Source organism: Callithrix jacchus, chromosome 7 (assembly GCF_049354715.1).
Source record: "Callithrix jacchus isolate 240 chromosome 7, calJac240_pri, whole genome shotgun sequence".
Classification (NCBI taxonomy): Eukaryota; Metazoa; Chordata; class Mammalia; order Primates; family Cebidae; genus Callithrix; species Callithrix jacchus.
Genome location: NC_133508.1, coordinates 69,658,290 through 69,802,468, shown reverse-complemented (window position 1 = coordinate 69,802,468; position 144,179 = coordinate 69,658,290). Strand labels below are relative to the sequence as shown.

The following is a 144,179-nucleotide window of genomic DNA, read 5'->3' as shown; positions in this document are numbered from 1 at the left end:
ACCTGTAATCCCAGCGCCTTGGGAGGCCAAGGAAGGCAGATCACAAGATCAGGAGTTGGAGACAAGCCTGGCCAACATAGTGAAACCCTGTCTCTACTAAAAATACAAAAAAAAAAGTCTGGCATGGTGGCACGCACCTGTAATCCTGGCTACTTGGGAGGCTGAGGCAGGAGAATCACTTGAACCCAGGAGGCAGAGGTTGCAGTGAGCCAAGCCCATCCCACCATACTCCAGCCTAGGCAACAGAGCAAGACTCCATCTCAAAAAAAAAAAAAAAGAAGGCAGAATAGAAATGACTTTATGACTGACTGGACATAAGTGAAGGAGCTGCCTGGGATCCATCCATTCATTCATTCCGCAGATGGCTAATAAAGTCTTTCTAGTGTTCTAGGTACTATTCTAGGAGCCAGGGTTGCATGAGACAGATAAATCCCAGAGCTCATGGAGCTTCCATTTAAAACTGTAAAAGATGTCACTGCATGTTTTGTTAGATGTTAAGGGTTGTGGGGAAAATGAAAGAGAGAGGCTAGAGAGTCCCAGGTAGGGTGGAGAGCAGTCAGGGAACCCCCACCCCCACCCTCAGCCTTCCCAACCCCTACATTGCCCTTAGAAACATTTGAACAGAGGCAGAAGGAAACGTGAGAACAAGCCCTGCAGATATCTTGAGGAAAACCATCCCTTGCAGAGGAAATGGCAACCGCAAAGCCTTTGCAGCAAGAGCATCTTCAGGGAAGAGAAAGGAAGGCTGGGGTGGCTGCAGAGAGGGAGGGAGTAAACAAGAAGTACGAGATAGAGTTAGCTGGCCATTGCCAGGACTCAGACTCTTATTCTGAGGGATGTGGGAAGTGGCAGAGGTTTCCAGTAGAGGAATGACAGGCTCGACCTTCATTTTAAAAGGATCACTGAGGCTGCTGTGTGGGAAACAGACAAGGCAAAGTTGGAAGCAGGGAGGTCTGTTAGGAGGCCTTTGCAATAATCTTGGAGAGAGATGCTGATGGCTTCCAGAGTGTTAGAGTCCCACTGAGCAGTGATTGGATTCTGAATCTTTGAACAGAGCTGACAGCATTTCCTGACTTCTTGGATTGTGGTGCAGAAGAGGAGTCAAGGTTGAGTCCCAGATTTGTGGCCCATGCAACTGGGAAAATGCAGTACACATTTCCTAAGAAGGGAAAGACTGCCTGAGAACCAGATTTGTGGAAGGCAAACAGAGGCTGGCGTTGGATATGTTGAGTTGGAGATAGCTTTTAGATGTCTGTGTGGAGAGGTCAGCTAGACAAGTGGATGGACTGGGAAGAAGCTCAGAGAAAAAGTCAGGACTGGGGACAAAAATTTAGGAGTATAGATGATATTTAAAGCCTGAGTACCAGACGGGAAGGTCTAGGAGTGAGTGCAGCAAGGAAAGGATGACTCCTGGGTTTCAGGCTTGGGCAACTGGAGGGATAATTTTCCTTCTTCAGAGATGGAGGGCATAGGAGCAGGAGCAGGTGTGGAGGGAAAAATGATGTGCCTACTTGTGCACACACTGAGTTGGGGTCTGGAGGACATCACAGAGGGTCAGAGAATAGCCTGACTTTAGTCAGATGTAGAAGTCATGAGCTCAGAGGAGAGGGCTGGGAGAGAACTAGAGCCAGGGGGCAACTAAGGTCCCAACACATTTATGTAAAAGAAATGCAAATTTCCACACACCTGATCCATTTTCACAATTCCCTGAGTCAGGGCAAACGGGTGTCAATGCAGGTGTTCTGGGGATTAATAGGAATTTGAACTCACAAGTGAATTTCAACCTTTTTTGAGGAAACACTCTCAGAAAAGAACTGGGTGGGGAAAACTACCCTTCACTCTCCAGTTCTGAGCACCAACTGACCTCTCCAGGGCACCTGAATGAGGAACTCCTGAGAGACCTGGGACAGAGATAGGAATTGTAGAGCCAGGAGTAGGACTGGTGGCCTCTATAATCTGTTGCTTCATAGCAAACCCCCAGCTTGGCAGTACAAAGCGACATTTTTCTTAGGCTCATGGATTTGACAGTAAGGAATTTAGACAGCACAGTACGAATGGTTTATCTCTGCCTCTTAATGTCGAAGGCGTTAACTGAAAAGGCTCCAATGGCTGGGGACTGGGGTCATCTGGGGGTTCCTTCACTCACATGTCTGGCTCCTGGCCTTGGATGGCTGAAGGCTGGGCTTAGCTGGGAATGTCTCCTTCATATCCTTTATGTGGCTTGGGCTTCTCATAGCATATGAGTTGGGTTCTGAGTGTGAAGTCTCAAGAGTTAGTGTCTGGAGAGAGCCAGGTAGAAGATGCTCAAAGGCTTAGCCTCAGAAGTCACATAGTGTCGCTTTCACCGTATTCTACTGGTCAATGTTGGCACAAGCCCACTCAATTCAAGGGGATGGGGCATTGACCCCACTTCTTCATAGGAGGAGTTTCAAAGGATTTGTAGCCAATTTTCTTAGTTTTACTGAGCTATAATTCACATCATACAATTCACTCATTTAAAGTATAGAGTTCAATGGTTTTTAGTATATTTACAGAATTGTGCAATCCATCACTACAACCAATTTTAGAACATTTTTTATCAAAAAGAAGCTTTGTACCCTATAGTTATCACTGCCCCCAATATTCTCACCCCTTCTCCTAGCCCCTGGTAACCAGTAATCTACTTTCTGTCTTCAGGGATTTGCCTTGTCTGGACATTTCACGTAAATGAAACCGTATAGTATGTGGTTTTTTTGTGACTGGCTTATTTCACTTAGCATAATGGGTTTTTTGTTTCATTTTGTTTTCTGTTTTTGAAACGGAATCTCAGTCTATGGCCCAGACTGGAATGCAGCGGCACAATCCAGGCTCCTTGCAACCTCTGCCTCCCAGGCTGAAGCAATTCTTGTGCCACAGTCTCCCAAGTAGCTGGGATTACAGGCATGCACCACCACAGCCAGCTAATTTTTGTATTTTTAGTAGAGATGGGGTTTCACCATGTTGGCCAGGCTGGTCTCAAACTGCTGACCTCTGGTGATTCATCCACCTCAACCTCCCAAAATGCTGGGATTACAGGCGTGAGCCACTGCAGCCAGCCTCACTTCAAGGTCCATCCACGTTGTAGCAGGTATCGGCACTCTGTTACTTTTTATGTCCAAATGATATTTCATTGTATGAATATACCACTTTGTTTATCCATTCATCCGCTGATGGAGATTTGAATTTTAGACTATTATGAATAATGCTTCCATGAATATTCATATGAAAGCTTTGTGGCCATTTTTTTAAAAAATCACTGACTCACAGGCAGGAGCTCCAGGGCTGGTGGACCCCAGACAAGATTTTGACATGTCTTAGCTCTGTGCCCTTCAGAAAATCATTCAACATCTCTGAGCTCATCTGCAAAATGGGACAACAAAATATTCGTAGACAGGTAAGGATTAATGAGCTCAAGGCCATGAAGTGATTTTTAAAATCATAAACTGAAAAGCTCTTTAAGAGATCCACATATGGCCCACCCAACAGCAATCCCTTTCTTGGTAAAAGAACCCTGATTTTGGTAAAAGGCTTGAGACCCACCCTTACACCACAGTAGACAAATTATGATCAGTCTAAATCAATCACAATAATCCATTGCCTTTGCCTATTTATGGTTTTGGAATGACCTAATGATGCATTACTGGTCAATGAGACAAAGTGGGTCTGCTCAGCATTGAGCTAACCCTGCAGAAAGTCATGCCTCGGGATGACTTCTTATGTGAGATAATAAATGTCTTTATCCTTCAGGTCACTTGTAGTTGGGTTTCCTATAACTTGCAACTGAAAACATCCATACTTAAACACATCTCAGTATCTGTCTATTTGTCTATCTACCCCATCTACTTCCAGAGAAGATTCATCTTACCTTACAATAAAAGACACAGGGAGAAATCAATACAAGGTGCTTCTGGCATCATGGCATACAAAATACCCTGAATGACCCTCCTGATAAAAAGGGCTGTAGTTATTTTAAATATATACATATATATATATATATATATATATATATATATTTTTTTTTTTTTTTTTTTTTTTTTTGAGACGGAGTTTTGCTCTTGTTACCCAGGCTGGAACGCAATGGCGCAATCTCGGCTCACCGCAACCTCTGCCTCCTGGGTTCAGGCAATTCTCCTGCCTCAGCCTCCCGAGTAGCTGGGATTACAGGCATGCGCCACCATGCCCAGTTAATTTTTTGTATTTTAGTAGAGACGGGGTTTCACCATGTTGACCAGGATGGTCTCGATCTCTTGACCTCGTGATCCACCCGCCTCAGCCTCCCAAAGTGCTGGGATTACAGGCGTGAGCCACCGCGCCCGGCCCTTAAATATATATTTTTAAAATAAATCAGTTACATGAATCAGCTTACACTTAAGTAAAAGGAGACCAACAACACAAAAAGTATAAATAAGTAGAATATATAATATGTCAGAAGGTAATAATGCATAAAGAAAAGTAATTCCAGGAAGAAGGATGAGGAGTGCCAGGTGGAATAAGTGTGTTATCATTTTAAAGGGGTAGTCAAAATAGGCCTCATTGGAATGGTGACATTTGAGAAAAGACTTAAAGATGATGAGGGCAATAATTATATAAATGTCTGAAAGAAGAATAACCAGGTAGAGGAAACAGCCTGTGGGAAGAGTCTATAGTGTGAATGTGTCTGGAATATACAAGGAATAACAAAGCCAGTATGATTAGAATAAAATGAGTGAAGAGAAGAGTAGAAGATCAGTTTATAGTTGTAATGGATATGGAAATCTAGATGGGCAGTATCTGTTGTCTTCTGGCTCTTATGGTTTCTGTGGAGAAGTCCACTGTCATCCAATTGTAGATTTTTGGAATATCTATCTTTCACTCTCTGGCCTCTGTTAAGATATTTCTCTTTGTCTTTGGTTTTTAGAAGTTTGACTATTGCATGTGCCTGAATATGGTTTTTTTTTTTTGTATTCATTCTGTCTAGAGTTCATAATTCTTAATGCATCTTATGATTTGATATCTTTCCTCAGTTTTGGAAATTCTCAACCATCGTCTCTTCAAATGTTGCATCTGCCCTATTTTCTCTTTTATTTTACTTTGAGATTCCAATTATACATAATTTACATAGTTTAGATATGTCCACTGTGTTTCATGTGTCTCTTATCTCTTATAGATCTCTTGCAATTATAGATCTCTTCCAATTATGTAAGAGACACATGAAACATAGTGGATACATCTAAATTATGTATCTCTTATAGATAACAATGTAAGAGACACAGTGTTATCTCATTGTTATCTCTTATAGATAACAATGTAAGTGACACAATGTTACTTGTATTTTTGCATTCTACATACTCTCCTTACTTAGGTCTGGACATTTTCTCTTCATCTATTTCCAGTTCACTAATTCTCTCTTCAGTTGTGACTGATCTGTTGCCAAACCATCTATTGAGATTTTTATTTCAATTGCTATTTTTTTTAGTTCTATAATTCATTTTGATAATTTTTATAGTTTCCAGCTCTCTGCTGAAATTTCCCATCTTTTAATTTGTTTATCACTGTTACTTTAAAGTCTGATAATGCCAATATCTGGACTCCTGTGGGTCTCTTTCTATAATTTTTCTATTGATATTTTGGTCAATTTATGTCTTTTTGCATGTTCAGTAACTTTTGATTAAGGTTTAACATTGTGTGAAAATTGTAGAAATAATTTGGAAACTCTGAATCATGTTCTCATCCTCAAGAGAGAATATACTTTTACTTTTAACAGGTAGTAGAGACAGATCACTTTAATGCAGTCAGGGACTAAGCTGATTCAAAGCTGGTCTTTAGCATTTTTTCTTATTTTTGAGACACAGTTTCACTCTTGTTGCCCAGGCTGGAGTGCAGTGGCACAATCTTGGCTCACTGCAACCTCTGCCTCCCAGATTCAACTGACTCTCCCACCTCAGCCTCCCAAATAGCTGGGACTACAGACGCACACCACCACATCCAGCTAATTTTTGCATTTTTAGTAGAAACAGGGTTTCACCATATTGGCCAGGCTGATCTTGAACTCTTGACCACAGATGATTTACCCACCTTGGCCTCTCAAAGTGCTGGGATTATAGGTGTGAGCCACCACACCCAGCCTGGTCTTCAGTCTTTATGACAGCTAATCTACTTCTGATTCACCCAAAAATTACAAACTGCAAAAAGTGTTATGAAGAAAGTAAATGGTAACAGAGAGAGAGTAATTTGGGATGAGAGAGAAGTATATGCAGCATTAGCTAAGTGTGATAGTCCATTTTCTTGCTGCTGATTGCAATTTACAAAAGAAAGAGGTTTATTGGACTTACAGTTCCACATGGGTGGGGAGGCCTCACAGTCATGGCAGAAGGTAGAAGGCACATCTCAGTGCAGCAGACAAGAGAAGAGAGCTTGTGCTGGGAAACTCCTGTTTTTAAAACCATCAGATCTCGTGAGACTTATTTGCTAACAGGAGAACAGCACAGGAAACACCCGCCCCCATGATTCAATTACCTCCCACCAGGTCCCTCCCACAACACGCGGGAATTCAAGATGAGATTTGGGTGGGGACAAAGCCAAAACACATCACTAGGGTACTCAAAGAAGGCCCCTACGAGAGGTAACACTTGAGGCCCAAACTGAATGATGAGAAGGAAACAGCCATGTGAAAATGTGGGTTCTTCCAGTTAGAGTAAGCAGCACATGCAAGTGCCCTGAGGCAGAAATGAGCTTGGCAGCTTTGTGCAATAGAAAGAAGGCAGGATGACACTACTAGCTATTAGAAACCCTGGCAAAGGGTGTGGATTTCAGGTACAGTAAGAAATTACTGGAAAACTTTACTGAAGGCAGTGCCATGATGCGCTTCATGTTTTTAAAAGATTACTCTGGCTGTGAACGTGGAGAAATATTCATGGGGGAACAAAACTTGAAGCAAGGAGACCAGCGATGTGACTATTTGCAGTAATGTAGATGAGAGATGGCAGCAGCCTGGACTAGAGTGCCCTGCAAATGCAGAGAAATAGATGGATTCAAGATGTATTTTGGAGGTAGGACTGATAGGGCTTGTTTCTAGGTTAGATATGGGGTTGGTGGGGGGACAAAAGGACTTGAGCAACTGGATGGATGGAGGTGGGGAAGTATGGGGAAGGTATAGGTTTTGGAGATAAAAATCAAGCATTCCAATCTGATGCCATTTCCATGCTATACATACGGCATTAATTTCGGGTCTTTTGGTTGCAAGTGTCAAACTGGCTTAAGCAAACATGAGAAATTGTTGGCTAGTACTCAGGAAATACAGGCTCACGGACAGCTTAGGAGCCTACACCGGGCACTATAACTGTCCTCAGAACACACACACTACTTCAGTCATTCTTTCTGTCTCTTTCTTCCCCTCTTCCTCCTCCACCTGCTTCTCTTTTTTCTCTCTACCTTTTTTGCTGGGATGATTTAATCCTGGAGTGGCTGCAGCCACACCCCACCCATGGAAGAAACTGTCTACAGTAGGAAAAAAGGCAGCCTTCCCACAGCCTATCCACTGCATCCTATCACCCCATCGTTCATGCTGGGGAAGATTATCTGTTTAACCCTCTAGGAACAGACCGGACACACCTTAAAGTTAAGGACCAGTTCTTACTCACTCTGAAACGCCAGCTTAGTGAAATGCAAAACGAGTCATCTTTGGAGTGAGCCAGTACATGGCTCTGACATTTAGTAGCTGCTTTGCCTTGGACAACTCACTTAACCTCACTGAAACCTATTTTCCTCATGTATAAACTAATGATTACAAATATATAATTGGGAAAGCTGTGAGGATTAAATGAGATCTTGATGAGAAATGCCTGGTAGTTGGGGCACTCTATTCTTAGGTAGCTGTGGTTATACAAAGACTGCAGCAACCTTGTGGGTATACTCCTGGAGACGTGGTGTGGAGGAGTGAGGCTGGACTGGGGCCTGGCAGCAGGGAGGAGAGGCCAGTTTGGGACAGGGAAGCCTGAAACTTACTGTGCAGTCTCCTTGGGCAGGCCCACCCCAAACCTGGACTCAGCCCAAGCTTGCCTGGTGGGGGACCTTCCCAGGATCCCCACCTACAATCAGGACTGGTCCTGTCCTGTACCTCACTCCTCTGCCTGCCTCTGGGGTTTGCTAAAGCCTCTTACATTCCGGAGGGATTGATAAGATTCCGGAAGCCACACCCACCACCCACTGCCAACCTCAGGGTTAGGAGAGAAATGCTGGGTCTTCCCCTACATGCTTCGGGCTGACAGCCAGCACCCCACCCCCAGCACTACCCTTCACATACACGCATGGCCCTGTCTCTTCTTCACAGAGCAGCACAGCCTTAAGGAACCCCAAGGAGCCCTGCCACCCTCCTTCTGCTGACCCTTGCCCTGTCAATCTGATAGGCCACACCCTTCCACATTCCCCACAGAGCACCAACCTGTTTCATTCCTTTCCTCCCCACGAAGCTCACAAATTAAAAGAACTTGCCCAGAATTTGTGGCATTAGGAGAACCATGGCTAGTGTGACCTAATGGTGGGTGAATGTACCCATACCCGCTGGGTTGCTTCACCTAGATTATAGCTCCAAGGACTCTGGGTTCCTGGGACCCCATGTTGGAAACCACTGTTGGGCAGATGGGGAAACTGGGGACCAGAGAGCAAAAGGAACTCACCCAAGTCATAGTCAGCTGTGGCTGGGGAGTGGTAGAATCCAGGCCTGCGATACTGCAAGCCAGACTCCTGAGGCCTGGCCACAGGACAAATCAGCACCAGATGGTGTCTCCACATGCACACAGGCACCTGGTGGGTATATGTCATAGTCCAACCATGACTGTGGGGGATGGGCATGAAGGAACTGGGGGCAAACAGAGGGCTCTGCCCTGACTCCCTTGTGGCCTGGGACAAATGGCTTAACCTCTCTGAGCTTCTGTGTCCGCATCTTAAAGTGGAGATCAATCACAAGGTAAGTGGGGGTTAGAGGAAGTAATACTTGTAAAGCGTTTTGCAGGAGGTCTAGCATATGGTAAGCAGCTACAAACAGCTGTTATTGCTATCATTATTAATATAGACAATGGAATAAAAGTCTATAATCCTGCCTTAGCCATGGCACCAGGTTGGAGATTGAGGGAAACTCAGAACAGGCCCCCCAAACCTGCCCCCTGCAAAGTCCTATGACCTCACAACCTCTTCCCTGACCACCTTTCCTTCTCCACAAAGCCCACAGCCTCCAGGGCCCGGGCCCAGCCCTCATCTCCTGCTCCACTGCCCTCTCCCTCTGCTGGCTGATGATTCATCCACCCCCAGGCCATAATCATGCCCATCAGAAACCCATTTTTCCAGTTTCCCCTCCTGAGCCAGGGGCCTCCTGGGCCATGACTTGTTCCCAGTATAAGGGAGGAGTATGGGACCCTGAGCTAGAAAAAGGGTATCTAGGGGGAGTTGCGGGAGCAAGGAGGAAGACGGGAAAGGAAGAAAGGACAGAAACAATCTCCTCCCTTGGCTTGAATTAGTCTAGAGCAGGGATAAACCCAGGTTTTTCGGGTGTGAAGGGTGGGGAGAGGTCAGGCTAGAGCCGTGATTTCCCACTGCTGGGAGGACTGTGGAAGTCCCTCCAGCACCTCAAACTCAGCAGACTGCAAGCAGAACTTTTCTCCCTGACAAAACTGCCCCCACTCCCTGGCTGTCCACACAGTCCCTCAGGTGTGGACTGTGTGGGAAAACCTGGGCATGCCCCACCTCACCCCTCTTCTGGCCAGCGCATCTCACCCATGGCCATATGCTGGCCTTTTCTGCCTGGGAACAGCATCTCTTCCTACTGGACCCCGCTGCCCATGCTGCCTGGTTAGGTCTTCACTAGTTCTCCCCTTCCTCACTGGGTTCCTCCCCTGCAATCTCCCTCCATACTGCCCAGTGACTCTTGCTTAGACACAGAACTAATCAAACATATGGGCAGGCTTGAGACAGCAGGAGCCAACTTCTCTCTGTCCACCAATGAATAAATGGCGGGCAGAGGTTGGGGAATGGGCTGGGCAGGCCCACTGTGGGCTGACACTCACTGAGCACCAACCGTATTTCTCAGTGTACTTTACCTTCATCGTACCCAGTGAAGCTGGGTACCACTGGACCCATTTTACAGATGGGAAAATTGAAGGTAGGGAGGTCATGAATGTCACGCCCAACCCTCAGGCAGGAGGTGACAGAGTTGGATTTTGAACTCCAGTCTGACTTCAGAGCCTGATTCTCTTCAATGTTTAGAGGTATCTCAAGAGACTAAGGGGAAATAATTTGTATTTGGAGCCCTTAAGGGTCAGTGAATCAAGTGGCTTCCTGAGGAAGGAAAGAAGGCTCTTGCAGGGGTGTGTGTTTGTGTGTGTGTGTGTGTGTGTGTGTGTGTGCGCGCGTGTCCAGCTCCTGGGCAGACCTGTGCATCCAGCCTGAAAGTGAATGTTGCTGCCACTGCTGCCCTCCGCTGATCAGAGGTAGAACTGTTCAGTCTCTTGGGAATCTGACTTCACAGGGGACTACATTGCCCAACTCCAGGGACCCTGAGAAACCAGATGGTTTAAAGTTAAATCCCTAATATACAAAGAGTTCTTAAAAAGCAATAAGAAACAAACAAATGTAATCCCACAGAAGAAATAGACAAAGGACATGAACAGGTAATTTCACAAAATAAAACATCATAATAGGCAATAAGCAGATGATCAATTTCACTGATAACCACATAAATAAATGATCATAAAAGCCAATGACACATCCCGTTAGATTACAAATTGGCAATGCCTTCTTTTAGAAAGAGTGCTGAGAAACAGGCATCCATGTGTTGCTGGTAGAAGTGAGATTGGTACTAGCTTTTTGGAAGGCTGTATCAAAAATTTTAATATTCACATTTTTTTTAGACAGGGTCCAGGCTGGAGCACAGTGCTGTGTGTAATCACAGCTCCCTGCAGCCTTGACCTTCAGGGCTCAAGTCATCCTCCTGCCTTAGCTTCCTTCACAGTGTGGACCACACGCATACACCACCATGCCCATCTAATTTTTAATTTTTTTGTAGAGGCAGTGTCTCCCTATGTTGCCCAGGCTGACCTTGAACTCCTGAACTCAGATGATCCTCCCGCTTTGGCCTTTCAAAGTGCTGGATTACAGGCATCAGCCACAATGCCTAGCCCCCACATTTTTTACCTAACCATTCTGCATCTAGAAATTTATCCTAAAAATGCAAAAGAATATATGTTTAAAGGTGTTCGCTGCTACAGTGTTTATGGTCCATCTATAGACTCTAGAGAAAAATAGGGAACACTAAAAATAAAGAAGCAACTGGATTCAACTCATGTTCATGCTGATCACATTTATACATTTATGTAAATTGTATATTTGTATGTATGTAATCAAAGTAAAATTTTGACAGTAATAAGATAAATATATTTTTTACATAGATACCCACAATATATTATGGAGTGAAAAACTGAGATTGCACCATAGCTAAAATACTATGATCTAGTTTACATAAAGTTGTGTGTGTGTGTGTGTGTGTGTGTGTGTGTACATAAGAATTTATCTTGGAAGACTGTTACCAAAATCTTAATAGGGGTTACCTTTGTATAGTAAGATTTCACTTGAATTTTACTTTCTCCTGTATACTTCTCTTATGGTTTAAATTTCTTTTTAAAGAGCCCATATTATTTTAATAATGAAAACAATAAAGCTGTTTTCATTTTGAAGAAAAAAAACAGTCGGAGGATCTTGCTTCCCCAGGCGGTGGAGCCCAGCGGCAGGACGGGGGTGGCCCTGCTAGGAGGGCAAGCTGGTGGTTGGGACATTAAGGTGGGGCAGAGATCTGGAGCTGCATCCAACCCGGTATAAAGTTGCCTGGAATGAGTCCTAGGTGGTCAGAGAGGAAAAGGCCTGCTGGTCTAACACTCTCTGTTTGAGGCAGGAGTGACAGATTACATGGCTCAGACTGGGCAAGGGACTTGCCCAAGTTACACAGTGAGCTAGTTCTGAATTGGGCACAAAAACCCAGGCCTTCAGACCCCAGGCCAGGGCTCCTTCCTCACTTTGTAGGGTGGATCTGAAGGTCAGAAGTTCGATCAGGTTAGACAATAGGTTTCCACTAAGATGGTGCTATCGCGGATTTGCAAGAACAATTCTCTCCAACTCAGTCTCCTTATCACTGAGCCAGGAAGTCATTGGTCCCTGAGAACATCTTTGTGCCCCGGGCCTTTTCCTGATGCTGAGCTGGAGGCTGTGTTTAAGGGATGGATGGTGGCCTCTCTCCAACCCCAGTCTTCCTGCCTCCCCGACCCCCTAAGCAGTTCATTCTCCACACCACCCTAGGGGGATTTCTTGAAAACTCTGCTCCCACGCATCACCTATGCTTAGAAAAGCTCCCTGTGGCTCCCCACTGCCCTCATTTAAGACCTTCAGTGATGCCCTCATTTGCAGCCCTTGCCCACTGGCCCCAGCCACCCACACGGGGGTCTCATCCTATATGCTGACTCTACTGTGTCGTTTTACCTTCCTCTACCTTGGCTCGTGCAACCCCTTCTATTTATTATTATATTCCTGACTTCTGTGAGCATGAAGCTTTTGCTGCTTCTTTAAAATCATCCTAAATAAATGATCTCTCCTCCAGGAAGCCTTCTTTGACTTCCAAAGGAATTTTTTTTCTGTTTCCTAAGAGCATGCTTTATTCATCTTGGTACCATCTGTGGCTACCCCTGTGCTTGGCATACTGAGAGCAGACAAGAGATGTGGGTCAAATGAAGAGTCAACTGCATCTGATTAAACTGTCTCATTTTCCCCTCCTCTCCCACTCCTTTTACTTTAGAAGGCAAGGGATGGAGAAACTCTACACTTTTTCAAAGGAGAAGAAAATAGGAGGTATTGTATTTTACTCTCTGTAAGTGCAGCACTGGTCTTAAAGTATTGTGGAAACATTTTTATAGATATATCACAGGTTGGAGATACTGATATATAAGGTAAAATTATTAGTCCAAGGTTTAGTTGGCAACATCTTGACTGTATTTACTTTTATAATCATGAGAAACATTGCTGCAAACCATGTTTGTTGTACATAATAAGCATATATTAGGCACCTGGTTTATGGCAGAAAGCCTTTTTTGGCCAGGCACAGTGGCTCATGCCTGTAATCCCAGCACTTTGGGAGGCCCAGGTGGGAGGATCACGAGGTCAGGAGATGGAGACCATCCTGGCTAACACGGTGAAACCCTGTCTCCATTAAAAATACAAAAAAAAAAAAAAATAGCCTGGCATGGTGGCGCACTCCTATAGTCCTAGCTACTGAGGAAGCTGAGGCCGGAGAATCCCTTGAATGCGCAGGCAGAGGTTGCAGTGAGCTGAGATCAGGTCACTGCACTCCAGCCTGGGAGACAGAGTGAGATTCTGTCTCAAAAAAGGAAAAAAAAAAAAAAGAAAGACTTTTTCAAATAATTTGTGACATTAAGAAAACATTACAAGCTTCAGCATATTCCTATGCATGTGCACTCAATTTCAAAACTTATTTGAGGATTTATTAGAAAATATCACTCTGGATGTGATGATGGACTTCATTTTTGCAATAGTACCAGGGTACGGAATTTTTATATTGATTTTTAAATTTTTAAAAAATTTAAATGACTATGGGTACTCCATATTCATGGAGTACATGCAATGTACTGATCCAGGCACTCTATGTATAACAACCACATCAGGGTAATCGGGGTATCTATTGCTTCAAACATTTATCATTTCTTTGTGTTAGGAACATTCCAATGTCACTCTTCTAGTTATTTTTAAATATACAATTGACTGTAGTCACTGTTGTGCTGTCAAATACTAGGATGCTATTCTTTCATGTAAGTATATTTTTTTGCTCATTAACCGTTCTCCCTACCCCAGCCCCAGCTTCCTTCTCAGCCTCTGGTAACCATCATTCTACTCTCCATCTTCATGAGTCCAGTTGTTTTAATTTTTAGCTCCCATATATAAGTGAGGACATGAGAAATTTGTCTTTCTGTGCCTGGCTTATTTCACTTACATAATGCCTTCCAGTTCCACCCATGTTGTTGCAAATGACAGAATTTAATTATTTTTAGGGCTGAATAATATTCCATTGCGTACATGTACCACATTTTCTTTATCTAGTCATCCATTTGGGGACACTTGGATTGATTCTAAATCTTGGCTACTGTGCACAGTGCTACAATAAACATGGGAGTGCAGATATCCAATCAATATGCTGATTTCCTTTATTTAGATGTATACCTACTAGTGGAATTGCTGGATCAATATGAAGGTTCTATCTTTAGTTGTTTGAGGAACCTCCAAACTGCTCTTCACAGTGACTATACTAATTTACACCCCCAACAGCGTACGAAGGTTCCCCTTTCACCACTGACTCTCATTTGCTATTACCTGTCTTTTGGATACAAGCCATTTTAACTGGGGTGAGATGGTGTCTCATTGTACTTTTGATTTGCGTTTCTCTGATGAATTAATGTTTAGCATTTTTTCAAACACCTGTCAGTCATTTGTATGTCTTCTTTTAAGAAATGTCTATTCAGATCTTTTGCCCACTTTTTAATCCAACTATTTCATTTTTCCAATCAAGTTGTCTGAGCTTCTTATATATTCTAATTATTAATCCCTTTCAGATGGGTGGTTTGCAAATATTGTCTTTCATTGTGTGGGTTGTCTCCTTACTTTGCTGATTGTTTCCTTTGCTGTGCAGAAGATTTTAGCTGGATGTGATCTCATTTGTCCATTTTTGCTTTGGTTGCCCGTGCCTTTCAGGTTTTACTTGAGAAATCTTTGTCCAGACCAATGACCTAGAGAGTTTCCCCAATGTTTCCTTTTAGTAGTTTCATAGTTTTGGGTCTTAGATTTGAGTCTTTAATCTATTCTTACTTGATTATTGTATATGGCAAGAGATAGGGGTCTACTTTCATTCTTCTGCATATGGAGATCTTGTTTTCCTAGCACCATTTATTGAAGAGACTTTCCTTTTCCCAATGAATGTTCTTGGCACCTTTGTCAAAAATGAGTTCACTGTAGATGTCCTGTAGGAAGTTTTAAGGGTGTGCATTCAGCTATTCCTGCATGCCTTCCCATGGTTTCAATTACTATATTACTTTGTGTCTTTCAATTTACATGCTTTTTATTTGCTTCTCTTTTCTTATTTTACATTTTTTATTGGATTGATTTTTTTTAATTCTATTCTTTTGTTCCCTCAACTAACATGAAAGTTGAGTATACATCATGCGCTCTTAAAATCTAGAGTTCAGTAAAATCCCTAGACTTTTCCCAACCAATTCAAAATCAGGTGTTTTCATTCAATCTTGTTTTAAAGCCCCCCAAATAGTAATTATTATTATTACCATAGAAATCAATACTTACTCAAATTCGACAACACATTTACCAGCTTCTTTGTTCACTTGATTGCTTCCCACCCTTCCTTCTGGGATTTTGTCTAACAGATTTATTGAAATACAATTGACAAACAATAAACTGCCTATGCTTAAACAGTTTCGAGAGGTTTTTATATATGTGTGCATCTGTGAAATCATCACCGTGATTAAGAAAATAAACTTCAGGCTGGGCATAGTGGCTCATGCCTGTAATCTCAGCACTGTAGGAGGCTGAGGTGGGCGGATCACCTGAGGTCAGGAGCCGAAATGGCGCCACTGCATTCCAGCCTGGATAACAGAGTGAGACTCCATCTAAAAACAAAACAAAACAAAATTCTAAAAATGTATATGAATAGAATAATGCCTATATACTCTTTTTTGTCCATCTTCTTTCACTCAGCACAATTATTTTGAGATTCAGCCATGCTATTGCAAGTATAAAGTTTATCCTTTTTATGGCCAAGGAATATTTCCATTGTATGGAAGTGCCGCATTTAGTGTACTCATTCATCCATGGATTTGAGACATTGAGGTTATTTCTAAATAAATTGTGGCATTATAAATAAAGCAGCAATAAACATTTGTGTACAAATCTTTGCATGCACATATGCTTTTATTTCTCTTGGGTACTGATATTGTTTGGCTGTCTTCTCCAAATCTCATGTTGAAATGTAATCCGCAGTGGCAGGGTACAGTTTCGAGAGGTTTTTATATATGTGTGCATCTGTGAAATCATCGCCGTGATTAAGAAAATAAACTTCAGGCTGGGCATAGTGGCTCATGCCTGTAATCTCAGCACTGTAATCCCAACACTTTGGGAGGCCGAAGCAGGTGGATCTCCTGAGGTCAAGAGGTCGAGACCAGCCTGACCAACAGGGGGACACCCTTCTCTTCTAAAAATACAAAAAGTTAGCTGGGCGTGGTGGCAGGTACCTGTTGTCCAAGCTACTCAGGAGGCTGAGACAGGAGACTTGCTTGAACCCAAAAGGCAGAGGTTGCAGTGAGCCAAGATCGTACCACTGCACTCCAGCCTGGGTGACGGAGTGAGACTCTATCTCAAAAAAAAGTAATCTCCAGTGTTGGAGGTGAGGCCTGAAGGTGAGAGATGTTTGGATCATGGCGGGGGTATCCCTCATGAAAGGCTTACTGTCATTCCCTTAGCAATGAATGAGTTCACACAAGATCTGATTATTTAAAAGTGGTGACACCTCCCCACAGCACTCTGCCATCTCTCTGTCTTGCTCCTGCGCTTGCCATGTGATAAGCCAGCTTTCCTTTTGCCTTCTGCCATAATTATAGTTTCCTGAGGCCTCACCAGAAGCCAAGCAGATGCCCAGCACCGTGCTTCCTATACAACCTGCAATACTGTGAGCCAATTAAACCACTTTTCTTTATAAATTATTCAGTCTTGGGTATTTCTTTTTTTTTTTTTAGATGTGAAAGATTTTATTTAACTCATTAATTAATGAGAGGACCAGTAGGATGTTACAAATGATTCAAAGGAGAATTCAAAGAACACACATTCACATAGGCAAATGGAATACTAAAATGAATTTCCAAAAACAAGCACGATTGGTCAATGTCTGCATGTATTCCACTGGGCAAAGTTCATTAGCATTTCTGTGGCCAAAGATCCCTTGCAGTACTCTCAGATCAGAAAATGGAAAACTCACAGAACCTGGAAAGGTACCCGGGACAGGACACAGGACATCCAGAAATTTCTGCCCACGCCAAAGTCTTTCCCAATTTTTTCCAACACCTTCAATTGAAGACAGGCTAGAAAGCACATGGCCACAGGGATATTATCAAGCTCCTGCTATCCTCACAAGCTGGTCTCTGGTTCTTTTCCTCATGGTTTTCCATCCTCATGGGCTCTCCAACTGCCCTCTCCTTCTGTACTGTCCTCCCCAAATGATTAAGTCATTCTCTTCGGGGGTTCTATTGCTGGTCACCCTGGGCTGAGATATACACTAGAAATCTGTCTTCTGAGGTGCTGGGGAAGGCTGTTCACAGGGAAGTATCTCAGTGGAGACACTTTGTTTGTTGTTCTTGTTTTGTTTTCTTTTGTTTTGTTTTAGGCTTTTAGCAACCTGTAGCCATGGTTTTTAGTTTCTATCTCCAGTGAAAGCCGAAAAAAGGGATAAAGAAGGGGCTTTATTGGCCCAATCAGAAATAGAAACTAAGAACCCATGACTGTGTTCTCGCCGGGTATGTCTTTATAGCAAGGCACAAATAGCCTAATACAGGTACCTATAAGTGGAGTGGCTCAGTATATGTGAGAGATATCTAGGTAAATTATTAAGAAACTGCCAAAATGTTTTCCAAAATGGCTGTCGTATTAGTCCATTCTCACACTGCTATGAATAAATACCTGAGTCTGGATGATTTATAAAGGAAAGAGGCTTAAGTGGCTCACAGTACTGCAAGCTGTACAGGAAGTATAGCTGGATCTGCTTCTGGAGAGGCCTCAGGGAGTTTTGACTCATGGTGGAAGGGGAAGGGGAAGTAGGCCTGTCTTATAAGGCTGGAGCAGGAGGAACAGAGAGAAGTGGGTGGTGCTACACACTTTTTAACAACCAGATCTTATGAGAATTCACTATTGTAATGACAGCTTCAAGGGAGATGATGTTAAACATGAGAAACAGCCCCCGTGACACAATCACTTCCTGCCAGATCCCACCTCCAACACTGGGGATTACAACTGAATGTGAGATTTGGGTGGGGACACAGATCCAAACCATCTCAGATGTACATTTGACATTCCCACCAGCAATATTAGAATTGTCAAGTTGTGGCTGAGCACAGTGGCTCATGCCTGTAATCCCAGCATTTTGGGAGGCCCAGGCAGGTGGATCACCGGAGGTCGGGAGTTCAAGAGCAGTCTGACCAACATGATGAAACTCTATCTCTACTAAAAAATACAAAATTAGCCAGGCATGGTGGTTCATGCCTCTAATCCCAGCTACTCAGGAGGCTGAGGCAGGAGAATTGCTTGAACCCAAAAGGTGGAGGTTGCAGTGACTTGAGATCGTGCCATTGCCCTCCAGCCTGGGCAACAAGAATGAAACTCTGCCTCAAAAAAAGAAAGAAAGAGAAAGAGAGAGAGAGAGAGAAAGGAAAGAAGGAAAGAAAGAAAGAGAAAGAAAGAAGAAAGAAAGAAAGACTTAAAAAAAAAGAAAAGAATTGTCAAGTTGCTCTAAATCTTCCCCAACAAATGTTATAATCTTAGACATTGCAATAGGTACATAGTAGTATCTTACTATAGTTTTAATTTTCATCTCTTTAATAATTAATGATGTCATTATATTTTATATGCTAATTTTCCATCCACATATATTCTTTAGTTAAATGTCTGAAAGTTTTTTGCCCATTTTGAGAGAGTTTTATGTTTATTATTATTGAGTTTCCAGAGTTCTTTATACATTATAGTTACAAGTCCTTTGTCAGATATGTGATGTGAAAATATTTCCCCCCATCTGTGGACTGTCTTTTCATTTTTATAATAGTATTTTTTGTCATTTTTTAGAGATGGGGTCTCACTGTGTTGGCCAGGCTAGAGTACAGTGACTATTCACAGGTGCAATCATAGGACACTGTAGCCTCGAATTCCTGGGCTCAAGTGATTCTCCCATCTCAGCTTCATGAGTAACTGAGACTCCAGGCTCATATTACCATGCTTAGCTATAATAGATTCTTTTGAATAACACATTTTCTTAACTTTGATGGAATCCAGTTTATCAATTTTTTCTTGTTTCTTGCAGCCATTTTTTAAAATTTTGGTATTATGTCCAATAAATCTTTGCCTAACTCAAGGCCCATAAAAATTTTCTTCTGTGTTTTCTTCTAGAAGTTATATAGTTGAGACGGAGTCATTCAGACTGGAGAGTAGTGGCACAATCTTGGCTCACTGCAACTTCCACTCCTGGGTTCAAGAGATTCTCCTGCTTCGGCCTCCTGAGTAGCTGGGACTACAGGTGCCCACCACCATGCCAGGATAATTTTTGTATTTTTAGTAGATACGATGTTTCTCCATGTTGGCCAGGCTAGTCTTGAACTCCTGACCTTGTGATCCACCCAACTCAGCTTCCCAAAGTGCTGGGATTACAGGTGTGAGCCACCGCGCCCGGCCAGAAGTTTTATATTTTTATGTTGTGCACTTAAGTTTATGATACATTTCAAGTTACAGCTCAAGTTTTATTTTTGTTTTGTTTTTGCTTTTGCACATGGATACATAATTTTTCAGATGTTATTTGTTTAAAAAGCTTATCTTTTCTCAAATGAATGGCCTTCATATCTTTGTCAAAAACCAGTTAACTATAAAAACATGGGTCTATGTTTGGAATTTCTACCCTGTTCCACTGATCTATTTGTCTATCTTTTTTTTTTTTTTTTTTTTTGAGATGAAGTCTTGCTTTGTCACCCAGAATAGAGTACAATGGCACAATCTTGGCTCACTGCATCCTCCACCTCCCAGGTTCAAGCAATTCTCCTGCTTCAGCCTCCTGAGTAGCTGGGATTTCAATCACCTGCCACCATGTCTGGCTAGTTTTGTTTTTTGTTTTTGTTTTTTTGTATTTTTAATAGAGACAGGGTTTCATGATGTTGGCCAACCTGGTCTCAAACTCCTGACCTCAGGTAATCCACCCACCTCAGGTAATCCTCCCAAAGTGCTGGGATTACAGGCATGAGCCACTGTGCCTGGCCCTATTTGTCTATCTTGATATCAATACTAAAATACCATGATTACTCTAGCTTTATAATATCATAAAATCAAGTAAGTCCTTGAAACTTGTTCTTTTTTTGCAAAGTTATTTTTTGCTATTTTAGATCCTTTGCATTTTTTTCTTTTTTGAGACAGGATTTGGATCTGTTGCCCAGGCTGAAGTGCAGTGATGCAATCATAACTCACTTCATCCTCCATTCCTCCATCATCTGGGCTCAGATGATCCTCCCACCTCAGCCTCCCAAGTACCTGGGACTGCAGGTGTGCACCACCATGCCTGGCTAACTTTTTTTAAGTAGATGAGGTCTAGCTATGTTGCTCAAGCTGGTCTTGAACTCCTGAGCTCAAGTGATCCTCTTGCTTCAGCCTCCCAAAGTAACTAAATGGAAAGACATCCTATGTTCATGGATTAGAATTAGTATTGTTAAAATGTTCATACTACTCAATTTGATATATAGGTTCAATCCAATCCCTATAAAAATTAGTAGTTGTGAGCTACTGTGCCCAGCCATTTTCTGCATTTTTACAGAATTTTTAAATTAGCTCATCAATTTGTAAACACACACACACACACACACACACACAGCCTGCTAGGATTTGCATTAGGATTCTCTTCAATATATAGATGAATTTTGAGAGACTTGACATCTAAGCAGTATTGAGTCTTCTAATCTAAGAACATGGTATGTCTTCCCATTTATTTGAGTCTTTAATTTCTCTCAGCAATGTTTTGCAGTGTTCAATATATACGTCTTGCACATCTTTTTGTTAGATTCATCCATAAGTATTTCTTATATTTTAATGCTATTATAAATGATGTTTTTACATTTTAATTTCTGATTGTTTGTTGCTAATATATAGAAATAATAGATTCTGGCATATTAATTTTGTATCCTGAAGCCTTACCAAACACTTCTTATTCCAGTGGAACTGGCAACAACCCCCAGTACAGCAATGATGAATAAAACGGATGAGTGCAGACATCCTTCATTTAATTCTGATTTTAGAGGAAAGCATTCAGTCTTTCACCACAAAGTATGCTGCCAACTGTAGGTTTTTCATAAATGCCATTTGAAATTGAAGAAGACACAAGTAAATGGAAAGACATCCTATGTTCATGGATTAGAATTAATATTGTTAAAATGTTCATACTACTCAATTCAATATACAGGCTCAATCCAAGCCATATAAAAATTTCAATGGCATTCTTTACAAATATAGGAAAAACAATTCTAAAATGTCCATGAAACCACAAAAGACCACAAATAGCCAAAGCAATTTAGAGGAAAAAAACAAAGTTGAAGGCATCACACTTCCTGATTTTTAATTATATTATAAAGGTATAGTAAGCAAAACAGTATGGTACTGGCATAAAAACAGACACATAGACAAATGGAAAAAAATAGAGAGCCCAGAAATAAACTCAGTCATATATGGCCAACTAATTTTTGACAAGGAGACATACCAAGAAGACATAATGGTCTCTTCAATAGATGGTACTGAAAAAAATAGATTTCCACATGCCAAAAAATGTAGAAACTGGACTCTTAGCTTACATAATACAGAAAAAGAAATCAACTCAAAATGGACAAAGGGCCTAAGTATAAGAACTGAAACCATAAAACTTCTAAAAGTAAACACATAGGAAAAGCTCCCAAACATTGGGCTTGGTAATAACTTTTTGGATATTAAACAAAAAGTTTAGGCTATAAAAGCAAAAATAAACAAATGAGACTACATCAAACCAAAGAGCTTCTTCATAGCAAAGTAAACAATACAAGGAAAAGTCAGCATATAGAGTGGGAGAAAATATTTGCAAACCATACATCTGATGTCCAAAATATATAAAAAATTCAGACAATACAACAAGAAAACAAATAACCCAATTAAAAATGGGCAAAGAACTGAACAGACAATTCTTTATAGAAGACATCAAAATGGTCAACACATGTATGTAAAGGTGTTCAACATCACTAATCATCAGGGAAATACAAATCAAAACCACAATGAGATGTCACCTCACACCTGTTAAGATGGTTATTATCAAAAAGACAAGAGATAACACGTGTTGAGAGTGTGGAGAAAAGAGAATCGTTGTACACTGTTGGTGAGAATGTAGATCAGTACAGCCATTGCGGAAAACATCATGGAGCTTTCTAAAGAAATTAAAGATAGAAGTGCTATATGAGCCAGCAATCCTTCTTGTGGGTATATATCCAAATGAAATAAAATCATCATCTCATAGAAATGTTCATGGCAGCATTATTCACAATAGTCATGATATGAAAACAAACTAAAGTATCCATCGACGGATGAATGGGTAAAGAAACCATGGTTCATATATATAATTGAATATTATTCAGCCTTAAAAAAAGGAGATCCTGGCATTTACCACAACATGGATGAACTTGGAAGACATTATGCTAAGTGAAATAAACCAGACACTGAAAGAAAAATACTGCATGATCTCACTTATGTGTGGAATCATAATAAAAAAGAAAAGTCAGAAAGATGGAGAATAAAATGGTAGTTGGGAAGGAGCAAATAGGGAGACGTAGAGCAAAGGATACAGTATTGTAGCTATGTAGGATGAACAAATCTGGAAATCTAATGTAAAACATGAGAACTATCACTAATAATATTGTATTGTATTTGAGATTTTTGTTAAAAGAGTGGATTTTAGGGAGGAGTAGCTATTTGAGATGATGAATATATTAATTTGCTTGACTCCAGTAACAATTGAACCGAATGTATGTATGTATACCAAACATTATATTGTATACCTTAAATACATACAATAAAAAAATTTTAAATAAAAAAGCAACCTTCTTTGAGCTGAGGAGCTCCATTATTGTTCCTAGCACATTGAGTGTTTTAATCCAGATTGAGTGTTAGCTTTTATAAAACGTTTTTTTCTGCATCAATGAAGATGATTATTTAGTTCTCCTTTCTCAGCCTGTTAACATGATAAATTATAGTGATTGATTTGGGATGCTTAAACCAACCTTACATTCCTGAAGTATAGTATCCTTTTGACCATGATGTAGTGTCTTCTTTATATATTGTTAAATTCAATCTGCTGGTCTTATAGAATGAATTGGAAAATATTCCCTCCTCTTCAATTTTATGGAAGATTTTATTTAGAATTTGTATTATTTCCTTCTTATATGTTCAGAAGAATTCCTCAGTGAAGCTGTCTGGACCTGGAGTTTTATCTGTAGAAAGGCTTTTAAATACAAATTCAATGTATGTAATATTTGAAGGCTATTCAGGTTATTTATTTCTTCTTTGGTAGTTTGTATCTTTTGAGGAATTTGTTCATTACATCTGAGTTATCCAACTTATTGGCACAAAGTTGCTCATAGTACTCCCTTATTATCCTTTTAATATATTTAGAATCTGTAGTGACATCACTCTTTCATTCTTGATATTGAAATACTTTATATTTTTGTTCTCTTTTTTTCCCAAATCAGTCTGGATAGAGATTTGTCAACTTTATTGGTCTTCTCTATGAACCGCTGTTTGTTGTCATTGATTTTCTGTATTACTTTTGTTTTCTATTTCACTGAGTTTTGCTTTCATCTTTATTATTTATTTCTTCTGCTTACTTTACATTTAATTTTCTCTTTTGTTGTTTCTTAAGGTGAAAGCTAAGGCCCTTGACTAATATAGAGCATTTTATTTTCCTTCTATGTCTATGTAACAGCATCCTATGTATTTTAATATGTGTATTACCATTTCAACTCCATTCTAAGTATTTTGTCTTTTGATTTCTTCTTTAGCCCATGGATTGCTTAGAAGTATGTTATTTAGTTTCTAAATATTTGCAGATTTTTCAGAGATCTTTCCATTGTTAACTTTCAATTCCATTTCATTGTTGTCAGAAAATATACTTTATGTTCTTCAAGTTTACAAATCTGCTCCTCTGAAGTGTCAAAACTGCCATTAATCTCATTCAGTATATTTTTCACTTTTAATGTTTACTCTTTCTCCTGGCTTTGTGAGCATATGGAATTAAGTTACAATTGGCATTTTAAAGTCCTTGCCTCCTAATTCTATCATATATCATTTCTGGGTCAGTTTTGGCTTATTGATTGATTGAATTTTCTCTTTTTTAAGTTTTGAGGCAGGATCTCACTTCGTTGCCCAGGCTGGAGTGTAGTGGCATGATCATAACTCACTTCAGCCTCAACCTCTCAGGCTCAAGTGATCCTCCCATCTCAGCCTCCTGTGTAGCTGAGTCTATAGGCATCCACCACCATACCCAGATAATTTTTGTATTTTTGTAGAATGAGGTTTTATCATGTTATCCAGGCTGGTTTCAAACTCCTGGGCTCAAACAATCTGCCCACCTTGGCCTTGCAAACTGCCAGGATTATAGGCATGAGCCACCCTGACACTTCTTTTCTATTTTTATTTTTTAAATTGAATAGAGATAATGTCTTGCTATGTTGCCAGGCTGATCTTGAACTACTGGGCTCGAACACCTTGGTCTCCCAAAGTTCTAGGATTTTTTTTTTATTTTGTTTTCGGTTTTTTGTTGTTGCTGTTGAGACAGAGTTTCACTCTTATTGCCCAGGCTGGAGTGTAATAATGCTCTCTCGGCTTACTGCAACCTCTGCCTAGCAGGTTCAGGAGATTCTCCTGCCTCAGCCTCCCGAGTAGCTTGGATTACAGGCATGCACCACCACGCCTGGCAAATTTTGTAATTTTAGTAGAGACAGGGTTTCTCCATGTTGGTCAGGCTGGTCTCGAACTCCCAACCTCAGGTGATCCACCCGCCTTGGCCTCCCAAAGTGCTGGGCTTATAGGCGTGAGCCATCGCACCCAACCCCAAGTGCTAGGATTTAGAGGCATGAGCCACCATGCTTGGCCAACTTTTCTCTTCTTTATACATAGTATTTTTCTGCGCTTTTACTTGCATGGTAATTTTTTATTGGATGCTAGACATTGTAAATTTTACTTTTTGGGGGGACCCTGGATAATTTTTGTATTCCCATAAGTATTATTTAGCTTTGCTCTTAATGTGGTTAAGTTACTCTGACATAATTTGATCCTTTTGGGTCTTGTTTTTAGTATTTTTGGCAGAACCAGAGTGGCATTTAGTCGAGTTAAATTTCCTTATTACTGAGGCAAAACCCTTCTGAGTGCTCTACCCACTGCCACAAGAGTTATGGAATTTTTCTACTGTGGCTGGTGGGAAGTCACCATTCCTGACTACATGTGAATTCTGAGAATGTTTTTCTCTACTCCTTTTGTGAAGTTCTTTCCCCAGGCTTGGGTCATTTCCTCACATGCACACGATCAGTACTCAGTACTATGAAGCGCTCTCCTCTCTGGGACTCTGCCCTGCAAATGGGACTCTGCTTCCCTCTCTGGGACTCTACTTCCTTGGCTTCCTTGGCCTCTCAGCTCTGTCTCCTCCTCTCAGAAAGACCTCCAGGGTTAGCCTGGGTTCCCCCTCCCTGTGCTGTGGCCTGGAAACTCTTTCTAGGCAGTTAGCTGGGAAACTGTGTAAGTCACCTTGCTTGTTTCCCAGAGATTGCTCCCCTTTTTCCCTGATGTCCAGTGCCTTGAGAACCATTGTTTTGTATACAGTTATGTACTACATAATGACTTTTAGCCAATGATGGACTGCATAAGTGACAGTGGTCCCAAAAGATTACAATGGAGCTGAAAAATTCCTATCCCCTAGTGATGCCTTAGATATCTGTATTAGTCAGAGTTCTCCAGAGAGACAGAACTAATAGGGTATATGTATATAGCAAAGGGAGTTTACCAGGGAGGATTGGCTCACACAATTACAAGGCAAAGTCCCACAGTAGGCTGTCTGCAAGCTGGGGAAGAGCGAAGCCAGTAGTGGCTCAGTCCGGGTCTGACAGCCTCAAAACCAGGGAAGCCAGCAGTGCAGCCTTCACTCAATGGCTGAAGGCCCAAGATCCCCCAGCAAGCCATTGGTGCAAGACCCAGAGCCCAAAGGCTGAAGAACCTGTACTCTGATGTCCAAAGGCAGGAGGAGAGGAAGAAAGCATAAAGCACAGAAAAAAGAAGAAAGCCAGAAGATTCAGCAAGCAAGACAATCCCACCTTCTTTCACCAGCTTTGTTCTAGCCATGCTGGCAGCCCACTGGATGGTGCCCACCCACATTGAGGGTGGGTCTTCCTCTCCCAGTCCACTGATTCAAATGTCAGTCTCTTCCGGCAACACCCTCACAGGAACGCCCAGAAACAGTACTTTGCCAGCCATCTAGGCATCCTTCAATCCAATCAAGTTGACACCTAATATTAGCCATCAAAATGTCATAGTGTAATACATTACTCACGTGTTTGCAGTGATGCTGGCGTAAACAACCTGCTGCACTGCCCGTCATGTGAAAGTCTAACATGCAATATGAACAGGACATAATACTTAATAACTATAATTAACAGCTGCTACTGGTTTATGTGTACTATGCTATACTTTTTTATCATTATTTTTAAGTGTACTCCTTCTACTTATTTTAATTTTTAAAAAAGTTAACAACAGCTTCAGGCAGGTCCTTCAGGAGGTATTCCAGAAGAAGACATTGTTATCATAGGACATGACAGATCCATGCATATTATTGCCCCGATAACCTTCCAGTGGGGCGAGATGGGGAGGTGGAAAACAGTGATACCAACGATCTTGACCCTGTGTGGGTCTAGGCTAATGTATACATTTGTGCCTTTTTGTTTGTTTGTTTTTGAGACGGAGTCTCACTCTGTCACCCAGGCTGGAGTGCAATGGCGCAATCTTGGCTCACTGCAACCTCTGCCTCCCAGCTTCAAGCAATTCTCTTATCTCAGCCTCCCAAGTAGCTGGGATTACAGGCACCTGCTACCATGCCTGGCTCCAATTTTTGTATTTTTAGAAGAGACGGGGTTTCATTATGTTGGTCAGGCTGGTCTTGAACCCTTGACCTCAAGCAATCCACCCACCTGGGCCTCCCAAAGTGCTGGGATTACAGGCGTGAGCCACCACGCCCGGCCTCTTTGTTTCTGAGACAGAGTCTCACTCTGTTGCCCAGGCTGGAGTGCAGCAGCACAATCTCGGCTCACTGTAACCTCTGCCTACCCGGATTCAAGTGATTCTCCTGCCTCAGCCTCCTGAGTAGCTGGGACTACAGGCGCCTGCCACCACGCCTGGCTAATTTTTGTATTTTTAGTAGAGTCAGGGTTTCACCATATTGGCCAGGCTGGTCTTGAACTTCTGACCTTGTGATCCACCCGCCTCAGCCTCCCAAAGTGCTGGGATTATAGACGTGAGCTGCCGTGCCTGGCCGATATGTTTAAACACAAATACTTAACACAATTATGTTACAATTGCCAAGAGTATTCAATACAGTAACATGCTGTGTAGGTGTGTGGCCTAGGAGCAACAGGCTCTACCATGTAGCCCAGGTGTGTAGCAGGTCCTACCATCTAGGTTTGTGTAAGTATCCTCTTATGTTTGCATAAGGACAAAAAACACCTAAAGGTGCATTTCTCAGAGTACATCTTCATCATTAAATAATTATCAACACTAACTATTTCATCCAGTTGTATTTGTTATCCCAGGTAGAAGGGTACATCTGGTTCTTGTTCTTCCATTTTGATTGGAAGATTCTTTCCTTCTGAGCTTAAGATTTTTCTTGCTAAAGTCCATCCTTCATAAATTCTTTGAGCAGAAGTCTGAGATTAGTAAAACCCAGTCTGTATATATCTGAAAATGTCTTTATTTTACATTTACCCTTAAATGTTGGTTAATTTAATGTAGAATTTAATTGTTTTTCTGATCACTTTGAAGGTATTATTAGTCCACTGGCATCTCTTATTGCTGATGAGAAATTAGCTTCAGGCACAATATCATTCATTTGTAGATGTTTCATTTCTGATGGCTTTTCAGTTTTTCTATTTTTATTGTTTTTCAGTCCCTTCAATATGTCTAGAAATGGAATTTTTATTCTCCTCAGAACTCAGTGTGCCTTTTCATTCCAGAGGCTCATTTTTCTTCACTTGCAGAAAATTCTTTTTCATTATTTCTTCGAATGGTGCTGCTTCTCCCTGATTTTCTCCTTGCAGAACTACTAATCTAATATAAATTTTGGAATTCACATTTTCTCCTCTATGGTTTTTATCTTTCATATTTTCCATTACTCATAATACTGAGCACTCACTACATGCCAGGAGCTATAAACTCATTGAGTCCTCAGAGCAACACCATGAGGTAGGTACTGTAATATTATAGTATATCTCCATTTTATAGATGAGAAAATTGACACACGAGGTTTAAAAACGTACCTGACTCTTTGTTGCTATTAATAGGAGGTATCAGAGTTGAGATTTAATACCAGGTGTGTGGCTTCAGAGCCCACGTACTCCACTAATATTCTTTTTTTTTTCTCTCCTGAGACAGGGTCACACACTCGTCACCCATGCTGTAATGGAGTGGTGCAATCTCTTCTCACTGCAGCCTCAACTTCCCAAGCTCAGGTGATCCTCCCACCTCAGCCTCCCAAGTAGCTGGGACTACAGGTATGTGCCACCATGCTTGGCTAATTTTTTGTATTTTTAGTAGATATAGGGTTTTTGCCATTTTTCCCAGGCTGATCTCCAACTCCTGGGCTCAAGCAATCCACCTGCCTCAGCTTCCCAAAGTGCTGGAATTATAGGTGTGAGCCACCATGCCCACCTCACTCCACTAATATTCTACACTATCATTTCATCTCTTTGTGCTGCTTTCTGTGCTGCCTTCTGAGTAATTTCTTCAGATCAATTCGAGGGTACTAATTTTCTCTCTCTGTGTCTTACCTACTCTTCAAAACATCTATTGCATTTTTAATAGTTCATTTTTGCTATTTCTATTTGCTTCTTTTTTCAAAAGCTCTCCTTCTTGCCTTGTCTTTAATTCCTAATTTTATTTTTTTAATATACTGACATTAAAGTCTCTCAGATTGTTCTATAGTCCTAATTTTTGGCATATGCACCACTCAGATCTCCCTTCAAGAAAGAACTTGCTCTTCAGCCACAAGTGCAGGTGGCTGACTACCCTCAAGCTATTAGTACTATTAGTGCCTTCAAGATCTGCCTCCATTTTTTAGTTAAAGTGATGCTCTTCTTTGGCAGTCCCTGAGCGATAACTTTATGAACATGGCAGTGGTACTACAGTCTTGCTATTCCTGCCCAACCAAGGGACTTCCTCTAACAGGCAGTATTTGTTCTGTAGTCCCTTTTTGGGTTAGCCAAGACTTTATCACATCTGCGTCCCATCTAAGGCTCTCTCTGCCCAATCTTGATTCTCCCCATTTTGTCTTTTACAGGCATTACCCCTCAATAAGCCCTTTGCACTCCTAATTCCATGTATGCATTTACTTTCTGGATGACCCGAGTAAAACATCATGTGAATTATCCAAGTTGTTTCATCTTCTAGAAATCCTTTTCCTCTAGTACTTTGCAAAGGTTTTTACCATGAGATTATCTTCAGTGGGAGTTGTTTTCTGTAGCAGTCCTGTGTGCCCTGAATCGTGGAGGAGAACCACAGGTGGTTTCCCAAGACGCTCCATGAGTTTAGTTCCAAGACAAACTTTATGTCGATTTCTTGGTAGGGTTCCCCCAACCACCACTGCCACCATCACACAGTTAATGCAAACTTGTGAACTTAATCCTCACACCCACACTAATGCAGGTTGTCATTACAATTGCTTCCAGGTGATTCTTTCCTATCTCTTTTCTACATTTTCTTGCTCTACCTGAGCTTTTGGGCCCAGCTATATATTTTTTAATGTATTTGTTATATTTTCTCTAGTATTTATACTTATTTAGAGTAAGAGAGAAAAGAGACTTCTGTTCTTTCTACAGTACCCCATAGTCAATGAAAGTAAACCCTGGAACCTGCATTTATATATATATATATACTCCATATATATATGTATACTCCACATATATGCTGCATATATATGTACTCCATATATATGTATACTCCATATATATGCATGTATACACACATGTATATGTGTACGGACATATATATGCATATATTTACATATATATTTAACTGCATTTCTATATAATTTATATTCTTGGTCATGCTATCTATTTTTTGACTTTTTATTTTGAAATAATGACAGATTCAGAGGAAGTTGCAGAAGACTCCTGAGTATACTTCACTCCGTTCCCTGCATTCAGGAAATGCATTCAGGAAATGCACTCAGGAATCTGTGTTTTAGCAGGTCATCAGAGGACTCGGATACAGGTGCAGGTTGTTGCAGATGCTGTCAGTTCTCCATCCATATCCCTTGGATCTTTCCTACCAACTGTTAGCACCCACTCTTAACCAATGACTCTCAGCATTGGTGTATAAATGCCCTAGTTCCCTTACCTTCAAATGAGTTATTTCTGAGGCATGTTTTGCACCATCTCCCAGAGTCTCCCTGCTAAATTAACCTTTAATAACCTATGGTGGTAGCACACTCTTATTGGCTGCCTTCCTTTTCTTTATCACTTCCCACTTCTCTACCCAAATCGTCACTTTCCAAATAAGTGAATTGAACTCAAATCTTCGTGTGATGGTCTGTATCCGGTCTTCTAAGTTCATATCAGAAGTGGTCTTAGAAAGGAGATCTCAAGGATGGATTCTAGGCAGCCAGTGACAACAAGATCCCATCCATTGTTGGAGGTCTTTAACATGTTGTAAAGGCCTATGATGACTTGGGGGATAGGATACAGATACAAGGGGATACAACCATTTATGAAATCTCTCTAGCATCGGAGAGCTATGGAGGCAATGGTAGTTAAAGAATCGTGGAGTTTGTTGGTTGTTGTTAAGTACCATGGAATTGCTAAAGGAAGGAAATCATAGGGCCAAATTAGTCAACGACTAGCCTAGGGGATGGTATGAAAGCTAGAAAGCCACTATGATAGCACTTCCAAATCTCCCAATCTCCTGCAGCTGGAGGGCACATAGGGCTGAAAACTATGTTCAGAATCTAATGAGAGTAGAAGAGTCCCACTCCCCTTCACTAGATAGTAGGCTTCCTCCTCTTACCTGGAAACTATGCAGAGGCCTCCCCTAAGGCCGATGCTTTGCCAGATGATACCTGCCCTCTTCAAGATCTGCTTCCACCTTCCCTTGCATCTTCTAGGTCAATCACTGGAGTCAAATCTCATCACTCAACCACTGAGGAAGTACTATCTCTGCTTAAAGAAACAGGATTTTGGCCAGGCAATGGTGGCTTATGCCTGCAATTCCAACACTTTGGGAGGTTGAGGCAGATGAATCACCTGAGGTCAGGAGTTTGGGACAAGCCTGGCCAATACAGCAAAACCCCATCCCTACTAAAAACACAAAAATTAGCTGGATGTGGTGGCATGTGCACGTGTAGTGCACTACTCAGGAGGCTGAGGCAGGAGAATCATTTGAACCTGGGAGGCAGCGGTTGCAGTGAGCCATTGCACTCCAGCCTGGGTGACAGAGTGAGACTCCATTTCAAATAAAAAGAAAGAAAGAAAGTATTTTTACTAAAAGAACTGCAGGACCTGTCTCATAGGTACCAATATAAAGCTGGAGGATGTGCCTGGGAATGGATTTTGAGGCTGCTTAGTCGAGAAGGGGAAATGGAACATAGGGATGGAGAAGAGAAGCGTCGTTGATATGGAGGCAGTCTCCTGAGCCTTTGCATTTACCATCCTGGCAGAAACACTTGGAGCTGGAATGGTTTGGAGGACAAAAGGATCAGGGTCCAATCAGGAAGGTAGAAACTACGCCATTAATTTAAACAGAGGTCTAATGTAGTATATTGTTAAGTAGGTATAAAGCTAGTAAGTAGGTTACTGCGAAGGTAAAAAGAGAATGGTAAGTTATCACAAAGGTAGGAATAACAGGAGCAGATACCATGCCCAGGGCTGGTGAAACAAAATAAGAAGTGGAATTATCAAACTTCAGAAGCTTCGAAGAGAAGTTCCACGAAGCCAAAACTCAGATCTCTGAGGAGGGACACTCAAGTGTTGGAAACTGGTGCTAGGAAGTGTTGGTAAACTGCAAATCGGATTCAGCTGCTGCTGAGGGAAGACGCTGCTGATGCCAGGGTGAAGAAGTGTTGCTAGGGTGACGCTCACAGGAACGGGAAGCTGACAGGAAGTCAATAGGAAAAAGCAAGTCCCTCTGTCCTGCTGCCACGACATCAATTCCCTCCTGCCGTCTTCATTGGCAGGCCTAACAGGGAGCAACTGGCAAAGCTGGAATGTGAATTTCTGAACCTCAGCCCAGCACTACGCAAGTTGATAGACAAGGGTGGGTGTGGCGCTAAGAGGCAACAGCTTAACAACTGACAGAAGAGTTACAATAAACAACATAGAAATGCGTGAACTGATAGAACTGGAGAAAGCAGCCAAAAATTCAGAGGAGAAATGTATTGCCTAAAACCAAAAGACCACCAGCCAAGATGTTGCTGGTATGCCTTCACTGGAGCAATAAAGAATGAGCTCATGAAGGGGCACTGGCATCATCAAGCAACTCAGCGGTGGCTGTCCCTTCTATGTTACGCTGTAGCTGCTAGGGAACTGGAGTTCCTACTGTTCGTTAATGGTGACAATAAGATTCCAGAACACCAGAGGCCAGGTAGCAGCAATTAACCATCAGATACCTGGTGTATGGAATTACCATAATGGACAGCAGCGTCAGAAAGCCAACCAAGGGGCCCTTACCCACAGAGATCTGTGGGATTGCTAATAGACCCTGGAGTTCCTAAGAGTGAGATCAATGGGTGACTGACAAGGGTATTGCTGCCCAATATAATAAAAACGGATCAAGAGCTTGTGATCTGAAGACTAATGTGAGCCATCACAATGGAAAATCACTATCCTTCACCCATATTTCATGCTTAAGCTAGTCCTCAGACCCAGTACCACAGTCACTGCACATAGGAGAACAAAAAAAACCCATATATTTCTGCAGTTTGGGGATGCAGGGTCCAGACTGACACCGATTCCAGAGGATCCAAATTGCCACCATGGCCCTCCTATTAAAGTAAGGGGATATGGAGGCAAGATGATAAATGGAGTCTTTCCCAAAGCCCATTTTACAGTGAGTCCAGTGGGTCTTCACACCTTCCTGTGATCATTTTCCCCATCCCTGAATACTTAATTGGGATTAGTAAACTCAGCAGGTGGTAGAAACCTCACATCAGTTTCTTAATCTGTAAAGAAACTGGCGAGGGTCACCCAATGCAGAGGTAACAACTATATGTACACACACACACACACACACACACACACACATATTATATATGGGAGATCAACTGATTATACAGCCAGAGTTTCCCACTGTTAAGTCTGTCAGATCCACCAAACTACATAGTTGGGTATGTGCAACAGTAATCCATTGAGGTTGGACACAGAACACTCAGGACTAGACCTGAGCAGGACCAGAGGTCACAGATAAATTACAGAAGCAGGCCCAGAATCCTCTGTTGTGACCTCTGCATTGGAACCTCTCCCTTCAGCTCACACCTATGAACTCATGAGATGTTCCTGATGACCAGGTGACAGAGAAGGAAAAAGCTTGGGCCTGGTCTATGGACAGGTTGGGACAATAGTGGGAAACATACACGCACTCTTGCTGCACTCCAGCCCCACTCAAGAGCTCCTGAAGAACAGTCATCAGGGGAATTTTTCCCAGAAGCAGAACTTCAGGTGGTGCACTGAGTCATCAACTTGGTGCAGAAAGAGTGGTGACCTGAGGTCAGGACTCCCAGGCAGTAGTGAACAGTTCAGCTGATTGTCCAGGGACTTGTGAAGAGCAAGACTGAAAAACTGCAGTTAAGGAGGTCTGAGGAAAAAGCATGTGGACTGCTCTTTGAGAAAAGACAAAAATATGTGGGTCTCTGTCTCATTGCATTGTCTACCACAGGGTACCCATTGCAGAGAAGGTGCTGAACAATCAGATAGATAGGATGATTCATCCAGTAGAAATGAGCTTACCTCTCTCCTCAGCTGTCCCAGAGCATGCACAACAGACCCATGAACCGAGAAGTGATGGAAGCCACACATGGCCCAACAGCACAGGCTTCCTCCGGCCAAGGCTGACCTAGGTATTACTACTACTAAGTGTCCAATCTGTCAAAGCAGAGGCAGGGCTGAGCTCTCGACATGGTACCGCCCCTCAAGGAAGGCACCCAGCCACATGGCGCCAGTTGATTACACTGGACCCAACCATCCTAGAGGGGCTGTGACTCTTCTATGACTTTGCAGAACTGATACATATTTGCCTTCTATGTCCACAACGTCTTGGCCAGCAGCACTCTCTCAGAGTTCCCAGGGAGTGCAGTTTATCATCATGGATTCCCCCACAACGTGACCATGGAGGAAGTGAGCACATGACTATGTTATTCACTGGTCCTACTATTTACCATATCAACCGAAGTTGCATCCTGAGAAAATGTTGGAATAACCACTTGAAGGCATAGCTATTGCATCGGCTTGAAGATAGGGTTGAGGAGCTGTCCTTACATGTATTTCTATAATTGAGCCAATAGCTATTATAAGGGTGCTACATCCCTGATAGGCAGAATACATAGGTCTGGAAGCCAAGAAGTGAGTCGCTCCTCTCACCTTCCTTCCCAATGACCCAACTGGCAGATTTATGCTTTCTATTGCCAAAGTTTTAGGCTCTGTTGAACTAGAGATCCTAGTTCCCAGAGGGAAGGGAGAGATCATTTCTACCAGAGGAAATAATTATGGTTTTACTAAACCTAAAATTCTATCTGCCCCTGGCAATTTTGGGATCCTCATGACAGCAGACCAGCAAGCTAAGAAAGGAGTTCCTGAACTGGCAGGGGTAAGTGACCCCTGCTGGACCAGGTCGGGGACGTCTAGAAGGGGTGGTAACTGAACATCAGTTACACTTCAGGACCAACTACAGCAGTGGGGTCTGGAGCTTGTCCCTCCTCTTACCTGTGATCTTTTCCACCTCTTCCTCCTCCTTCTCCCAACTTCTTGTAACAAATTGTGACTTTCCACCATCCAAAGAAGGAGTGACAGAACATGAAACTTAATGTGAATGCAAGTTTATCTGAGCAGGTGCAAGGGTGAACTGTGACAGATACTGTCAATGCCCTGCCATTGTCCCTCAAACCTGTCAATGTGTTCCTTAAACTTCCAACTGCCAGCATCCGTATGGTAGCCAAGAAATCATTTTCCCAGAACTACAGAGAGCTAACTGTACACATCACAGTTCACAAGTGCCAAGGAATTAAACCACTGGGGAGGAGCCTCAACACTCAAAGATGGTGTATAAGCACCCCAGCTCCCTCACCTGTTGGATGGGATATTTCCGAGGCATCTACCATTCTGAGATCTTGTACCATTTCCCAGTTTCCCTGCAGGATAAATCTTCAGTTGCCTCTGTGATAACAGTGCACTTTTATGGGGCTGCCTTCCCTTCCCTGTATCACCTTTCCACTTCCCTATTAGTGTTACTTGTGCTTCCCAAGTAAACTATTTTCACACTAGTCCCTATCTTAAGGTCAGCTCTTGGAAGAACCAATGCTAAGACATATGTGGTTCAAGGACTATGCATTGAGAAGCACTAATTTAGAGAGTTAAGCTTGTTTCTATATTTTTTAAAATCTTTCTCTTTCTCTCTCCCTCCCCCTGACTCCCTTTCTCCTTCCCCCAAACCCAAGTGTGTGTGTGCACATACAGAATATGCGAAAAAGATCTGTAAGGATACGATCCAAGTATTAACCACAGTTCTTTCCGAATGCTGGAATCATGAATACTTCAAATTTCTTCTTAGTTTTCCTCGCTTTTGTTTTTCTTTTCTTTTCTTTTTTTTTTTTTAGACAGAGTTTCGCTCTTGTTACCCAAGCTGGAGTGCAATGGCGCGATCTCGGCTCACCGCAACCTCCGCCTCCTGGGTTCAGGCAATTCTCCTGCCTCAGCTGGGATTACAGGCACGTGCCATCGTGCCCAGCTAATTTTTTGTATTTTTAATAGAGACAGGGTTTCACCATATTGACCAGGATGGTCTCAATCTCTTGACCTCGTGATCCACCCGCCTCGGCCTCCCAAAGTGCTGGGATTACAGGCTTGAGCCACCGCGCCCGGCCTGTTTTTCTACAGCAGCAACTGTGTCATGGAAAGTATTTTTAATTGGCAATTAGGAAATGATGAGTGGAGTGGTGGGGAGTAGGGCCAGGCTGCAGTGGGCTGGTGGTGGGGAGCAGGGCCAGGCTGCAGTGGGCTGGTGGTGGGGCAGGAGGATGTGTAGGCTGCAGTGGGCTGGTGGTGGGGAGCAGGGCCAGGCTGCAGTGGGCTGGTGGTGGGGCAGGAGGATGTGTAGGCTGCAGTGGGCTGGTGGTGGGGCAGGAGGAGGTGCAGACAATTGCCTCAAGGTGCCAGGCTAGAGAGAGGCAAGAAATGAGATGGTAGCTAAAGGTGGGGCAACTGTAGAGTATCATTTTAAGAGGAATTTAAGCCTGTTTCTAGGACAGGCTTAAAATGACAAGGAAGGAGACAAAAATACAGAGTCAAACGGGGCTCATTGAAGGAGTCAGGTGGCAGAAGAGGCCTGAGGGGATCTGAGGGGCCCTAGGGGAAGAGTCAGTTTTCAACAGAAGGTGAGCTTCATCCTACAGGACCAGAGAAGGGGGTGACAATGAATAATGTTAGAAAGGCATTTATTTCAGCCATGTTTTTATTCTACTCGATGCCTTATTTCACTGAGGACTTAAGCTGTTTCTATAGATAAATTGACAGGTTGGAGGGACTGGAAGTTAAGACATCCCATAGAGAGGCTCCACTTCCTCCATGATGCAAGAGGCAAGGTCCCCCACTGAGAGGAAGCAGGGCTGTTTCTGTGAGGTTAGAGGAGCCAGGCAAAGGTTTGGAACAGGGGAAAGGCACTGAGGGATAGAGCCCAGCTGACCCATTTATAAAGTCTGCTGGGCGGGGCTGACCACCCAGCTGTGGCCCAGCCAGGCTGCACAATGTGGAGTCATCCCTAGCTGCTTGGGCCCCAGGGTAGGAATCACAGAAGCCTGTGCCACTTACTTGCTCTGGCTTTAGGTCAGTCCCTTCCCCACTCAAAGCCAGTTTCCTCATCTGCCAGTAGGAGAAACAAGTCATGTCTGGAATCCTATTGTGAGGATCAAATCAAATAACACACACAAGGCACCTAGCACAGTGCCTGGCACTCAGAAGTTGCTCAATGTTCCTTCTCCTGCTCCTCCACCTTGAAGTGGGCTTGAGCAAATGTAACCTGGATAGGAAGGGATGTGGGTGTGGTACCTCATACTGGTGGATGCTGTTACACACAACAATTTTAAATACAGCCGACTCTCATTACTCTTCGTGGCCCTAAAAGGAAATACAGCATCAGGCTCCTGTGAGTCTCTGGCCACATTTTCAGCAACCAGTCAACACACAACTCTGTCTCTCTCCTTCCTTCCTTCCTTCCTTCCTTCCTTTCCTTTTCTTTTTCTTTCTTTCTTCTTTCTTTTCTTTCTTTCTCTCTCTCTTTCTTTCTTTCCTTCTTCTTTCTTTTTGAGACAGAGTTTTGCTCTGTCCCCCAGGCTGGAGTACAGTGGTATGATCTCAGCTTACTGAAATCTCTGCCTCCCAGGTTCAGGTGATTCTCCTGCCTCAGCCTCCTGAGTAGCTGGAATTACAGGCACCTGCCACCATACCCAGCTAATTTTCGTATTTTAGTAGAGATGGGGTTCCACTATGTTGGCCAGGCTGTTCTCAAACTTCTGACCTCAAGTGATCTGCCTGCCTGGGATTACAGGTGTGAGCCACCAGGCCCAGGCACAACTTTGTCTAATGTGTGTTTCTGCTTAAAGACACCTTATTTAACATCTGTATTGTTGATTCCTTAGCATTGAACTCACAGCCGACAGAACTGTAACTCATGTCTGAAAGAAGCTTATCAAGTATACGTATTTTCTCCTCAAGGCACATCACAGCTTCTTGCACTTGAGAACACAAGAGAGCACTGCAGCACAATGCTTGGGCCATTTTAAACAGCAAAACCACCAACAAAAAGCCTAAAAAATAAGAAAAATTAGCACCAAATAAGTCACAAAAAGAATACTTGTTTACACTATGAGAGCTGAAGCAAGAAGGCAGGATGTCCCTTTGTTCAACCTCAGCTGTGAACATATGTGTGGGTAAGTCAAGATTTTCACCTCTGCACATAAGTATGTCCACAAATAAATGCAAATGTGCCTCAAGTATTGATTTGAGGGTTACAAATAAATTTTAGAAGTAGATGATTTTGCAAATATGAAATCCATAAATAATGAGGATCAACTGTATCTTTTTTCTGATTGTAAAATATGTATAATTAACAGAGCTATCGAATGTGAAAGTCCCCCCATAATCTCAGCCCACAGTTGAACACAATTAGAATATAAGTTCTATAGAATTTTTGTTATGCAAATAATGCCTGTGATTGTGTTTAAGTGTGTGGGTGTCTACGTGTCTGTGTGTTTGGGTCTTTCTTTTCTTCTTTTTCACTCAACAATAGCTCTTGGATAGCTTTCTAGAAAAAAAAATCCTGACATTAATTTTTGGAGAATGAATGGAAGCAGATGGCATACACTGCAGTCGGGATCTCTAAGTCTTAGTTCAGACCACTCAACCACATCAGATGTGGAGATAGCAATGACTTGCCAAACGTAAAGATAATCAAGAGTTTTAGTGTTCTGCATCTTAATGGAGATGGAATAAGGTCAAGAGAAGAACTGCTCAGAGGATAAAAGGACTGAACACTGGAAAGTGAAGTGACAGTAAAGTAACAGAGACTATGGGCCAGGTGCGGTGGCTCACGTCTGTAATCCCAGCACTTTGGGAAGCCAAGGCAGGCAGATCACTTGAGGTCAGAAGTTCGAGACCAGCCTGGCCAACATGGTGAAACTCTGTCTCTACTAAAAATACAAAAATTATCCCAGCATGGTGGTGGGCACCTGTAATCCCAGCTACTCGGGAGGCTGAAGCAGGAGAATCGCTTGAGCCCAGGAGGTGGAGGTTGCAGTGAGCTAAGATTGTGCCACTTCACTCCATCCTGGGCAACAGAGCAAGACTCCATCTCAAAAGAAAAAAAAAAGAGAGAGAGAGACTGTGACTTTCAGCCAGAGATAACGATATTCTATATCCTTAGAAGGGATTAGAGCTACATATTAAGAAGACTATCTACTGAAATGATTTAGACAGTAGTGTAAAATAGTACCAGAGCCTTTTCTAAAAACAGGTGCAAAATTGGCTGGGCGCAGTGGCTTACGCCTGTAATCCCAACACTTTAGAGGCCAATGCAGGCGGATGACAAGGTCAGGAGTTTGAGACCGGCCTGACAAACAAGGTGAAACCTTGTCTCTGCTAAAAATACAAAAATGAACAAAGCATGGTAGCATGCACCAGTAGTCCCAGCTACTAGGGAGGCTGAGATAGGAGAATCACTTGGACCTGGGAGGCGGAGGTTGCAGTGAGCAGAGATTGCACTACTGTACTCCAGCCAGGGCAACAGAGTGAGACTCTGTCTCAAATAAATAAATATATAAAGCTACAAAAATAGTATGGTGAAAGCTGGGCTGCTACAACAAAAACCCAAAATGTAATTCCTCTTAGAAAATAAGTTTACTTCTCACTCTCTAGTCCATGTCAGTGGGTGTCTGTACTTCATGCAGTCATTCAGGAACCCAGGTTCCTCCCATATCTTTGCTCCATCAGCCCATTTGAAGCATTATTGAAGCTGGATCCCTGACACATCTGTGTTCCAACTCAAGGGAAGAGGAAATGGAGCATGGAAGAGCAAAACCCTCATGCCTTAAGGTCTATTTCTATTTACGTTCTATTAGAAAGAGCTGAGTCACCAAGTCTCACTTGGCTGCAAGAACAGCTGGGATGTATGGTCTCTAGTGGACCAGCCACTGCTCTGACTGCTACTCTATTACTATAGAACAGGAGGATGGATTTTAGTGGACAATAGCAATTTCCACCACATCTCCTTTATCTGAGACTTGGTATCCTCCTCTATAAAATGAGGATAATAATATAAATCAGTTAGGGCTCCTTCGAGACTCAAATCCAGTAATATATGTGAGAATGCTTAGCAAGCCCTACTGTGCCTGATAAGAATTTCTCATTGTTTTTTCCCTCTAGACTGTCAGCTCCCTGGGAGCAAGGAGCATAGTTTATTCCATCCCCTCACATAGACCTGCTCAGAGTCAGCATCAGTAAATATACATTGAATAACGAAGTCACTGTTTCATCCATCATCAAGACTTTTTTTCTCATTTCATTCAAAATGCTTCAATAATTTAGACTGCCCTGTTTACCTTCCCCACCCCCTCACTAGGGGTGTACATCAGTGTATCAGTCGGGATTCTCTGGGTTGCAAAGTGACAGTGTACTACTATTAAACTGGCTTATACAATAAGATGAACCATCTCACATATCCTAAAGTCCAGACTCTGCATCAGAGTAAAAGCTTCTCTTCCCTAGGACTCCCTTGGCCCTCTTCCTCCCTTCTGTATCTGCTGCATCCTCCGACTGGGAGCAAGATGGCTGCTGCAATTCCAAGCATTGCCCCAAAGCAATGGTAGCATGCACCAGTAGTCCCAGCTACTAGGGAGGCTGAGACCGGAGAATCCCATATCCCAGCAAAGGGCGCAGACTGTTTTGCAAAGTAAAAGACCCTTTCCTGAACTCCCCTCTCTGCCATAGGCTTTAGTTTTTCAGACTAAGACCTTCCCAAACCATCACTGGCAAGAGGAATGAGACCACCATAATGGACCTGGACCAAACAAGACTGACTCCCAGAAATGGGCTGGGCTCAGCCTTTCTTTGGTCACATAGGGAAGTGGGCCACCTGAACAAAATCAGGGCTCTGCCCATAAGAAAAAGTTGAGCAACGGCTGTTACATGAGCAACCAAGCATTTTTCTGGCAATGATGGAGATTCTGGGCCAGATGAGAGTGTGATGGAGAACGTGTTAACAACAGAGAACTAAACTGAGAGCTTTTTCATAAACTGTACCTCAATAAAGTTTAACACCAGTGAAGATATTTCTGGAGAAGGCAGAAACTGGTAGCCACCCTCGATGCCTCATTTCCCTCACCCCCGTATTCAACCATCACCAAATTTCACCGGGTCTGTACTTGTAATACCCTAGCCTTCTCTCCTTACCCACTGTCCGGGCCTCACCCACAGTTTGGGTCTGGCCTTCTCTAGGCACGAGGACAACAGCATCTCAGGGATGCTCAGTCTTTCCTTCCTCTTGCAACTCATGGCATTGCTGTGGTTATTCAGCTACACACTCTTACTGTGTGGTGAGTGCTGTGCATACGCAGACACATTGGAAAAACTTCCTGTCTTCTTCACCTTGCAGATGGCATAATGATTATCTCCAAGACTTCCTGAAACCCAATCGGACCAGGTCATTTCCTTGCCTGAAAGCCTGATGCCTTCAAGAAATTCTTTACCAGGACCCACAATGCCCTCCAGCCCACCCAGGCCCTTTCTCCACCCCACCCCCAACAGTACAGAATTACTTGCACTTCCTTCACTGCACCCTCCCCTTTCACGCCTCTATGCTTTCGCACAGGCTGTCTCCTCTGCCTAGAAATCCCTTATCCCCTCTCCATCTGGCACACGACAAAGTCTCCTATTACTTTTCCTCCCTCTCTCCTGCTTCACTCCCCCTAGGCCTTACACACACGCAAACACACACACACACACACACACACACACAGCACTCCAGAATTGTTTGCCAATGGAGGCAGCCCCCGAGGCCAGACGTTAGCCAGGGCTTTCCAAACTTCTCCCCAAGCACTCCTTAAGAAAGTGAAGAGGAAATGGGACCCCAGGGCTTAGGAGTGTGAGAGCCTTGAACTTGCTCTAAGCAAGCAGGGCATTTCGAGAGTTTTAGCTTTATATTTTATGCAGAAGTTGTATTCCTAACATATTCTTGTTCGTTTTAATACAAAATATTATTTCTTCTAAATCTTCAAATCGATGATCCAGAAAGATGCTCCTTGTTTACTTGTTGTGCTCTCAAATTAGCTGCTCTCCCCGCTCTGCCTCGCCGCGGGGACCCTAAGCCAGACCTGGATGCAGTTCCAAGTACACACCCCGAAGGAACAGCTGGGCTTCGCTTCCCGGGGAGCTAGAGGATGATGGGGGCGGGGCGGGAGGGGTCAACCGGCTGGCTGCCCCGCCCCTCCCCCGCCCTCTGCGGGGGCGGAGTTGCTCGGGTCCCGCCCACGGGGGCGGGGAGGCAGCCGCGGCCGGCAGCTCGGATACGGCTGGTTCCGGGTTGAGAGGCTGCGCTGGACCGAAGCGGTGGCTGCTAAGCCCGCGGGGGTAAGGGGCTGCCCCGGGCCAGGGTTTGGGGCCGGGATCCGCCAGTTGAGCGGGCCGGCAACCCTCCTCTTCTCTGCGGGTCACAGCCAATGTGCGGCTCGGCCTGGCTGCCCCCTCCCCCAGGATTTCCCATCCCCAGCTTCTCACCCTCCCCCCACCGCCCCCATCCCGGGAGTTCGACCCCCTCGAGGGCTCCAGCACCCTCCAGGATCCCCTTCTTCCAGCTCCTATCCCTTCGGACTGCCCCGCCCCCTAGAACCTCCTCGCCAGGATCCTGGTCCCTTAGCCGCCCACGGCCTCCTCCCTCCGGCGCCCATCGCTTTGGGCTGCCCACTACCTCGAGACTGCCCTCCCGGGCTGGCGTCCCGGGGAGTCTCAGCTGCGCACCCCTTCCTTGCGTTACCCTCCTCCCGGAAAGCACCCCCTCCCTTCTTGGGTAGCTCCTACCCCTGCCTGTGCGGGCCTCGTCCCGGCTCCCAGCCCTCGGTGCTGCACCCGACAGCGCCGCGCTCTCTCAGCCGCCCCGCCGCCCCTCGAGCCCCCCTCTCTGCCGCCCCTGGCGCCATGGCGTGCAGCCTCAAGGACGAGCTGCTGTGCTCCATCTGCCTGAGCATCTACCAGGATCCGGTGAGCCTGGGGTGCGAGCACTACTTCTGCCGCCGCTGCATCACCGAGCACTGGGTGCGGCAGGAGGCGCAGGGTGCCCGCGACTGCCCTGAGTGCCGGCGCACGTTCGCCGAGCCGGCGCTGGCTCCCAGCCTCAAGCTGGCCAACATCGTGGAGCGCTACAGCGCCTTCCCGCTGGACGCCATCCTCAACGCGCGCCGCGCCGCGCGACCCTGCCAGGCTCACGACAAGGTCAAGCTCTTCTGCCTCACGGACCGCGCGCTGCTCTGCTTCTTCTGTGACGAGCCCGCGCTGCACGAGCAGCACCAGGTCACCGGCATCGACGACGCCTTCGAGGAGCTGCAGGTGCGCTGCCCGGCCGGCCTGGGGCGGGGGCGGGGCCGGGCTGGAGGTGGGGCTGGGGCGGGGGTGGGGTCAGGGCTGGACCGCGGGGCGGACCCAGTCGGAATGGTCCCGGGGCGGGGCCGCCGGCAGGGTCAGGGCCCTATCAGGAGTAACACGGGGCAGGGCGGGGGAGGGGGCGGGGCGGGGCAGGGGCGGGGCCTTGGGCAGTCCTTACCCGCGGGATCTGAGACTGACCTGGAGTAGGGGCTGGTCCGTGGTTAGGGAGAGGTCCAGGACGGGGATGGGACAGCGGGAACAAATGAGATCAGAGCTGTACCAGGTACTGGGCTGGAGCAGGGTTGTGGACGGAGCTGAATCAGAGCTGGGCAAAGGCAGGGCCACTGTCAGACTGAGGGCGAGGCCACGAGGATAGGACTGTACTAACCCGGGTAACTAAGCTCTGGCAGGCTGGGGGTTCTGTGGGGCGGAGACTGGATCAGATGTGCATCAGGATTAAGGGGAGTACGGGGGCTAGAATGTGCTGGGCAGGTGAGGATGAAACCTAATAGAGGGGTGTAAGTTAGAGTGCCAAACTGTTGAGAAGGCAGGTTTGAGTGCCGAGGATTAGGCCAAGCTGTATGAGGGGTTGACTGAGAGCTGGTCCAGATCCTCTACAACAAGTTTAGATTTAAGCCAGAGTAGAGACCAGGTTGAGTGGGGCCAGGACTTGAAAAGTAAAGATTTGGAGAATAAGGCCCAGATGTAAGGTGATTCAAGAAGGGAGGGGCTAGACCTCTAGGAGTCTCCAAGGGTTTTTGATGACCTCTTTGGCTCTGTCCCCTACGTCAGGATCTTTGAAGACTAAGTGAAATGGTACATTCAGAGGGACTTAGCATAGTTGACCTAGAACTCTAATTGGTCTCCCTTAAGACTTCCCATCTTCACTGACAAATTCCTACTCAACGCTTAAGGCCCTGCTCAGATGTCCTCTCTGTGAAGCCTTCTCCAAGCTCCACTGACAAAATCAATCAATCAATCGATAATTTTTAAAAAGACATTAGAACTGTATTTCCCCAAATGCCCTCTATTAATACATATGGGAAACGTAGTATATTTTCTTATACCCACCCCCTTGGAGAATTTTCAGTGTACGTTTGCATATTAAAAGCTTAGAGAAATCTTGTTGCAAATAAATCTATTTTATTGTGTTTAATAAAATGGCTCCCAAGTTTATTTGGGCCTGGAATCCTTTTTTCAAGCTAAATCACTTAAATCCAGCAGTCCCATGTTCCTGGCTTTGGGATATTAGTCGAGCACATAATTCTCCAATGCCAGAGACAGTATCTTATGTCTCCTATCTATAGCCCCAAAGCCTGGTGCAAGGCCTTGCCCACAGTATAGACCAATAAAGGCTGAATTAATGAATGAAAGAATGACCAACCCTGGCCTAAGCTGAACCAGACTGTGGAGCATTTGGAAGCAGACGGTTTTTGGTTCAAACATTTTGTGAAAATGGAGTAGGCTAACTTGGGAGGTAATGAGCTCTCTGGCCTCAAGATACCCAAACAGGAACTAAATAACTACTTTCCCCTGTATTAGAGGGGCTCCCAACCCCTCCATACACGAGTCTGTGAGTAAGCCTGCACCCAGCAGATCCCCATGGGCCTCAGGAGAAATGGCCCATGTTCACCATTGCCCCCTCCCTGTCCCTTTTATCTTGAAACTACAACTGACTCCCTTCCAGTCTAGCTGTCTGAGAATGAAGGCCCCATCAGAGAGTGAGCAAGGGCCTGGGCCTCTGGGACCCTACACAAGGCTTGGCCCTCCACCCCCAGAGCCCTCGTGGTAGGCACTGCTGCTGTCCATCTCCCTGTCTGTGGAGTCACATAAGCAGGAGGAGTTTGAAAGGACTCTGTCTGAAACCATCTGTCTAACCTCTTCATCATGTAGGAGTGGAAAGTGAGGCCTGGAGAGGTAATATGACTTGCCCAAGACCACACTTCCAGACAGTGGGAGAGCCAGGGCTAGAGGGCACAGCCTGACCCAGATTCCTCTTCTCTGATCTCCCTGTCTGACTCTCTAGCCTCTGCTTTAGAGCCTTGGTTCTCCTGTCTGCAAACCAGGAAATCCAAATTACTGTATGTTGGGCTGTTGTACTGTATCCCATGACCTGGGGGACATAGAAGAAATTGAACATGTATTACCTATAAATATTGTTGAAATGCTTTCATTATTGGGTGATAAGGAAAAGGGACTGCCACTTGCTTACTCTCTAGCGCACTGTCCTGGGGTTGGGCACATTTGAGTTCCAAACCTGCTGCAGACACTGTGTGCACACTGGCAAGTCACTTCATGTAAACATTGATGCTCTGTCTGTACAATGGAGTCAGGATGCTTCCTTCCTACCAGGACTTTCATGAGGCTGACCTGTGATGAATCTGCTATTTGAGGTTCAAAAGCACATAGTAGGGGCTGGAACAACATGCAACCCACCCTTTCTCTGTCTGCCTATCAGAGCTCATGTCCCCAGCTGAGTGAATGCCCAGACTCTCTCCTCTGGCCCAAGAAGGAGGCCTTCCTATGGTGTGTCCTCTGGGCTTGGCAATTTGGTGGCAGAGAAATCTGCCTCCCCTCTGGAGAGGATGTGCCCCTGGGTGAGGTTCAAGCCACCCTCCACCCCCACCTGTGTCCCCCTCCATATGGGAAAGCAAAGTTTATTAGCTATTTATGCAGCAGAAATAAGGCTGAACCCATCCTCACATCCCCTTCTCGCCCAGCAACTGATGGAACTGGGACCCTTCTCCTGCAGAATTATAAACTCAGAGCCGGCAGGGCAATGGAGATCATCTGTGCCATGTGCACTTGACAGTGGGGAAACAGTAGAGAGAGAGGGAAGAATGGGACTTGCCCAAGGCCTATAAGCCAGAGGAGGCTGGACCTATACTCAGCTGGAGTCTCCCAACACCCTACCTAGCGGTTGGCCTGAAGCTTTTTCATTTATATTATAAATCCTTGAGGTATCAGAGCAGAGAAATTAAGAGCTCTGCTTTATACTCAGGTCACCTCAATCCTGGCTCTACCATTTACTATGTGACTTTAGGAAGATTATTTACCATCTCTGGGCTTCAGATTCTTCATGGACAGCATGGAAGTAATTATATTAGCATTAAACAAGATGATGTTTATAAAAACTTGGTACTGTACCTGTCACCTAACAGCACTCAATAAATGACAGCTATAGTAGGTCACATCGTACTCAGCACCACTAACATTCAGGGCTAGATAACTGTTTGTTGTGCAGGGCTGTCTTGTGTGTTGCAGGAAGTCTAGCAGCATCCCTGGCCTCTACCCACTAGATGCCAGTAGCAAACTCCACCCATCCCCCAAGTTGTGACAACCAAAACTGTCTCCAAGCATTGGCAAATGTCTCCTGGAGTCAAAATCACCTCTGGTTAAGAAACCTGACCTAGAAAAGTCCCACAAAACTTTAAAACTTCAGCTCAAATATCACCTCCTCTGTGAAGCCTTCCCTGACCTACCAAGCACAATCACTTTGTATCCCAGATGCCATTACAGGGGTCAGATCCTGACATGCTTCGTGTCCTTGGCCACATCACTTTGCTTCTCTAAGGCTCCTTCTCTAAGGGTCATCTACAACATGAGGGTATGACGTTCCTGAGAAGGATGTTGTAAGGGCTGGGGATCCTTTATCAGAAGTGCCTAGTACTATGTCTGGCACGGCGGGCACCCCAAAAGTATTTTTAAATATCTTTATTCTGACTATAAAATTAACATAAGAAGAAGAGCTATATAATGGGAAAGTTAAAGTCTCCCATAATCATACCCCATGAAACATGGCAGGAGTTATATATATAGTTCTAAGGATTTTTACATTACCTGTGTATGTGTGCATGTGCATGTGTGTGTGTGTGCCTGTGTCCTTGTGTGCATGTGCGTGTGTGCGTGTGTGTGCGCGTGTGTGTGTGTGTGTGTGTGTGTTGGTGTCTTCCTCCTCACCTCCACTGCTGAGTACCTGGACCACTGAGCAAAGTGGAGGAAGGGAGCCCATTTCTAAAGGGTTTGGGGCTTCTCAGCCAATATTTATTTGGCCCAGTCTCAATGCCTGGGACTGCACTAAGAGTTTTTCTTAATCTTCATAGCACCCTGTGGGATGGGTACTGTTATATATTTCTTTTACTGATGAAGAAACAGACTCAGAGGAATTAGGTGACTCATTTGGTCACCCAGCTGGTAAATGGCAGGGCCAAGATTTGAAGCCAGTCTGACTAGGCCACATATAGTCCCTGAGCTGCCTCTGAGGGCTGGGTAATTGTCTCCCAGCCACCTGTCCTGTCCTGTATTGACAGGGCTAGGCTATCTGTGCCAGCTGATGCCCCGAGGGCAGGTGGTTGGGACGTCATCTTGGTCAGGCCAGGCGTGGCATCCGGCCCTCTGGCCATCTCGGGTTCCTAACCCCCAGAGAGGGGATCCAGTTCAGTCTTAGCCACCCCCTCCAGGCTTCATGTGACCGTTGGAGCCCTTCCCAAGGCCTCCTTCATGCCAGCGAAGACAGCAGTGGATCAGCCTTGGACACAAACCCTGGCAGGCGGGGTATGGTGATCCAGTGACATCAAGGCAGCCACCTGAGGAGGGACCAGGGCTGGGGGCTGGGTTCAAATGTCGACTGCTTTCTTCCAGGAGAGGGGGCGGTACCCTCTTACCCAATCTGGGAAATGGAAGTAAGAACTAACCCTCCTGCTCTATGTGTAAAGAGGGAGAAAGAGTTGCTAAACATCCACAGAAATGACAGATTCAAAGGCACTTTATTTTGTAGCATGGACAGGAAGGCAGCTGGGTTATCTGTGTTCTGGTGAAGTGGCTCTGCTGTTACTTTTCCAAGGAGAGGACAGGATTTCTATGCCAACGGCAGCCTCTGTGGGGGCAAAGCTGGCCGTGGGTCAAACTCAGAGCTGGCCACTGGCATCTCTGCATCTGTCTTCACAGGAGTCTGGGCAGCCAGAACACCTTGGCTAAACACCAGCCACAGTGTAGAAACTTAGGGCTGGCATTGGGGACTCCAAGATATTTATTTTATAGAAAGAAAGAAAGATCTGGTAGGGACCAACAATGACAAAATAATGACTCAAAAATAATAGCCCAAGTTTTGGGGGCACAAAGTAAGTTATGGGGCACTTACCGTGTGCCAGGTGTTCTGTTATGGGCATTTGGTCCTTACAAAGGTTTTTTTCATTCTCTACTCCCTGAATGGGACTGAGATCAGTACCATGTCACAGATGAAGAAACATGGCCAGGTGCAGTAGCTCACACCTGTAATCTCAGCATTTTGGGAGGCTGAGGTGGGAAGATCACAAGGTCAGCAGTTCAAGACCAGCCTGGCCAACATGGTTAAACTCTATCTCTACTAAGAATACAAAAATTAGCTGGGCATGGTGGCGTGTGCTTGTAATCCCAGCTACTTAGGAGGCTGAGGCAGGAGAATTGCTTGAACCGGGACCTGAGAAGTGGATGTTGCGATGAGCTGAGATTGAGCCACCACACTCCAGCCTGGGCTACAGAGCAAGACTCCATCTCAAAAAAAAAAAAAAAAGAAAGAAAAGAAAAGAAAGAAAGAAACTGAGGCTGAGAGATTCAGTAACTTTCCCAAGATCACACTGCAAGTAGGAGGAAGAGCTGAGATTCAAACTGGTCTTACTGATTCAGAATTCACCCTCCTCCCCACCACGCCAGCTGCCCCAGGGAGCATCCAAACAGGGAGGAAGCTGAGAAACCATCTGGTTGATACTCTCCCCATTTTGCAGATGGGGAAACTGGCTTACCCAGTTAGACCAGAGCCCAGCTCTCCTGACTCTCCATCCAATGGGGTTTTCCCAGTACCATTTGCCTTCCTCACCTCCATCTCTGCTTGTACACTCAGAATGGATGAGGAGGATTTGGAGATGACTTCTGTCTTGGATTCAGGGATTCATTTAATAATTTCTGAGCTGGGCACAGTGGCTCACACCTGTAATCCCAGCACTTTGGAAGGCCAAGGCGGCTGGATAACCTGAGGTCAAGAGTTCAAGATCAGCCTAGCCAGCATGGTGAAACCCCATCTTTACTAAAAATACAAAAAAAAAAAATTAGCCAGGCATGGTGGTTCATGCCTGTAATCCCAGCTACTTGGGAGGCTAAGGCACAAGAATCACTTGAACCCAGAGGTTGCAGTGAGCCAAGATCGTGCCACTGCACTCCAGCCTGGGTGGCAGAGACTCTATCTCAAAAATATATATATACATATATACTTTCTTTAGCTGGTATCTGTGCCATGGCTACAGAGGGCCAGCCCTGTGTTGGGCCCAGGAGAGAGCTACACAAGACCTGGCCCTGTGTGGTCATGGGAGATAGACTCATAAAGTGGTAGGTTGCTGTAACTGAGGCTTGCTCTATTGAGCTGAATCCTAAAAGACGTGCTGAGTGCTTTAGGCTAGGGAGCAGAAAGAAAGATGTTTCGGACAGAGGGAATAAAAACATGCGCAGCCACCATGTGGCCTGGTACAGCCTGTGCCAGGGACAGGGTTCAAGGCTTTGACAGGGAGGCACGCTCTCCTCTCTCCCCCAGCCTATCTCTCATTTAATTCTAACAATAACCTTATGAGATGGATCTCTGTTTTATAAATGGAGAAACCGAGGCTCAGAAACTGTGCCTGGCTGGGCACAGTAGCTCACACCTATAATTCCAGTACTTTGGTAGTTCAAGGCAGGAGGACTGCTTGAGCCCAGAAATTCGAGACCAGTCTTGGGCAACATGGCAAAACCCTGTCTCTACAAAAAATTAGCTGGGCCTGGTGGCATACACGTGTAGTCCCGGTTATGCAAGAGGCTGAGGTAGGAGGACTGCTTGAGCACGGGAGGTTGAAGCTGCAGTGAGCTGTGATCGTGCCACTGCACTCCAGCCAGCCTGGGCAACAGAGTGAGACCCTGTCTCAAAAAAACAGAAAGCTGTGCCTAAGGACCTGGAAGGGGAGAAGGGAAAAGAAGGGGGACGAAGAAAGGGAGAAAAGGAATATAAATATATTAATTACCTCTGAATTGTACACTTAAAAATGATAAAGATGATAAATTATATATGTATATTTTACCTCAGTAAAATTTTTTTTAAAAAGAGGCTGAGCACAGTAGCTTATGCTTCTAATCCAAGCTCTTGGGAGGCCAAGGTGGGAGGATCATTTGAGACCAGAAGTTCGAGACTATCCTGGGCAACACAGAGAGACTCCATCTTTATAATAATTTTTTTTTTAGTCTCACTCTGTTGCCAGGCTGGAGTCCAGTGGCGCAATCTCAGCTCACTGCAACCTCTGCCTCCAGGGTTCAAGTGATTCTTTGTCCTCAGCCTCTCAAGTAGCTGGGATCACAGATGTGTGCCACCATGCCCAGCTAATTTTTGTATTTTTAGAAGAGACAGAGTTTCACCATGTTGGCCACGATGGTATCGATCTCTTGACCACATGATCCACCTGCCTCAACCTCCCAAAATACTGGTATTACAGGCATGAGCCACCGTGCCTGGCTTCTACAATAAATTTTTTTAAACTATCCAGGCATGGTGCATGCCTGTAGTGCTAGGTACTGGAGGCTGAGGCAGGAGGATTACTTGAGCCCCAGGAGTTTGAGGCTGTAGTGAGCTATGATTGAACTCCAGCCTAAGTGACAGAGTGAGCCCTTGTCTTTAAAAAATTTTTTTAAATTAGGAAACAAAAAAAGAAACTGTGCCTAAGGTCAGAAAACTACTAATTGTCCCTGGAGTTGGAACTTGAACTCAGGTTATCTGAGTGTGACCAGGGACAGGCATGGAGGTGAGCACATATTCATGTGGTTCGTTGTGGCTGGAGGGGAGGGTGTGGTAGGAGGAGGTAAGAATGGAAAATCGAGGCTTGACCAGCTCAGGAAGGGCTTTGAATGCTTGAATGTGCACACACACATACACATATATACATGCATGCACACACATGCACATGCATGTACCCACCGAGCTTGATCCTGAAGATGCTGAGAAGCCAGAAACAGATGTGAGCAGGCAAGCGCAGCCCGGCCAGGCCTGCGTCATGGACTAAGCACTCTGCAGTAGTGTGCAAGGTGGGAGACCCTAGAAGCAGGGAGTGGCCAGATGTTGCCAGAAACTGTGTGGCTGGGAAGTGCACAGGGAGAGTTCAGGCTCAAACACATAGAAGAATTCTGGTCTGTTGGGAGGACCAGGAGCATCCAGTTCTAGGATTGGGGCTGGGGGAGAAAAAGGGAGAGGTCATGGTCAGGTTTCTGGCATCCCTTGATCAGAGAGGGAAAGAGAGAGCAGTACCTGGGCATGGAGGAAAGGAGAAGCTTGAGCACCTACTGTGTGCAGCACCATGCTGGGCCCTGTAATAGGTGCCATCTCACTTAGCCTTTATCACAACACTGTGAAGGCTTGTGGAGGTGAGCCCTGAGGGAAAGAAGAGAACCGCCCAAGGTAACATAGTCAGGATGTGAACCCAGGCTTTTCCGATGAAGAGTCCCTGAAGCCAGAGCGGAGATGGCTTTCCACAGCTGCTTTGTTCCCTGGGTCAGAGGGAGGGATGGCCTCACAGCAGGAGAGATCTGGCCTTGGGAACATTTGAGCCCCACCTCCCTGTGCCCCCCAACTCCTCTGTTGCCCCAATCCTGGCTTCTTCATAACAATCAAGAGCACAGAGCCACAAAGCTGGCATATTTGCTTAACTGTGTGCTCAGGACTGCAGCATCTCCAAAGCCCCACCCTCTGAGGTGTGCCCTCCCCAGTCACCTCATCCCTCCCTGCCTGCCCCCGGTTCTCGTGGGGCCCTGTGGGATTCAGCTCTCCCAGGCTGACATTCAAGGCCTCCTCCAGGGCCCACCCCTGCCCCAGCCAGCCCCAACTGACCTTTCCAGCTTGTGACCCCACCCACCTGTCACATGCCTGGCTGCAGCCATCCCCAACCACCCCACTTCCTGCACACGTGAGGGTGGGCCCCTACCCAACTAGTTCTCCGCATCTGCAATGCCCTGGCCCATCCTAGAGACTTGAAGGAACCCTGCCCATCCATCTTCCTTTGTCCTGCCATCAGAAATAAGGTCCTTCCTTGAAGCTCCCCCAATTCTGACTCCCAACTTTACATATAATTACTATGATGATAATGACAACTAAGATTGATTGAGCTCACCCTGTATGTCATGTAGGTCATGAATTAAGTCATTTCATTCCCAGAGCAAGCCTATGGAGCAGGTGCTGTTAGGTCTTACTTAACAGATTTGGGGCCGGGCGTGATGGCTCACACCTGTAATCCCAGCACTTTGGGAGTCCAAAGTGAGTGGATCACTTGAGGTCAGGAGTTCAAGACCAACCTGGCCAACATGGTGAAACCCTGTCTCTACTAAAAATATAAAAATTAGCTGGCCATGGTTGGGGGTTGGGGTGTCTGCAATCCCAGCTATTCAGGAGGCTGAGGCAGGAGAATCACTTGAACCTGGAAGGCAGAGGTTGCAGTGAGCCAAGATCACACTGCTACACTCCAGCCTGCTGGGTGACAGAGCAAGACTCCGTCTCAAAAAAAAAAAAAAAAGACCTTACTTTACAGATTTGGAAACTGAGGTGGAGGGAGGGCATCATCAGCACAGCCAGGTGTGGACAGCTGTATGGGATCCTAGCAGGCCCTCCATGTTTATCCTGTTCTTCCTTGTATTTTACCTTTTCTTCCTCCTCAATGAACTGCAAATTGAAGTTCAAGGACCATGTATAGACCCACCCCTGGAGCGGCCAGCACAAAGCCCGATGCTCATTGGGTACTCAGAAATTTTTGCTGCATTGAATTGCATGGGAGGCAGGGAGGCCAAGAGATTTTGAACACCAATTTTTGAAGCCACTGAGAGCCTTCCCTCTGCCTCTTACTAGCTGTGTGAATTTAGGCAAGCTAACTCTCAAAGCCTCACTTTCCCCCTCTGTGAGATGGACGCAATAAAGACACTACTAACCTTGTGGATTGCTGTGACAAATAGTTGACTAGATGCCTGTGAAATTTCAACCCAAACCACACCTGCCTCCAGCCCCTCTGGTCTTGAGTCTCTGCTGTTACTGGTGTCCTTCCTCGGGGTTAAGCTGTATCACTTGGGAGTTTATCAGGCTCCAGTTTCCTGTGTGACCTCTCTGCTAGAGTAAAATTTCCAGTTTGTTCTCCTCTGTCAAGCTGTGTGGCCATGGGCCAGATCATCCCTTCCCTTGGGCCTGTGTTTCCTGTTTTGGCAATCCAAGGGGTTGGACCAGATGGTCCCTGCAGCCTCTTCCTGCTCTGGCCATCTGAGAAGGGAGGGAGGGAGGGGCCACCTGGACACAGTGAGGGATGAAGATACAAAGAAGAGACTGGGAAGACACACACGGGACACAGTGATTGCTCTGTCTCCCGAGCACCCAGGGTGTGCCAGGCTCTGTGCCCTGTGAGGCTAAACACTTCTTACTGTTGTTTTCTTTTACCCTCCCAACCCTAGGAGATATGATTATCCCCATTTTTCAGGCAAGGCACTGGGGCACAGAGAGGTTAGGTGACATCCTAGGGTCACACAGCCTAGTGAGTGGTAGAGCCAGTCTTCTAACAGGAGACACGTTGGAGGGGCAGGGGTGACAGAGCTCAGGCAGCCTTCTAAGTCCTGCCTTCTGGATTCTAGGGTTTAGTTTTCCTATGCTAGCTGTTCCTTTGGGCTCTGCACCTAGCCCACCCAGGGAACCTTGCCTACTCAGGGGCCTTTCTCCCCTCCCACCTTTTCAGAGGTAAGCTCTGACCCAGCCTAGCCTCCTCCCTGGGCAGGGACACCCTGCAGACTCAGCGAGGCCAGCGGTGCGTGGCCCTGTCCTAGGTACTGAGAGTGTGACAGTCTCCCCTCTCCACAGTCCCTGCCCTCAAGAGCCCATGACCTAGTAGAGGAGTTTTTTTTTTTTTTAAGAGATGGAGTCTCGCTCTGTCACCCAGGCTAGAGTGCAGTGGCATGGTCTTGGCTCACTGCAACCTCCACCTTGGGATGATCTTAGCTAGGATTACAGGCACCTGCCACCATGCCTGGCTAATTTTTGTATTTTTAGTAGAGACAGGGTTTTGCCATGTTGGCCAGGCTAGTCTGGGACTTCTGACCTCAGGTGATCCACTAGCCTCAGCCTCCCAAAGTGCTGGGATTACAGGCGTGATTTAGCTACCGCACCTGCTCTAGTAGCGGAGATTGACAGGTAACTTTGCAATTAAAACGCAGTGTATGCCATCAGGGTACAAGTGTGGGACACTGTGCACACAGAGTGCACAGTGGCTGAGAGGCAGATGTTGAGGAGCTGGGCTGAGTGCTACAATTCTCCCCCTGCCACCATGCCACTGCATTCCAGCCTGGGTGACAGAGCGAGACTCTGTTTTTTGTTTTGTTTTGTTTTTTGAGACGGAGTTTCACTCTTGTTACCCAGGCTGGAGTGCAATGGTGCAATCTCGGCTCACCGCAACCTCTGCCTCCTGGGTTCAGGCAATTCTCCTGCCTCAGCCTCCCGAGTAGCTGGGATTACAGGCACGCACCACCATGCCCAGCTAATTTTTCTTGTATTTTTAGTAGAGACGGGGTTTCACCATGTTGACCAGGATGGTCTCAATCTCTTGACCTCGTGATCCAGCCGCCTCGGCCTCCCAAAGTGCTGGGATTACAGGTGTGAACCACCACGCCCAGCCCGACTCCGTTTCTTTAAAACTCTGAGGACATCACAGAGTTTAAGACATGGACTACCAGGAGAGGTGACATTTGATCTGAGTTTTGAGAGATGCGCAAAGGCCTAGAAAACTCTGCAGGTCGCTCAGTGTGTCTGGAGCAGTACTGTCCATGACAGCTCTCTAGAAGAATGGACAGTTCTGTGTCTGCACTATGTGATACAGCAGCCCATGTGGCTAGCAAGCACTTGAAATGTGGCCAGTGCAACTGAGAAGCTGAATTTTCCATTTTATTTCATTTTAATTAATTGTGATTTAAATAGCCACGTATTGGACAGCACAAGTCTGGACCAAGAGCTAGGACTGGAGAGGAAAAGGTCGGGGCCAGCAGCGAAGAGTCTTGAATGTCACCCTAAGGCTTTGTGCCTTTCTTCCCAGACTACGTGGAAATCCTGCGGACAAGCACAATGGGGAGAGTGACAGGGGAAAGCATTTATAGATCTGCCCTTTAGAACAATCACCACAACTGCTGTTCAGGGCACTTGAAGCAGTGGGAGAGCTAGAGGCAGGGAGGAGCCTGGGGCCACAGTCCAGAAAAACAGTGATGAAAACCAAACCACAGGCAGTAGGCATAGAGAGGAGAGAACAAATTCCAGAGCAAACCTGGTCACTGACTGGATTGGTTCGGAGGCGGCAGGAATCAAGGATGACTCCCACTCCGAGGTTTCTGGCTGGGATGGAGTTGGGGGAGGGGTGCCCTTCACTGAGATGGGGAATATGGGGAGAGGAGCAAGTCTGGGATCTCCTAACACGATCGCAGCATTCCCTATGATGTTAAGTGTCTGTGTCCCTTACTGTCACCCCAACACATGTACACCTCATGGCATCATGTTTGAGACTCATCCCTTACCCCTCTCCGCATCCCTGACACAGCACCATGTGGGGCCCAAGGTCTCGGCACGTGTTTGTGGAATGGGCAAATGAGTATTCTGATTCTCTCGGGATCTAGAAGGAAGGAGCAAGCCTACTGTCCTTTTTCCCTGACTCCAAAATCAGAGGAGGAATTCATCCAGGTCCCTCGAGTGCCCTGAGCAATGTGAGGAAGTCAGCCTCCAAGGCACTTTCTTGGAAACACTGAAGAGCTGCCTGGGTGGCTGGGTCTTCTGTGGACCCATGGGGACCACCAGGGGAGAGAATTGTAGCTCTCAGCCCAGCTCCTCAACATCTGCATCTCAGCCACAGTGTCCCAGCCTGGACAGCCCAAGGTGTCAGGGGCACCTGAGGAGCAGTCTTTCTATTCTCTTAGACAAGTAAGATTCTCTGCTCCAAGGACTGCTTCTGCTCAAGCTGCACATGAATGTTAGGAATGGCTTTCAGCTGTTAGTAACAGAGCCTTGGCTGAAGTAGCTGCAGTCAGATGGAGTGCATTTCTCTCATGTAAGACAAGTCTCTAGGAAAGGCTCCAGGCGGGGTGTGCTGTAGCACTGGCTCCCAAGAGCTGACTGTGTGCATATCATCCCAATGCCGTATTCAACTACTTCACACGGGTATCTTGAAATCCACTTGAGTGGGAGCATTTACACCATGGAAATTGGCAAACACTGTTGGGGCTTTAAAAAAAAAGTTTTACTCAGACAGCCAGCTTTCCAGCATGACACTGAGTAAAGCGCTGGTGTGGCAGCCCCACAGTTATCAGGGACTCAGGTTCCTTATTCCTTATGCTCTTCTGGTTTCAGCTTGTGACTTAAGTCTTTACAGTTGCCTCATGGCCTGAGATGGCTGCCAGAGTTCCAACCATTGCATCTGCATGGGCTCTCTAAAACAAGCTGCTTGTGTTTTTCTATCTTACCCCCGTTTTCATGGCTAGCTCCTCCTCATCCTTCTGGTGTTATCGCCTCAGAGAAGCCTTCCCGGCCACCCTACCTAAAATCCCCTCCATCCCACCCTGCTTTATTTTCTCTGGAAGACACACCATATTGGTAACCTTGCTTCTTTATTATTTTTCTTGTTTGTTGTCTGTCTTCCCCACTAGATTAGTCCCTATGGTCAGGGACTGTGTCTGTCTTGTCCTCTGCTGTATCTCAGTGACTCAACAGTGCCTGGTACATAATAGTTGCCCAAGAAATTTTGTTAAATGAATAACTGGTAGTAATCAAAGATAATTTTGTCCCCTGCATTCTTCCATCGGCCTGTCATCATGACCATTTTTCCCATGTTGCTCCCTAGTCTGTAAAATGAATTGAACTAGACATTGACCAAGGCCCTCCATGGTCTGACAAGCTGGATGAGTGGAAGGGAGGTGGATGTGAACAGGTAAGTCAGCCTTCCTGGCACCGCTCACAGCCCAGGCTGACTGGGGAACTCAGAGGCCGTTTCCAGGAATTTCATTCACACAGCAAGCTTCATCGGTCCCATCTCAGTGCCAGACTATTGCTGGGTGTGGGATATATGGAAAGGGGGCAGCAAGAGCTGCTCTGGAGGACTCATGGCCTAATATGGGGATGAAGAAGAGACAGACGGGAGAACAGCTGATGATAATACAATGGGCTAGATTCCCAATGCATGCAGACAGCTGGACTCTGTGCTGGGGAGCACTCACCTCCACACCCCATTTATCACTTGACAAATAATCACCGAGGCCCTGGGCATATGGCAGGGAACAAGACAGGCAAGATTCCTACTCTCATGAAACTCACATTCTAGTGAGGAGACAAGCAATAAACACAGTCAAATACGTTCAGACAGCAGAAGGTGCAAGAAGACCGTGAATCCAGACACATGACAGGGTATGAGGTATGTGTGGGGTGGTCAGGCAAGACTCTTCAAGGAGGTGGCATCTGAGTTAAGTTAATGGTACAAAAGAGCCACCATGGGAAACTCTGAGAGTGGAGGCCACCAGCCAGAGGAAGTAGCCAGAGCGCAGTCTGAAGGTTGGAAGGAGCTCAGGATGGTGGAGGGACAGGAGGAAGACCACTGGCTGGATGGGAATGATGGGGAGGGTGGTGGAGACAGAGGTGGGATCCCAGGGTGCCCCAAACTCAGCGATCGAGATGAACAGCATGTAATACAATATTTCTTAAATCAAAATTAATGCCCCAAAAAACCCCATAATGAACAAAATATCGACATTTAAAATAAGGCAAGGATCACTAACTGCTCTGCTGAGCCACAGTGGTACCTGAGACAAAGAAAAAAATCAGTGGTGCTGATCATGTTTTTATTTAAAATGTTGATATCTTGTCTGTTGTGATTTGTTGTTATTCATCACGGGAGTCATCATGGTAGGAAATGTGTCACCTGGCATCAAGATCATGGTCTCCACAACCAGGCTGCCTGGTGTCCCAATTCCTTCCTTACCCTTATGCTTATCTGTATGCTTTGGGGCCAGCTTCTTGACATCTCTATACCTTTTCCTCCATCAGAAGTTGGAGATAATAATTGTGCCCCCCCTTAAGGTTACTGAGAGGCTCAAGTGAATTAATAGAAGCAAAGCGCTAAGAACAGTGCCCAGCCCACTGCAGCCCTAGGAGAATGTTGGCAGCTAGTCTGTAGCAATGGGCTGGTACAGTTTTGATTCCTTAGAGCAGTGGTCCCCAACCTTTTTAGCACCAGGGACCAGCTTCATGGAAGACAATTTTTCCACAGACCACAGGGGGTGGGGCGGGGTGATGGTTTCTGTATGATTCAAGCACATTACATTTGTTGTGTACTTTATTTCTATCACTATTTCATTGTAATATATAATGAAATAATTTCACAATTCACCATAATATAGAATCAGTGGGAGCCCTGAGCTTGTTTTTCTGCAGCTAAACAGTCCCATCCGGGGGTGACGGGAGACATGATAGATCATCAGGCATTGGATTCTCATAAGGATCCGGCAGTCGAGATCCCTCACATGTGTAGTTCACGCTCCTATGAGAATCTAATGTCACCACTGATCCAACAGGAGGTGGAGTCAGGTGGTAAGGCCAGCGACTGGAGCAGCTGTAAATACAGCGGAAGTTTTGCTCCTCCCAGCCACGGCTCATCTCCTGCTGTGCGGCCGGGTTCCTAACAGGCCACAGACCCGTACGCATCTGTGGCCTGGGGGTTGGGGACCCCTGCCTTAATTCTAAGCGGGGATCCAGGGCCAACGTGAGGAGCAGAAGAGTGTGTATATGGAGGTTGATCGTCACAGAAGCCTCTAGGATGGCCAAAGAGAAGGAGGCTGTCTCAAAGATGCAGGTGAAAGATAGGAACGGATTCTGGAGGTATTTAGGCGACAGACTCTGCAGGACTTGCTGGTGGCTGAACTGTGACGGGAGACAAGTGTTGGAGGTTGGGGACAGAGGCCAGGCTAACCCCCAGGCCCGGCAGTGGTCAGAGCTGAATGCCTGGGTCAGGCATGGATTCTGTCCCCATCCCAGCCCTGTGTGTGTTTCAGAGGGAGCTGAAGGAGCAACTTCAGGCCCTTCAGGACAGCGAGCGGGAACACACCGAGGCACTGCAGCTGCTCAAGCGACAGCTGGCGGAGACCAAGGTAAGCGTGACCGGGGCGGGGCCAGCTGGGGAAGACGGGCGGGGCCTCGGGTGTGCAGTGGAAACCAGGCTTCGCGGAGCCAAACCTGGAGTGACAAGGGCAGGGTAGGGAAGAGGGTGGGGCTTCCGTGAAGTTAAATGGGGCGGGACCCACCCCCTCATGACTGAGGGCAAGGATTTGAGCTGGTCCCTGGGTTAAGGATAAAGCCATTTCTCCTTTTCCACTTTGGGTGGAAGTTGAGGCGGGTCCAGGGACGCTCCGGAAACCCCTGGCATCCTGAAGGGCTGGGGAATGTGCCCAGTGTCTTTTTCCTCTCCCTTTATTAAAAACCCCCAAGCCGGTGTGGTAACACACACCTGTAATCCCAGTTTCTTCGGAGGCCGAGGTGAGATGATGGCTTGAGCCCAGGAGTTCGAGACCATCCTGGGCAATACAGCCAGACGCCTTCTCTGCATAAATAAATAAATAAATAAATAAATATTAATATAGCCAGGCATGATGGCACATGCCTGTAGTCCCAGCCACTCTGGAGAATGAGATGGACAGGAGGATTGTCTGAGCCCAGGAGTGTAAGGCTGCAGTAAGCCATGATCATGCCAATGCACTCCAGCCTGGGTGACAGAGTGATACCCTGTCTCTAAAATTAATGTATGAATGAATGAGCCCTTACCTAGGATTCAATCCTGAACATGTCCCCTCAAAGCTCTTCAGATGTGGCCCAGCCCTGGTATTGTCTCCCCTTAAGCTCAAGCCATGGGATAGGGACTCTGAAAGGTAGGGCCAAACTCTGCAGTCTCTGGCTACAGTGGTTTGGGAAATACATAAACAAATAAACCTTCCCACTGACTTAAGAAGGACATGGGTTCTGATCCTACCACTAACTCACTGGGTGACTTTGGGTACATTGCATGCTTTTCTGGGCCCCCAGTCTTCCCATCTGTCCAGTAGGGACTGCCAGGCTCAGTCCAGCACTCTGGGACTGGAAGGTACCCAGTGTAGTCCCCACTGTACAGAGTGACTCTGTGTAGTGAGGTAATTTCAGGCTGGCCCCACTTTGTCAGCAGGAGCTGCAGCGGAGCCTTAGGAATGTGCCGGGCCTCTGGAGGTCATCCTGGGCCTGGAGACACCACTGGAAACCCAGATCTGTGCCCTAGCTTGGCCACCAACCCACTGTGGGGTCTCAGGAAGGTCATGACAAATAATTCTTCACAGAACATTCCAGAGTGCCTCTCGGCAGGCCTCTTAGTGGGCAACAGATGATAAACAGTCACAGGATCCTGGCCTCATTGCTTCTGGAAGCCTCAGTTTCCCCATCTGTCTGGTGATTCTGTACCTCTTGGATGATGAGAAGCAAATGGAAGCCTCTCTCTGGATGAGAGGGGAGAGAGATTATGGGCTCTCTCCCCCATTTATTATGGGCTGCTCCTTCTCCCCAGCAGCACTCTCTTCTCTTCTCTTCTCTCCATACCCCCGCCCTTTGTTTTTCTCCACTGACCTCTTCTTCCCCCACTTTCCTGCCCATCTGTCTGCCTCTGGGGGGTCCTGTGGGACCACATCCCCCTCCAGTTCCCCCAGCCCCACTTCCTGTCTGGACTGGGGTGTTTATATAAGAAATGCCTATGGATGCTTTGGAGGTCATATTTCACCTGGTGCCTTACTCTGCTTTCCTGCTGTGCCTGCCCCTCCAATGGCCCAGCCTGAGGGCCTGTCTGCTCTCCCTCCTCAGGCCCTGTGTTTTCCTTGTTCAGTACCCTGGTGGGGTGATGCATTCTTGGCACAGTGTTTTTCTGAAAGGGCCCCAGCGCCTCCAGGCCCCAGGGTGTTCCAAGGGATGTGGTGGGTTGGGGTGGGGGCTGTTTCCCCAGCCATGGCCCCCAGCCATGAAGGGAGGGGGTTGGGGAAAGGGTGACTCTACCCTAGAAAGAACCAGAATAAATGGAGCACACCAGTTGAGCAGAACTTTTCTTTGCGCTGAGAATCATGTTCACCTTTATTGTCCTGCCAACCCTACAGAATGTCACCTCCATGAGAGCAGGACTCCCTGAAACCTGACATAGTGTCTGGCACACAACAAGTAGTTATTTAAAAAACATGAGTGAAACGAAAGAAAATCGGCCAGGCACGTTGGCTCATGCCTGTAATCCCAGCACTTTGGAAGGCCAAAGTGGGTGGATCACCTGAGGTCAAGAGTTCGAGACCAGCCTAGCCAACATGGCAAAACCCTGTCTCTACTAAAAATACAAAAATTAGATGGGCATGGTGGCAGGCACCTGTAATCCCAGCTACTGGGGAGGCTGAGACAGGAGAATCGCTCGAACCCAGGAGGCCGAGGTTGCAATGAGCCAAGATCACACCACTGCACCACTCCAGCCTGGGCAACAAGAGCGAAACTCCAAAAAAAAAGGGCGGGGGGGAAGAAGGACGGAAGGAGAGAGAAATCATCCCTGGTAGGAACTATTGTTATCTCAATTTTATCAGTGAGGAAACTGAAGCACAGAGAAGTTGAGGGACCAGCCTGAAGTTCCATGCTAGTAAATGGCAACTTGGGAGCTTACCGTCCAGTCCTGTCAGAGCCCAGTGCATATTCCAGCTGGGATATCTCCTGGGGTCCTCAAAGAGCTACAGCTTTGTGGTCAGCAAGCCGGGTAGGTCAGCAGGACTCACAGGGAATGTACTTGGGGCTCCAGGGGTGGCTGTCACTCTGATATTCCACTGCTGGCTGCCCTGTCCCTGCTTTTCCCCCTTTCCCTCCCATCCTCCCTTGTCCTGGGGACATTGAAACCCCAGCCTAGAAAGAAGACAGAGCCTGAAGCCAAATCTGCAGAGCAATCTCAGACAAGACTCTCCCCTCATTCCCTCCTTCACCCCTCAACCAACTCCTGATTGCCAGCCTTGTGCCAGGCCCGGGGATGGGCACAGGAGTGCAGAGCTGAGGAAGGTGTCATTCCTACCCAGGAGGGGCTCACTCACTAGCCAGGGAGACAGAAAATGTGGGACAATGTATTAAAACTGTTGACAAAAGGCTCTGGGAACATCCAACTGCCTGGAAGAGAGAAAAGTTATCTCCAAGGAGGTAACTTTTAAGCTAGGTCTTGCAGGATGAGTAGGAGTTTGCCAGTTGAATACAGGGTTTGGTTAGGGTCATTCTAGGCAGGTGTTGTTGCAATGCAGTGGCACTAGGGAAATAAGCTAGGGTTAAATTGAGAAGGGCCTTGAATCCCAGACTAAAGAGTTCAGCATTTTACTACGCATCAAGAAGCTAAGGAAGGTTCCTAAAGTCAGGATCGTCTGTGATCCAGTTGGCACTTCAGAAGGATCACTGACAGTGAGTTTGCCAGCAAAGACAAGAGTTGATGTGTAGACCAAGTGAGTTGGAAAAACCTGAGGGACCCCAGGGGAATGTGTTGGGGAGACCATTTGAAAAATGGGTGTGGCACTCAGGAGACAGGCAAGGCCATCCACATGGACTTGGGAACCATCCTTAAGGTAGTTCGAGTTGAAGATGAGGGCGGGTGTGGAGGGTGAGGATGGAAGGTGCTGACCTGGATGAGTCCCAAGGAACATGGGAGGCAGAGAGACGGCAGCCACAGAGATGGGAGGCAAAGCAGAGCTTTCAATTAGGAGAGAGTGGCCAGTGGGCTAAGTGCTGCTGCAGAGTAATCTAGGAGGAGCCAGAGGAGCAGCTGTGGAATCTGGGTGCCTGTGGAGGAAAGCTCCAGGTGGTGCAGGGATAATGGACCCCATCTTCCCCATCAGCAACATGCCACTGCAGAAACCTCAGCCCTCCCCAGATGAGGGGGCTCGGGAAGGCCACAGCAGCCTGGCCGTGCATCCCCAGCCTCTCCTCCACCCCCTCTTTGTCTGCCTGTCGTTCTGGGTGGGCATGCACAGCGAGCCTGGCAGGCCTTCAGCAGTTCTTCTTGCAGGCCAGCAGCCACGTCGCGTCGGGGAGGGAACAGGCTCTAATTGAGCTTTTGTGGAGCCTCCCACAGAGCCCTGGGCACTGAACACAGTGGGGTTTCCTGACTCCATGAACTCCCAGCCAGAATCCCATAAAGTAAAATTGCAGAGGCAGGCCCCACATGCTGCTGCAGCCCGGCCGCACTCCTGTAGCCCGTGTCATCCTGATGCTAAGCCTTTACTCACGAGGTTCCCTCTGCCTGCTCCCCCGACCCCCAGCTGACATCCTGCCCATCCCTCAGGCCCCAGCTCAGAAGCCCAAATCTCACTGAAGACTTCCAGGACATGCTTATTAGAAATGCACTCTTCAATAAGAGTGCAACCAGGCTCTTTCTCTGCGAGTTGGGCTGTGTCACAACAATAGCCCCTCATTTCATCTTCACCACAATGCAGTTTTGTTACCCCTTTCACAGATATGAAAACTAAGTTCATAGATCTTAGGCAAATGATGTTGCCACAGCTAGAGACCAAAAGCTAGAATCCTTACACAGGCTATTGGACACCAAACCTGTGCCCTTCATACTCCACCGTTTCTGAGCCTCACGGTGCCCGTGGAAGCAGAGAGAACCAGGAAAGTTCATGCTTACCTCCCTGATTCTGTCCATAAACACCAGTTCCTGTTCCTTAGCCAGAGGGTCCTAGAGGTAACAGGACAGAGTGAGTGACCACCAAGGTTTTCCCAGCATGTTGCAATTTAAAAGGCTCTTTGATGTCTGTGATCTCCTTTTCAGCTTTCCTTGAGCCCCATGAATGAGCTCCATGAATGATTTCTTTAAAGGGCTCATGTTTGTAATCCCAGCACTTTGGGAGGCCGAGGCAGGCAGATCACTTAAGGTCAGGAGTTTGAGACCAGCCTGGCCAACACGGTGAAATCCCATCTCTACTGAAAATATAAAAATTATGCCCAGGCATGGTGGCAGCCTCCTGTAATCCCAGCTACAAGGGAGGCTGAGTCAGGAGAATCACTTAGTTACAGTTTACTGTAACTAACCCAGGAGGCAGAAGTTACAGTAAACTGAGATCATGCCATTGCACTCCAGCCTAGGTGACAAGAGCAAAACTCCATCTCAAAATAATAATAATAAAAGAAAAACAATTAAAGACTTCACTATGTCCCTGAGAGAAATCAACATCTTCACCCTGCCCCCTAGCCCTCACTCCAGCTCCCTCATTCCTCCTACCCCTAAGCCAGAAACCTGGGCATGATCCCCAGCTCCTTTCTCTCCTGCACCCCTCTAGCCAATACAGCAGGGTCAAAGAGGCTGCCCTCTAGATGTTTTTCAAACCATGTTCCTCACCATTATTGCTGCTCCTCTAGTTCAAGCCTCATTGTCTCACCATATTCTATGTGGCCCATTTCATTAGCTATTTAATGGGCCACATAGCACATGCCTGTCCTTGCTGACCACCATGCCTTTGTGTGTGCCATTCCCCCCACCACGCGTGCCTTTCCCACCCTTTCCTCTTTACATGTCAAGGCTCTCGGTTTCCTCCTCCCACCGAGAGGTCACCCGATCTGCTCCCCCGGCCATAATTCCTGACAACTGTCCCCCACAGTCTTCCACCAAGAGCCTGCGGACCACTATTGGCGAGGCCTTTGAGCGGCTGCACCGGCTACTTCGAGAGCGGCAGAAGGCCATGCTGGAGGAGCTGGAGGCTGACACGGCCCGCACGCTGACCGACATCGAACAGAAAGTCCAGCGCTACAGCCAGCAGCTGCGCAAGGTACAGGAGGGAGCCCAGATCCTGCAGGAGCGGCTGGCCGAAACCGACCGGCACACCTTCCTGGCTGGGGTGGCCTCACTGTCCGAGCGGTAAGTGCCACCCACCAGGGGCCCTCCCCGGCTGGACGTCCTTTCTCTGACCCATGCTGGGCAGTGGGAGTGGAGGCAGATGGCATCCTTAGCAGAGAATTCTTTCACTCAAATCTTCATCAAACATTTATGGGGCATCTACTATGGATGGGAACATGAAGCCAATGAGGCTTGAACTAGAGGAGCAGCAGCATGTTTGAAAAACATCTAGAGGGCAGCCTCTTTGACCCTGCTCCATTGGCTATAGGGGTGCAGGAGAGAAAGGAGCTGGGAATAAAGACTTCACATAAACTGAGGCTCAGAAAAGCTACATCGGTTGGCCAAGGCCTCCCCATGTGGTAAGTGGTGGAGCCAGGATTCAAGCCTAGATCTCAGTGACCCCAAAGCCCCCTTAGTAGTAACAACACTTAGTCATTGGTTTGCTGGTGATCAAGGCTGATCGCTAACGTCATGACTTTGGCGTTGATCAGGAGCCAAGCACTGTGCTGAGCATCTATATGTGTTATGCCATGTCATCCTTACAAAAAGCCTAAAAGGCTGACGCTAGCCTAGCACCCATTTTAAAATGAGAAGACCAAGGGAATGGTTAGAGAGGCCAGAAGCAGCACAAGCAGGCACTTGGATCTGAGTCCCACAGACTTCTCGTTCATGACCACATCCTACGTGAGCTGCCATGAAGGTGGCCGTGGGGCCCCTGGCATTGGGGCAGGAATCCAGTCCCTGGTGCAGCCCCCTCTCCTGCTCTCCTTCCAGGCTCAAGGGAAAAATCCATGAGACCAACCTCACATATGAAGATTTCCCAACTTCCAAGTACACAGGCCCACTGCAGTACACCATCTGGAAGTCCCTGTTCCAGGACATCCACCCAGGTAATACATGGGTTATCATGGGCCAGAGCCAAGTGGGGCATGGCCCAGCTCAGCCCAGCCCAGTGTCCTAAACACAGCATGGGGCAGTGGGGAGGAAGGAGCAGAGGGCCTTGCTGAGCACCTCATGTGTTCCAGGGCCCGTCCTGGGCACCTGCACAATCACTCAGCTCAGTGAACCCTCACAAAACCCCATGAGATGGCTGGGCACAGTATCTCACACCTGTAATCCCAGCACTTTGGGAGGCCAAGGTAGGTGGATCACAAGGTTAGGGGTTTGAGACCAGCCTGGCCAACATGGTGAAACCCCATCTCTACTAAAAATGCAAAAATCAGCCGGGCATTCTGGTGGGCACCTGTAATCCCAGCTACTTGGGAGGCTGGGACAGGAGAATTGCTTGACCCTGGGAGGCGGAGGTTGCAATGAGCCAAGATCGAGCTACTGCACTCCAGCCTGGGTAACAGAGCAAGACTCCATCTTGGAAAAAAAAGAAAGAAAAAATCCATGAGATATGTTCCATTAGCAAACCCATTCTCCAGATGAAATGACTGAGGCCTGGACACTTCACAGACTCCTTCTACACAATCATATATAACAGTTCACACTAGGAACTGTTCTAGGTGCTGGAGAGACAACAGCGAGCAAAACAGGCAAAAATCCCTGCCCTCATGCATCTTACATCCTAGGGTGTGAGAGAGAAAGACAAAAGTATACCCAAAAAATATGGATCATATTAAGTACTGACAAATAATAAGGATAGGAGTTTGGGGAAGGTGAAACAGGATGGGGATTTTAGACAGGGTGTCCAGGAAGCAGCCCACACTGAGAAGGAGGCATTAGAGTCAAGGACTGAAGGAGGTGTCTGGAGGAAGAGTGTTCTTGGCATAGGAACAGCAAGTGCAAAGGCCCCGAGGCAAGAGCACATCTCACTCTCACCAGTCTCCTTGCTGTTTCCGAGGCAGGAAGAGCAAGGAGGCTAACATGGCTGGAGGGAGATGAGTGAGAAGGAGAGTGAAGGTGAAGACGTAGAGAAGGCAGCCGTGGCCAGACCACGAGGGTCTGTAGGCCATTGTGAGAACTTTGGATTTTATGCTGAGTGAGATGAGAGCCAATGGAGGGCTTGGAGCAGTAAAGTGACGTGAGCTGGTTTAAGGTTTTTTGGTTTTTGGTTTTTTTGAGACAGAGTCTTGCTCTTGTCGCCCAGGCTGGAGTGCAATGGCACGATCTTGACTCACTGAAACCTCTACCTCCCGGTTCAAGTGATTCTCCTGCTTCAGCCTCCTGAGTAGCTGGGATTACAGGCACCCGCCACCATGCCCAGCTAATTTTGGTATTTCTAGTAGAGATGGGGTTTCTTTATGTTGGCCAGGTTGGTCTCGAACTCCTGACCTCAGGTGATTTGCCTGCCTCAGCCTCCCAAAGTGCTGGGTTTACAGGCAAGAGCCACTGCACCCAGCCTGGTTTAAGTTTTTTAAGGATCCCTCTGGCTAGTGGGTTGAGAACAGACTGAAGAGGGTGAAGGATGGGGAGTGGGAAACACGTTAGAAGATCACTGCATAACCCAGGCTAGAGGTAGTAGTGAATGGGGTGGGAAGGGGTCAGATTTAGGACATATTTTGTAGGGACAGCCAACAGGATTTGCTAGCGGATTAGCAAATCCAGGCATGAAAGAAAGAAGACAAGGGAGAGAGCAATTATTTCAGCCCAAGTGACTAAAAGGATGAAGTTGTAAGCCTGTAAGGTTTGTGATGCCAACTAGATCTCTCAGCACCGACGTTGAAAAGGAAGTAGGGACGACAAGCCTGCATACAAGGGGAAGTCAGCGCCAGCATCATTAGCATATGGACAGCATTTACTGAGTCTGGACAAGATCACCTAGGAAGTGGGGGTAGACAGGAAAGCAGAGGGTTTCTGTAACATCAGGAGCCCCGGGACACTACTAGAAGTCAGGGACAGGAGGGGGACCCAACCAAGGGTACCAAGAAGGAGCAGTTGGCGGGATAGGAGGACAACCCAAGTATGTCCTGGAAGCCTGGAGGAAGCATTTCCAGGAGAGAGTGGCTAACAGTGATAAGGCTGCTGAGCCAAGCATGGGAGAACCCAGAACGGACTATTCTCCAGGTTTAGCAACAGGGAAGTCACTGCTGGCCTTGATGAGAGCTGTTTGGGTGAAACAATAGAGGCCAAAGCCTAGTTGGAGCTGAGAGGTCCAAGAGAGGTGGAGACAATGCTTTAAAGGAATTGTACTCAAGCAAGGGAGAGAGAATGTGGCAGTGCTGTTTCTGGTGATAGAAGAAATACAGCATATCTGTGAAATGATTGGAAAGATCCAGTAGAGGGAACAGAATTATGGATGCAGGAGAGGGAGTTGTGGGAGTGACAGCCTTACTGCTGCCCAGCCTTGACTGCAATCTGCTGCACGCTGGGAGCCCAGACAGTTCATCTCTAGGAACCCAGAGAAAGTAGAGTAAGTGGGCACCAAAGCCAGTGGGGCACTGGTGGGCGCTTGAGGGATTCTCTTCTGGCTTCATCTTTCTCAGTGAAGCAGGAAGCCAGATCATCAGCTGAGATGGGAGCAGGGGATGGGAGGTTTGCAGAGAGAGAAGGTCTGAAACAGGTTTCTAGTAGACTTATCAGGTGTTGGGACTGGGAAATCAGTGCCTTCCCAAAATCACAGATCCCCCAAGGGCAGATTCAAACCAACTGGCAGCAGAGAACCCTGTGTGTTCCTGAGTCAGACACAGTGTCCTTTAGAGAAGAGACCTGGATCAAGAAGGGAATTTTCCCTAAGAAGTGGGCACTAGACTGGGCACAGTGGCTCACACCTGTAATTCCAGCACTTTGGGAGGCTGAGGCAGGCGGATGATGAGATCAGGAGATCAAGACCATCTTGGCGAACAGGGTGAAACCCCGTCTCTCCTAAAAATACAAAAAATTAGCCAGGCCTGGTGGCGTGCACCTGTAGTCCCAGCTTCTTGGGAGGTTGAGGCAGGAGAATCACTTGAACCCAGGAGGCAGAAGTTGCAGTGAGCCAAGATCGAGCCACTGCACTCCAGCCTGGGTGACAGAGCGAGACTCCGTCTCAAACAGACAACAATGAAAAAAGAAGTGAGCACTGTTATTTTCCTCATTTTTTCAGATGAAGAAACAGAGGCACTGAGCTGTTAGGAATTTGTCCATGGTCACGACCTGGAAATGGTACAGCCAGGACTTAAATCCCAATGTCGGGCCCCAGAGCCTGTGCCCTTCCTTACCTACTAAGCTCACTGGACATTCTCCAACCTCACATACACCAGGAAGGAGGCTGGGGAGACCATGGCTCAGGGAGGCTCACTGACTCCCTCAGTCACAGAGGGGTCAGAGTTCCTTCCATCTGGCTGGATTCATTCTCTGTTCCACAAACATCAAAAGTCCCTCAAGGCACATTCAAGAGTCAGGGAAGCCCAGGCATGGTGGCTCACGCCTGTAATCCCAGCACTTTGGGAGGCTGAGGCAGGCGGATCACTTGAGATCAGGAGTTTGAGACCAGCCTGGCCAACATGGTGAACTCCTGTTTCTACTAAAAATACAAAAATTAGCTGGTCATGGTGGCATGCACCTGTAATCCCAGTTACTCAGGAGGCTGAGGTGGGAGAATTGCTTGAACCCAGGAGGTGGAGGCTGCAGTGAGCCAAAATCGCACCACTGCAATCCAGCCTAGGCAACAGAGCGAGACCCCATCTCAAAAAAAAATTACATATTTTAAAAAGATCTAAAGATGGTACCATGTAGCTGAAAAAGATATGGAAGAGACAATGAGAAGTTGGCAGGGTGCAGATCCTATAGGGCCTTGAATGCCAAGCTGAAGTGCCTGGACTGCCTCTCCAAGCTGTGACAGACGCGGAGCAGGTGGCAGCTGAGGCTCGAAGGCTCCCCAGGCTCCCTGCTCCAGTGCTCTCCTGGGTCAGTGACTGGGGAGGGAATCAAAGCCTTGAAGGCACTTTTACCTCCTGAAACTTAATCCCAGCCTCCCAAAGTGCTGGAATTACAGGTGTGAGCCACCACACCCAGCCCATCTTTAGATCTTAAATGAGCCATAGTCTCCCTTGTGTACATGTTTGCACATGCTGTTCCCTTTGGCTGGAGCCTTCTACACAATCCTTAGTCTTTGATGGCCAACTCTTGCTCTCCTTCGCATCTTAATTTATAAACACTTCCTCCGAGAAGCCTTCCTGGATTTCTCAAGGCAGCCTGGGCTTACCTGGTCTCAATGTTTTTTCATTGTCTGTGTGGCTGTCTCGCTCTAAGTAGACTGTGAACTCTGAGGATCAGGGGCCAGGTCTGATTCACTCCCAGTAACCAGCACAGTTAATGCCAATGAATGGGTCCTAGTCTCAGTTCTGTTTCTAGAACAGTGCCTCGCATAAAGTAGGTGCTTAGTAAATATTTGTTGACTGAAGAAACTTGCCGCACAGCCTTGGACAAGTCACTGCCTCCTCTGAGCTTCGGTTTCCTCCTCTGTGAAATAGGGATGCTTGCATTCCCTTCTCAACTCCCTCACAAGTGAGCAAAGAGATGTGGAACTGGCCACCACCCCAGTGCAGGGTTTCTCAGCCTCAGCCCCACTGACACTGGAGGCTGGACCACTCCTTGTTGCAGGGCCCCGCCCTGCGCTCTGCAGGGTGTTTAGCCGCATCCCTGGCCTCCATCCACTAGATGCCAGTAGCCACCTCACTCAGCTGTAACAACCAAAAACGTCTCTGGACTTTGCCAAATGTCTCTGGGAAGCAAAACTGGCCCAGCTGAGAACCACTGGCCCAGAGAAAGCTGCCTGCCGGAGAGGGGCTGAGGGAAGAATAGCCTGTGCTCCAACATCCTGCCCAGAGCAGAGGCCCCTGGGGAGTTTAGAGAGCAGCAGCCTGGTTGGCTGGGCCCCTTCCTTTGTCTGTGGGGCCTGTGAAGTCACTCTGGCTCCTCTGCCAGCACCAAAGCCCTTTATGTCCAGATGGGAGGGTTGCCCCCAGGGACCTAGCCCACGGATTCTAGCAGTTTCCTGCCTGCTCCTCCCCTCCAGCTCAGGCTTCCTATTGGGTCACCTGAAAACCCCATCCAGCACCTGTCACTCCCCTGCTCTGGTACTTCCACTCTCCCCGCCTCCCACCCCTCTGTCCCACCCCCAGCCTAACATTAGGAAGCCCTCCTCCAACTATGACCTTCCTACCCACCTGGTCTAAATCTCCCAGCTCCCAGGCACAAACTGCCTCCCCAGCCAGGCCAGCCAAGCCCATTGTCCCAAGGACACCAGACACTGCCTGCCTTGCTCCTGCCTCCTCCCCATCCTGGGCTACTCTCTGAATCTAGTCATTTTGAGTCCTTGCACATTCCCTGCCTAGCTGTGTGACCCAGGGCAGTGCACTCCTCTTTGAGCCCCAGTTTCCACACCTGAAAAACAAAGATAGTTTCATTTCTCTCCCAGGGCAGATATGCAGATTACATTATTTGTTTCTAAGAATAATCCTATAACACTTAGTAAGTACTTGATTCCTGTCTGTTTATTATTATTATCAAGAATCCACATGGTTCCCCAGTCTTGCTGAATGGGCTCTCGAGGACCACATACTGGAAAGAGCATGGTGTGAAAAGACCTCAGCCAAGTTCCAACTCTGCTTCCTCCCCAGGTGGCAGCTTGAGCAAGCCACTTACCTGAGTCATCCCCTGGGAGCCTCAGTCTCCTCTTCTGAAAAATGGCTAGAATACCACGAGAGTCCCAGGGTCATATTTGTGCCCCTGGGACAGTCCATGGTGTTCCCAAGAGCTCGTGAGAATGAGAATGTTTTTGCAAATGCCTGCCCTGTACATCTGAGGGACTGAGGAATCTGGTTTTTTAAATGCCCTCCCAGAGGAAAACGCTGACAGCCTTTCATGTTCTGTCAGGCCTCTGCATGCTCCAAGCCTCTGTTCTTGAGAACAAAGAAACACAAGCCACTGACTGCCAAGCAGATGTGCTGGGCTGTGCCCTGGGAGGGCTTTCTCCACTGCCTGGGCAGAATGTGATTGCTCGGTGGTGGCCGGGAAACATCTCCTGGGGCCTCCACAGTCCATGATCCTTCCTGAATGCCTTTGACCTCAAGGTCTCAGAGAGGCGTAAATGAATGGAGAACACACCTGGAGACCAGACGGGCTGCCTCAGTGTCTGGCTTTTTGTTTTTATAAATCTTGGGGTCCCAGGACTTAGAAATGACCTCTGACCTGTAGAATAGTGAGCCCCCAGGGACTGCGCTTGTTTCGCTGGGCCTGTCACCTCCTGGGGATAAGGGACAGATGGAGGGACTGACTTCTTAGGGGAGCAAGGGGTGTTGCCATGCCCCTTCCAGGACCCTCTCTGTTCTGAAGGTTGTTACCCCTGTTAGCCCTAGCCTCAAGGAGGGAGCCCCAGGAGCCAAGACCCTGTGTCAATGATGCGTGCAAGGCTTTGGAGGTGGCCCCAGCCGGGGTGCCAGGCCCTGCCCTAGTCTTACCCCTTAGGGTATAAAAGCCTCCTAAGAGAGCGGCAGGCCCTGGCCCTAGGCCAGCCCAGTGAGTGGCAGGCCCAGTACTCATCCTGTCCCCTGGACTTCAAGCCACGGAAATCCATTCACTGGAGCTGGCACTCGGGGGGTCAGGATTTCCTCCAATCTGCAGCCTCATCTTTGTCTACTGGTCTCAGACCCACTGAGAGCCCCGTTGTCTCCCTCCTACGGTGCCCTCCCACTCATCAGTGGCACTGCAGGTGGCCCACATTGCCCTACATAAGCTACAAGTCTGAGGCTGAGACCTCATGCCTGCGCAAGGGTACCCCCACCCCGCACCCGTCCTTCTGCCCTGAGCCTTGGTTGCTGCCTGTTGCTGGTCTCAAATCACCCAGGTACCCAGGGAACTAGAGTGCCTAGGTTCCCCCAGCACTCTGAACCGCTGCTGTTCACACCTGGGCACTGTGCGCCATCGGTCTTCTGCCCCTTCGCTGTCACTCCTGAGTGTGATCCACATCCCACTGTCATAGGGGTGGGCCACCTATATGTGATTACGTTCCTTTTCTCACCCTAGCTCTTCCCCCTACCACACGCTCCTCCTACATCTCCCCCCCCACCTCCCAACCCCACTGTGGGAATTCCCCACATTCCACTGAGCAGGGGCCCCCTGGTTCTGACAAGCTGCCTGTGCCCAGTCAGACCACAGGGTAAAACGTCCAGCCACCAACTCAATGTCAGTCCTCTCTTGGCTCCTTCTCTTCTATGTCCCTAGACAGAGGATTGTGTTTCCATTGACCCCTCTATTCACAGGGCTAATTACTTCCATACAGCCCTCTAAGTCCAAAGGACAGAAATGAAGAGGGTAACATGCAAAACTAAACTTACTCCTGACAAAGATCATGGAAGGAGCTTGACACTGTTCAGCGGTCCAGGGTCTATGAACAGAGGCACAGTTCAGGGACTGGCTGGGGCTCCCTTTTGGGGACAGTCCCCATCATTGAGGCATCTTATTTCTGTGCATAAACACAGCCAACAGAGGCAATTGAAGTAGGGGGAATGCTCCAGCCAAGCATAACCATGTCCGCACTTCCCCAGATAAAGAGCTAGAGAGCTGGATGTCCAAGTCCTTCACCCCAAGGAATGGAGGCAAAATTCCTTCTTCCCACGTTTCCTCATCTCTCTCTTGCTCTGGCCTGGAAGTGTCATTCAGGCTAAGGAAAGCCAATCCCCAGATTCCTCCTTCTCCTCTGGCTGATTATCAGCTCCCTCAGGGAGGGGAGAGTAAACAGGCCTTAACAAGGGTTCATGAGATTTTGAGAGTCAGACCTGCTAAGCCAGTGTGGCCAGCCCAGAGCCAGGCAATGCAGCCCATGCCACCTGCCCAACACAAACAGGGTCAATTTAATTTGGTGAGTCTTTCCGGAAACATGTCACATGCCGGGCTCTAGGCTGGGCCCTAGACACACAAGGGAGAGCCCAGTTAGAAGGTACACAGTCCTTGCCCTCTTGGTACAAATGGGGAAATAGGGCAAAATGTGATCACAGAAGATAATACCCCACGCCAGTAGCAGGGCACAAATAAAGCTAAGGAATTTCAGGCCAGGTGCAGTGGCTCACACCTATAATCCCAGCACTGTGAGAGGCTAAGGCAACAGGCTCACTTGAGGCCAGGAGTTTGAGACCAGACTGGCCAACATAGTGAAACCTCATCTCTACAAAAACTTTAAAAATTAGCTGCACATAGTGATACGTGCCTGTTGTCTCAGCTACTCAAGAGGCTGAGGCAGCAGGACCACTTGAGCCTAGGAATTGGAGACTGCAATGAGCTATGATGACACTACTGTACTCCAGCCTGGGTGACAGAGTGAGACCCTGTCTCTATTTTAAAAAAGAAAAGAAGAAGAAGGCACAGTGGCTCACACCTGTAATCCCAGCATTTTGGGAAGCCGAGGTAGGTGGAACACCTGAGGTCAAGAGTTCAAGACCAGCCTGGCCAACATGGTGAAACCCTGTCTCTACTATAAGTACAAAAAATTAGCTGGGCATGGTAGCAGGCACTGTAATCCCAGCTACTATAGAGGCTGAGGAATGAGAATCGCTTGAACCTGGGAGGTGGAGGTTGCAGTGAGCCGAGATTAGGTACCAACCAGAACTCTGCCCTCAGGAAGGAGCTGCATGGCGGGTCCACAGCCTTCTCCCCACTCATCTTCTCTCCCTCCTCCACCCCACACAGTGCCAGCTGCCCTGACCCTGGACCCAGGCACGGCCCACCAGCGCCTGATCCTGTCGGATGACTGCACCATTGTGGCTTACGGCAACCTGCACCCACAGCCGCTGCAGGACTCCCCAAAGCGCTTCGATGTGGAGGTGTCGGTGCTGGGTTCTGAAGCCTTCAGTAGTGGCGTCCACTACTGGGAGGTAGTGGTGGCGGAGAAGACCCAGTGGGTGATCGGGCTGGCGCACGAAGCCGCGAGCCGCAAGGGCAGCATCCAGATCCAGCCCAGCCGCGGCTTCTATTGCATCGTGATGCACGACGGCAACCAGTACAGCGCCTGCACAGAGCCCTGGACGCGGCTCAATGTCCGGGACAAGCTCGACAAGGTAGGCGTCTTCCTGGACTATGACCAAGGCTTGCTCATCTTCTACAATGCTGATGACATGTCCTGGCTCTACACCTTCCGCGAGAAGTTTCCTGGCAAGCTCTGCTCCTACTTCAGCCCTGGCCAGAGCCACGCCAATGGCAAGAATGTTCAGCCGCTGCGGATCAACACCGTCCGCATCTAGTCCAGGCGGAAGGAGACCACAGCCTCCTGGGGCCACGTGCAAGGGCCCTGCCCAGGAGATAGAAGACCTGGACTCCGGCCCACCGTGGCCACTGGAGCCCTCAGGCCAGTTGTTTACCCTTCAGCCTCCATTTCTCTGTCTGTAAAATGGAGGTTGCGTTCCCTACTTCCTAAACCCTTTTCCAGCATCGGTGTTCTGTAGCTCTGACCTTGATGGGAATACAGCTTTGATCCAAGGATGTGACATGGCTTCTCCTCAGGGCAACCCCTGCCCAACCCTCATCCCCACCCTCTCAAGGGCAGGGAACTACCTTCCAGTGTCTCCCTCCTGCCCAGCCCTGGCCTCAGGAAGCGTCAGAGTACGGCCAGTACTCTGTTGGCAGCCCTAAAGACACACAGCACCCTCTTATGCCCCATGGCCTAAGACTTGCCCCTGACCAAGCCAGTAATAGGTCATTTACCCTTGACACCAGTCCACAGTGGACATAGGTGGTACCTGGTCCTAGGGTTATCTGAGAACCAACCTCTCCTGCCACCCCCACACCAGGAACTATATGGTTCCTACTTTTCCCACTAATCTGCTGACCAGTGATGATGCTGTGGCTTGTGGAAGCCACCTGGTAGTTGAGACCACACATTACAGTCATGTGCCGCGACCTTCCTGCCCACAGGCCTAAGGACAGGGTGAGGGTATACCCAAAGCTGATGCAGAGCCCATTAGCCTAAAAACAACTGTAGTTCCAGCCTCACTGGATGACCGAGGTCCCCAGCAGTTCTGAACGACAGTCCTGCCAACCCTCTTCAGCCAGGCTTCTGTGACTTGCTAGGGTGCAGGAGGCTTCCAGGAGCAGTTGTTGTAATTAGGACCTGAGCACTGGGAGGGGCTGTTGGCTGGGACCCCTTGTCAGACTTGGCATCTATCTCAGTTAGGGTCCTGCTGCAGAAAACAAGAGCCACTGTATCTGGTTTAATTAGACGAGGATTTATTATCTGGCCCCTGGTGGCTTGCAAAAATGGTTGGAAGAGCAGGAGAAGCAGACTCTGCTGAATTTCCAGGAACAACTCCCAGTGCCAGATTCATCATGTCTACTGTGACCAGGAAAGCTGCCTCCAGCTGCAGGAAGTCACTGCACCAGCAAGCTGCTGACCGCAGAACTAGTGTCTCTCTGCCGTGGTCTGTGCCAACCAATGGATGTCCTGAGGCCTGCCTCTCTCCCACTTGTGCACTCAGTTCCCAAATCTAAATTTTTACAAGAGATTCTGTTTGGGGGAACTGAAGTCAGGTCCAGCACCTTGGCTGCAAGGGAGTCTGGGAAATTCGTTTTCCTCTTTCCAACTTCAGGCATACAAAAAGGCATACACACTAGAAGGAAGTTGGGGGCGTTGAGCAAGCCCCACCTGTGTTTTTTGCCACAGCATCCAATCGTGAAGAACTCGGGAGAGGGTGGAGTCTGCATCTAGGCTTGTCCTTCCTCTTGGCTCTATCCTTGCTCAGAGGCAAGAACCAGAGGAGGGGGCTGCAAGACTGAGCCACAATGTTTCCCTGGCCTTGACTTTTCTTTCTGGTCCTGGGGCCTAGATTCTGCACTTGGGGTTCTCTGAACACACCATCCCAAGGTAGCCAGAAGAGCCGAACATAGGGGGCTCTTACAATGGCTGCCCCGCTGGGGCCTCCCTTGGGCAAGAGGAATTGTCAGCGCCCTACCCCACCCCTTCAACTACCAGAATCTGGGCCACCCCAGCAGTATTTTTATTTAAAGTGTTACCCATTTTATGAGTTATGATGAATTTGTATTAAATTAAAGTTACAGATGTCAGTAGCTAGTTCCTTTCATTTTGACAAACACACAGGCCCACCCAGCTCTGTCCCAGGCAGTGCACACACATGAGCATAGCTATTCCACAAAGCAGCCTGGCTGGGTAAATGGTATCATGCTTATTTCACAGAGGAGGAAAAATGAGGTTCAGAGAGACGCCATGATTTTCCTGGAGTCCCAAATCCCACACTGACAAGTGCCACACCACAAACCTGTCGAAAAACTTACCAGCCAGGGAAGGCTGTCAGTCCTTACCTGGAGGAGAGGTGGTGGCAGTCCTGGGAGCAGGCAGGGAGAAGCCCATGAGGCAGTGGCAAGAGCCCGGTCTCAGGAACCACACAGACCTGGACTCAAATCCAGGCTCCATCACTGTGTGACTTTAGAAAAAAAACCACCCTCTCTGGGCCTCAGTTTTCCCACATGGAAGATGAGGATAATAACCCCGACTTCACATTATTTACTGGTAAGCTGTAAAGCGCAGTGCGCTTGAGGCCCTACCTATCCCCCAGCTATCTTCGAGTCAGTGCCTGGATCTGTGTGGGTGTCCTGAACATCTGGGCTGGCTGTGGCCTAAGAAGTCTGTCTTCCTCCTTGTAGCCTGTGACGGGTATGGGACCACCTAGACCAGGACAGTCCTGAGGTCCATCCCACCTCTGAATGACAGGGAAGCATCCTGGCTGGGAGTTAGGACAGGTTCTGCATGTGGACACACGGGCTGTGCACACTTAAGTGGAAAAGACTGTCGACTAAAGGAAAAATACCAAGCTTTTAAATAATTAAAGTTCATTTTACTTAGAAGTCTTACTGAGTACTATAGACAGGCGTAGAGCCCAGCAGTGGCCCTTTAGAGAGGTTCTATCAGTTGGCCGCAGGACAGTATTTTAGCCCGCTCCTTATATACAGGTGGTGGAGGTTTAGTACATGCAAAATCACATCAGACTTGCTCAGAAGTAACATTGAAGTGGAATCATATCAACGTTTCCAGGTAAGAGTGCATTGGGGTTATAGATTACAGAGGCATCATCGCGAACGCCATCAAACGCTATCTTCTGTACAGGAAAAGGCAAGGACTAGGTTCATTTATCTTTTTTTATTTCTTGTTTTTGTTTGTCTTGTTTTGTTTTTGAGATGGAGTTTTGCTCTTGTTGCCCAGGCTGGAGTGCAATGGCACAATCTCGGCTCACTGCAACCTCCGCCTCCCGGGTTCAAGCGATTCTCCTGCTTCAGCCTCCCTAGTAGCTGGGATTACAGGCACCCACCAGCATGCCCAGCTAATTTTTTTTTTTTTTTTTTTTTTTTGAGACGGGGTTTTCACTGTGACCAGATGGTCTCGATCTCCGGACCTCATGATTCGCCTGCCTTGGCCTCCCAAAGTGCTGGGATTACAGGTGTGAGCTACCATGCCTGGCCCGGTTCATTTGTCTGTCTTTCAAGGAATATAGTGACTCAGGCAAGAGACATGGGGGGCCATGCCCACTGTCCCATCTTATCTCCAAAGCATCCTTCCAAAGAGCTGCTCATGGCCACAGAGTCAGAAGCTTGTGAAATTATGCTGGCAAACAAATGAGAGAAGCAGCTTCTTCCATTTGCTACTTTGTCTCCCAGGCCACGGAGCACTCTCTGCAGTATGCAGTGAGTACAGTCCTGGACTGGTGTTGGCTTTCTGTTTAGTCATTTTCACCCTAAGTCATCCTTGGCCTCCTCACCTGCAGAATGAGGGAGGTTAGACTGCAGGCCACAGGTGGATCTTCATCTACAGCCTGGAGCTGGGGTGAGGGGAGAGGGAACCACCCTAGTCATTGACTTGCCTGGGTTTCTAGAAAGAGGGATGAGAACCAGGATGGGGGAGGGGCTGCTGGCAGGGGTGGGTGGAGGGGTCTCTGATTGGCTGAGAGCACCAGTTCACAGGGAAATGACTGGGGTGATTCTGAGACTAGATTATCCCAAGCTCTTCCCCATTCTCCCAGATCCCTGTGACTGCCCTAAAACCACACCCTCCCATTTTGGCTCAGTGGATCTGTCTTTGCTCAGCCTTCTCCCTCTGGGCTCAGAGCACCCCCTCCATGGCACTTTCCACCTTCTCCCCATTCAGCCTCACCAGCAGCTCCGAGAAAAGCTGTCCACTTTCCAGGCTTTACGCACAGTTTTCAAGCGTCTGGAAGTAACTATAGAGGCCTAATTTGCATTAGCTACTGGGGACTCCTGGAAATGGGGGTGCCTCCAAGAGATACATCTGCATACATGTCCAGAGAATTCCTGAATGAAAGATCTGGGGTTGTCAGGCTGATATCAGGAACCCCAGGTGTTAACACAATTAAGAGAGGAACAAAGGCCAGGCTTGGGAAGGAAGGAGGGGTCAACAAAGGCCTTACCCACGGGAGATAAAAACTGATGGAATGGCAGTAACCCCATTTGGAGCCTCCATTTTCAGTCAGCAAGCAAAGTACTGGTACTTTTTACACCTTATCTAACCTTTGAGACGCATCCCTGGGAGGTTGGTATCATTATCTCAGTATCTGAGCCAGAAAACATCACTTCCCAGAGGACCCACAGCCAGTACTTGGCAGAGCTAGAAATCAGACCAGGTCCATCCAAAGCTACTGCCAGAGGTCGCTTTACTGGACCTCTCTGAAAATGCTTCTCAACTTTGAGGATGGCTCTGTGACAGGCAGCAACCACCAGGACTGTGATTCCCCCTGGGATTCAAAGTGGGAGGTTAAACCAGGCTCCACGCCACTGTGGAATTTTGCAATTCTAAGTCAAGTCTTAACTGTGAGCCAAGCTTCGAGTGTCTCCCGGGGCCAGGGGTAGGAGTTATAAAGGCCCCATGTGACCCTGAGCAAGTCTCTTTCCTTCCCTAGTCCTCAGTTTCCCCATCTCTACTGGGGAAGGGTTAGGTATCTATTCTGGTTGATTGATTGCCAGGGCCTGACCTCTGATGGTCCAGGATTCTGTAAATCTAACGTTAGTACAGGTCCTCCACGGCTTGCCCTGCTCAGCACCTAATAAGGTCATTAGCTCTGGCTCCTTCTCTCTGGGGTGGCAGCAGGGACAGAAAATAACAGAGATAAGTTCTCTCGGCAGCACAGAACTCGGCTTAGGGGCTCTGGGGATGGGGCCTTCCCTCCTCCCAGGGAGGCCATCTCGAGAGGCTGACTGCTCACACCTGGGCAGCACTCTCTGCCTCCTCCCCTCCTGTCTGGGTCCCAGCTCTGATCACCACGAGGTCAGTTGCAAAGGCCCCAATCACAGGCTTAAATATAGAGGGCTAGGAGGGAGGTGGGAGGTGGGAGAGGAAGGTGGAGTACTAACCAAGGTGCTGAATTCTCACCGCCCACCAGGACACCGTTATTTCCCCTTACTCTAGGACACGGATGATTCTACAAAATCTCCCTGTAATCCTGAACCAGAAAAGCGAGGCACAGCCTCAAAAAAAAAAAAAAGTAGGAGAGGAAGGGGGAGAAGTACTTTTATTTTGAAATGTGTTCATTTTCCTTTGTTTTTATTTTCTATCTTGATGAAAAGAATGTATTTTCAACCCTGGAAACAAAATAGCACAATTTTTTTTAATCTTACCTTCCCGGATACATGTGCAGGATGTGCAGGTTTGTTACATAAGTAAATGTGTGCCATGGTGGTTTGCTGCACAGATCAACGCATCAGAACAAATAATTTTCTATCTGTTTTCAAAATTTTGACAGTTCTATCATATTTCTATTACAAAACGCTCCCTCCTCCCTTGAAATTAGATGAAGTGGGGGAAGGATTGACACTTTGGACCCAGGGACTTCCTACCCTGATGTCATAACATGGCATCATGAGGGCCTTTCAGGAAGCTGGCCTCAGAGGCACAAAACCTCGGGTCCTGATGACATTCCCAAAACTGTGGGATTAGATGTGATCGAATCTGAATGCTGGAAGGGTCTGAGTGATCCTCTAGTCCAATCTGAAACCCTGAGAGGGTTAGTTTCTAGCTCCACATCACACACCATACGGCAGAGCTGAGACTAGAACTCAGGTGTCCTGGTTCCCAGTCAGCACACAGGGGAGGGGGATTGACCAGCTGAGAGGGCCCTAGCCTAGGCAAAGAAAAGGAGCACAGGGCAGGCTGGAAGGGGCAGGGCCAGGGCTTAGGAGGGAGGTGCTCAGGGTCCCAAATCTAAGAAGGTCCGTGGGGGTACAAGGGTGCCTATCAGAGTTGGGGACTACAGCTCCTCTGAGAGAAGGAGGAGGTAAAGGGATGACCAAATCAGGAAGTCCTTCCTGGGGTGAACATGCCAGTCAGCATCACAGGCCGCAGTATGGCTGATGAGAGATCCCTGATCTCAACCCTGCCATTTACATAGAAGAAAACTGAGACCTAGATGCAAAGACAGCAGCCTGCAAGGCACAGTCAGGCCCAGATCCAGGTCTCCTGACTCCCAGCCATCGGCTCTTTTCATGCAAACTGCAGTCTCCCTCTTGTGGATTCTGGTACCTCCTCCTACCCACTGGGAACTGAAGCCTGAGCAGAAGATGAAAAGCAAACAGGGCTCCACCAACCCCAGGCACCAGGGGCTGGGTGCCTTCCTCTGTCATCCTCCCCAAGGAGAAAAGAGAGCTGGCCTGGACCCCCAGGGCAGAGGCACTTCATGCCTGCTCACATCTAATCCTCCCTCGCTGGCAACAGAGTTCAGAGCTAGAACCAGCCAGAGCAAGGATGAAGCCCCGCCCAGACAGCTCCTGGAGCTTCAGGGAGTCCCAGGTAAGTGAGGGCATTGGGACTGATGGCCCAAGGGGGTCCCCTGAATTTATGGCACCAGAGAAAACCCTGGGATATCAGGTGATTTGAAGGTTTTGGAGTCCTTTTCCCCAGAAAAGGGGCTCTTCCCCCCTCACTCCCTGCAGGCTGAGCCCCTATGCCTACTTCCTCGGCTCACCATATACACCAGGCCAAAGGCCTTCCCTCACCAAGCTGCCAGATCTGCCAACCAGAAGCAAGGTCCTGGGGCCCAGCAGCTCTGTTCTTGCCATTGGGAGAAGGGAGCAGATGTGGGACCCAAAAGGTCACCAAAAAAGGCAGACAGGCTGGAGGTATGTGCCTCTCACGAGGGTGGGGCTGTGGGTCCAGACCTGGGTGAACCCCAGCTCCATCTCTGACTCATAGATGACCCTGGACAGCTCCTTCATCGCCACCTTAAGCATCCCTCTTTCTCTTTGGCTCAACAAGAGGGACGGGCAAAGGTTCTACCCTGAGGCAGCTTCCTGGAGTCTGTCCAATGGTACCCCCCACCCTGTCACTCGCCTTTCTTCTTAGGGAACCCCCTCTGCCACACTCCTGGAAAGTCCTTCCCCACTTCTTTTATTCCTCCATTAAATTTACCCTCCTGTGTTCCTCAGGGTAACTGGCGTACAATTTAAGATGTCCCCCTGTTCACAACCCATGCACATTTATAATAGGAACCACTCCCAGAAGAGTAGGTGATGGTGGGATCTCAGACACCCTGACAAGAAGTGGGGGAAAGATTATGGGGAGTATAGAAAGAGATGGGAGACTTCTTATGACACCATATGGCACCACTACAGCAGGTGCTAGTGGGTCCTGTCTTTCCAGCTGATCCATCCCACTCTTGCCGCAGTCCTCAGCACTCAGTCCTCCCCACCAGCAGCCCAAAACAGACTAATGGCCACACACCACAGCCTTTCTGTTTGCAGAGGCTTCCTCTGCAGGAGGAAAACAACCCATGCACATAATGTTAGAATCAGACCATGTGGACCTTTAAGATGCCAAGTGGAGAATGATAAGCATATTTTTGGCCTTAACACATCTGCTTTGGGAATACTCTTCCTCCTACCTGATGCCCTCCTTTTCCTTACCATTGAAATCTTACTCATCCTTCATGTCCCACTCAAGGTGGGCTGTGTCAGTCACCCATGTCCAGGAGATTCATTGATCCTGGGCTTTCCAAGAAGGACTCTGGGTCTCCCACTGCTACTAGGCATGAGCATCTCAAGGTGGGAATCTGTCCTGTGGTTCTGCATGCTGGGTGCAGAGAATATCAGAAATTTTTTCTGGCTAAAACCGGCTAATGTCAAGCTGTACTTGTGAAACCACCCATCTCCAAGATGGGAGGGATCTTAAAGACCAGAGACAGCCCCTCCCTGACAATGCTGAGCCCCAAGAGCAAGCCCCACTGACCACCCTGCCAAACACACTCAGATTTTATGCAGAGAGAGCCAGGAAAAGAGTCAGAGACTAGGAAAGTTATTTGTTTGCTTTTTAACAAACTATAACATAACTTGTGCTCCTTTAAAAAAATTAAAATAGGCCGGGCGCGGTGGCTCAAGCCTGTAATCCCAGCACTTTGGGAGGCCGAGGCGGGTGGATCACGAGGTCAGCAGATCGGGACCATCCTGGTCAACATGGTGAAACCCCGTCTCTACTAAAAATACAAAAAATTAGCTGGGCACGGTGGTGCGTGCCTGTAATCCCAGCTACTCGGGAGGCTGAGGCAGGAGAATTGCCTGAACCCAGGAGGCGGAGGTTGCGGTGAGCCGAGATTGCGCCATTGCACTCCAGCCTGGGTAACAAGAGCGAAATTCCGTCTCAAAAAAAAAAAAAAAAATTAAAATAGAGTAGAAAATAGAAATTCTCCTCATTCTCCTTCTTCCCCAGTCTCAGAAGTCAACAGCTATTAACAGGCAGTGTGAGTCCTGCAGGCATTTTTGCTTGCACATAAACAAAATGTCATCCTTCTACAAAAATATGATCATCCTTCACACACTGTTCTTCATCTTTCTACGTGTTCTGTGGTGTAAAGTCCTACAAACGGAATTGTTGGTCAAAAGATTTTCTCATAAAATGTGTTGATTTCCTGAGTCATTTTATTTTCTTGTAACATGCTCATTATAGAAAATTTGGAAAATACAGTCAAGACACAAAGTTAAAAAAATCATCCATCAGCCACTGTCCAGAGATAACTGCTGCTAGCATTTTGATGTTAAGGTTTACAGTCTTTTTTTTTTTTTTTCCTTAGAGACAGGATCTCATTCTCTCTCCCAGACTGGAGCGCAGTGGCACAATCACTGTGCCTCAGCCTCCCAAGTAGCTAGGACTACTACCGGGCAGGTTAATTTAAAAAAAAAAATGCAGAGACAGGGTCTCGCTATGTTGCCTAGGCTCATCTTGAACTCCTGGTCTCAAGCAACCTTCCATTTGGCTTCTGAAAGTGTTGGGATTCCAGGCGTGAGCCACCACACCTAGCCCAGTCTTTTTTCTATGTGAGTATATTCTACATAAATCAAAACACTTTACCTATTGTTCCCTAATCTGTTTTTTTCCTACTTAATAAAAGATTTTCTTCCATGTTAGTCTATGGCATCAGTTTAGTATGCTATGTGATCTCAGGGCCTCCTTAGAGGCCTACCTTTCCTGACCCCTATTCTGAATAGGGCACCTGCCACAACAGATGACCAGAATGCTCTTGCTGCAGGGTGTAACCTCTGCCTGCTGGCTCCCTTTCAGGAATAAAATGCCCTGGGAAGTCCTTGAGCACCTGCCTCCTCCACCTCCCCTGAGCTGAAATTCCAGCACCCCACACTGATGGTTATGCAGCCCCCCTGCAACTTCTCCAGCGCTGCCCACCAGTACAGTAAGTAGAAGCCACCCCTTTCCCCTGCCACTTCCCTGGACCCTGGGTTCCTCAGCTCTGCTGCCAACCCAAGACCCAGAGTGGGGAGCATGGAGGTAGGGGCCTGGTGGTCCGGACTGTGAGGCAAGGGAGGGCCTCTGGATTCAAGCCAGGCAAGGGACAGTGCCACTTGCCCTTGTACCATGGCCAGCTTTCCCTCAGAATGATGGGACTGAGAAAGGCATGGGGCAGGTAGATGCCAGAGGTGGGCCAAAGAGGTTGCTGAGCCACTTGAAAGTTTTCTGGTTCCCAAAGCAAACACCCAGCATCCCAGTCCAAGCCTATACTCTGCCAAAGGAATTTACTAGTCAAATAGTGTGGTTAAGTATGATGTTGGGCAAGATCTCCCCTCTGGGGATCAGTCTTCTTACAATTACACAAGAGGAAATATAGCCAGTTGATTTCTAAGGCACCTTCCCGGCTCTGAAACTCTAAAACCCAATTGGAATCCATGTTTTCAAATGCTCTGTTGTCTCTCCAAGTCCGTGTACACCTTATGATCAGTTGAATCAAATTATAGACCAGGTTTGGTTTGAAATATCATTCACATAATAATTATTATGGGCTGTCATCTCATTTAATCCTCACAACAAGCCTAAGAGGAGATGCCATTTTATCCGCTTTTTACTGATGAGAACACAAAGTCCAGAGTTAAGATCACTTTCTGCTTATGTGGTAGAGTCCAGATTTGAACCCAGGGCTGTGTGACTCCCAAACCCATGCTCCTTATAATCCTCCAGTCCCCGTACCACTCTGTGATGAGTGTAGGGATCATTTTCCAAAACTGAGGCCAGAGAGAAAGGTGATTTCTTCCTTAGGGTCACATAGCAAGTTCATGGCACAACTGGGTGAATCCAGGCTCTGCGTCTCCCAGCCAACCGTCACTCCCCTACTCCCACCCAGCACTGGCTGATTTTATAGACAGATGTTGGGGAAGCAGAAACAGCCCCTGGGACCAGGCACAGTGGCTCAGTACTGTAATCCCAGAAGTTTGGGAGGCCAAAGCAGGCAGATCACTTGAGGCCAGGAGTTCAAGTCCAGCCTGGCCAACATGGCCAAACCCCATCTCTACTACAAATACAAAAAGTAGCTGGGTGTGGTGGCATGCGCCTGTAGTCTCAGCTACTTGGTAGGCTGAGGCATGAGAATTGCTTGAGCCTGGGAGGCAGAGGTTGCAGTGAGCCAAGATCATGCCACTGCACTCCAGCCTGAGTTACAGAGCACTGTCTCAAAAAAAAAGAAAGGAAAAGAGATAGAAAGGAAAAGAAAGAAAGGGAAGGAAGGAAGAAGGAAAGAAGGAGGGAAGGAAGGGAGGAAGAGAGGAAGGGAGGAGGAGAGGGAGGGAGGGAGGGAGGGAGGGAGGGAGGGAGGGAGGGAGGGAGGGAGGGAGGGAGGATGGGAGGAAGGGAGGAAGGAAGAAAGAAAGGGCTGGCCCCTGGGCTGGAGTCAAATGCTCAGAACTGAAGAAGGATGGGAGCAGTCAGGCGGGGAAGGCCATGATTGTTCAGCCCAGCTCAGGTCCACCTTCCCCAGCTCAGTCCAGACAAGTATTGGCTTTCGGCAAGTCCCAAAGAAAGAAATACATTACCTGCAGAGTGGGGGAGGGGGACTGGGCCAGTGGACCCCTCACTGTGCTCTTCACTCCCTTACTCCCTCATATAATGCATTACCCAACAATTCCTATGGCTCGATGGGCACTGAGATAGGAAACAACAGCTGCATCCCAGCTCTGTATCAAAGAGCTGCTGGTGGCCAGGCAAACATACCACATATGTCGAGGACTCAGGAGAAGGAGGGGCTCTCAGGAACTCAGAGAAGAGGTTCCTCCTGGAGGAGGTTCTGCTGAAGCTGAGACCTGCACGCTGAGTAAGCACTGGGCAATGTGATCCAGGAAGGAGGAACAGCATGTGTGAGGGACAAGAGGCTGGCAATGAGGCTGTGTGGCTGAGGGTCCAATGTGAGACCAAAGGAAGAGCAATGGGGAGGAAAGCAGGACCGAGTCCTGCCATGCTGTGGGCCATCCTGAGGGCAATGCAGAGTCATGAAGTGTTGTTTGATTTGGTCTTTTTTTTTTTTTTTTGAGACAGAGTCTCGCTCTGTCACCCAGGTGGGAGTGCAGTGGCGCCATCTCGGTTCACACCAACCCTGCTTCCAGATTCAAGTGATTCTCCTGCCTCAGCCTCCCAAGTAGCTAGGATTACAGGCATGTGCCACCACCCCTGGCTAATTTTTTTTGTGTGTATATTTTTAGTAGAGATGGGGTTTCACCATGTTAGCCAGGCTGGACTTGAACTCCTGACCTCAGGTGATCCACCCACATCGGCCTCCCAAAGTGCTGGAATTACAGGCATGAGCCACGGCACCTGGCCTCATGAAAGGTTTTAAGTAGGGAAGGAGGGTGGAATGAACACAGCTGGAAGCAGGGAAGGAGCCCAGAGAGAAAGCAGCAAGGCTGGTGAGGCTGAGGTTGGGGGTGGGATGGAAGAGGAAGTGGAAGACAGAAGACGTGAAGAGCCAGAGATTTCTCCTGGGAGCATGGGGCTGTTTCAGAGCTGACAACTCATCCTTACTCCCCTATTTCACAGAGCCCCACAGAGGGCAGGTGCAGCAAGCTGGCAGCTGCTGTGGGCCAAGAACCCAGAGCCGCTGCATGTGCTCCTAGCACCAAGTGAACCTGGAATTTGATTCCTGTGATCTCCCATGCCACAGTATCCCTGGGTGAACACGTCTAGTGCCAGGGAGCTCACTACCTGTGCAGCAGCCCATTCCACTACTAGATTAGGAGGTTTTTCCTTCTGAAGGTTCCCTTGTGTCTCTGGTGGTCCCAGTTCTGTCTTCTGGCCCCTCTCCTTCCCATAGGATAGTCCTTTAAAGGCCCTCTACTTACTCCTTTTCCAAGGACTCCTTCCCATTCTTCAACTAAATACACAGAGGCAGTAGTATTGGATTCCTCTGCTACCTAAGTGGCTTAGCTGACATGGGAAAAGGGAAGTCCACCTGCACTTAACTCTTGGTCTTGCCACTTAACTAGCTGTGTGACCTTAGGCAAGACACTGCGCTACGATAGCCTTGGATTTCCCATCTGGAAAATAGGAACAAAAACATACACCTTTGCTGGTTTGCTGTGAGGATCAAATGAGTCAAAGTAATAGTAATGCCTAATGACAGCTAGAATTTATTGAGGGACTGGCACATGCCAGGTGGTATCTTACTGGGCTGGCCACAGGCCTGGCTCAGGGTGGGTGTTCAGAGCATGCTTGTGGGGAAGCACATGAATAGCGTGAAGGCCTGGCAGCAGGTGGACCTGGGTTCAAATCCTGCCTCTGCCCCTTATACACATTTTAACCTCAGAGAAGCCAGCCTGATCACAGGTTCACCAGCTGGTAAGTGGTGGTAGCTTGCCAGGTTGAGTAAGATAAGACATGTAAAGCATCTGGTGGTATTAGGATCACATCTCTCCCTTTGAGTCCACAACAGATACCCACACCTTCTAAGTGCCAAACACCAGGGGAAGAACAATTAGCCACTTGCCCAAGGTCACTCAATCTTTGCCTCCCAGCCTGCTTTTGCTCTGCACCATGCCTCTTCCACGTCATAGGAGCCCCATGTTGTGTGGGCCAAGGCTGCTGGGGGCAGGGGCACAGACTACCCTGGGGGAGCAGTCCACTACCCCTGCCCTGATGCCCCATCTCTTTGGCCAGATGTGGGTGGCTTACAAGCTACAGTGCCCTGATGCCCCATCCCTTTGTCCTCGCACAGGCAAGCTGCAGTGATCACCATCCCGGCCCTGCTCTCCTCATCCACTCTGCTGGTCATCAGCTTTATCATATGGAAGACGTGTCGCCGGTGGTCCCGGGTCACCTGCCCCAGCCCACCATCCCCATGAGGGGCCCAGGTAAGCCATTCAAGGTCCACGATGACATGGAAGATCCATTTCTCTTTTCCTCTTTGGTCTTCTTGTGCAAAACACCCAGGAAAGGTCCTATCAGGTCTGTATTACCCAAAGGTGTTACATTTAAGTATGACATTAAAAGGATACACTCCTTCCTCTCTTGAGGCAACAGGGACAATGTGATCAGCTGGATAAAGCCTCACAGAGACCATGAGCACTGTCTTTGGACTCACAGCCTCTCTTGCCCTTGTTCGGAATCTGTTGGATGTTATTCACCAAGCCCTTGGGCCAAGGAATGTCCATTCTGCTGCCCTATAACTGTGACCCTAGGTGACTACAGGCCAAGGCTGCCCTCGGCCCCACACTCTCTCTCTCCTGACCCCCTGGGCCTGATGGGGCCTCCACAGGAGCCTTACCAAGAAGCACAAGCCTTCTCCAAGGAATGCACTCCTGGTTTCACCCCAGCTGAAGTGTGGCTTATCACATTATCCAGAACTTGCAGCCCTTAGAATTTTCAACTTGTCCTATCTTAAAACATCCACCCATGCTTTTCTGAAGTCATGGAGTTACAGGAGGTGCCTCTCATGCAGCTAATTTTAAAAGCCCAGAATTCTCACCACTACCCAAGATCTCAGGACATCTGGTCTGACTATGTGTCAACCACAAGGTTCATGGTTTCTTCCACTCATCCAATGACACTCAAGTGTGTGCCATGTGCCCCAGGTGGGCCAGGCGGTGAGTTTACAACAAATGAGACCCAGAACTAGTGAGCTAGTGGTTAGGAAAGAACAATGAAAACAGAGTATGAGAAGGGCATGGATGGGATACAGGGGTCTGTGGGAGCATAGAGAATGAGCAACTAACCAGTCAGGAGAGGAAGATTCGGGAACGCCTCCAGGAAGTGGCATCTGAACCGAGACCTGAAGGATGACTAGGCGCTTGCTGGAAGGAAGGAGTGAAAGGATAGTCCAGGCAGAGGGGACAGTCTAGGGGTTGACAAACTATGGCCCACCTCTTGGTTTTGGAACACAGCTATGTCCAATCACTTATGTATTGTCTCTGGCAGCTTTTGCTCTGCAAAGCAGAATGAAATAGTTGGAAAAAAAAAAAAAACCCTATGATTAACAAAGCAAAAAAAGTATTCACTATCTGGCCTTTGAAAGAAAAGGTTTGCTGACCCTAGAGATTGGAGAGCTCATACTGCCTTTTAGGGAACATAGTGGCTGGAGGGTAAGGAAGTGCGGGGAAGCAGTGGGCAGCTCACAGTGCGTTCTTCCTGCAGCCATAGCAGCTGGATCCAGAGCAGATACACCTGATTTAAACTGAGCTGATCAGTCTATCTTCTCAGAAATTGGAAATGTGGGGTGTCAAATTAAAAAATAGAACCCAGTCACATTAACACCGGTGGAGTTCTGCTGCGGAGGCTCCTGGAGCCTGCTCCTTGCCCAGACTGCTCAATCAGCCATGCCTTTGATTCAGGAGGCACTTGCAATCAATTCCCCTAACTTTTAATTTTCATTTCCCCTCAAAGTTTCTGTTACTTTCAATGAAAAAAAAAAAAAACCTTTCATTAACTAAAATTAAAGTCATTGAGAGACTTCCCATTGGTAGGTAATACAGGTTTAGTCAGTGAGGTCCAGCGATATATTTAATATATAATTTTAAATTTTCCAATAGCCATATTTTGGCTGTTAAATTTTCTAATAGCCAAAATAAGTAAAATATATTATTTAAATTAATTTCACTCATTTCTTTTTAATGAATAAAATTAATTTAAATAACTGAATATATTTTATTTATTTTAAACATACAAAATGTTATCCAGTGATAATACTAAAATTAATATTCATCAATATTTTAAAATTATTGAAATCTTTTATAATCCTTTCTTTCTAACTACATCTTTGAAATCTAGGGTGTATTTGACACTTATAGCACATTCAATTTGGACTAGCCACATTTCAAGTATCCCATAGTCACAGGTGGCCAGTGGCTAACATAACAGACAGCACAGATTTAGACCCGCAGAGCCCTGCCTGAGTGGTTTAAAAGTCCTAGCCTCATTCTGAGAGCAGTGGGAATCCCCTGAAGGGATTCCAGCCAGAAGGTAACATGATCAAAATTTCATTTTAGGGGCCGGGCATGGTGGCTTATGCCTGTAATCCCAGCACTTTGGGGGGCCAAGGCAGGCAGATAACTTAAGGTCAGGAGTTCAAGACCAGCCTGGTCAACATGGTGAAACCCCATCTCTACCAAAAACACAGAAATTAGCCAGGCGTGGTGGCGGGCACCTGTAATCCCAGCTACTCGGGAGGCTGAGGCATGAGTATCTCTTAAATCCGGAAGGTGGAGATTGCAGTGAGCCAAGATTGCACCACTGTACTCCAGCCTGACTGACAAAGCAAGACTCTGTCTCAAAAAAGAAAAATTCATTTTAGGAAGATCATTCTGACTTCCACTTAAAGAATGAATAGGACAGTGGTTGAGGCTGTATTTTGGGAGAGAGGTTGGGGCATTTGAAGTAATCCAAATAAGAGATAAGAGACAATGATAGCCTGGACACCTGGCAGTAGCAGCAGGGCTATCCAAAGCAAGTGAATTCAAAAGATGCTTAGGAGGCCGAGGCAACACCCCTCATCATCAACGTTGCCCCTACACACTAAAGCTATTTTTCACCTGCACATCTTTGAATACCTCTTCCCACCACTCCAACCCAAATATCTTCCCTTTTTCTCTCTGACAACCAAAAAAAGTAAATCCCTTTCAATCTTGGAGACACAGTCCATGGTAGTTACGGACACAAAGTGGTTCACAGTAGGAGATCAATTAAGTAAATGTTGCTTTCCTCCCTCAAGAAAGTCTTCTCTGACTTTCTTGTGTGAACAAGAAATAAACCTTTCTTGTGTTAAACCTTAAAATGTAAGCCTCTGTTCTGGGATTGATTGTTGCCGTAGCACCACTTAGCCCATGCTGACTTGTATAGCTGGAAGAAAAGAAATTAACAGAGAGAGAGATCATGCAATATGGAGGATTCATGGGTTGCAGTTCCTAGTGTTGAAGGATTGAGGGAGTCTGAATATGAGAGAGAAAACCCGGAAATACAGGAAGTATTGCTTAGAAAGAACGGCTAAGGTATGACCATAGGTGGTGGCTGAGTGAACAGAGGACAAGGTGTAAGTCAAGAAACTGAGAGGACAGTGTTGGAAGGATCATCCCTGCGTATATTGAAATCCTAACAATTAACAGATTAAGACAGTTAAGCAATGTTGGAGAGCGTGACATCCACAAGCTAAAAATCTTATTGTTTCTCTGCAACCAAGTTATGAACACCATAAAGGCAGGGACCTTTGTGTTCACTTGTGTGTCCCCAGTGCCCAGCGCAGAGAAAGCACTTAGTAAACATTTGTGGAGAGACTGGCTGGATGAAGAGGAGAGTGGTATACCATACACTTTGACAAGTAAATAAAACTCAAGAAAGAATTCCCTCCGGCTCTTCCTTGATTCTATTTTATTGCATTATTTTTTCCCCAGACCACAGTGGCTGTTTTCTTTATCCAACCTTGAGTCTGCTTTGTTGATCTATCTTGTTGTTGCCAGAAATCTCAAGGAGCCACTTTTAAAACTCATCCCCAGCGACCTGCATGCTGGCAGTTCTAGTAAATACCATCCCCCACATTACTGTCACTGGCATTGCTCTCTCCTCTGCCTTCTCCCTCCTTCCCACATCCAACTCCATTGCCAAATGTCTTCTATTCTTTTTCCAGACATATCTCAAATTCATATTCTGCTCTCTACCTGCACAGCCACTGCACAATTCAGGTTCTCATTATTAGAGAGATAGCCTACAACAACCACCCTTTCCTAATTTACCTACTTCTCTCTTTGCTTCTAATCCCTCTGTATTAGTTATCTATTGCTGCATAATACATTACCTTAAAATTAGGTAAAACTTAAAACCACAAATATTAATTATCTCCATTTCTGTGGGTCAGGAATCTGGGTATGGCTTAACTGAGTCATCTCACATGGCTGCAATCAGGTGTTGGCTGGGGCTGCAGTCATTCTAAGGCTTGCTTAGGGGAGGATCTACTTTCAAGCAGCCGTTGGAAGGCCTCCAGTCCTTGCTGGCCATTGATTAGCCATCCGCTCCTTGACACATAGACCTATCCACAGGGCAGTTCATAAGATGGCTGCTGTCTTCCCTAAAAGCAAATAAGCAAGAGAGCAAGAGAAGGTGCCCAAAACAGAAGCCACGGGGAGTTTTTTGTATTCGAATCTCAGAAATGACAACCCATCACTGCTAACATATTCTATTCATTAGAATGGAATCAATAAACTCCATCCATACTCAAGTGGAGGAAATTACACCAGGGTGTGAATACCCGGATGTGAAATCATTAAGGACAACTGAGAGACTGCCTACCACATCCTCTTCCTTACCTCCTAGCATGCCATCTAAAGAGCAAAGCTACTGCCAGGTGCAGTGGTTCACGCCTGTAATCCCAGCACTTTGGGAGGCTGAGGCAGGTGGATCACTGGAGGTCAGGAGTTCAAGACCAGCCTGATCAACATGGTGAAACCCCATCTCTACCAAAAATACAAAATTAACCAGGCATGGTGATGCACACCTGTAATCCCAACTATTCGGGAGGCTGAGGCAGGAGAATCACTTGAACCCAGGAGGCAGAGGGTGCAGTGAGACCAGACAGCCCCACTGCATTCCAGCCTAGGCAACAAGAGCAAAATTCCATCTCAAAGTAAATAAATAAATAAAGTGCAAAGCCGACCTCCTCCCTCCCCTGCTCAGAAATTCTGATGACTTGCTGATACTTCCAGAACATCACCCTTTATTGCCCAAAAGACCCCCAGAATGGGTGAACAGTAGAAAGGAGAGCTTTATGAGTGATATTAGTTTGCAAACTGGGAAGAGAGAATCTCTGGTATGAACCAAAGATGTTCCTTCCTCAAGGAGGGAAGGAGCAGATTGGGTTTTATGCCTCACAGGGTCCATATTACACAACAGAGTCATACATATTCAGCAGGCTTTGGGGGAAAACTATACACATTTATGACGGCAGCTGAGTGCATGCACAACGGGTAAACATATATGTAACACTCATCCCATGCTCACTTTGGGGCAGAGTTTTAGCATTAAAATGAGGTAAAATTTGGCTCTTTATGTCAAAAGATGAACACAGGACATGAAAACAGTTTGTGTACAGCCTCTATCAGCTGGGAAACTGGTTTAAGGTCTGCAGTTGCTTATCAGAAGAGAATGTTTGTAAGGCCGGTCCTCTGTCCAATCAGAGTTGGGTTATAAATCAGAGTTAGGAGGAATATGATAGCCCTGAACCCCCAACCCATAGGTAACTTTAACTTTTGTTTCCTTAACCTTACGGTCTGTCTTAGTTGATAAGGGAGCTTCTCAGATCGCTTCTTCATAATATCCCCCCAATCCCCATTCCATTCTTACCTCCCATCCTATACTCCACTTCCCAGAAAGGTCTCTGAATCATCAAACTGCTATTCCCTTGTACATGCCAGTCCCCTGGTCTGGAATGCTCCCCTCAACCTCCCCAGACTTTTCTACCTGGCCAACTCCTACTCATTCACCAAGACCTGCTGTTTCTGCCACATCTTTCCTAATCCTGGCCAGCAGTTTCATCTATTTCTAATCAGACCTCCCTTGGCGCCCTGTGCTTTCCATTAACACAGCACTTACCATACCGAATCACAATTATCTCCACTTGGCTATGTGACAAGAGCTCAGCTTTAACGTGTTCAGAAGTTCATTTCTACTGATTTTTCTGTAAGTAAGATTTAGCAGGAGGTGGATCTTGAAGCCATCCATTTTTACTTCTCCCAGAAGCCTTGCCCCTGGTCTTTAGAGACAAGCTATAGAATCTCACCAACTTCATTAAAATTATAAAAATGCCCTGAGAGCAGCCATTTGGTAATAGGGTGCTACCAAATAAATACAGGTAATGCTTTAAAGGCACTTAGGATCATCACAGCGTTCCTGTAGACACAGAAAGAGAGTTGGGCAGGCATAGCAATTGAGAAGTCCCCTCAGATTAGGCAGACTTTTTCCAACCTGCCTCCACTAGATGCTGTCTGTTTTAGACGAGTTACTTCATATGTAAGCCTCAATTTCCTAATTTGTAAATGGAAATAACTTACCTGGTTACTATGGTTACCACGTGTCACGTGCTGTTCTGCGTGCTTTAAATATGTTAACTTTCTTTTTCTTTTGCAGACGGGGTCTCACTCTGTAGCCCAAGCTGAAGTGCAGTGCCCCAATCATGGCTCACTGAAGCCTCGACCTCCCAGACTCAAGCGATCCTCGCACCTTAGCCTCCATAATAGCTGGGACCACAGGTGCTGGCCACCACACCCAGCTAATTTTTTTTTTTTTTTCACCCTTGGCCTCCCAAAGTGCTGGGATTACAGGCATGAGCTACCACGCCCAGCCTAAATATGTTAATTTATTTATCTTTAGAACAGTGGTATAAGGTATACTATTATCCTATTTTACAGAGAGTAACTTGGGCCAGGATATACAGCTAATAACTGGCAGAACCAGGATTCCAACATAGGAAGTGGAGGGTCAGAGTCCTTGTCATAAGACGCATTGCACTGGCCTGTGTCGATTAAGTGAATAATGCGAGTAAAGGGCAATGAGTAGGCACGCTTGATTATTTTAAAATGTAAAACTCCTTGGCCTGGAGATCGATAATTATTTCAAAGCCCCCTATATTCTGCGTGAACCCAGCAGGTGTTTTCCCTCGCTTATGAAGTGGATGGTTGAAAAGGGCATTGGATACAAGTCTTAGGTTCGTACAGCCTTTCGGTTCTTTTACCCAGATCCTTTTTAAGTACAAGCGGAAGTAACCGATGCGCAAAGGACCCACTTCCGGTGTTATCCCAGGTCTTTCCCCGCTGAGCAAAGACAAGATCGTCCTCTTCCCACGCCGCCTCCTTCCGGGGTGGACCCCTTTCCCGTGAGAGCCCCGCCTCGGCAAAGGTTCGGTTTAACACCGGTGGAGGTTGGAAGACGGAGCTGCGCCTCCCGTCTTTCAACCAATGGATTTCCTTGTTCCTTCTCACTGTTTGATAAAGTCGGTCCCTCCTCCCAGCCGCCAGATGGCGCTACAACGTGTGGCTCGAAGCCTAGGAGGCTCTTGGATACGGAAGTGACTTTACGCTACCGGAAGTCCGTGGCCTCGAGGGATGGGGACCGTGAGCGGGGGGTTCCGGTGGCTGGAAGCTGAGCAATAGTGGTTCCGCCATGTGGTAGTTTCCGCCTCACAGTCTCATATGCTCAGATGGGAAAACTGAGGCTTTGGAGGAAGTAGCTTCTCGTATTTACACAGCGAGAAACTCCTCAGACAAGCTCTTCCCATACGACTCACCAGGACCGAGGGACGACATTTGCTCGTCTTGAGGAATCCCTGAGGCAAGTCTCACGGAACTGTGGTCATTCCACAGATGGAGAAAGCGAAACCGAGAGAGGGACATGAAACGTACAGGGACCTGCCAGAGTAGGGTTACCAGATTTAGCAAATAAAATGCAGGATGGCCGGTTGAAGTTGAATTTCAGGTAAACGATGAGTAATGCTTTAGTATAAGACTACCCCAATTATTGCAGTGAGACACTATTTTATTTGGCTACCCTACCCTAAGGTCACCGGAGTGGAAAAGCGGAAAGCACTATGTTGGGGAGAGTCCTATATGCCTCCCTGCCTGGGGCTTACTAGTGTATGGAGCTGGGTTCTCCCCAAGTGTGACCCTGAGGTTATTTTAACGGCCCCCATCTCGTTTCAGTCGATGGTGTCGCCACTGCAGGATCTAGACCTATTCAGGTGCTGACAAGGAGCCTCATCCTCCACTCCCATTCAGGGGCACCACACCACCACCACCACCCAGACTAGTTTATTCAAAAGACACTGTCTACTCTGTGCTAAGCACAGTCTTAGGTTCCAGATCACATTAGAAAGTAGAAGAAACACTCCCTGTCTTTGTGGAATCAGCAAGATTAAATATGCAGGAAGACAAGGATGTAGAGAGAAAAACTACAGTAGTTTCTCTCTATTAAAGTAGTTTCCCTATTAAAGATCAGTAGTTTTTTAATAGGGACAAATACAAGATGCATGAAAGCCCAGAGATAGAACACCTAATCAAAGCATAGGAAGTAAGAGAAAGGAGACACCCAAGCTGTGGGAATCAACTGAAGGACTTTCAGCAGAGGACTGACAAGCTTGGATTCATGTTTCAGAAAGATCCCTCTGACCACTAGAAGGCTATGTCAGATCATTTTACTGGTTGAATTTACACAGGCTTAGCTGTTTATCCCAAAGGCGTCAGGAAGTGTTTAAAATGGGGCAAAAGGATTGTGGAACCCCCATCCTTTTGCCTCCCCTTTGTTCCCCTTACAGCTGGAATGAGCTGGCTTGGGCAGGTGGGTTTTCTAGGTGAGGGATGATTCCCACCCAGAGAGACACCATCTCCCTCTCATCGAGGGTGAACAGAGTTGACAACTTGTGTGTCTGGCCTCCACAAAGTTTCCTGGCTGGGTCTGCCTTTCAGTCTGTGGGCAGAGGTGAAGGAAGCACATGCTACTATCAGCCCCAAGGGTCTTCTCCCTCTACCCCTTTTGAATATACTTTTTTTCCTTTTGTTTTTTATTTTGAATACACTTTCAATTAATCTTCCCAAAGATCCTGTCATGCTTCTGCTCCAGAAGCATAGAGGGCTTCCTACTGCCTACAGAAGTAAGTGCAGACTCCTGGCTCTGTAATTCAAGGTCCTCTGTGACCACGCTGCACTGTGAGCTCCCTGAGAACTCAGAGGGACTTGACTCTGCATCACCAACATCCACCAGAGGCTATAGCCACAGTAAGTGCTCACTACATGCTCAAGGAATTACCTTTCAACATCACTTATTGAGCACTTAATGACATGCTAAGTCCTGGACTGAGTACTTTACACCCATTTCTTATTTCTTTTGAGAAGGAGTCCTGCCCTGTCAGCCAGGCTGGAGTGCAACCCCCACCTCCAGGGTTCAAGGATTCTTCTGCCTCAGTCTCCCAAGTAGCTGGGATTACAGGCACGTGCCACCACGCCCAGCTAACTGTTTGTATCTTTAGTAAGACAGGGTTTCACCATGTTGGCCAGGCTGGTCTCAAACTCCTGACCTCCATGCCTGGCCTTATACCTATTTTCTCATTTAATCTTCACAATAACCCCTGGGGGAAATATAGTTAGCAGCCACATTATACAAATGAGTAAACAGATTCAGACAGGTTCAGAGCATGTTTATTCGTTTGCCCATTTGGCATATACTTTTTGAGCACCTACTCCATTCTAGGTGATAAGGACACAGCAGTGAAAAAATAAATCAGGTTTATTCCAAGAGCCCAGAGCTCACATTCTAGAAAGGCTGACAGTTTCCCTTGTGTTATGGAATACATTATGGAGTTACGTTACAGAGTTATGTTATGGAGTTACGAAGTTTTTCTATAAAGAAAAAGAAAACCAGTTAAGGGAAAAGAGAGAAACTGGGACTGTTTTCTAAAGGGTGATCTAAAAAGCTTCCCCTAAGGAAAACATTTGAGCAAAATCTGAATGAAGTGAGGCCCACAGATAACCCAGGAAGATCATTCTGGAGAGAAGGGACAGTGTGGCCAGGACCCAGTGTGTGAGGGACAAGTGTGAGAATCGGAGAGGCAGTAGACCAAGGACTTTGAATTTCTTTTTTTTGAGACGGAGTCCTGTCGCCCAGGCTGGAGTGCAGTGGCGTGATCTCAGCTCACTGAAACCTCTGCCTCCCGGGTTCAAGTGATTCTCCTGCCTAAGCCTCCTGAGTAGTTGGGATTACAGGCGCCCGCTACCACACCTGGCTAATTTTTAATAGAGACGGGGTTTCATTATGTTAGCCAGGATGGTTAGCCAGGATGGTCTCGAACTCCTGACCTCGTGATCCACCCACCTCGGCCTGCTAAAGTGCTGAGATTACAGGCGTGAGCCACCATACTTGGCAGGACTTTAAATTTCATTCTTGGTGAAATGGAATCCCAGGAGGATAGACTGTGGAAGGAAAGGGGGAAGAAGGGGCCAGGTCTAAGTGTGAGAAGATGGAAGCTCAGGTCTGTTAACTTATTGAGGGAGAGAGAGAGGGAACATATGCACAGGAGGGGCTTCAGGAGGCACAGATGGGTTGCAGGGAGGCATTGCAAAGAGGACGTTTCTTAGGTGAGGCTCCAGGGAAAGATGGGTCTGTGAGAGGCCAACAGGAACATCTGGTTTCCGAGGCAGCCAGGAGGTCTGAGGAGCCACTGCCAGTGGGTTGCTTAGCAAGGAGCTTGGAGAGGTAATGCCCACGTAGCCAGGTCTCACGGAGACCCCTGGTTAGATTCGCCTGCACAAGCCCTTATCTACCATTCTCCACATTTCATGCTTTTTTCTTCTCTTTAGAAAAAGATTGAAATAAACAAAAACAAATAACTGGGGGGTGGGGGCAATGACTTAACTATTATCTTCAAGTAAGCCACATCAAGTTCTGTGTATATCTTTCTTGGAAAACTAAATTTCACATCCTCGCTGCAAATGGAGCTTGAAACACTAGAAAGGCTCCAGTGAGAAATCTGTTCAAACTCATGACAGCTGCTGTCATTTCAAAAGCCACAGCAGCCCCTCCCTCAGTGGACCTGCTGAGAAGAGGGAACCAAGTACACCTGGGTCTCAGTGCAGCCAGCCACGAGATCTCCCCAGGGCTCCTGGACTTTTCACAGCAGATGCCTGGTTCCAGCAGAAAAACCTGTGTCCCTCCCCGCAAAAGAAGTGTGAGTACTTGGAGAACTGAGATGGAAGAAGTCTTAGAGTCTGATAAACGATTACAGGCTTGATAATACCTGTAAATCGTGGCTTGGGTGGATCACAGAAGGTAATAGAGTAATCTTTCTGATTGCCCTGAGTCTCTTGATATCCTGAGCTTTCAGCCTATTTATTGTCAGAGTACCAAAAACTGGATTCAGCCTGGAAAAGGAGACTCCCCTGCTTTGGGAAAGCACCTAGTTCACTCCAAATCCATGGCACATTTCCTCATGAGATGACCTCATGCAGGTCCCAGGAGTGGCTGAGATACTGAAGGAGGATCGCCAGGCTTACCCAGAGAGAAGCTCAAGTGAAGATAGAAAATTCATCACAATACAATGTCCAGAATAAGCAAATCCACAGAGATGGAAGGTAGATTCATGTCATCAGGGACTGGGGAATGGAGAAAATGGAGAGTGACTGCTAATGGATATGGTATTTCTTTCTAGGGTGATGAATATGTCCTAGAATTAATAGTGGTGATAGTTACACAACTCTGAATACACTAAAAATCACTGACTTCTGCACTTTATTATTATTATTGAGACAGAATCTCAGTCACCCAGGTTGAAGTGCAGTGGTGCGATCTTGGCTCACTGCAACCTACACCTCCCTGTTGAAGCGATTCTCCTGTCTCAGCCTCCCCAGTAGCTGGGATTACAGGCACCCGTCACCACACCCAGCTAATTTTTGTATTTTTAGTAGAGATGAGGTTTTGCCATGTTGGTCAGGCTGGTCTCAAACTCCTGACCTCAGGTGATCTACCCACCTCAGCCTCCCAAAGTGCTGGCATTACAGGAGTGAGGCACCATACCCAGCCTTCTGCACTTTAAAAAGGTGAATTTTACTGCATATGAATTATACCTCAAATTTTTTAATTGCAGCAGAAAAATATTTAGGGTTCCCTGCAGCCATTGGGGGGGACTCTAAAATCTGAACTCCTTTGCTCAACAGCTCACACATCCCAGGTACATAATTTGGGAACCTGGCAGTGTGAGGGAGCCTTTGCCCTGATAAGCACTGCCAGTCTCAGGGGATGCCAGGGCCGTCGGCATTGAACACACCAATGCTCTGTGCCCACCAGTGTTTGCTCCCTTCTGACGGCCTGGCCAGCCCGCAGGGAGAACAAGGGTGCAGAGTCCACTCAAAACCTCCGCACACCCATTTCTTGGCTCTGTATCTTCTGTATGAATTTTCACGGCTGTGTTAAATACTCCATTGCCCCTACTCTGGGCCAGGCCTTAGGCTGGGCGTTGGGCTCACACAGAGGCCATTCACCAGTTATGAGCTACATAACTGCCCACCTCAGCCCCTGACAGCAGCCCCTTCCTTATGGCACCAGGCCTGAGGGCCTCACCATGCCGGTGAGGGAGGCATGCAGTACAGCCAGGAGGGCTCAGGATGGAGGCAGAGGGCATAGGCTTATCAGTGCAGGGTGGGGAAATCTTGCCCTCGGCCTAGCCCAGGCTGCTTTGTGAATCAAACTGCCAGATTCCGCTGCAGTTTTTAAAAACCTAAGTATTTATTTATTTGCATTATATTTACAAAGGTGGGAAGGAGACCCCAAGGACACCCCCACACCTGGCTGACCAGGCCCCTTTCACTGCAGAGGAGGCAGACACGGTTAGAAGGGACAGGATTTATGTTGCATACTTGAACTACAGCGAGTGTAAGACTTGTCCTATTTTCAGGGCAGAAACACTACAGGTGGAGCGTGGGGTGGCAGGGTGGGCACCGGAGTCCTGGCCAAGGGTACCCTGGCCTGCCATCTTCCCCACCTCTCCCAGAGGCATCTCTGAGGCCCCGCTGGGGTTCTCCGGGGGAACGAGGCCCGCTCACATGATGCTCGCAGGGGTGAAGACAGGACCCACACACAGGGTGTCTGTGATCTCCCAGCCACAGGACAGAGGCTTGCACACACCCTCCATGTCATCCTCCTGTTCTGCAGCCATCAGCTGCCTTCGCAGCGCTTCCCTAAGGGTGAGAGAGGGGTGCTGCAAGTAGCCAGCATGGGGCTGGCAGGCCCCTGTACCTGGAGACACAGCCCCATTGGGTCATAGGACTCTCACCTGAGCCTGAGCTCAGCTGAGGGCAGGGACAAGGGCAGGCTGCTGACCCCTCCCCAACTGCTCCCTACTCCCGTGTGGCCCCACCCCTCAACAAGGGAAAGAAATCCACACATATTGAGCACTTACTGTGCCAGCCATCATGCCAGGCACTTATATTATCTATTTGTATCTTCCCAAAAACCCCATGAGGGAGGCATTACCATCCCCCTTGCATTGATGATGTAATCAGTCAGTTCCCCAGAGAGAGAAGTGACCTGCCTACAGTCACACCCCAGTAGGTGATAGAACTAGGACTGAACCCAGCCCTCCAAAGCCCACGTTCATCACACCCCCAACAAAATCACCCATTCTCTCAAACAATCCCACAGACTGTTTCTCCTCCTTTATACTCATGTTGATAAATGGCTCCACCATCAGATTTGGAAACAGTTGGCAATCTTGTTCCCCCACCCAGTCGAGCCCTGCTGAGCCCAACTTCTGGCCACCTTCCTGTGCCCAGTGGTCTCCATCCCCACGGGTAAAAATTTCAGTCTCCCTGATCTGCTCGTGCCCTTTGCAGGTAGTTCTCAGCCAGGATCCAGGTTCACCTTTCCAAAAACCAACTCCCTGCTCTTGAATTGCCAGCAGCTTCTCTCTGCTCTCAGGACCTGCAAGATCCAGCCCTACCTGCCTCTCCTGCCATATTCCCAGCCACACCTGCCCACATACGTGGGCCATCCACAGTGGCCATTGTTTGGGCTCTTAACATATGTCCTCTCCCCAGCCTGGGCCCATGCTTGTCTCTCTGCCTGCATCATCAACCCTCACCTAATTCCTTCTTAACCTTCGGATCTCAGCTTTGGTGACAATCCTAAGACGGCACAGCAGAGGAACTGAATGCACCTGGGCAAACTGCTCCTGCTTTCTGTAGCCCTCTTCCTACCCCCAAAGAGGGGGTACACAGAAGCAGAATCTCAAATCTCAGGTTTCCCTCATTTCCGCCCAGTTTTTCCCCATACCCCGTTTTCCAGCAGGACCCTCTTACCAGGCCACCCGGGACATGGCATAGGTGATGTGGCAGGCCTGGGTCCCCCCAAAGGGAGAAGCCATGCCCATGGTGTAGGCGCCCATGTTTTCAAAGACCAGCCAGTCCCCTACGTGTAGTTGCGGCAGCCACAGACCCTCAGCCACGCAGTCACAGCCATCAACCGCCGGGCCCCACAGGCTGCTGCTGTACAGGGGCTGTTCCATGGAGGGTTTCTGTAGGAGGAAGGGATGACCATGCCAGCTCTCCTGGGCATACAATAGCCTTGCCACTCCCTCCCTCAAAAGCCTTCTATGGCTCCCATAGCCACAAGGATAAAGTCTAGATGGCCGTCCTAGCTTAGTATTTAAGGCCCTTCTCACTTCTCTGAATTCATTGCCTCTTATGCTCTGAAGTCACAAATGCCTGGTCTTAAATCCAGGTTTCAACAATTGTGAGCTGTGTGGCCTTCTCCATGTCTCAGTTTGCTCATTTGTAAAATGGGGATAACAATAGTACCTATCTCATAAAGTTACTGCAAGGATAAATGACTTAGTGTATGGAAAGCATGCAGAACAGTGGCCGACACACAGCGAGCGTGCATGGAAAGTCAGCACAATTGTAACTGTTACTGTTGTGATTGTTGTTGTTATTACCTCTGTGCTTTGGTCTTCACTGACCTCTTTCCAGACCTCAGCATGTCCACACCTCCACAGACCTTCCCCGACCCTCAAATCCAGCCTGTCTTCTGAGCCCAGCCCTGGGGCACCCTCATCTATGAAGGCCTCCCAGATGTCCTCACTCCATTCCAGGCCCAGCAACAGGAGCCAGCACTGCACAGGTGGGTTAGACTCACCCTCCTCCAGGCCTTCAGTCTCATGAGAAAGACGAGTCTCCAACAACAATCACAGAGGGACCTGGCAGAGATCACAGAGGACCTCACGGAATAGACACAGTGACTCCCATTTCAGAAAAACTGAGGCTCTGAGAGGTTAAACGACTTGCCCAAAGACACAACTATCAATGACATACAATTTAAGATTTTTTTATTTTAAATGATTTCCAAATCCAGAAAAGAAATTTGCAACACAGATCTTTTGTGGACAACTAAGGTATCAATGCCATTTGTCACACTGTAGGCGGGGATTCTGCCAGGTAGGTCCTAGAGTCACCACTGAAAGGTGGATGATGCTGACTGTGCCACTCAGGGGCCTCTTCTACCCTCACTGCCCTTGCAGATACTCCAGTGACTCCAGTTGCTCTGTCTCCCTAAGTAAACCCTACTTCCCTTCCCATACCTCCTACCTTCCCCCATGCTATTCCCTAAGGCCCCTGTCTGCAAACTCCTATTTTTCCTTTAGATCCCAGCTAAAGTGGCTTCAGGGAAGCCTTTCCTAAAGCTCCATCCTCCCCCACCCTCTGCTTTCATAGCATCTACCATAACTCATAAATATTTGCACAATATCTGCTCAGACCTGTCTTCCCTGCAGACTGTAAATTCCATGAACCCAGGGATTGTGCAGGTCTTGAGATCCCCATCTCCTCCATGCCTAAGGCTGGCATCCATTAGGTGCTTATTCGAATATTTTTTAAATAAATATGAGTTAAAGAATGAGGTATACATGAGTGATGAGAAAGAGAAAGAGTGAGAAAGGGGAAAAAAAGGATATGGATAGAAGCCATCCAAAGGGCACAGATGGAAGCAACAGAGAAGACCAGCAGAGAAAAAAGGAAGGGCATTTCAATACCTTAGTCAGGGCAGGAATAAATAAAATTGAGAAAGAAAAATCACAGTTTCCACAAGCAGAAATAATGTTCATCTATTTGACAAAAGGTTAATTAGTAAGCTATTGGTTCCTTTAATAAAGAAAAATGTGTACGTTATTTAAGTCAAGAATAATAGCTATCCAGTTTTCAGGAATTCATTCATTCAACAAGTACTTATTGAGCATCTACTAATTGCCAGGCTGTGATCTAGGAGCTGGAGATGCAGCAGTAAACACACACACAAAATAAAATTCCTGTGGTCCTGAAGTTCACATTCTAAGATGGGGAGACAAAGGAATACTGTATATCCTTGTTCATATAACTGAACATTCTTGTTTGTAAACTTTTTGTTAGTGAGTAAAATTAACCTCAATTGCTCTGAATTATTTCCGTTAGCCCCACTCATTGAAAAACATTAAGCTGATGTTTAATGATGAGGGGAGGGGATGCTCTATAAATGAATCTACAAGGATCTTTGAGAAAACAAATTTTAAAGATTCTTCCACAGCAAAGAGAAAAGGCACCCTTGATTATAAGAAGTTAGCGTTCCCTCACTTGGTACTAGTGTTATACATTTTTTTAAAAGGTGTAAAAAAGTTTTTTAACTTACATGAAATCATGCAAAGCTACGCTTTTACTATTTATTTATCTATTTAATTTTCTTTTGAGACAGAGTCTCACTTTGTCATCCAGGCTGGAATGCAGTGGTGCGATCTTGGCTCACTGCAATCTCTGCCTCCTGGGATCGAGTGATTCTCCTGCCTCAGCCTCCCGAGTAGCTGGGATTACAGGTGCCCACCACCACACCCAGCTAATTTTTGTATTTTTAGTAGATACAGCATTTTGCCATGTTGGCCAGGCTGGTCTCAAACTCCCGGCCTCAAGTGATCTGCCCGCCTTGGCCTCCCAAAGTGCTGGGATTACAGGCATGAGCCATCGTGCCTGGCCCACTTTTACTATTTAAAGCCATTATTATATTTTTCTTGTTATTACTCTTTTTTTAGATGGAGGCTCGCTCTGTCACCCAGGCTGGAGTCCCATGGCACCATCTCACCTCACTGCAACCTCTGCCTCCCAGGTTCAAGTGATTCTCCTGTCTCAACCTCCTGAGTAGTTAGGACTACAGGTGCCCACCACCACGCCTGGCTAACTTTTGTACTTTTAGTAGAGACAGGGTTTCCCCATGTTGGCCAGGCTGGTCTCGAACTCCTGACCTCAGGGGATCCACCCGCCTTGGCCTCCCAAAGTACTGGGATTACAGGCACGTAAGCACGCCCAGCCTATCTCTCTTTTTTTTTTAAAGGAATCTGTGAAATAAATATTCCAAAAGCTGTAACAACAAGCTTGCAGATCTCAGCTCTCTTTCCAAGTCTGAAATGGACAAGCATCTGCAAAAATCTAAGATGCCCAGTCTGCCAGCCACTAGGCCCCTCTATGAGAGAGGGAAGGGGATTTCTTATTTACAAAGCATATCACCACCACTTCATACCTTATCTGGGAGGTAGGTGGCATGATTGCATTGTCATTTTACAGATGAGAAAACAAGAGAGGGAAGGTAGCCTGCCCCAGGTTCTAGGGGGAGTTAGTAACAGAACTCTGGGCAGTCCCAGACAAGGAGCCTCCTAGCTGCCTTCCTCAAAGGCACATATGTCTGACAGAGCCACAGAAGAAACAAGGTCAAACATTGAAAAGGTACATGGCCTTGATGGAATCGCAAAATAATTCTTCAACTTTTAAAGAATAACTCAATAGGCCAGGCATGGTGGCTCACACCTGTAATCCTAGCACTGTGGGAGGACAAGGCAGGTGGATCCCCTGAGGTCAGGAATACAAGCCCAGCCTGGCCAACATGGTGAAACCCTGTCTCTACTAAGAATACAAAAAAAAAAAAAAAAAAAAAAAAAGCCAGGCATGGTTCCAAGTGCCTGTAATCTCAGCTGAGACAGGTGAATCATTTGAACCCGGAAAGCGGAAGTTGCAGTGAACTGAGATCACACCACTGCACTCCAGCCTGGGCAACAGAGCAGGACTCCATATCAAAAAAAAAGTAAATCAATAATCCCTATACTACATCAAGTGTACAAAAATATTTTAAAAGACAAAAATGAGATAAACAAGGGCAACACATAAAAAGTAGAAAAAAAAATTCCTATGGCCAAAATCTCATTCATGAATATATAGGCAAAAACCTGACATGAAATCTTAGCTAACCAAGTTCAGTCATCTTCAATAGTGAAATAATTTATCTCTAAAATGAAAGGTGCAGACAACAGGGGAGAAGTCAATCACTGGCTTCATCATAACATGGAAAATATAGATCTACAGGTCAAGTTTAATTTTCCCAATACATGTCAACATACCATTCAGTAGCCTGTAGCATCTACTCTTTATTAAAACTATAGACAAAACAAAACCCCACAATAAAGAGAGACTATTTTAAACAAGGATCCAACTCTGACTTCATTGAGATACACTAAAGTTCAGCCCAGCCATTTTCCAAATGGAGAAACTAGAGAAATAAGGCTCAGAGAGTTTAAGTTGAGTACGTAATCTCTACAAGTTCACAATATGCTGCATAGAATTCACTGTACGGAATATACCATAATTATATATCTTCTACCCTGCCAACAAACATTAAGGTCATTTCCAGTGTTTTATATTATAAAAATATATACATCCTGATACATCTCCTCGAACACGCATGCCAAGAGTTTCTTTACAATATAGGCCTAGGAACTTGCTGTAATGTAGGGCATACATATGTTTAAATTTATCTGAATAATGCCTACTTGTTTCCCAAAGTAGAGATACACCAACTCCTGCCTAGCAGTACCTAAGAGACCCAACTACGCCATATCCTCACCAACAGTTGGCATTATCATGCTTTTAATGTTTTTCTAATCTAGTTGGTATGAAATGGTATCTCATTTTCACTTTTATTTGCATTTCCTTGATTACCAGTGAGCACCTTTTCATGAATTGTCTGGTAAAGTCTCTTGCCTGTATTTCTATTGGGTTGCTTTTTTCCTTATTTTCTTGAGATTCTTGTTTGTCTCTATTTATTACTTAAGAATTCTTCATATATTTTGCCTACTAATCTCTTATCAATTATACATGTGTTTCAATATTCCTCCCAGTTTGCCTTAGCTGGTCTATTTTTTATGCTGATATCAAAACTAAACTATTTTAATTACCCTCTGTGTTAGAAGTTATATTATCTTATTTCTATTCTTATAGTGGTTACTCTAGACTTTTTTTTTTTTTTTTTTTTTTGAGACAGAGTTTCGCTCTTGTTACCCAGGCTGGAGTGCAATGGCGCGATCTCGGCTCACTGCAACCTCCGCCTCCTGGGTTCAGGCAATTCTCCTGCCTCAGCCTCCCTAGTAGCTGGGATTACAGGCACGCGCCACCATACCCAGCTAATTTTTTGTATTTTTAGTAGAGACGGGGTTTCACCATGTTGACCAGGTTGGTCTCGATCTCTCGACCTCGTGATCCACCCGCCTCAGCCTCCCAAAGTGCTGGGATTACAGGCTTGAGCCACCGCGCCCAGCCCGACATTTATATTTTAACATCTCAACATAGCATTCAATAGCTATAGCATCTATTCTTGATCAAATCTACAGAAAAAAATCTAAACAAAACCCCACAATGAAGACAGACTATTTCAATAAGGAATCAACTCTAACTTCATGAAGATACACTGGAATGGCCTCACTTCAAAACAAGAAGCAACATTAGTAATTAAAGTTCAGCCCCCTGATTTTTCAACTGGAGAAGCGAGAGAAATAAGACTCAGAGAGATTAAGTAACTTGCCTAAGGTTATCCAGCAAGTATATGGTAGCATTCATCTTAGCGGCCTTCACAGTTCAGCCCTGGCCTGCACCTTCCAGCAAGATTCTCCTCCATTTAGCAGCAGACTGCTTCTGTGCTGCATGGGTTATTGCAGTAGGCACCCTCTGACAAGTTTGCCACTGGTAACTTCGTGTTTCTATGACACTGCAGCCTCTCCTCAAAGCTTTCAATATCAGCCTTGGAGGACGTCCTGGTGCTCTCCTTCTCTGTGTTTCTAAGTTCCTCCCTTGTTCACTCTCCCTCAGGATCGGGGGTGGTAGCTGATTTTACCCCTTTTAGTAATTGTAATTAACCACCTTTAGAGTTAACTATTCTTTATGTTAAAATTTTCCTGTTCAAATTACTACTGTGGTATCTGTATCCTGATACAATCTCTTCCTGAAACTATGATTGGACATTACTCCTTCTCACTCTATGTACCACTTCCTTAGCCTTTCCTATTTTATATCTTTTTGTCTCTGTGCTATATTTGGATACTTTCTTCAACTCTATCTTTGCATTCTCTCATTCTCTCTTCTGTTGTCTCTAATATGCTGCTTACCCTGGCCATAATTTCAATTTCTCTACTTTTCACTTCTAGAAGTTCTATTTAATCCTTTTTAAAATCTACTACAACATATTTTTATATTCACTTATTCTTTGGTCTTATTTTCAATTTCTTATTTCTTCAAACATTGTAAAAGAATGTTAGCACCTGATAACTGCAATATATGAAGTAAATGTAGGTCTGATCTGCTACCTATTGCATTGTGGTTCTTCCTTACGTGACTTGTTTCTTTGTATGTTGTGATTTTTTTTTTTTTAAGACAGAGTGTGGCTCTGTTGCCCAGGCTGGAGCGCAGTGTCCTGATCTCAGCTCACTGCAATGTCTGCCTCCCAAGTTCAAGCAATTCTCCTGCCTCAGCCTCCTGAGTAGTGGGATTATAGGCACCCACCATCATGCCCAGCTAATTTTTGTATTTTTAGTAGAGACAGGGTTTCACCATGTTGGCCAGACTGGTCTCAAATTCCTGCCTTCAGATGATCTGCCTGCCTCAGCCTCCCAAAGTGCTGGGATTATAGGGTGAGCCACCACACCCAGCCATATGTTGTGATTTTTGACTGCTTTTTGACTGTGAGCTCAGGTACTTTGAAACCTTATCTGTGAGAATTCTTATCTTTGAAACCTTATCTGTGAGAAGCCTAAATTGAAGATTCCCCCTCCAGAAAGAATTTGTTTGCTTCTGCCAGATGAAATTATTTTGAGACTTGAGGTTTTTCAGACCATAGTTAATGTGAATTTGGGCCACAAGTTCAAGAGAAGCTGGCTTGTGGCTGCAAAATCTCAATTTTTTCTTTCTTCCAGTCACTACCAAGATCAAAACAGGGAAGTTTTCTTGCTGTCCTTCTCTGTAGGATGGGCTTTTTTCTCCAGTTGACCCTTAAACTGAGGATGTACTTCTTTTGGGTTCTCTGCTTTACGTAAGGGTATTCTATTGGATTCTCCATCTTGACACAGATATCAAAACTGAAGGTCAGTGCTACCATGATTCAGCATACACTCCAAAAGAAAAATCCAGTTTCAGAATTAGGTTGTCATTTAACACATATTTGGATAATCACGGTTTTGTATTCTTGGGACACACCAATGAATAAAATACACAAAGGTCCTTGTCCTCATGGGGTTTACAGTCTAGCAGGGAGAAGGCAAACAACAAGTAAATTATATAGTATATTAGAAGGTAACAAGCACTAATGAAAAAAACAAACAAAAAAAATGCAACACCAAAGGCACAATCCATAAAAGAAAAAATTGATAAACTGGACTTCATTAAAATTAAAAATTTCTGCTTGGCCGGACATGGTAGCTCATGCCTGTAATCCCAGCACTTTGGGAGGCCGAGGCAAGCAGATCACCTGAGGTCGGGAGCTCAAAACCAGCCTAAACAACACAGGAGACCCTGTCTCTAAAAAAGTAAACAGGCCGGGTGCGGTGGCACATGCCTGTAATCCCAGCACTTTGGGAAGCCCAGGCGGGTGGATCACGAGGTCAAGAGATCGAGACCATCCTGGTCAATAAGCTGAAACCCCGTCTCTACTAAAAATACAAAAAGTAACTGGGCATGGTGGTGCGCACCTGTAGTACCAGCTACTTGGGAGGCTGAGGCAGGAGAATTGCTTGAACCCAGGAGGTGAAGGTTGCAGTGAGCTGAGATCATGCCATTGCACTCCAGTCTGGGTAACAACAGTGAAACTCCGTCTCAAAAAAAAAAAAAAAAGTAAATAAATAAACTTAGCTGGGTGTGGTAGCACATACTTGTAATCCCAGCTACTTGGGAGGCTGAGGCAGGAGGAGGTTGAGGCCGCAGGACTGTGACACTGTACTCCAAGCTGGGCTACAGAGCAAGACCCAATCTCAAAAAAAAAAAAGAAAGGAAAAAAGTTTATAGAATAAGGACATGAAGAATGAAAATGTTTTGATATGGCTATACAATGTATTTGTTCTTTAAACTAAGCATTATTATGAAACAAAAAATTGGTTGGGCTCAGTGGCTCATGCCTGTAATCCCAACACTTTGGGAGGCCAAGGCAGGTGGATCACCTGAGGTCAGGAGTTCCAGACCAGTCTGGCCAATGTGGTGAAACCCCATCTCTACTAAAAATACAAAAATTAGCTGGGCGTGGTGGCACACACCTGTAATCCCAGCTACTCAGGAGGCTGAGGCAGGAGAATTGCCTGAACCAGGAGGCGGAGGTTGCAGTGAGCCGAGATCGCGCCATTGCACTCCAGCCTGGGTAACAAGAGCGAAACTCCGTCTCAAATAAATAAATAAATAAATAAATAACGATAGTTAAAAAGTTTTTAAAAGTTTATAAAGTAAGTAAGTTATAGTAACTGAGGCACTCACTCATTGACTCATCCAGAGCAACTTCCAGTCCTGCAAGCTCCATTCATGGTAAGTGTCCTATACAGATGTACCATTTTTTTATCTTTCATACCATACCAAACCTTTTCTTTTTTTTTTTTAAGAAACCTTCAAAGCTACTGCACATCAACATACCAAACCTTTTCTATGTTTAGATACACAAATACTTACCACTGTGTTACAATTGCCTACAGTATTCAGTACAATAACATGCCACACAGGTTTATAACCTGGGATCAGTAGGGTATACCAACCATATAGCCTACTGCTATAGGCTATACAAAATTGCCTAAGGATGCATTTCTCAGAACACATCCCAATCATTAAGCGACAGATGACTGTAGCTACCTTACAAGATTAATGTAAAAATGAAGGGGCTAGCGCCACATAAAATGCTTAGTACAGCACCTGTTACCATAAGTGCACAATGACTTTAGCTGCCACCAGTATATACGTGAGGTTGGCAACCATGCAACACTGAATGGTAAAAGAGGTAAAAGAGGAAGTGTCATTAGAGATAAATGAATAGAGTTGCATTAGGGTAGAGGATTGCAGAGGTTTTTTTTTTTTTCTTTTTTAAAAAGTTCCTGTCAATTTTAAGTTGCTTATACATATATATTTTAAATCTATTCAATTCAGCCTGGGAGTAGAGGCTGTAATCCCAACACTTTGGGAGGTTGAGTTAGGAGGATCACTTGAGGTCAGGAGTTTAAGACCAGTCTGGCCAACATGGTGAAACCTGGTCTCTACTAAAAGTACAAAAAGTAGCTGGGTGTGGTGGCACACGCCTGTAATCCCAGCTACTTGGGAGGCTGAGGCAACAGAATTGCTTGAACCCAGGAGGCAGAGGTTGCAGTGAGCCAAGATCACACCACTGCACTCCAGCCTGGACAACAGAGTGAGACTCCATCTCAAAAAAAAAAATCTATTCAATTCCAACATATACCGAGCACCTACTCTGTGCCAGGTTCTGTACTAGGGAAACAGATATGAACAGATGTGAGACCCTCAAGGGTCTCACAGTTTATTGAATGATTCATTCATTCACAATTCATTCAACAGATATTTAGTGAGTACAGATATTTAGTGAGCACCTGTGTCTGGTGCTGGGAACTCAGAGGAAACTAATTGGACAAGGTGGCTGCCCTCATAGAGCCTACCTGCTAATGGAGAAGACAGACTATAGGCACGTAAATAGAAACAACAGGATAATTAACAGAGTATGATAGGTTGTGAAGAAAACAAACGGTGTCAAAATTATCTGACTAGGGGAGGTGAGCCCACTTTAGTGAGGGCAGTCAGGAAAGATCTCTCTGAGGAGGTAACATCTGAGCTGAGACATAAAGAAAGAGAATATAGCAGCTGTCTCGGGGTGAGTGGAAGAGCATTATGAGCAGAGTGAATGCAAAGGCCGTGAGAGCAGAAACAACTTAGGTGTTACAGAAGCAGAAAGGAGGCCAGTGAGACTGGAGGAAGTGAGTAGAGCTGAAAACGGGAAGGAGTGAGGGCAGAGGTGGCTAGGAAGATGCTGGGAGCCGTGCTGGTTGTGATAGAGAGTCTAGGCTTTATTCTGAGAGCAATGGGAAGCCACAGATGGTGTCAAGCAGAGGAGGGGCATCATCTTTGGGATTTTTAAAAGATCGCTCTGTCTGCAGCGTGGAAAATGGGTGGTAAGCAGGTAGGAGTAGGGGGCAGAAAACTAGTTAATAGTTACTGCAGTAGCTCAAGCAGGAGGTAATGGTGGCTTGCATTAGGGTAGTGACAGAGAAGGAATGAACTAAATTCAAAACGTATTTTGGAACTACACTCAAGAATTCTAGGTGGATTGCATGTGGAAGGAGAGGGAAAACAAGAATCAAGAATAATGCCGACTTTTTTACTTCAACAGCTGGCTAGTGGCAGTGCTATTTACTGAGAGAAGTTTGGGGTTGGAAATCAAGAGTTCGGTTCTGAGCAAGTTAAATTTGAGATGTCAGTGAAAGCCCAGTAGGAATGTCAAGTGAGTAATTGGATGCGCAAGTCTGGAGCTCACGGGTGTGATCCAGGATAGAGATGGTAATTTGGGAGTGATGAGAGTATGGAAGATACTAAGAGCCTCAGTCTGGAAGCATTTACCTAGGAAGCGCACACAGAGATCAAAGACTGAGGCCGAGACAGTCAACACTTAAAGGGTGAGCAGGAGAAGTGCCAATGAGACAAGGTGGGAACAGCAGAGGAGTAGCCAAGGCCCAGGATGTTGCCACAGAAGCCAGGAGAGGAGAGTGTGGAAACAGAGGAGGACCAGCTGCTGGGACAGAAGAGCCAAATAGAAGAGCTAGCAGCATGGAAGTGACTTTCAAGAGCATCTTCTGTGGCATCGTGGAAGAGATACCCAACTGGAGAGTCTGGAAGGGCTAAGGGAGCTGAGTGAGCACGGGCAGTGGGTACAGACCACTCGGTAGAAAAGTTCAGACATGAAGGGCAATGCCAACTTACAAAGTCCCTGGAAGAAGTTCCTGGAAACACATTTGACCAGTAAGTATATAAAGAGATGTCCAGCTTTGCTAGTGATCAGGGAAATGCAAATTAAGACATAATGAGATGCCATTTTACATGCATTCCACCGGGAAAATGTTTTCAGTGCTGGCACCGAGTCTCTTACACACTGCTGGTGAGATTGTCAGTACAACACTTCAGAAAACTGTTTGGCACTGTCTCATGAAGCCAAACATTCACATGCCCTATGGCCAGCCACTGCACTCCTTGGTCACTCATCAGAGAGAGAGGAACAAGAATTCACAGTGACAGTATTCACAGTAGCAAAAACCCAAGACAGTCCAAATGCCTTGAGAAGAGAATGGACAAATAAACTGCAGCATACTCACCAAAAGAGTGCTACACAGCAATGGAATGAATGGACTCTAGAGACATTCAGCAGGGTGGGAGCTCTTAGACTGTGATGTGAAGGGAGAAAAAGCCCAAAAAGATTATATGCATCAAAGTACCCTTTAATACAGCAAAAAACAAACACAATAAATTATAAATACACTCGAGGAATAGATTTAGACGTGATAAACCCATACTGAAAAAAAGGAAGCCAAAGAATGATAATGCATGAGTCGAGATAGTGAGCACTTTGCATGGACTGCGACATAGGTTAAATGATAAAGATGCTTATTACGCTAAAAACAAAACAAAGACAAGATCTCCCATGGAGCATTTTTATTCCAGAGCTGATTGAGATGCTATTCAATCTGTTAAATCTACCTAATTTCAAAAAAAAAAAACAGGCAGAGAAACATGTTCAAAAGAACCAAAGGGGAGTTCAGGAAATTCACCAATCAGGAAAATCTAAGATGTAGGAAACTCCACAGGAAAAGTAACTCAGTTTAAAATTACCAAAAAAAAAAAAAAAAAAAAAAGATTCAAAAAGAGGGTGTGGGCCAGGCACAGTGGCTCACACCTGTAATCCCAGCATTTGGGAGGCTGAGGCTGGATGACTGCTTGGGGCCAAGAGTTCTCAGCCAGCCTAGACAACACAGCAAGACCACATCTCTGCAAAAAAGAAAAAGAAAAAGAAAAAAAAGAGTGTGGGGAAACCAATGGGTTAAGAAAGATATGGCATCGGTGCAGTGGTTCACACCAGCACTTTGAAAGACTGAGGCAGGTGGATCACTTGAGGTCAGGAGTTTGAGACTAGCCTGGCCAACATAGTGAAACCCTGTCTCTACTAAAAATACAAAAATTAAACAGACGTGGTGGCATGCACTTGCAATCCCAGCTACTCGGGAGGGTGAGGCAGGAGAATTGCTTGAACGCAGGAGGCAGAGGTTGCAGTGAGCCAAGATCACGCTACTGCACTCTAGCCTAGGTGACAGAGCAAGACTCTGTCTCAAAAAAAAAGAGAGAGAGAGAGACATGGCAACCAAATGCACCATGCAGACCTTCTTTGCCTCCTGATTTCAGCAAATTAGTATAAAAACCATTATGAGATAGTTGATATCTCAACACTGATGATGGGGGATACTATTAAATTATTCATTTTTTAATTTGATAATGGAATTGTGATTTTTCCAGTTCTTTATTTTTTTAGAAACATGTATAGTACTAATTTTTTTTTAAGTTCCAGTAATATTTGTTCTGTACTTTTGTCATACATGGTTGTAGCTTGTATACTGATACACACACACACACACACACACACACACGTGTTTCTATCCAACAGGATTGTATTTCCAAAGTACAAACAATTCCTCTGCAGGCCTCAACATGGTGCTTTGAATATTGAGCATACTGCTTTGAGAGTACTGAATTATATGCTGAATTTATAAAAATAAAAAACAGGATGGGCACAGTGGCTCACACCTGTAATCCCAACACTTTGGGAGGCCAAGGCAGGCAGATCACAAGGTCAGGTGTTCAACACCAGCCAGGCCAACATAATGAAACCCCCATCTCTACTAAAAATACAACAAATTAGCTGGGCAGGGTGGCAAGCACCTGTAATCCCAACTACTCGGGAGGTTGAGGCAGGAGAATCGCTCGAACCCAGGAGGCAGAGGTTGCAGTAAGCCAAGATCGCCCCATTGTACTCCAGCCCAGGCAACAGCACAAGACTCTATCTCAAAAATAATAAAAATAAAATAAAATATAAAATAAAAAACACACAAAGGGCCAAGCATGGTACAACGATAAGAAGTATACCTTGAACCAAGGATTATACATTTTCATACAACTGTTTTTGTTTTTGTTTTTGTTTTTTTGAGACAGACTTATACTCTGTCACCCAGGCTGGAGTGCATGGTGCAATTTCGGCTCACTGCAACCTCCACCTCCTGGGCTCAGGTGACTCTCCTGCCTCAGCCTCCTGGGTAGCTGGGATTACAGGCATGCACCACCATGCCCAGCTAATTTTTGCATTTTTAGTACAGACAGGGTTTCTCCATGTTGGCTAGGCTGGTCTCAACTCCTGACCTCAGATGATCCACCCACCTCGGCCTCTCAAATTGCTGGGATTACAGTCATGCACCACCATGCCCAGCTAATTTTTGCATTTTAGTACAGACAGGGTTTCTCCATGTTGGCCAGGCTGGTCTCAACTCCTGACCTCAGATGATCCACCCACCTCGGCCTCTCAAATTGCTGAGATTACAGGCTTGAGCCGCCATACCCGTCCTCATACAACTTTTTATACTGAAATAAAAACACAAAGTCCCAGGGAAGAAAGAGCAGGTATGCAAAGAAAGATGGCGTAACTATTATACTTGTAAGGGGACCTTCCTTGGGAAAGGTGCAGATACCCCCAGCCAGGCTGAATCCCTCTGACACACACTCCCAGCACCACAGGAGTTAACTTATTATGTGTATTGTCATCTATGCACTATCTGATTCCCCTGCCAGGCTGTAGGCCCCACTCTGGAGGCGCTCACGTGGCCAGACTTGGAAAGCAGTCGAGAGCCTAAAGGAAGAAACTGCAGCATCGTCCAGAGAAGGAACAGCACAGACCACAAAGAGAGTCAAACATCCCGGTGCCCAAGTCAGGAATGCCAACTAGAGATCAGCCAAAGCAGAGAGCCTGGTAGAGGGCATGGCAGTGGACTGGAGCCATCATCTCCTCTTCTGAGGAGCCGACAAAGGGAGTGGAGAGCAGGTGAGAACCAGCATACAGCAGGAAGACGGGGACTGGAGGGGCAGAATAACAGGGATGCAGCAGCTGCCGGCTCTGTAACCTGGCCGGCCTGGTCTCTTCTCAGTGCAGTAGGATGTGGGCAACCACAGGAATGCGAGCAATGCTAGTGTGTCAGAGTAGAGAACTCAAGCATTCCTCAGCCCCTTTGGGAGGCCTACTCCAACCAGCGGATGTAACCACATTCAACCATGGAGTGAAGCTCCATCAAGCACATCCATGATGCCTGGGCACCTGGAGGAAGGAGGGAGGGAGAGAGGGGTTCCCTAGGCTGACAGAGGGATAACGGGCAGGAAGAGCCACAAAGTGGAGTTGATTTTCAAGCCCTCTCTAATTGACTCTTGAAAAGCTGGATAGGATGGGAAAGGAAGGAAAAACATATTGAGTGCTAGTTAGGCACTTCAAGGCATACAAGGAAAGTTTCCTGCCAGGAAGAGGGGCTGCACAAAGGTCAAGAGATGGAAAGAGGCTGGCTGCGGCGCCTCATGCCTGTAATCCCAGCACTTTGGAAGGCTGAGGTGGGTGGATGATTTGAAGTCAGGAGTTCGAGACCAGCCTGGACAACATGGTGAAAGCCCACCTCTACTAAAAATACAAAAATTAGCCGTGCATGGTGGCGGATGCCTATAGTCCCACGTACTTGGGAGGCTGAGGCAGGAGAATCAATTGAACCCAGGAGGCAGAGGTTGCAGTGAGCTGAGATCATGTCACTCCAGCCCAGGTGTCAGAGAGGTTCCGTCTGACACCTGGGAGAGAGAGAGAGATGAGAAGATACGATGGAGAGAGGAAGATACAATGATTTCTGGTTTTCTTTCTCCTCTCAAAGATGCCCATTAAAAGTGCTGGAGGCCCTGGGCTGGGTTCCACAGGCTAGGAGGAATGTTTTATGTATTCCTGTTTCCCTGTTAATATAGAAAATCCCACTGTCGATGAACTGTTTCTACTTCCAGGAATTTACCCCAGAGCTGTAACCAGAGCTGTAACCTCAACATATACTCACAGTGCTCAAAAAGAGGAAACCAAGTGTCCAACCACTAGAGTTAGATTGGTTAAAATACTACATAGTCATCAAAAAGCACGTTGTCAAAGATCAGTTAATGGCACAGAAAGAACTACACCCCATATAAATGGAAAACGCAGGTTACAAAACAGTATGATTCCAACGTCATGAAAAAAGTATAAGGCTTTTTTTCTTTTTTTTTTTCTTTTGAGAGGGAGTTTTGCTCTGTTGCCCAGGCTGGAGTACAATAGCACGATCTCAACTCACTACAACCTCTGCCTCCCAGGTTCAAGTGGTTCTCCTGCCTCAGCCTCCTGAGTAGCTGGGATTACAGGCATGTGCCACCATGCCCGGCTAACTTTCTATTTTTAGCAGAGATGGGGTTTCACCATGTTGGTCAGGCTGGTCTCGAACTCCTGACCTCAGATGATCTACCCACCTCGGCCTCCCAATGTGCTGGGATCACAGGCATGAGCCACCGCACCCGGCCCCAGTTTTTTAAATATATAATGTTCAAAGAGTCATTCTCTGTGTGGTAGGATTATGGGTGATAACTGTCATCCTTATTGTCTCTTATTGACAATAAATATGTTTGACTTTTTAAAAATTAGACAAAAACACAACAAATGTTATTGAAATACACACACAAAATTGAAAACACACCCACATGGGGTAAGCTTACCTTCTGCAGGACGGGGGTAGGGCAGATGTTGTCAAACAGGACTGAGTTGAAGATCCCATACACGCCCTCGTCAAGGTGGTACACGAAGGTCTTGGGGGCAGAACCATTTTCCTCTGCAGGAGGGGAGGGGTCAGGGGCAGCACAAGTAGCAATGTGAGGGGGGTGGTAATAGGACTGGCACAGCAGTGGGCTCTGCAAGGAAGCAAAATGACTGCCCATTTCTCAACCATGAGGTGGGGCCTGCCACAAAAGCCACCGGCAGCCATCCTCCAAATGACATGGGTTCACTGTTACGTTGGTAACACTCACCCTTGCAGACAAGCAACCCTGCCCAGGACGTACTCCCCTGCCTGCCCCTGAGCCCCTAGATGCCCCAGGAAAGGAGGAACGGCCAAGCCAAACTCAAGACCCCAAAAGGTCAAGACACTTGTTCAGAGGCACGTGATAGGGCAGTGGAGGAGCCAGAATGGGAAGCCAGGTCTCTTGGTCGGATTAGATGGGACAATCCCCAGGTCTATAAAGGAAGCCAGAAGAATGCCACATATGTAAACAGGACATTCTACCTGGAGCCCACCACCCTTCCACATGAATTCTCTCTGGGGAAGAGTGCACAGTCCTGAGGCTTTCCTGCCTGAGGGTCCCAGAGCAGAGGGCAAAGTCTCAAGATGAGAGTCCCTGACAGCTGTTACCCACAGGCGGCTGTCCCAGACTTATCTGGAAGGGCAGGGAAGAGCACTGATGTTGATGATGTGGGGGGCCCAGACGCTCTTAGTCAGCCTAACCTGAACTTCAATCCCAGCACTGTCCCTTATCAGCCATGTGACCTTGGGCTAATTACTCAGCCTCCCCCTGCCTATGCTGTCATCTCTAAAGTGGACTCAAACAAATATAACCTGTCATTAATTATTTTCATTACATTATGAGAAGCAGTAAGGTGAGTAGGAGCCTGTACTTTGGAGAGGAGACAGACATGGGGTCAAATGCAGGCTCTTACTAGCTATTAAGCAATTCACTTGTATTCTCTCTGGCTCTCAGTTTCCTTATCTGTAAAATGGGGTCCATAGAGTATCTATTCTCTCTAAGTTTGTTTTGCTCTCAATCTTCACAAAATACGAACATGCCTAGGAAAAAAGATGCTAAATAAATGTCTTGAGGTGGAGTGATTGTAAGTTTCCCTAAAGCAAGAACCCATTCTCCAGATCCCCCATCCTCTGCCACTGGATCTAAAACCAGATCCTGTTCAGCCAACCACCATCCCCACCTTCAGGGGAGAACAGGGCTCCACTGCCCTCCTGGCACCTACCCTCCCTGCCAGGCTGATCCAGAAGAACCTCCTTCTTGGCAGTGATGCTGACTGCCACAGCGAAGGCCGAGGTTACATAGTAGCGCCCCAGCTCAGCAAGGATGTCCACACCACAGCCCTCTGGGAAGTACAGGTCCAGGGCAGAGTTGATCACAGAAGCAATCTGGTAGGAGGAGAACGGAGAGACAATTATGTGTTTGAAATGTAGGCTTTATGCTGAAGACTTGTTACAGCTCCAAGTCTATTTCTTGAAAGCTGCTTTGATTTCCGGAAGAAGGATTTGGCAGCTGCTAAGGCCCCAGCTGGTAACTGTGGACAGCTGGCCAAGAAGGTAGGAGGGGGACAGAGCTGGGTAGAGAGCCTCATGCTTCTGTAAATCACCCCCTCCATGGCCCCACAATGGGAAGGGGTACTCTTCATATCACACTTGGTACTCAGATTCCAGAAGCCCTGATATGGATCTTTCTTTCATGAATAACCTGTTTGTTAAATACAGTTGACCCCTGACAAACAGAGGTTTGAACTGTGTGGGTCCACTTATACATGAATTTTCTTCTGCCTCTGCCACCCCTGAGACAGCAAGACCAAGCCCTCTACTTCCTTCTCTTCCTCAGCTTACTCAACTTGAAGGCAATGAGGATAAAGACGTTTATGATGATCCACTTCCACTTAATGAATAGTAAATACATTTTCCCTTCCTTATGATTTTCTTAATCGCATTTTATTTCTGGCTGGGCATAGTGGCTCACGCCTATAATCCCAGAACTTTGGGAGGCTGAGGTGGGCAGATCACTTGAGGTCACCAGCCTGGCCAAGATGGTGAAACCCGCTCTCTACTAAAATTACAAAAAATAGCTGGGCACGGTGGCATGTGCCTGTACTCCCAGCTACTTGGGAGGCTGAGACACGAAGAATCACTTGAACCCAGAGGGCGGAGGTTGCAGTGAGCCAAGATCGTGCCACTGCACTCCTGCCTGGGTGATAGAGAAAGAGACCCTGTCTCAAAAAAAAAAAAAAAAAAAAAGAGATTGTATTTCCTCTAGCTTACTTTATTGTAAGAATACAGTTGGCCGGGTGCAGCGGCTCACACCTATAATCACAACACTTTGGAGAGCTGAGGCAGATGGATCACCTGAGGTCGGGAGTTTGAGACCAGCCTGGCCAACCTGATGAAACTCTGTCTAAAAATACAAAAATTAGCTGAGCGTGGTGGTGGGCGCCTGTAATCCCAGCTACTCAGGAGGCTGAGGCAGGAGAATCACTTGAAACTCGGGATGCAGAGGTTGCAGTGAGCCAAGATCATGCCATTGCATTCCAGCCTGGGTGACAGAGTGAGACTCCATCTTAAAAAAAAAAAAATACAGAAAAAGAAAAGAATACAGTATATAACAATGTCACACACAAAATATCTGTTAATCAACTGTTGGTTATTAATAAGGCTTCCTGTCAACAGTAGCCTATTAGTAGCTAGGCTTTGGGAGAATCAAAAGTTACATGCAGATTTTTAAATGTGTAGGGTGTCGGTGCCCCTAAGCTCTGTGTTGTTCAAGGGTCAATTGTTATACTCTTGATTACAGAAAATTGAGAAAATACTGAAAAGGAAAAAGAAGATAAAAGTCACTTCTAATTCTATCACCTAGATGAATCTAATTATTGTTAACTTTTTGCAGTAGGGTCTTTAACTATTTTTTATACAAATGCCATTTTTTATTATAAGCATGATAGGTCTCTGTATGTTTTTATAACCTGTTTTACTTAATAGACTGTGAATGACCTCCCCACATTGAGTAAATGTTTTCATCAAAAGAATGTACCATACTTTAACCACTCTTGAGTATTAGATGGACCAGGGAAGTCCACTGGACTTCTGTTATGAACAAAGCTAAAACAGCCATCTTTGAGGCAAATTATTTCTGCAGGGTCAATTCCTAGATGTCGGTATTCCCAAAGGAGGTGCCTTCCAGGAAGAGTCGTCCTCTAGTGGTTGGAGTGGGAACTGCTAGGACACATTTTTCTTGACTTCACCTCACAGTGAAAGGGAACGGAGGAGAAGAGCCAGGGAGTGGACCAAATGTTGGTTTTCCTTTCCCTGCCTTCTCACCCAATTTCTCATCAGCCCATCTGAGTGTGAATAGGCCTATCCAGCCCCTTAAAGAGCCTTATGACTTATGTAAATGTGTCCTGGTTATGCCTCAAACTGGCTGGGGAAGTGCATGGCAGGCAGAACTGGGTTTTTGCTTTGGGCTCAGAAAGTGACATAACCTCTCTGAGCCTCGGCATGCTCAGCTGTAGCACAGAGTTAATAAGCAGTGAGATCGCCTAGGTAAGCACCAAGCATTGCATGTGGTGCATAGGACCCATGCACAGTGGTCTTCCTCTGATCATCTCACCCCTCCCTATCCCCCACAAATAGAACCCAGCATGACAATACCAGCTCCAGGGTTACCTCTTCAAATCTCACTTTGGCCCCTTCTGTGCCAGGGAAGCCGCCACCAAGGTCCAGGACGTGCATCCTGTGACCCAGCTCGGTGCCCATTTCAAACATGAGCCGGGCATCTGCGATGGACTGAGCGTAGGCCTGAGGATCAGGACAGCCACTGCCAACGTGAAAACTGGGAAGGGAGGAAGAGCCTCAGCTGACATGCAGGGCTCCAAGTGCCACCACCTGAGCCCCAGCCAAGAATGAAGTTGGGCAGGCACATGAGACACTTTGCCCATTTTGCAGATGTGGTGACTGAGGGCCTGAAATGTTAAATGGGTTGCCAAGGGCATATGGCAAGGGAGGACTGAACAGGAGGCTCGATCCAAGGTCTCCTGGCACTTGGTGCTCTCCCATCCCTCCTTCTGGGATGAGAGCCAGGGCCCCTAAGTCAACCAGATCTGGCTGTGCTCCCAGTCAGCAGGGTGGCCGTGGCAGCTTACTCAGCTTTGTTTTAATTTCCCCACCTATAATACGGACACAAGACCCACACCACACAAGGCTGTGAGATAATACTCGTGAAGCACTTAGCACAGCACCTGGCACATCCTAAGTACAGAATAAACGAAGCCCTATATTAGGTAGTTCATTGTTCATTCGGTAGATCGTTGTTACTCCTTCCATATCCCTGTAAGAAAAGAGTCACACAGCTGGGTGCAGTGGCTCATGCATGTAATCCCAGCCTTTTGGGAGGCTAAGGCAAGAGGATTGCTTGAGCCCAGGAGTTTGAGACCAGCCTGGGCAACAGAGTGAGATCCCATCTCTCTCTTTTTTTTTTTAGATGGAGTTTCACTCTGTCGCCCAGGGTGGAGTGCAATGGCACGATCTCAGCTCACTGCAACCTTTGCCTCCCAGATTCAAGCAATTCTCTCACCTCAGCCTCCTGAGTAGCTGGGATTATAGGCACCCACCATCATGCCCAGCTAATTTTTTTTTGTGTGTGTATTTTTGTAGAGACGGGGTTTCATCATGTTGACCAGGCTGGTCTCAAACTCCTGACCTCAGGTGATCTACCTGCCTCAGTCTCCCAAAGTGCTGGAATTACAGGCGTGAGCCACCACACCCATCCATGACCCTATCTCTACAATAAATAAAAATTAATCAGATGTGGTGACACACACTGTGGTCACAGATACTTTGGAAGGCTGAGGCAGGAGAAAGAATTGCTTGAGTCTGGGAGGTCAAGGCTGCAGAAAACCATGATCATGCCACTGCACTCCAGCCAAGGTGACAGAGTAAGACCCTCTCTCTCTCTCTCTTTTTTTTTTTGAGATAGAGTCTCCCTCTGTAACCCAGGCTGGAGTGCAGTGGCATGATCTCAGCTCAATGCACCCTCCTCCTCCTTGGTTCCTGTTGAAGCAATTCTCCTGCCGCAGCCTCCTGAGTAGCTGGGATTACAGGCACGCACTACTATGCCCAGCTAACTTTTTTTTTGTATTTTTAGTAAAGATGGGGTTTCACCATGTTGGCCAGGCTAGTCTTGAACTCCTGACCTCATGATCCACCTGCTTCAGCTTCCCAAAGTGCTGGGATTACAGGCATGAGCCACCATGCCTGGCCTGAGACCCTGTCTCAAAAAGAAAAGAAAAGAGGCCTCTCAAGAGTGTGGCTGCACGACCTTTGTGGTACAGGCTAGTAAAACACCCTCAAAGCCAGGTCTCTGGATGGAACTTCCTGGGATGAGACCTTCTGGGGACCCTGGGGCTGGGGAAGGGGCCATTCCAAACTTCCTTTTAAAACAGATGAAATTCTCAAATGGCAGAATTCCAGGCCCAGGGACAGGCCCTGCTGGGAGGCCCTGGGGAAGGTCTCATATAAAATTAAATTCCTGGGAAAGAGCCAGGAGCCTGGCGTGGGTGGGGACAGTAGGGGTTTTCCCAGTGCTCACCTCACACCCACCACCTCCACATGGCTCTTCTTGGCACTTTCAAGCAGGTGTCTGCAGGATTTCAGGGGCACTCCAAACTTCAGGCTCAGGCGGTTCAAGGAGTGGGAGTCATCGTTAGCAATGCACAGAACCATCCTGATGAGACATGCAGTGCCCCTCTGCTGGACAAACCCTGTTGCCCCACCCCAGCCACATCTCTCAATCAAGGGCTGTGAACTACATGGCTCAGAGCCACCGACCCCCACAGGTTCCCTGACCCCTCCCCCTCCCTACACAGCCAATCAACCTGAAAGTCCTGTCTATTCCATTCCCTAAATGTCCCAGGATTCATCCCTGCAGCCCCTGCCCTGGTCCAGACCTCACCAACCTTTCCTGGGGCAGCTCCAGTTCCTCCAAATCAGTCAGAGCTTTCAAACTTGTCATGTATGAGAGGAATCATTTTTAAACAAAGCCTTAAGGGGAACCCATTAATATCATGATGGAAGCTGCTTTGGGTGGACTAGAGTGGCCCATCACCTGGCCCGGCCCCTCACCCCAAAGTCCCTCCTGAGAAGTCCAAGGCTATCCAGTAATGGTGTAAAAGGCACAGCCAGAGCAAAGCATCCACCCAGACCCCTTCCAAAGTCCATTTGCATCAGGTTCCTGCCCCTAACCAGTATCTCCTTCACCCTCCACACAGAGCATACTGCATCCACACCAAGTTTCTGCTTACCCTTGAACACCCCATGCTGTTTGCAATCTCACTGCATTTGCTTATGCAGTTCACTCTTTATGCCCTCTCCAAATTCTTTTCTTTCCTCAAGGCCCACTTCAAATGCCACTTCTTTCACGAAGCTTTCCTGACTACCCCCTCAGCTCTCTCAAGCCTGTGACTTTGGCCTCCATAATACCATGGGTCTCACTCTGCCTGGGACTTTAACCAGTTATTTCTGCTTTTGTTTTAGCTAGATACTAGCATTCTGGGTCCAGTCCAGGAGTACCTGGCCCAATTCCTGCGTGACTGTGGCTGGGTCCAGGACAAGGTGACCTGCCCCAGCTCTACTCCTTCACCCCACCCTGGCCCTCCCTCCGCAGCCCAGCCTCCCCATGAGTGGCTCTCAGCTTACTTGGCACTGGGGTGGCTCTTTACCACCTTTGCCAGCTCCATCTCATTGTCAAAGCTCAGCAGCTGGATCCCACGCTTGGCAGCATACTTGATCTGTGCAATTTGCTTACAGGGGTTGGCATAGATGATCTTACTGGCAGGGATTCCAATATGCTGGACCAACTCCATCTCTGCCTGTGGGGACCCAAAGGTGGTGGTAAGGAGGCCCCAGGGCCTGCTGGCCCACGGAGCCCAAGAAGCACAGATGAGGGAAAAGTCATGGCGATGCATAAGGAGGCCCCTAACAGGTGGGCCTTGCTCTAACACAACAGATACATAGAAATCAGGACTACATGGTTTCACCATTCTTTGATAAACAGGGCTGCCATGTACAGCCATGCAGGTGGTGCACTGCACAATCCTGGGGGCTGGGGGGGTTCCCATTCGGAATGAATGGAGTAGATTTGTATATTTATTACAACTTCCTGGCAGTAAAGCACCTCATTCTAAGAAAATCAGCATATTTATAATAACAATTAAGTGTCCTAAGGAAAAGGTATGTTTTTCTAATTTACATAAAGGCATTATATGGACTCATGGTACCCCTGACAACAGGCTTCTGACACATTTTTCTGGCAAATTTAAATGTTTAAATATTACTTGGAAAACAGTATGAAGGTTCCTCAAAAAACTAAAAATAGGACAGGGCACAGTGGCTCACGCCTGTAATCCCAACACTTTGGGAGGCTGAGGCAGGCAGATCACTTGAGACCAGGAGTTTGAGACCAGCCAGGGAAACATGGCAAAACCCCGTCTCTACTAAAAATACAAAAATTAGCTGGGCACGGTGTTGCGCACCTGTAGTTCCAGCTACTCAGGAGGCTGAGGCAGGAGAATTGCTTGAACCCAGAAGGTGGGGGCTGGAGCGAGCCGAGATCATGCCACTGTACTCCAGCCTGGGCGACAGAGCCAGACTCCGTCTCAAAAAAATACAACTACCAACTATCATATGATCCAGCAATCCAATACTGGGTATACATCCAAAGGAAAGGAAATCAATGTGTAGAGGAGACAGCTGCACTCACATGTTCACTGCAGCATTATCCACAATCGCCAAGGTATGCAAGCAACCTAAGTGTCCATCAGCAGACAAACAGATAAAGATAATGTGGGCCACATACACAATGGAATACTGTGTGAGCCACATACACAGCGAAATATTAGCCTCAAAAAAGCAGGAAATCCCATCATTCGCAACAACAGGGATGAACCTGAAGGACATCATGTTAAATGAAACAAGCCAGGCACAAAAAGACAAACATGCATGGTCTTTCTTAGCAAATGTGGAATCTAAGAAAGTCAAACTCAGGGCCAGACGTGGTGGCTCACACCTGTAATCCCAGCACTTTGGGGGGCCAAGGTGGGTGGATTATGAGGTCATGAGATCAAGACCATCCTGGCCAACATGGTGAAACCCCACCTCTACTAAAACTACAAAAATTAGCTGTGTATGGTGGCGCATGCCTGTAGTCCCACCTACTTGGCAGGCTGAGGCAGGAGAATCACATGACCCCGGGAGGCAGAGGTTGCGGTGAGCCAAGATCACGCCACTGCATGCCAGCCTGGTGACAGAGCGAGACTCTGTCTCAAAAACAAAAACAAAAAAGTCAAACTCAGAGAAGCAGCATAGAATGGTGGTTGCCAAGGACTAGGGTTGGTGGTGAGGGGGCAGTGGGAAGAAGTTGGTCAAAGGATACAAAGTTTTAGTCAGGAGAATTAAGTTCAAGAAATCTAATGGACATCATGATAACTATAGTTAATAACAATATATGGTATATTCGGAAATTGCTAAGAGAATAGACCTTAGGTGTTCTTACCACAAAAAAAAAAGGTAAGTATGTGAGTTAATGCCTAATTAGCTTGTTAACCATTCCACAACATATACATATATCAAAACATCATGTTGTATGCCATAAATATATACAACTTTTTTTTTTGAGACAGAGTCTCGCTCTGTCACCCAGGCTGGAGTGCCATGGCATGATCTCTCAATGCAACTTCTGTCTCCTGGGTTCAAGCAATTATTCTACCTCGGCCTCCCAAGTGGCTGGGATTACAGGTACCCGCCACTATGCCCAGCTAATTTTTGCATTTTTAGTAGAGATGGGGTTTCACCATATTGGCCAGGCTGAACTCCTGACCTCAGGTAATCTCCCCACCTTGGCCTCCTTACAGGCATGAGCCACCACACCTGGACTCTATATGCAATTTTTATTTGTTAACTTAATAAATAACAATAATATTGCTGGTATATTAGAAAGTCCACCAGACCAAGGGTCTTTTGGACAGAGATCACCCAACTCCAAAGGCCTACACTGTGTGTGGCCCTATGCTGAGTGTGCAGGATGTACGGGCTCAGTCCTGCTCCTCTTGGGGCCTCCTCCTCATCCCATTTACAGAACATGGGGTACCTGATTGCTGCGTTAATAATATGAACAAATGATGATGATGATGATGATTATGATCATTATGACAGCAACTGTGTTCATTCAGCACCTGCCACAAGCAGGCCCTGAATTATATGTTTTACATCAGGTGTTAGCAAACTTTTTCTATAAAGAACCAGAGTAAATATTTTAGGCTTTATGAACCACACAGTCTCTGTCGCAATTTTTCTCTCTCTCTCTTTTTTTTTTTTTTGAGACGGAGTTTCGCTCTTGTTGCCCAGGCTGGAGTGCAATGGCACAATCTTGGCTTACTGCAACCTCTGCCTCCTGGGTTCAAGCTATTCTCCTGCCTCAGCCTCCCAAGTAGCTGGGATTATAGGCACGTGCCACCATGCCCAGCTAATTTTTGCAATTTTAGTAGAGACAGGATTTCACCATATTCGTCACGCTGGTCTCGAACTCCTGATCTCAGGTGATCCACATGCCTCAGCCTCCCAAAGTGCTGGGATTATAGGTGTATGCCACCACACCCAGCTCTATCACAACTTCTCAACTGCCTTTGTAGCACCAGAACAGCCACAGCCAACACTAAATTGAATGAATGTGACTGTGAGCCAATAAAACTTCATAAAATCAGCTAGCGGGCTGGATTTGGCCCTCCATCCGTAGTTTGCCAACCCCTACTTTGGATTCACCTGTTTATTCAGTCCTTGCAAATAACCCATTCCGATGGGTGTTAACTCCAGTCTACAGAAAAGGAAACTGATGCTCTGATGCTCAGAAGGGCTACACAGCAAGTAGGTGGCAGAACAAACTTTGGAACTCAAGTCTGACTCTCCCCGAATAAACAAGAGAAGCCAGTTTTGAAACATGGTGAGAGATATAAGAGCCATTTTTAGCCATCCTGAGTTTGTAATGAGTCTAATTTTAATTTAGCAACTTTTCAGCACTGGGTATTTATAAGCATTATTTCATATCATCCCAATGACTATGCTATGAAATATTTACTGGCTACATTTTATGGAGGACAAAATTGAGTTCAGTGAGGTCCACCTGTCTGTGGTGACACAGTCAACCAGTAGCAGAGCGGGACACAAAGGTCAAGCTGGGCTTGCTGCTACCACAGCTGGCTCCCCAGGGACAGATGTGGCCCACCCTGAATCAGAGTGGATGCAGACCTGTGTTTTTGTTCCCTGCCTCAGCACATGCATGAAGTGAGAGGAAGAATCAGTGTTAGCATTTTGGGTACCTATGATTGAGCTTCAGTTATAAATATTTTTTTAATTTTAAATACACACACACACACACACACACAATCTTTTCTAAATGGAGATGGGTCTCACTATGTTGTCCAGGCTTATTTTGAACTCCTGGGCTCAAGCAGTCCTCCTGCCTTGGCCTCCCAAAATGCTGGGATTACAGGTGTGAGCCAAGGCACTCAGGCTAATTATATATATTTAAATAAGTGTTGTCATTCACTGAAGGCATATCCTATGCCAGTCATTGCATGAAGTATTTTATATATATTCTCGTTTAACCTTACTAAGAATCTTATAAAGTAGGGAACAGAGGTTCAGAGAGGCTTACGTGATTTGTCCAAAGTCACACAGCTTCTAAGTGGCACAGATGGGATTCTAACCATCAGACCTTAGCACACCAACTCAACCTCACTGCTGTAACAGGGAATGCAACCTCAATGCCGCACTGACAGGTATGTTTTGAGCATCTACTGAGTGGCCAGGCTCCATGATAGGTGTTAACAAAACAAGTGGTAAAAAAAAGCACATAGGGTCTCTGAGACCATGGAGCTTTCAGGTCGATGGGGAAGACCGGCAGGCAGTCCCAGATGAACACTGAATAACAATGGAATTACAAGCAGTTAAGAGCTGGGAAGAAAAGGTACAGCTCCCAGAGACCTGGGTGTGAAGGGCAAAGGACAGCCTCAGGGTCAGATATTTAAACCGAGCCCTGCAGGAGGCCTCAGATAGGCCAAGAGGGAAGAAAAGAATCTAAGACTGTTCCCAGTAGAGGAAGTGGCCTGTGCAGAGGTTCTGAGGCAAGCAGTACTGAGCACTTTAGCCTGATCAAGGAACAGAGAATGCTAGAGTGGCTCGAGCAGAGTAAGTTAGAGCAGTGGGGACGATGAGGTCAGAGGGAGGTGGGCAGAGCCGCCAAGGAAACCTGTTTTACCCTGCATGAGATGGGAAGAGCCTGAAGGGTTAGGAAGGGAAAGACATGGTCAGATTTGCATATTAAATACAAGGTCTACACGCCTATCACTCTGGCTACCTGAGGGACGGCCCAAGGGGATTCTGGGGGAATAGATTGTGCTAGTCAGTGGCTATAGTGGCTATAGACTGTGATAATCAGTGGGTGAGATGACAGAGCCAGCTCCGGAAAAGCAGGGAGATGTGTTCTAGAGGCGAGGCTGGCAAACTGGGTGATAGATTGCACATGGGGATGAGTGGGAGGACATCAGAGGGAACTCCCACACCCAGCAGACCGAGGGGGCCCTTCATAAGGGCGAAGGGGCACATCAGGAGTCCCTTTGAACATGCTGGGTTCCAGGCATCTCCTTGTATCAAGTCAACTGGATACATAGGTCTGAGCTGGAGATTAAAATGTGGGAAGAGGTGGCATATTGATGGTATTTAAAGCCAGGGAAGAGATGAAATTCCCTGAGAAGAAGGAGGATTTACAAGACAGGGAGGCCTAAGAATTTAGAAGAATGCTACCATTCAGAGAGCAGCAGAAGACAGGAAGAGATGGCTCCCAGGACCTGCAGAAGTGAGGATGGAAAATGTTTCCAGAGGATGGAGAACAACACACAGATTAGAATGCTATTCCTATAAATGCAAATCTTGTCTAATAGCTTGTGTCTGGATGAGAAGGAACTGTCTCAGCTGTCTGTCAGAAGTGCCTGATGAGGTGGAGTCAAGCAGTGTTCTTTCATCTTACACATTTCTGAAGCCTTTGAAAGTAGGACCATATGTTACTGTTGAGTCTTTTTTTTTTTTTTTTAAGAATGCATTGCTGTGTTGAATGCTGTTGAGAGGTCCAAAAGGACTAAAGAGTGTCCCCCAAGACCAGGTCTAAATGCATCAACATGGACAGCTCTTCAAAAGCCACTGAGGCTAGGCCAGATGCAGTGGCTCATGCATGTAATCACAGTACTTTGGGAGGCCAAGGTGGGTGAATCACTTAAGGTCAGGAGTTCAAGACCAGCCTGGTCAACATGATGAAACCCCTTTCTACTAAAAATACAAAAATAGGCTGGGCATGGTGGTATGTGCCTGTAATCCCAGCTACTTAGGAGGCTGAGGTGGGAGAATCCCTTGAACCCGGGAGGTGGAGGTTGCAGTGAGCTGAGATTGTGCCACTGCACTCCAGGCTGGGCAACAGAGCAAGACTCCACCTCAAAAAAAAAAAAAAAGACCCACTGAGTTTAAAGCGATTGTAGAATAGTACATACCACATGCCACAAGAACACCTTTTATATATTGTTACAAAATCACAAAATATTTGATATATATTTTGTAGATCATTTACATATTTTAATATGTCCACCAAAACCATCCTAGTGATTATCTGTGGAGACATAAAGCTGATGGCCTTCTTTCTTTTTGGGTCAATGAATCAACCTGTTATTTGCTATGTATTATTAGTGCACAGTTCATGTTTAAAGTACTCACTGGATCCTGCAGATCACTGCAGACGTTAGTAAGAGAAAATCCTTTGGCATAGTGACAGTGGAGGCTGGGAAGCAATGGCTTAAGGATGAGGAAAAGAAAAAATGGGGGTGGACAGACGAGTGCAGACAACTCTGTTGAGTTTGGTCACGCAAAGGGAGAAAGGGATTGGGCTGGAGGAGGATGTGGTGTCCTTCAGATGGGAAGATGCTGAGGGAGACAGCAAGAGAGGGCAAGGACAGGGGCAGGAGAGATGACACAATGATCCTTTGGCAGGTGGCTGTGTGGACCAGAGTCCCTGAGCAAGCCATGGCCCTGGCGCCTGTCCAAAGGATGCCTGTCTGCACATCCAGCCTTAGTTCACCCCAAGCCCTCGGTCAGTGTCCACTAGGGCACAACGCTGTTAAGCAAGGCCACCCCCTATGGCTGACCAGAAGAGGGCAGCCTTGCTCTTCCAAGAAAAGCTGTAAGTCCCAGGAGCTACCTCCAGAAGCATATGAAAGGGTCTGCATGATCCCATTGCAGGGAGGGGGCTTAGGCATCCCCTAGCCCCTGCAGTTGGCTGTGGGCATCCATCACTAGCTGAATCCCAGCTCCGCTATCCTGAGTCCGAGGCGACTCAGCAGGACTCAAGCTACCACCACTCTGGTATGGAACCTCCTTATACATTAAATATGTCCTCAGCAGGGTATGGTCAGAATCTCCGTAAAAAAATAATTACCTCACCAGGCTGTTGCAAGAATAAAATGAGATCATGTATAGAAAACACTTGGCAAAGTGCCTGGCATAACAGCTGTACTCAGCATAAGGGCAGATGCTTCTCCAATTCCCGCTGTCATCAAGGTCTCTCTAAGCCTTAACACCCCACAACTCTGCCCTTCCTGCCAGAGAAGCAAGTGCCTCCCCCTGGGGTTTCTGAAGCAGAAAACTTTAGGCAGCCAACCCCACAGTGTCCTCAACTGTAGAACAGCCATCTCTTCCCCTATGTACCTCACAGGGCTTCATAAAAGATGTGTATGAAACGAGGTGTGCAAAGCACAAACTAACCCAAAGACAAGGGGAAGCACCTCGTCTACCATAAAAGGCATTAACATTCAGTCCCTACTACTCATCTCATTCTGGTTAACCTGCTCATTCTGACCATCCCAGCTGGGTGCACACTTCTCCCCAACCTGGAGTTGCTCCTACACTGTTATCCTGCCCAGGACTCCAGGAGTACGTTCTAGAACTCTCCTCACAACATCCAGCCATATGACACAACCATTATTAACTACCAAGAAAATGGTGCTAACAACAATACCATAAACCAGTACCCACCAGACTTGCTCCCACCTCAGGGCCTTTGCACTTGCTGCTCCTGCCTGAAATGCCCTTCCCCTGGTTATCCACCTGGCTTGATCCCTTGGCTCTTTTGGGTCTGTATTCAAGTCTCAGTGAGGCATTCCCTGGCCAAACCATCTAAAAGTGCAAGCTTCTCTCCCAGCATTCCTTGCTTTCCTTTCCTGCTTTTTCTCCACAGCACTTTCCATCAAAAACACTAAATATTTTCATTATTTCATCTGTTTATTTTTTTGTAAACAAGCTCCATGAGGGAAGGGCTTTGGTTGTTTTATTTTGTTCACTGCCAAATCCCCATCTAGAATAGCACTTGGCCTCAGAGGAGATACCCAGTTAGTATTTGCTGAATCAATAAATGAGATTGTTTCAAAGCTCTACTTAGTTGAAATGTTATAGCTTAAAGGCTTTTCTCTAGCAAAGACAGAGTGGAAATAGATAAACTAAGCATTCAACTCAAAGACAGTTCTGCCCAGCACAGTCACTACCACATTGTAGGGGTTCAGTGGATACTGAATGACAGTACATAAGCAAAGTTCATCTAAAATGGCCATGTGTGTCACCTCATGCCTATAATCCCAGCACTTTGGGAAGCTGAGGTGGGCAGATCACTTGAGGTCAGGAGTTCGAGACCAGCTGGCCAACATGGTAAAACCCCGTCTCTACTAAAAACACACAAAAAATTAGCTGGGTGTGGTGGTGTGCGTCTGTAATCCCAGCTGCTTGGGAAGCTGAGGGCAGAACAATTGCTTGAACCCAGGAGGCGGAGGTTGCAGTGAGCCAAGATCAGGTCCCTATACTCCAGCCTAGGCAACAAGGCAAGACTCCGCCTCAAAAGAAAGAAATCTAAAGAGAGCAGGAGGGAATGAAGACAACAGCAGAAATCAATTCAGAAAGACATAATTGGTGACAACAACAAAAATACAAGGACTAGTTAAGAAAATATACCGTCATGGCCGGGCACGGTGGCTCATGCCTATAATCCCAGCACTTTGGGAGGCCGAGGTGGGTGGATCACAAGGTCAAGAGATCGAGACCATCCTGGTCAACAAGGTGAAAACCCGTCTCTACTAAAAATACAAAAATTAGCTGGGCATAATGGTGCACACCCTTAGTCCCAGCTACTCAGGAGGCTGAGGCAGGAGAATTGCTTGAACCCAGGAGGTGAAGGTTGCAGTGAGCTGAGATTGTGCCATTGCACTCCAGCCTGGGTAACAAGAGCGAAACTCCATCTCGAAAAAAAAAAAGAAAATATAGCGTCACACATTGTTATTATAAAAGGAAAAAGAAAATAAATCAACAGTATGGAGATGGTTTGGTTTTGTTTTAATTAGAAGAACACCATGTTTAGCTTTGTGCCAAACAAATTTGCAAATCTCCATTAAAAAGATGAGCCTTCTACCAGGACACAGAAGATTCTAATTTGGAACTTCAAGGCTGACAGATTCCATGCTCATTTCTCCCTCCCTTATCCCTTGAGACCCCTCCTGAGTGGGCGGTCTTCCCAGAGGGCAAGGGCCAACTGCAGGTACCTCCTGCTCCCTGGAGCCCGCCTGCACTAGCCTGTGTTCAGTGGGCATGGAGGGTCAGTGCACCTTGGGGTTGGGGCTCACCTTGTTGGCACAGCTGAAGCCCAGCCCCAGCTGGGCCAGGACCTTCAGCACACCTGGGCTGCTGTTGCACTTGACAACGTAAAAGGGCCGGACTCGTGGCAGGCACTTCAGAAAGTAGAAGTGCTTTCTCACTATGGCACCCAGGTCAGCCACGAAGAAGGCAGAGGCCTTGTCCTGAACAACAAGAAGTAGATGAATGTGAAACCCCATCCAGCTCCTACCCCTGCATGCCATCCATGATCCTTCCAAGTACCTGTCCCAGGTTCAGTACTGGCCACAGAGCTACCCTGCTGTAAAGTTTTCTGGGACTCCCCAAGCCTACAGGACAGAAGGCAAACTCCTCAGCCTGGCATTCAAGGCTCTGTGATCTAGCCCCAGCCCCTCCCCTCAATGCAGCTAAAACTCCAGCTGTAGGCTGGATCATTTTTCCACCTTCGAACCTTTGCTCCCACCATGCCCTCTGCAGAATACCCTTCCCCCTCCCATGTCTGGCAAAATCCTTAAAGTTTCAGTTCAAATGTCACCTTCCCCAAACCAACAACGCAACTCTGCTTTTAAATGCTTCCACAGCATTTTGGATGTGCTTCCAAGGTATCAGAACTGTATATGCATCTGTCCATTTCAGAAAAGGGTTAAACTCCCTAAAGGCAGAAGCTATGACCTACAGCTCACTGCCTTCCAAACACAGGTGCTTGATGAAGCCTTAGGCTAGTCCCACTGACACTGCAACCTATGCCTATGGACAAGTGTTCACTGCAGATGTGCTAAAGGCCAAACATGTATGAGGCTGTGGGTGAGACCACATTACTTAAATATGGAAGGGACCCTTCCAAAGTCCCTTCCCTGGGACTTAGTTTCCCTTTCATGCAACACTTTTTTACTGATGCCCACTTGGTGCCAAACATTGTGCTAAGGGACAGAGATGAACAAACAGAACTGTTGCTCTGAAGGAGCTTGGGTCTGGAAGAAAAGGAAGCCCTTAAGTACTTACAAGTCCACTCAGTAGATGCTAGATGGAAGTTTCTACAAGGTGCAGTGCGGGGACATGGAGAAAGAAAATACAAAATCTGCCTGCAGTGAGCAGGAAAAGGCAGCACTGATGAGAAGCAAGCAATAACTAGAAAGGGGTAAAGAGGGGAAAGGCCGGGAGAAGGATGCTGCAGGCAGAAGAAACAGCCTGGGCAAAGGCATGGTAATAGGGCGCATGGCATCATTGGGAAATGTGAATAGTCATTCAGCTCTGATGGAGCATAATATATACTTTGGGGAAAGCTGGGAATGGGGCTATGGAGGCAGGGAAATTCTGACTTGATCCTGTAGGCAGTGGGGAATTGCCAAAGAATTCTGATTTTAAACAGAACTATGATACATTTTTCATAGTATCATAGTATAGTTTTCATAGTATCATAGGGGGTGGCATGAGACAGGGAGGAGACTGGGGGGCCTTCAGAGAGATGAAGACTGAACTAGTAAGTGAGGTTCCACATAACCACACTGGAGGGTTATTTAAGGAGGCAGAATTCACAGAGCTTGGCAATGCCTAGATGTGGGCAGTGAGGGAGAGGGGGCAGCTGGAAAAGAATCCCCGGCTTCTGACCTTGGAGGGCTGGGTAGAAAGGCAACATAGGAGGGGCAGGTTTGGGGGCAAGGACCAGGAATTGGGGATAAATTGAGATGTTCTCTTGCAAATAGCAAGGATTGGGTACCAAATAAGTGAAAGGATAAGATCAGGGCCCCAGGGACCCTTCAAGAGGAGGCAGCTGATATGTATAGGGGACGGGGAGGCAGCTGATCTGTATAGGGGACCGGGGACCCACCCCCATTCCCAGTCCCTCACCGTGGTGGCCTGTGAGGCCCCCAGAGTGAGTTCCTCCAGCAGGTCTTGGGTACTGAAGCCCTCCTCCACCATCACAAAGTCCGATTCACTCAGGTAGTCAGCCATGCCTTGGCAAGAGGAGCTGACGGGTTGGATGGAGCGTTGCTGCAGCTGCCGCCTTAAAAAGTATGCAACACAGTGTGAGAGGGGGAGATGGAGGGAACCGCTGGGGGGCCGGCTCCGCTGCCCCGCCCCCCCAGGCCAGGGATCCCAACCCCTTCACAACCCGCCCCCAGCATAAGCCTGGGATTCACTAGGCAAGGGTGGAGAAAGTCAAGAATCCTGGATTTCAGACTGAGACAAGGCACCGTATGCCCAAATGTCACTGCCTCTGAGTCAGTTGCCCCATCTGTAAAATGGATGAATTGTTTTGAAGAGCCTTTCCAGTTCTGAAATTCTGGATTTCAGGAAAGAGTGAAAGAGTGAGAGGGGGAACAGGAAATCCGAGAAGCTTGGGTGGGAAAGTTTCCAGGGCACCCCAATCCTGACCACGTCCACCTAGAAGGTATCAGGTGGCCACCCCAGGGAGTCTCAGCCTGAGGACAAGAGCTTATGTTTGAGTCCACTCTCTACTGCTAGACCTTGGGTACGCTCTGATCCTTCTCGGAGCCTCAGTTTCCCCACTTGTAAATGGGCGCTGGACTAATCCTGACATGCCAGAATTCTAAGGGTACCTGGGGGCACCACGTGGTGGGTGGGGGCCTCAAGCTCCTGGGAGAGAACAGAGGGCCGAGGTTCTTTCTGTCCGAGTGACTCCTCCCAAGTGTAGGGCCGAAGTCCACCCCATCCCCCAGGGCCCCTTACCAAGCTCCGTCCTCCTTCGCGGGGGCCAGAGCCAGGCGCGCTGCTAGGGAGGGTCGCCGGTGACCTCGAAACTTGTGCAACACTCCGAGGAGGAGTGGCAGTTGCGGAGCCGAGGCCCCTGCTGAGAGGAGGCAGAAGGGGTCACGGGGCAGGTCAGCACCAGAGCGGAGGGCGTCCGCTCCCCGAGGCTCCCCAGGCCACTCCCCGCACTCGCCTTAAAACGCATTTACACGGCTTCGGCCCATAGGTCTCCCCAGCGAGTGAATCGGTCCTCCGCGCCTCCGCTCTCTCGCTCCCCCGGGCTCCGGCCCCGCGGCCTGCGCCCCGCCCGCCCAGCAGACACCGACCCCACGCCCCGCCTTCCACCCGCCGCTCACTTATATAGCCCCGCCCCTGCCCCGCCCACTTGGTCCAGGCCCCGCCGTAGCCCTGGCAACCAGGTGCCGCCATCCCATTGGTCGATTCCGACATAAAGCACTCAGCTCTGCCCACCCGTGCTGCAGTCTTCCCGCCCTCCCCCCCGGAGGTCTAGCGGTGGCTACCCCACGCTGGGAAATCGAACTACAGGGCTGCCGCCACACGGGTGGGACACTTAGACCCTGCAACTTAGGTCTTAGAAAGTGGACAGGAAGCCTTTTCTGCCACTGCCTCAACTTACTTCGTGGTACCACTCTTCTCTCTTGCGGGAACTGCTCACTCATCTCTAGAAACCCAGTTCAAATGTTATGTGCTTGTATTACTTTTGTAATGAAATTCTTTTAATTTAATTGACTCTTTCAGACATCTTCTCCGACTCCAACTCAAAATGCAGCTAAAATGTCCTCAGACAGTGTTTTTGTGACTTTCCCAGTTCAGGGCAATCCCTCCCTTTATCCTATCCTCTGAACCCGGCAAACTCTTACCTCTCAACGGAAATGTGTCTCTTTCTCCAAGAAGCTTTCTCTGACTTCCTCAACTCAAAGCATTTCTTCCATACCAACAAGCTGCTGCTCACCCATCAAAGTCCAGTATAATGTCACCTCCTCCGTTGAACTTTCAATGACTTGTCTGGCCCCAAAGAACACAGCACTTATGTCTGTCTGGACTCCTCACTCATTTGGTTCTTGTTACCCATAACGTGAGATTCCTGTTGTTATTTTATGCTTCTTCTTTGGTTACACTTTGCAACTAGTTTGTGATTTCCCAAGGGCAGGGACTGAATACCCTGTTCAAGTGCCTGGTGCCTGGCACAGACAAGAGTGTGCAAGAAGATTCAGTGTAATCCCAGCACTTTGGGAGGCCGAGATGGGCAGATTACCTGAGGTCAGGAGTTCGAGACCAACCTGGCCAACATGGCAAAACCCCGTCTCCACAAAAATACAAAAATTAGCCAGATGTGGTGGCACACAGCTGTAATCCCAGCTACTTGGGAGGCTGAGGCAGGAGAATCACTTTAACCCAGCAGATGGAGGTTGCAGTGAGCCGAGATCACACCACTGCACTACAGCCTGGGCAACATAGGGAGACTCTGTCTTTTTTTTATTCAATAGCTATGTTACTCAAACGCTGATTCAAAGTTCATCTGGAAAAGAACAGTCAAGACATTCCTGGAAAAAAAGAAAGAGGACTTCCGCTGTCATATCAAAATTTTTAAATAAAGCTATAATTTTTAAACTGTGGTGCTGGAGCAGGAAGAGACAGTGCTAGAACAGAACAGTCTAGAACAGTTCCATACACATTGGAGACTGGTACACAATGAAGGCAGCATTTCAAATCAATGAAGCCATCAGGCTTTTGGTCTACCATATGTCTTCATGTCTCCTGCTAAGCTGCAGGCTTTTATTTTTTCTTTTGAGACAGGGTCTGGCTCTGTCACCCAGGCTGGAGTGCAGTGGCATGACCTTGGCTCACTGCAACTTCTGCCTCCCAGGCTCAAGTGATCCTCCAACTCCAGCCTCCCAAGTAGCTGAGACTACAGGTACATGCCACCATGTCTTGCTAATTTTTGTATTTTTTGTAGAGACAGAGTTTCACCATGTTGCCCAGGCTGGTCTCAAACTCCTGAGCTCTAACAATCTGCCCACCTCAGTCTCCCAAAGTGCTGGGGTTACAGACATCAGCCACAAGACCCAGCAGGCTGTAGACTTTTTTTAAAATCAGAGGCACTTCTTGTCTTGCCTTAGTATCTCTCAGGACACTCTGTACAACCTAGTTAGAACATGCTCAATACACAGATGGTGCAGGACAGGGACCAGAGGCAGGGAGAACCATTTTCTGCTCCCTACCCAACTGGGACATATAATTGCTGGGTGTCCTTGACTGCATCACCCCAACTGGATCTGGGTCACTTCTGCCTGGCTTGATTTCCCCCTGTGAACTGAGAGGTTTCAAACTGATTTTTCTGGGCCCTTCTGCCTGGAACCTTCTTGTTTTCTATGCAGAGGTGTAGCATTTCAGGAGGCAGCTTTATAGGTCTGTCATTAGCAGGCCCATTCTTTGAGATTAATAGGCATTTGCAACATAGTATGAGAACAAGTACCTACCAATCAGGAAAGGGTAGATCAGGATGGCCATGGCAGGAACCTGAAAAGATTAGACTGAGAGGAGGGAAGAGTACCCGAATGACTTTGTCTCTACTTTTAGTTTAATCATTCTTTGAGCTGGCTGCATTTGGATGTCATGATCTGGGTCTGCCCCACCAGCTTTTTTTCATCACCTAGTTAGACACGTTATGCTTACTGAATGAATCAATAGAGGTATAAAGAAACGAACCAGAATCTAGTCTGTGCATTTGGAATCTATCAAGAGTAAGTAATCAGACCAGAAAAGTTTGCATCCTGGACTGGGTACAGATAGGCTGTGGCTTTTCCTTTTTCCCTGCTTGTTAGGTGATGTCATTGAAACTCCATGACAACCCTATGTCACAGGAGCTACAATTGTTCTCATTTTACAAATGAGGAATATGAAGCTCAGAAAAGTTCAGTAACTTGCCAGGATCACAAAGCAAGTAAAGGTGGAGACTAGATGTAAATCCAAGCCAATCCTGACCTTTATGCTTGACTGCTAATCAGTGGCTGAGAATTCTGTCCCCAGCTCAACAAAAGTTACACACATCCTGCCAGCATCCAACCCAAAGGCAGGTGGCTTCTCTTCTGCTGGTCTCTCTTGCTACTGCCATCTTAGCATCTATGATTGCTGTGTTGAGCCCTGAAGCAGGATAAAAAGCTTCTGATCTCTAGTCAGAATCATGTCAGCCAATTCAATCTATTCTTCATAAACCAAGAGGAATCATAGTCACAAACGTTGCGATAATAAAAATGCCTTATTAGTACATAGAACTGGAGAGTTTGAAAAATACTTTCCTGTTCATCATTTTATTCAGGCTTCCCAAAATTCCACCAGTATTAATTTCTTAGGGATGCCATAACAAAGCTCCAATACCGAGTGGCTTAAAATAACAGAAATGTTTTGTCTCCTAGTTATGAAGGCCAGGAGTCAGGAGTCAAGAAGTTGGCAGGGCCATGCTCTCTCTGGTGGCTCTAGGAGAGAATCCTTCCTTGCTTCTTCTAGCCTGTGGTGTCAGCTGGCAATCCTTGGTATTCTCGGCTCATAATGCATCACTCCAGTCACATGGTTGTCTTCTCCCTGTGTGTCCTCATATGATCTTCCCTCTATATGTATTTGTCTCTGGGTCCAAATTTCCCCTTTTAATAAGCACGCTTATCATATTGGATTAGGGCCCACCCTAATGACCTCATTTTAACTTGATTACCTCTATAAAGTCCTGTTTCCAAATAAGGACACATTCTGCGGTACTGGGGTTAGGACTTAAAAATGACTTTTTATGGCCGGGCACGGTAGCTCAAGCCTGTAATCCCAGCACTTTGGGAGGCTGAGGCGGGTGGATCACGAGGTCAAGAGATCGAGACCATCCTGGTCAACATGGTGAAACCCCGTCTCTACTAAAAATATAAAAAATTAGCTGGGCATCGTGGCGTGTGCCTGTAATCCCAGCTACTCAGGAGCCTGAGGCAGGAGAATTGACTGAACCCAGGAGGTAGAGGTTGTGGTGAGCCGAGATCGCGCCATTGCACTCCAGCCTGGGTAACAAGAGCGAAACTCCGTCCCAATTAAAAAAAAAAAAAGCCTTTCTGTCTGGCGGCAGCCATCAGGTAAGACAAGATGGGTGCATACAAGTACATCCAGGAGTGATGGAGAAAGAAAAATGACTTTTTACAGGGACACAAATTCAACCCATAACACCACCAAACACTTCTTTTTATATAATTGGCCAATATATAGATCCATGATGACACCTAGTTGTGAAGGAGGTAGGAAGACATAGTCTTTAACTGGGTACATTGCTGTTCCTCTTACCCCCCAATAAAGTCAAAATACTAAAGAAGACAGGGAGAGTGCATATTTTGTGGTAACTAGTAGGGAAGATTATTTCTCACTTTTGGAGATCAGTATACCACCAGTGTGGCAGCTCATGCCTGTAATCGCCAACAGTTTGGGAGGCCCAGGCAGGTGGATCACTTGAGGTCAGGAGTTCAAGACCAGCATGGTGAAACCCCATCTCTACTAAAAATACAAAAATTAGTCAAGCATGGTGTTGGATGCCTGTAATCCCAGGTACTGGGGAGGCTGAGGCGGGAGAATCACTTGGACCCAGGATGCGGAGGTTGCAGTGTGAGGAGATTGCACCACTGCACTCCAGCCTGGGCAACAGAGTAAGACTCCACCTCTAAAAAAATAAGCAAATAAATAGTCAGGCGCAGTGGCTCACGCCTGTAATCCCAAGCACTTTGGGAGGCTGAGGTGGGTGGATCACAAGCTCAAAAGATCAAGACCATCCTGGCCAACATAGTGAAACCCCTGTCTCTACTAAAAATTCAAAAATTAGCTGGGCATGGTGCCACGTGCCTGTAGTCCCAGCTACTCGGTAGGCTGAGGCAGGATGATCACTTGAACCTGGGAGGCAGAGGTCACAGTAAGCAGAGATCGCACCACTGTACTCCAGCCTGGGCAACAGAGTGAGACTCCATCTTAAAAAAAAGAAGAAAAGATCGGTATACAAGTTGCTATGGTTTGAATGTGTCTCTCAAAAAGCTTGGGTTGTAATTGAACACTCAATGCAACAGTGTTGGGAGGTGGGGCCTAATGGGAGGTGTTTAGGTCATGAGGGCTCCACCACCATAAATGGATTAATGCCAATTATAAAAGGGCTTGAGTCTGTGAGTTCAGCCTCTTGTTCTCTCTTGCCCTCTCCTGCCCTCTCCACCACCTTCCACCATGAAATTATGCAGCAAGAAGGCCTCCACTAGAGGTAGCGCCTCAGTCTTGGATTTCCCAGCCTCCAGAACCATGAACCATTCTGTTCATTATAAATTACATAGTCTCAGGTATTCTGGTTCAGCAGCACAAAATGGACTAAGACACCAGTTCAGAATGATTATGGAATTTTCTCCATAGGGACAAGTAGACAGAGAAGTAAACAAACATTATTTGAGCACCTATTGTGTGGCAGGCATCGGTGCCGAATGTTTACAAACACATGATTGTATTTAATCTTATAGATAATCCTGTAAGACAGGCATTATTACCCCCATTTTACAGGTGAGAAAATTGGGATTGGATCCTTTGTCTAAGGTTACCCAGCTAGTGAATATCAGAGTGGGAACTTCACTCTGGTCTGTCTGACTATTCAAGTGAGATGAGATCTGAGAATAAGGCATGAAGCTCAGAACAAAGAATGCCAACACCAGGCCAAGAGCAAACAGCAGGAGATCTGAGCAGTAGCTGGAACCCAGGTTCAGACACCAGATGAATTGACAAAAAGGGCACCAATCCAGAGTCAGCACTGCAAACTCTTTGAAGCCATCAGCAAAATGAAGACCCTGAAGTAACTAGAAACCAGAAGCAAAAAAGCACCCTTAGGACTTTGCAGAAACAGAGCTATTTGCAAATTAAGGATGGAAACCAATCAAAACAGTGGCCAGCATCTATTGCGCATCTACTGTGCTCTAGGCACTAACAGCTAAGATCCCTAAGAGAGCTTACTATTCTGCAGCCTTGTATTAAGATTTATGTGACTTTGGGCCAGGGACAGTGGCTCATGCCTGTAATCCCAGCACTTTGGGAGGCTGAGGTGGGTAGATCACGAGGTCATGAGATCAAGACAATCCTGGCCAACGACATGGTGAAACCCCATCTCTACTAAAATACAAAAAAATTAGCCGGGCATGGTGGTGCACACCGGTAGTCACAGCTACTTGGGAGGCTGAGGCAGGAGAACTGCTTGAACCCGGGAGACAAAGGTTGCAGTGAGCCGAGATCACACCACTTACCTGGCAACAGAGCAAGACTCTGTCTCAAAAAACAAAAAAATGTTTATATAACTTTGGCTGGGTGCAGTGGCTCACACCTGTAATCCCAGCACTTTGGGAGGCTGAGGCAAGCAGACTACCTGAGATCGGGAGATCGAGACCAGCCTGGCAAGCATGGTGAAACCCCATCTTTACTAAAAATACAAAAAGAATTAGCAGGGTACTGTGGTGCACGGCTATAATCCCAGCTACTTGGGAAATTGAGGCAGAAGAACTGTTTGAACCCGGGAAGCGGAGGTTGCAATGGGCTGAGATTGTGCCACTGCACTCCAGCCTGGGTGACAGAGTAATACGTCTCAAAAAAAAAAGAAGATTTATATAATTTTTAACTCAATAACCCTATGAGGTATGTGCTGTTCAGTAACCCCATGTTGTAAGGGAGGAAACACACATAGAGAGGCTAACTAAATTGCTCAAGGTCACACAGAACATAAGGGGCATCACTGTACTATATACGCTTTCCCCATCTTCACAAGTCTGCAGTGGAGGAATCTGAGGCCCAGAGAG

At 46.9% G+C, this 144,179-nt stretch overlaps 2 protein-coding genes across 26 annotated transcripts; one reads left to right on the top strand and one right to left on the bottom strand.

The window, feature by feature from the left end:
• The first annotated feature begins 42,423 nt into the window (after positions 1–42,423).
• On the top strand, positions 42,424–77,404 carry TRIM62 (tripartite motif containing 62). 2 transcript variants are annotated; one of them, XM_035308637.3, is made up of 5 exons: positions 42,424–43,457; positions 59,580–59,675; positions 65,193–65,449; positions 66,203–66,318; positions 75,038–77,404. In XM_035308637.3, the coding sequence occupies exons 1-5, from the start codon at positions 43,050–43,052 to the stop codon at positions 75,586–75,588; spliced, it is 1,428 nt and encodes a 475-aa protein (XP_035164528.1). In that variant the 5' UTR covers positions 42,424–43,049; the 3' UTR covers positions 75,589–77,404. The 2 variants fall into 2 exon arrangements, with proteins under 2 accessions (XP_035164528.1, XP_035164530.1); XM_035308639.3 differs by lacking the exon at positions 42,424–43,457 and adding an exon at positions 59,172–59,380.
• On the bottom strand, positions 55,484–137,658 carry AZIN2 (antizyme inhibitor 2). 24 transcript variants are annotated; one of them, XM_078329228.1, is made up of 12 exons: positions 137,519–137,658; positions 137,305–137,425; positions 136,462–136,618; positions 134,625–134,798; positions 127,081–127,181; positions 125,563–125,735; positions 124,457–124,591; positions 122,536–122,701; positions 120,090–120,252; positions 118,787–118,899; positions 60,032–60,124; positions 58,850–59,448 (listed from the first exon to the last, which is right to left on the bottom strand). In XM_078329228.1, exons 6-12 carry the CDS (start codon positions 125,727–125,729, stop codon positions 58,963–58,965), a joined length of 1,323 nt encoding a protein of 440 aa, XP_078185354.1. In that variant the 5' UTR covers positions 125,730–125,735; positions 127,081–127,181; positions 134,625–134,798; positions 136,462–136,618; positions 137,305–137,425; positions 137,519–137,658; the 3' UTR covers positions 58,850–58,962.
• Positions 137,659–144,179: the final 6,521 nt, after the last annotated feature.

What these genes read in the sequence shown, in the direction of transcription:
- TRIM62 (XM_035308637.3), top strand. Translation starts at nt 43,050, where the DNA reads ATGGCGTGCAGCCTCAAGGACGAGCTGCTGTGCTCCATCTGCCTGAGC. An exon ending in GACAGCTGGCGGAGACCAAG is followed by an intron (nt 59,676 to 65,192) that starts GTAAGCGTGACC and finishes TGTCCCCCACAG; the next exon opens with TCTTCCACCAAGAGCCTGCG. An exon ending in GTTCCAGGACATCCACCCAG is followed by an intron (nt 66,319 to 75,037) that starts GTAATACATGGG and finishes CACCCCACACAG; the next exon opens with TGCCAGCTGCCCTGACCCTG.
- AZIN2 (XM_035306665.3), bottom strand. Translation starts at nt 136,566, where the DNA reads ATGGCTGACTACCTGAGTGAATCGGACTTTGTGATGGTGGAGGAGGGC. An exon ending in GGGCCTCACAGGCCACCACG is followed by an intron (nt 134,799 to 136,461) that starts GTGAGGGACTGG and finishes CTTGTTGTTCAG; the next exon opens with GACAAGGCCTCTGCCTTCTT. An exon ending in GCTTCAGCTGTGCCAACAAG is followed by an intron (nt 125,736 to 134,624) that starts GTGAGCCCCAAC and finishes GGGTCCCCACAG; the next exon opens with GCAGAGATGGAGTTGGTCCA.